Below are 144,179 nucleotides of genomic sequence, written 5' to 3'. Positions count from 1 at the left end.
TATTCAAATATTACTTTATAAAAATTAGTTTTAGTGTATTGTATGTTTAAAAGCCTGAAAAGAATCAATTATCCACAATACTTGGTAAAGAAAATTTTCAAACTTCTCATCAAATTGATAAACCTCTCTGAGGGTCGAGACAGGGAAAGGTAACAACTAGATTTTCAAGGCTGCCAATATGATTTTCCAAAGCACCAGAGCAGGTTGCCTCAGTACTCAACTGTTCAGTAACATAATTCTAAGAAGAAAGCTTTAATAATCATCCTTGAGACAATTAGATTGTCAGACAGTAGTTTTAGTTCGGCACAAAGAAGGCTAACATTTTCAATCACAACTTGACAGGTTTTGGTAAAATTCTTCAGCTGTACTTTCTAAACAGAGGGCATCCCTCTTTTGGATTAAAGACTGATTATTTTTGAAGTAATTTGACTAAATTTCTGTATAATATAGAGGCTCATCTCACTTTGGTGTAACAGTTGTAATTCATTCTAAATTAATTATATTAGTCAGATTATAACAATATTTAATTTTATCATTTGTTTAAGTGTTTGAATTAATGAATAGAGTAGATGCTGACTTTCATTTCTTGCAACACTCAGGACCTATGAGGCTGTCAGCCGATCAACACCTGACCATCTTTCTTGATCCCCATCCAATTTCCTAGGACCTTCCCCCCTGCAGAGTTGTGCTGGTTCAACTTAGTTGTCCTTCTAAAGCTGATTAAGAACACCAAAAAGCTCTGATTTAAAATATTTACATTTAAAACGTTCTGCATTAAGCTGAAGTTTCCCCAAGGCACTTTGGAACAGACTGAAGCTGAACCTAAGCTGCGGATGGACAAGACGTGCCAAACCCACCAGTGGCCGAAGGGAGTGTCCTAGCTGACCGTTTATGAGTCCTTTGGCATGGCAGCGAAATCACCGGGGACCAGCGTGGGTGGATGGGCTTGCCTTAGCCACCTGCCTTGGCGCGACTCACAGAGTTTCTTCCTCGCTGCTTCCGCTGGCCCATTTGCTGTGCAAAAGCCCAAGCTGCTCGTGCAGCAGCCCCTCCGCTGCTGCCGTTCGCAGGGGGATGTCCGGAGCAAAGCAAACGTGGTGAGGGTTTGCTTCCCACTGATCGGCTGGAAATCTCAGAGGCTTAGACCTGATTCGTGAGCAGCACAGTGGGCACGGGGAAGACATCTAGAGCATCACTGTTTCAGGTGTTGTTCCCCAGGGCAGTCCACCCGTAAACCGGAGGCTGAGGTGCCTTGTCCTGACTCTGCTGTGGGAGTGGTGACGGCTGGCAGAGAGGTGGCAAGAAATGGAGGATAAGAAACTCTCCCAGTGAATTGTGAGGTGAACATGTACCAAAGACCTCGATGAATCTTAACCTGAAGAAAGAGTCTGCAGGTGAGTCTGCAGGTAAGTCTGCAGCTGCTGGATTAAATGAGGAAGACCCTGTATGGGGGAGAACCCTTGCTGCAGACAGCGTGTCCCCTAAAGCGAATTGGTTTGGACAGCTTCCCATCGCTCGCTCAGGCAGAGCCGCGTGTGCGCACAAGCATGTGCGTGCTCGGTGGCCTCAGCTCCTACAGTGTGATGTAGTACAGGACTAGGCACAAAGAGCTAGATCCAACTAAGTTCAGGTAGCTGAAGCCAGGGTGTTGCGCGTTTCCTTGCATATAAGCCAAAGTTTAGGGGCTCGGTTACCTAGAGAGAGCACGGAAAAGGGTCGGTGACTCGGAACAGGACGCAAGCAGACTGCACGCTGAGTGAGGTGGTACCCAACATCAGTGTGCTGCGTCAGGCATCCCCGTAGGGAAGCACTGGATGCAGCTGCCTTTGCACATTCTTTCAAAAACATCACTGTTCTTGCTGCTTGTATCGAGACGTTGATGGAGGGTGTGCATCTCCTGTGTGTATAATTAATTAGCCGTTAAGGAAACTATGAAAAGACAGAAGTCGTCACACAGCCAAGGGCTTGCAAGCACAAAAGCAAGGCACTGTATTCTGCTTAAAGGAAAATTGCTCGGTATGTTGCATTGGCACTATTATGTCAAAAACTTGTAATTTGGGGCGTGAGTATACAAGTATTCATTTGATTTTGCATCTTTGCTGCTAATTTCTGGGATGAAGACTAGGGGAGTGCTTCTGGCCTGCTTCATGAATTCTGAATACCATCTGTTTTCCAAAATATCTAAACATGGACTGTTCATTAGATGCAGTAAAAAAGCATCAGTATTTTGCTGAAATTGTTGCATGCATTTCACTGAAGTGAGAAGCAGAGCACACTCCTATTCTTTGGTCCCCATAAGTCAGCTGCTTTGAGCAGCCAGGAGGGACTAGAAGTTTCCCAGAGGTTCCTTCCAGCCTTGACTGTGCAATGATTCTGTGACTTGGTGATTTTATGCATAAAACACTGGTTGAGAGAAATGCTGTTTTCCACCTACGTTTCATTTTAGCCTTAATCCGTTTGAATAACTGGATTTGCTTCTGAATTGACAGCAAAATGAAGATACTGACATAAAAAGAAACACGGACCAGGATAGTTTCACAGACTCTGAAAAGAGCGGAAATGAGAGAAATCACAGTTGCATTGCTTTCACCAAAAGGAGAAGTAAAAACCACAGGGGAAACCATCAAAACCGTGTCACATCTTCCTGTGTGTAACTGCTGGCTCGCTTATAGTGAGTAGCTGGCACAACATTTATTTCATCTGATTACCTGTTGGAACACAGCTGTCAAATACAAACATCCACAAACCACCTTTTGTTTATGGCGGACATGTCTTCTCTACCGTCCAAAGCCTAAATTCTACTGGTATGATTAAAAAAAAAAAAAAAAAGCTATGATCTTCTTCAGTTAAAGGAAGGTAAAAACAAAGATAAAGGAAGGGTAATTTAGAGCACTTTTGTATCACACCTGAGCTCAGCCATATGTCTTTGCTCTCTGGAGAATTTTACATCTCCCCCTAATGTTAAGTAATAGGAACGATGAATCATGTTTGGATCAAGTCTAATTTGTCAGAAGTGCAAGCCTGAAACTGAAATTTGTGTCATGGTATCTTCTGAGCTCCGTTTCAAAGATGAGTTTTCGGTTCCCTTATTACCCTTTGCCTGCTGCTCACAGAAGGATGACGGCCAAATTCATCAGTGATGCAGCGGCGCCCGCTGGGTCCGCTCGGCAGGGCCAGTGAGCCGCAGCGGTCCCTGGCCAGCAGCCACCCGCACCGGCCCCTCCGCTCGAACCAGCGGGACCTGCCCGGGCTGAGCCCCTCTTCGGGCACCACGCCATCCCCTCCCATGCCGGGTGCCCCCCTGCAGTGGGGAGACATGGGGGTCACTGCTAGGGGAGCTTTGCTCTTCCCCGGCTGCTCACACATCATCTCAGCACCTGCCCTGGGGTCTCTCGCAGTTTTCCTTTTTGCACACCCTTCATTTCAGCAGCCTCCCCACGCCATTTCTTCATTAGACGTAATTTGCCCAGGAAATGAACTGAAAGTCACGCTGTTCCTTTGTGCTTTTCCTGGCATGTGCTAGGCGGGGAGGAACGGCTTCAATTTTTTCATCTAAAAATGTGACCGAAGCGTTGTCCTGCAGCTGCGTGGTGGCACGTGCAGCGCCCACAGCCAGAGGAAAGCTCTCCGCTGTCTCGTTGGTCACCCGCAGATATTCGCTTGAGACCTGTAGATTTGTTGCCTCACCTGGTACTGACATCTTTAAGCTTCTGCAAGAGAAGTGAATCCCGATCTGGTCTACTTTCACCATGGGTCAAAAGGAGGAGTAGAATACGGATGGGCTTGAGCTAGGGGCACCCCACATACCATCTGCACCATCTCCACCCAGCACCGGTCAGGAACCAAAGACCTCGCTGGCTTCAGATAAGGACATATGAACAGGGAAGGTGGCTAGATCTGTGCACCTCTGGTCAGAATACGGTCTTCTGGAAAGGCGCCATCACCATCACAGGGGTGGTATGGATGAACAAGTGCTGCACTGAAGGATATATGCATCCAGGAGGAGGAACAGCTTAGATAGAAATCTGCCAGTCCTTTTAATGTGGCAACCATATAGCACTTCTTATCGACATGTCTCAAAGTGCTTCCCTGCCTTTGATTCCAGATCCTTGTCTGCTCTTTTTTTTCACACCTTGCTATCAACTCTCCAGTAAAGGATGATCTGCACTATGATGATTTCAAAACACAGACTATTTTTAAAGGTTCAGATTAGAGAGCCATAGAGCTCCTTCTAAGACATACAAGAGGATGAGGCTTGGCATTATTAAAATGAGCCTTTTATTAATGATTTTGGTTGAGCATTCTCAGTGTCCCTGGTCACTTTGCTTTGGGGTCTGTAATGTAACTGGGCCTGGGCAGGAGCCAAAGGGGAGCACCAAGGGTATCTCAGCCGGTTGCCTGCACCCCTTCCCCCTGCCTACGAAATAACGTCCACGCAGTATGTTGCTGCGGTGCCGGCCACCGCCTGGGAAGGGGACACGCTCTGGCTACCGAGCACGCCTGCGAGGGGCAAGGCAGGCAAAGAGGCACACAAACCTCTCCGGTGCCGATCCATGAAATGCATGAAGTTCTGGGTCACGTTTGAATGCGCTGTCCCCAGTGTCCCTCTCTCAAGCTGCTGCGCCGGGGTCCCTCTTTCCGCATGCTGACGAGCAGTGCTGAAGGCGGATGTGCCTGTCTCACGCTGTGCTCTGGCTGGACTCGTGTCAAGCATGGCAGGACACACTGAAGACTTCACTGCTCTCAGCAGGTGTAATGGGTGTCCACCAGCATGCTGCTGCCCACGGTCCAGCTGGTTGCCACCCGCTGAGGTTACACACGTGCACCATGGCCACGTAGAAGACTCTGTTCACACACATGCCAGCGCAAGGGTCACTACCCAACAGATCAGATGTCTGCTGCTTTGCAGTCTTCCCTACAAGAAACTACCACTGGGGCTCGTGTCCCACTGGTAGCTGCAGTGCAGATCTTCAGAGGGTTGCTGAAAGCTCTCCCAGTCCAAAGCACCGACACTGGCTTATTCCTTGTACTGTAGGAAAGCCTTTTCTCATGCTCATCTCCTTCATCTGGAGCACTGTGACTTGCACATCTCCTGAGCAGCCCCCAAGGAATGGCTCAGGACTGTGCATCACTCAGGTGTGGGCTCAGGTACTTATGGGCCCCGGGGCTGTGCTCAGTGCCAGCCCATCTGTTCCTCCTCCTGGGAGCTGCTGAGGGCAGGATGGGCAGGGGATGAGGAGGTCGTCCCCCCAGAACAGAGAACAGAGAGGGCAAAGACCGGTAGCCACGAGACTGGAGGTTGTGGCAGGTACAAGTTTCACCAAGACCACGGTGAAAAACAGGTTCATGATGTAGGAGAGCAGGGAGGCTACAGGAGGAAAAGGAAGACAGTGGCAGACGGAGAGATGGGGGTGCAGGGGGCAAAGGGGAGGCAAAAAGGACAGGAGAGGGAAAGAGAAAAGCTGATGAGAGGATAGCAATAAATAGTAGTGTAAAATAAGTAAATGTCAATTAATAGCAATCTGCTTAGGGTACTGGGCAAAGGATGATGAACTTGCAATCAATTAAAGGCAGCGAACAAGCTATGTGAGTCAGCAAGCCAGCACACAATCAATCAATAGCAACGGAGAGTTGGAAGATGGGGAATAATACTGATAGCAGACAGATAACACATGCGTTGCCTTCTTGGTGGGATGCTCCTAGAAGAACCATAGCCCTGCATGTGTCTGGAAGTCACGGATGCACAAGGAGAGGAAGCGTGCTGATGGAGTGCTTCTGCACATCAAAGAGGTGTAAAACCGGAATGGCTGTCGGGATCCTCATAGCGATTCTCTGTCAGATCTCAGAAGCGCTTTGAATTCGTGCCACGCCTTGAGGAGGAAGACAGAGAGCTGCCCATACAGTTTTCTCCCGCCGGAAGACATTGGCAGGTGAGAGGCTGGAGCGTTTTGTGGCAAAGGGGTAGCTCTTATAAATGGCTGGATTGGGGCTGGAATCGCTGTGACTCTCCTCCATGCCCCCCCGTACATCTGCAGGGAATTGCAACTACCTTTTTTAACCTTTTTTACTACTCTTACCCACAAAAAAAAGTTCAGATCTTCCATATAAAATCAACCAAATCAACCCAAGAAAGCACAGCCTAGATTTACCTCTAACTGCATTATCCCCCCACCTCTTCCCTAAAAGTGCTGGCATGCGTTCTCCAGGACTTTTTCTGAATTTGGATCTAGGAGTCCCTTGTAGCACACAGGGAGGACATAATTAGTCTGAGATGAAATATCTGCTGATCAAGATAAAATACAGATCATCATTAATACAAGAAAAATTACAAAATCGTCTCCAGAAAATTTTTTCAGTCACAAATTTTATCCAGGAGGCCTGACCTGAGTGCCTGATACACATCTTTGACATGAGTGATGACATCCTATCCCATTTTAGCTTTAATCTGTAACTCCACTGGATTCCTGCCATGCTCCCAGAAGCGTGCTAGGTGGCATATACGCGTCTGTGGCGCTACCTCCCAAAACGTGTCAAAAAGACACAGATTTTATAGAACGTGCCAATAGCAACCCTGCACCCTATGCCATCCTGTCCTCCTTCCCAGCCAGCGCTTTCATGCTTCGGGTTTGCCTCGGCCCAGAGGCAGGCACCTGAGCACAGCGCACCCCCCTCCTCCCACCCCTCTGTGCACCGAGCCTTGCCCCGTAACGAAGGGACGTTGGTCCCGCGTTACGGGGCAGACCTGGAAGATCCCAGCACGGGTACTGTTCAGCACCTAAAAGAATAACCATGGAAGTTGTGACGACAAGGCAGGAAATGCGGTCTCCACCTCTGGATGCTGAAAACCTGACCCTCGCAAGCACTGAACAGCACGGGAGAGCTACAGGGTGCTCTCTAGTCATTTGGATGTCACACCCTTTGCTAGTAATTAAAACCAAAAGGAGCAAATCCTTTTTTTCTGCTCCATGGAACTGATAACAAACATTTTTCAGGCTTTTAAGGAAAGCTGAAAAACTTAATTTCTCCTTGGATCCATAGGGTTTTTTCTGCTGTTGACTAGCCCTTTGAATGCGTGCCCAAGAAGCAAAGAAGTGGGGTTTTGTGTTCCCACTGTGGAGCTGTATGATGGCATATTGCTCATGAGTTCTGTCTAAGGCGCAGGGAAATACTTCCGTGTCAGTAAAGCAGACTGCCATCCTGGTTACAGCTGCTTGGTGGATGAGAGACCGCAGGAGGACAGAAGAAAAGGAGAAGGCTGTGACCCAGGAATTAGGGGCTCCTTTCCAGTGGCAAAGAGAGAAAACAGAAAGGGGCAGTCAGTGGCCCAGCAGGGTGAGTTGAAAGGCCAGAGCGTGGCCTGGAGGGGAAAATATGGCCCTGCAGAGAGTTGCCATTTTTTGGATTATATTCTCTTCCAGAGTCCCTCAGAACAGGGGGAGAAAGAAGAAAAAAGAAGTATTCTGTTTTCCCTATTAGAGCCTTGATACATCTCTGCAGACAGCATCGTCCTCCTTCTTGGCAGTCAGATCTTTTTTCTCTCCCAACAAAAGAGCCTCTGGAGAGCAACTAAGATGAACAACTTCACTAGAGCAGCTTAGGACAGCACGTGCCGCCCTCCACGGCCAGATTGAAATCTGAACTTCTGCCCCCTTCTATGCGCATGAGTTCATATTTTGGCAAGTCCGTAGAGTTTCTAAACAATTATATGTTTAGTTTACTGGTACAAAAGGGGGAGCCATTCCAGACAAGTAAATAAGATACAGAGATAAGTTTCTTGAGAAACTAAGGTCTCAATGAATACACAAATATACAAAGGATGTATAAATAAATGACATTTATAAATAGCATACTTAGTGCACCGTTATTCGTACTAGCTTTCTTCTCCAGTTAATGTTTAAAAGAAAGTCATTCCATAAGGATATTTTCCTTAAGTATATTCCATATTCGAGATGGCCAACACAATGGCCTTAAGTAGAACGCACAATAAAATGATGGCGCTTCGCTACAGTAAAAATAAACATTCTCGTATAATGTCTCTCATTTTAGTTTAATGCATTCAGATGAGTTATTAGTCTCATTCATGATAAACCAACAATTTGTCCTGGTTTCCTCTTACTAATAGTGGGGAGCAACCTCAGTCCTCAGTGTAGCCCTGCTTCTCTCACTGTCCTCAACACCAGAGCCCACGGTTACTTGCAGGGGAAAGCAGGAGAGGAGCAACCAAAAGAAGCTGCAGCCCCTCTGTGCTTTTCTGCCGCTCCATTAGGAAGCCCCGCTCAGAGACATTCCCGTTATGTTGTCCAGTTATCGAAATAGGATCTGGAAAAGAAACATCTGTGTATTATAGTGCCCTGTAGTCCTGCTGCGTAGGTCTCACAGGTCTATTTTACGTGCAGATGGTGCCGTACTCAGGGTCATTGTGCTCCTCTGCGGTGGGAGCCTCAGTTGTGCAGACAGTAACGCTGAGGCACGGAAAGCTTCACGGACCATTTCAAGGCAGGCTGTAACGCCCAAGGGATGAGACCAGCAGTGAGCACCTCTGAGAAGCCTAACACAGGTGACTTGCTCAAGGGCACACCAGAAATCAGTAGCAGAGATGATACTGAAAGTTAGAGGACCAAACTCACGTCCATCTTCTTAAACTTCTTAACTGGTCGTCTTCTGACAAATAATAGAACAATACCTCATCAACTGGAAGATGATGGCCAGGGATTTTCAGAGTACGCTATTCATTCCTACAATGTTTTGAGTTCCAGTCTGAGAGAGAAGGTCCAATTTTCAGAAACTTCTCACTTCCTGACAAACAGCCTCTTTAGATTCTGTTAAAGTGGATACTCCATATACAAGGCAGCCAAAATCACTAGCCAGTTTTGCAAATCTTTTTGCCTTGCAAGATTTCAGCTATCACTTGCCTTAAAAAAAAAAAAAAAAAGAAACAGCATTTCATTCATTTTAAGAAGCTTATGATGTCACGTGTGAAATGTCAACAGATAGAACTTAGACTAATCCCTAAAAGATGACCTACTTGAAGGTGTTTGACAGACCAGGCAGTCTCTCTATAGTGCGTCAATGAATGACATTTTTATGAAGCCATATCTTAAATGCATCAGATTTTGCGCTAACCAGCTGGTTTACTGTTGGATCAAACTTTGATTTCGTAGTCTAACATTTAAGACAGAGAGTGTTAAAGACACAACATATTCATTCTCCACAAACTGCCTACAGACCTGAAGCTTTCACGTTCCTCTCATTCATTTTTATCTGATCTGTTCTTTTTTATGACCATAGATATGAAGTTAGAATTTTTCTTATAATTGCTTTTCTTTCCACAGAGGTCTAACTCCCTGCCGATCAAGGGCTTGTCTTCCCTACAATCAAGGGAGCGTTAGCCACAGACTCTGGTGGGAGCAGAAGTAGAACCTTAACAGACACAGATCAAAATTACAATGCGACATATATCATCTGGATAATTTTAGGAAAAAGGAAAATTCCATCCAGTCTAGACCTTTCAAATAAACAGGGAGGGTTTTTTCTCCCAGCAGAGGTATTTTTCCACATGGCACCGAACTCAGGAGGTTGAAGATTACTTCAAGATAATAAAGACGTTGGCTGAGCAAAATTCACCCCTGCCCAGAAGGCCAGCCCGAGGTCTTAAATGATCTATAGGCTTCGTGCTGACCCGTGGCGCAGAAGCACTTTTCACCGTCCGTGCAAATGAAACAGGCGGGCTCGCCTGCGCCGCGGCTAGGAAAGGGCAGGGGCCAAGAGTGGTTGCACTGACAGGCCGTTTGTTTCACGCTTCTGCCTCCCTAATTTCCTTCTTTCATCAGCGCGTTTTGGCTGAAGGACAACGTTTCCCGGACGCGCCCGTAAGAAGCCTGCCGAACGAGAGGCATCGGGTCGGGAATGGTTGCAGAGAGCCCCTGGAGGTGCGGCGAGGGGGGCCCGAGCTCCGCGGGTGCAGCCTGCGCGCGGGAGGATGGGGTGTCCTGGAAATGAAGCATCACCGCATCACCCCGCGTTGCGGGGGCGGATAGGGATGAGCCCTCCTTAGCACGTGAAGGAGATTCGTATTTGGCCTCAGGTTATTGGGTCCGGAAACCTGTGCCGCCATGTGCCGCCCAGGGTGGAGAGACCTCGGAGGCTGCTTCTGGGACCTGACAGAGCCACTGGGGCTTTAGTTAAAATGGGAGAAGCTGGCGAAAAATATAGTGCTAAGGTAATGGGGCCAGCGCTGCAGAATTAGGAGCTTCCAAATGGCGAGATCATTTTGGCAGTGTTCATGCGACAATGCTATATGACTAGCATATTTTAAAGCATTTAAAAAAACTCTAAACAATCACAATAAAGAGGACCCAGTAAATGAAACATAATTAATAAGTGCAAAACAGCTACAATGACCGTGACTACTTAGGAGACCAACTTTGTATTCAGGGGCAGCTCCCGTACCTTAGTGAGAAGCCAAAGACGTACACAAACCTTGGAATGCAGAGTCAGATTTATGCAGGTTTAATTTCTTGCCTGTGTCTGTTGGCTTCAATCAAAACTGAAAAGCAAGCGAGAATGGATGTGATCTCTTCTTAAAATGCAGGAGTACAGAAAAAAGAGGCCTTCTAGAACGTTACTAGCTGTTCTCCACCTCCACAAAGGAAGAATGTTTTTTATTACACATCACTACTACATTTTTCAATAAAAGTAAAGCCTGGCACTTTTGTGAATGGTATGTATATTTTATTGATCTTATCCACCCACTGTGGATCTGCTAGAAATAACTCCTTTACCTAAAAGATTATTAAAAGAAGAAAAGAAAAATTGAAACACTGAATAAGCAATTGTCAGGAAAATTGGGACTTAGGTGTTTATCAGATTAAATTAAATTATACTGGGTCTTTACTATGGTATGCGGTTATCAAGGCGGTCTCACCTGCACCTGTCTGGATTTCACACTTTTTTCTACAGTCAGTGTGTTAATATTTTGCAGGCAGTTTGCTGCATACAGAGGAATAAAGCAAATGGGAGCCAGTGGGATAGCAAATTTTCTAAGCTTGTAATAGCAGAAAGCTCGACTAAGCTTGCAGTGAACACAAAGTCCAGATGAGAAAACAAAGCAGCCTATTTATTACAGGGCTACAGTTACCCAGGCTGCAGGATCAATTTTAGATGGGCTAGCTGGTTATTTTCCTTAGGTCTTCACGTAATCCTTGGTTTGGCTTTCTGCGGTATGAACTCTGACTGTTCGAACGAGCCAGGGAAAACCTGCTCACTGCCCGCGATGATCTGCGTCCCGGGAGAGCCTCACCCGGGGAACCCTCTTGCTACAGCAGGCAGGGTTGAGGGGAGGGCGTGCGGATTATTCTCCCCTCTTTTAAAATCGTGGTGCAATTTTTGGAGGGAGGAATCATCACGACCTTGCGTGAACTGGAATTTTACTGACACCTCACTTATTTTGGGAACGCCAGGGAAGCCTGGGCTGGCAATTTTGCTTGACTGCAGAATTGTGTTCACCGTTGAGTCTTCCTCAGAAGATATGCCTTTTGATTTGTTTTGTTTTGCCAATACCACTTTATGGCTAACAATTATGTAAAGATTTACTTGTGGGCGGTGAAATGCTATTTTTTAATCCTTTTTACTAACAAAAGTCTCTTATAATAGATGGGAAGCAAATATTCTTTTTAATTGCACTCTTTGATATAAACTCCTATGCTAGCTTGGCTTTGATATGTTTTATGTTTCCAGTTGTAAGAGCTAGGGTTTTACATACTCTCATATATACCGCCACGCTTATTACTTACCTTCATGGGTTTTGTAGACGCACATCATCTATATACGCACATAGTGCACATATACGTGCGTGTGTATATACACACATTTAAATGCACAGGACAGTGGCAGTGTTATCTGCTCTTCTTCAGAATATTTATTAACTTTGTAAGTTTTTAAATGAAGACAGAAAATACATGCTCTAAGAACGGATGTGAAATGACTGCAACTTAGGATTGTACCCAAGTTTGGGCTAGCCAGCTTAGGAAAAACCCATATTTTTTGGTGAAGAGACTGTTTTCCAAAGTCATTCCATGAGCTGGGAACTAGTTAAATGAAACCTTCCTCTCAGCTTTTCCAGTGTCCGAAACCTCGGTCAGGACAGAATGAAAACTGAAAGTCATTACTCTTTGGGGTGGAGCCAAGATGGGAAATGCTACTCGCAGCTCTACTTGCAGCAAACTGCATGAATTATGGCTGGGAGTGAGCCCCTGAGGACATTCTGCATTTTTGAGTTCTCTTAGCCCCTGTCCTCTCTGAACAGGCACAGCCTTTGCAGAACCAGAGGGCAGAACCACGCTGCAAAATTTGTCAGTGATGAAGTTTTGTAAGCAGACCAAAGGCTGCTAAAATATAACCTCTTTTTTGAATATATACATACACACACATAGATAATATAAATAATATTTTTATATATATAAATTTACTTCAAAAACAAGCTTTGCATGGAAACATGAAAGACATTCCAGGGGACATTATAGTGCAGTTGAGCTGGCCACCAAGCTGTCTTCTGAAATGAGTATTCCTCGGGTAGTTGTAGAAATCTTTTCTAAAAAAAAAATCCAGGGATTTTAGAATTAACTCTTGAACAGACGGATATGGAACAAAAAAGGAGGAAACAATTTGCAACAGAAAGTGACTATGACTTGATTCATTGACCTGCTTTGCTATTTGCTTCCAGCAGCTGCTTCTTTGCTTGCTGTAATATAAATGGCCTAAATGTTATAGAGTAGCAGGAGCTGCTCTGTAGTTAAAGTTAGTTTTTAGGCCAATTTTCTATCTTACAACTTCTCCAAAAATAAAATTGTTCCCAGTAAAAATCCCAGCTGGCACAACCCATCCCAGGGACTGATCTTCAAAGACACCAGGCAGCAATCCACCTATGTACGGCATTTTAAAGACAGGGAGTCAGTTTTGATATGTCCCTTTTCCAGGTTTTAAACCTTAATGTTCTTGGCATATTGTATCTTGCTCAATGTTTGATCTACAGGATGCCATTTTTTGTTGACTTGGCTGAGACATATCTTTTACACTTGTCAGAAAAAATGGAGATGATTACCAAGATCTTTCTAGCTTAAATATAGTAAAATAGGCAGGGCAAGATCTAAGTGCTGTTTAGAGCATTGATAGTGAAGCTAAAAGGTAGCTGGAGAAGAGCTACCTCGGAGAAAGCTCTGAGAAGTATATCTCTATCTCTCTATCTCTCTCTCTCTATCTATATCTCCAACAAAAGCCCATTTGAAGTATGTAGAATAAAACTGCCAACTCCCACCTCCCAAAATGGCAAATACCAGCCTTTTACCTCTCGATGCTCTGCTAATTTTTTTCAGATAGCCAATTAGACAGGCTGGTCTAGCTGGATGCTGGCAAGCTGTCCCTCTTCTCCCTTTCTTTCTGTTTTTTTATTTTTGAATTCTTTCTTACCTCCATCTTATTATCTTGAAAGTTGACTTGTTTTATCATTTCAATGTCCTCATTCCCTGAATGGAATAACCGCTTAGATTTCCGAATGCTTATTTTTCTGGAGGATGGTTTGGTTTTATTATTCAATACCAACTTGCCAAGTTTGCTTAGGTTGTTTTGGTTTTTTTGTGTTGTTGTTGTTGTTGTTGTTGTTGTTGTTTTTTAAGGGCATACTTCTAGTCCATCTGTTTAATTAAATACTGCAGAAGTTTCTGACACATTCATGCCAGGTGTGCCAGTTGATTTTCTGCTCCTAAAACCTTCTGCAGCTGGGAGGATGGCAGCCTTGCAGCAGCAGCCTGTCTCCATCTTCTGTGCAAGTGTGAAATGGAAGGGCAGTGATCGATGAAACGTTCATAGCAAAGTAAAGATAACCGAAAGTTTTGAGGGTAATCAAGCCAGCAAAGGATATCCAAAAAGGTGTGGGTGAATGTCAGTGCGAAAGGGTGATTTATTCTGGGCCGAGCTGGAAAACCCCACATGTTGCTGGCTAGCGCAAATGTTCTTGATTTCTGCCAGGCTCTGGGCTACATGCAAGGCTGGAGTACAAAGTGTCTCAATTGTTCCAGAGACAATAAACGAGACCCAGACTCCCTAGTAGGATAAAGGTAATGAAAAATGCCTCAAACTGAAATTAATTGGGCTTCCTTGCTTCAGGAAGAGAAGAGCAGCCACACTGGATCACATCAGGCGTTGCTGTAGCCCGATGCATTGCCTTGGACAGGAGTCAGTGGCAGGTGCCCAGGGAGAGTGGGGGAACAGGGTTTGCATACAGTGATATTTTCTTGGAATACTTCCCCAGCTTCCAGAGTTTCCTGACTCCAAGTTTCGTGAGAAAGAGGAGGTGCATTTGTATTTAATAGTACTCAGTGGAAAATCCATGGAAGAAAAATCACTTCTTAAGACCCCTTTCCCCCACTCAAGGCATGCTGTTACCCAAAGAGTTGGACGTGAGCTTTTGTTGCATACTTTTGTTCTCGTGGTGGCTGGAACATTTGCAGTTCTTGGCAAGGGCCATTTACTTATTGGTGGTTCAGCCTTCAATAATCAGCACAATGGTGAAACTATACTGCGGCAGCTCAGGGACAAACTTGCAAATCCTACCAGCATCTCCCTTCCTTGTCCATTTTCTTCCTTTTTATGAGGTGGGAAGAATGATGTGAAGCCTTCTTCTGACATTTAAATACATGATCTGATGAGTTATTTCTGAAAAACACCCAAAATAAAAAGGATTGTGAGACGGCACTTGGTTCTTCCTACTAGTCAGCTGTAGCAACTCCTAGCCTTTTCTAAGTTTCCACACTAATATTAAATCCCCTACTCTTAGCATTTAGATTAATTATCTGTTTCATCGTTAACATTTATATTACCACATTTTGCTTATGTTTTGGACTTTCAGGGGAGCGGCGTGTCTGATCTCTCCGTATAAAACAAGGTCCTTACATGCAAAGGGTCCAAATCTGTTACTTTGGATTGCCTCTGAGCCATGGTTCCATGAGTCTAGAAATGAAATTCTGGGCACCTGGCACTGTGTCAAAAACATGACAGACACAGGACATTAATCCGTTTATCAATCTAAAGAGACTCTATTGATTTAGATGTGCTAATGTTTGATAACATTTTCCCAGCAGATCTGCAAGGCTTATTGTCTATAGGCCTTTGGCTGGACCTCCTATGGTCTTTGCTTGCCACCTACATACCCGGGGCATGGTCTCTGACTATTGCTGCACTGCTCTGTAAGCAGGTTTGTACCCAGGGACTTTTTTTCCTATTTGCACCCTCATCAGGCATGAACTGTGCTCAGACTTCTCCTTGCCTGCTACCAATGTGCCTCAGTTTCCTGTCCTGTTAGTGCCTGGACTCACTCGTGCACAGCATTAGCTGTGTGGCTCCACTGCTTTGTCTACACCTGCAGAGGCAGAATCCACCTTCCACACATCCTAACTGGATCCTAACTGGACCCAAGTACATGTACAGGCACTTGGCTGTCACTGGAAACCTATGGAATAGTATAGTCTGTCGTACCACCCCACATGGTTATTTCAGCATCTTGTATAGGCCCTTTTGGATTCAGTCGCTCAGGTGGGCGTACAAAAAGCCAACAACATTAATGTGTGCTATGAAGTGTTTTGCTCGTCTTGGGGCAGAGGAGTTGGACTGCATTCCAAGTTGGGACATAAGCACAGCCCTTGAATAGGACAATGATGCTTTGTGGGAGCAGCTCTTACCCCATTTGTTTGGAGGCAGTTATCTCTTCTGAAAAGGAAGGGGAGGCAAGAGCATGAAAGACCACCAGCAGTACACTCTCCATTTACCTCACTCCTCTCTTTAACAGGCGCACATTTGCTGGTTTTGCAAGCTTTGGCCAGGCAAGAGTTGTGGAAACTCAGATGTTGTGCAGCCTGCCAGGCCAGCAGAACAAACTAGCAATTGCCATCCATGGGAGTCCACAAGGTCCTGACACAGAATGGAGAAGGACAGAGAGAGACTCAAAGTGGGGGCATCTGCCTCTTCTCAAGGTTCATAACCCTGGGGCACACACCCATACCAGCAAGGCCTGCCACACTGTCCGTTTGTGCTCATCCCCTGCAGACAGCATGGGCAGAGACTCTTTTGGGTAGCATAAATCAGCTCCGAAGTTATCTTGCTGGATGTCCGGTTTCCACACCAAACCAGAGTGGTAGTGTGTGGTGGATAACTCTTTCCTTAATTCTTGGCTTGGCCCTATTAATCAACAGTCAAGGGATCTAGAAATTTAAGTTAAAACAACGGGATCTAAGTGAATCAGCTCTGCCAGGTGTAAGGATGCAACTAGGTGTGGATTAATCCTGCTCTTTCATGGGATTTGGAAATATCTTGCTGGCCGTATTGTTGAGCTTCCCCTGAACAGCTTTTGCAGGATCCCATTGGAAACACATGTGAGCTGGTCCCTTGGGGTGCCACAGCCAAACATCCTCTCAATGCAACTGGGACAACGTTCCTCAGTCATGCAAAGGCAACCAAAAAAAGAGGGAAAATGCAACACCAGGGCTGCTAGGTCACAATCGTGGTGCAAGCTGGCACAGACTCCCTAAAGTACACAGTTACTAACCTGACAGAAATGCAGCTGTAGGCTTGTTTCTGATCTGGATTAAACTTGTGCTGCCAGATGACCTGGTAGATACAGAGCTGGTATTAATGAACGTTGAATCACAGACTCAGTGAACAATACGTGGGTCAAACTCTGCCCTTCAAACCCATATATTACTGCTGCTGCTGAACATAGCCCCGTATCCTACTCAATGAACTGATGTGATGAGATAGAAAACATTTTTATTATTGATACTGTCTCAGGCAAGAAAAGGGATGCAGGCGAGGAATATAAGAACAGTTGGCGTGGCAACTGGAGCTATCATCAGTCTGGCTGATGTGCCTTGACGTTAAATGCCTTGGAGAATTCTCTCTGCCATTGAAAAGTGTGCTTTTCTGCATAAGTGATTAAAAGGGGGCAAGTTTCATGCATACGCCTTTAGAAATGTGTAAGGATATCTCAGCAGGTCCAGGCTGATCGCGGTAGCAGCAGAACCACTGCGTAGGTAGAACATGACCACTGCTTTCAGGGAGCAGCAGAGCTGGAGGAAAACATATTCTGCATTAGAAGGAGGTGGGCTGCTACCTAAACTAACAGGAAGAGGTAGGTAATGTTAGTTTAGTTTAACTTCTAACTTAGGCGACAGAACAAATAGTTCATGGCAGCTAAGTGTGAGGCAGGACATACTCTGGTCATCCAAACCAGTGAAAGGATGGGAAGAAATAGTGGAGAGCAAAGTGTCCCCTGCCACCTTCCAGCATTTCGTAAGACATGCACTCCTCTCTGCCGGATAATAAAAATCAGAGCTCACCTCCAAATTCAGAAAAACCTCTTCTCTTGCGAAGCCTTAGGAGTGACCCCATCATGTGCTTGTGCATACCTGCAAGTCAGCGTGTTGGCCTGCCAGCTTCTCTGCCTCTGGGGAAGCCATTGGCCTCACTGCCACCAAGACCATTGCTAAAGTAAAGAGCGTGGTTCTTCCCAAGCTCTCCCCTTGGTGCCGTGCGCGGCGTAAGTCGGTAACGCGAATGAAGGGATTCAAACAGCTCGCAGACTCTGCTCTCCCCTTTTGCAGCCCAGCAAGATTTCCCCGAGGGTAATGGGGTATTTGGCAAGTGGTGGCGTTCATATGTCAGCTTGTTTATCACAACATTTAAATTCAGCTGGTTCAGCGTGGCGCACGTGTTTGCTGTTAGGCTCAACGGGTACGAAATGCTCGGGATAACCGGTGTGCTGGGTGTTAGGACATGGGAAGCAACAAACTGGTCCAGACTCGGAGGGTGTTTAGGTGTGTATAGAGAGAAGCTGGGCAAACCAATAAAAATGAAAATTACTTGCAGGACTGAATTCAAAGCACTTTTTCTCTGTTAGTTAATTGTTTCACCAACTCACGGTGAAAAATGCATTAGGGTTCAAAAATACGTATTACCGTCAAAAAATAAAGAGTTAAAGCTCGTGCTGAAACAGAACACCATACTACTGCCATAGCCATACCCCCAGAGAGGATATAACGCAGATAGAATGGGTCTGGCTTAAACACAGCAAACCCCCCAGGTGGGACACATATTCCTTGTCTACACTAGCAACCTTGATACAGATGTCTTGGCAAGCCCTCCTGCTTCTTACAACTCTTCAGTATTTTTACAGATGAAAAAGAGGTTGCCAGCAGGGAATGTCGCAGCATGTAGAGAATTATAAGTGATAATAATCCAGCAGACCTATACTGAGATTAAAATGTCTCATGGAATCATTTTTGTCCTTGAAAGGGGAATGCTGGCTTTTTTGCAGTGTCTAACCTAGGGACGTGTAGCAAAAAAGCTGTCTTGCAAGTCCCAAAACGAAACGAACCATATCAGCCCTTAGCAAAGTGCCACAGGGCATCAGCTAACTGAGCTGCAGCAGTTTGCTCTGCAGACTTTCCACACTGCTGGCAAAACTCGAAGATGGACCAGGTCCCAGATGTTTCTGAAGGTTTTCCACAAGTCAAACTATGGCTTTCCAGTCTTTTGGCTAGCTATGCTATGAAGATGTTTTTGGCAGAGTGTATGGTCTAATCAAAGACGATGATCTCGGTGGCCTATGTATTTCATCTAAGCCCATAATAATCCCTTTGTCGCCTTGCCAGCAATTTGGGAGACAACAGATAGTGGCAGAGTACGCTGCCAAAACGCTCCCTTGTGCCCAGGTATTGCACCCGGGCGTGACCGTGGTGGCGACAGGGGTTCCACGCAGCAGGACGGCCTTTTCTGTGTGGTCTAACACGACCCCCACCCTGTTCGAGACCCGTCCGTGGCGCGCTGGCGGCCCGGCAGGGCCGCGGCCTCCTGATGGCCCGCTGCGAGTCCTGCCCTGGGTGCTGCACGGTGGCAGAGCCAGCGGAAACACGGAGCTGCTGGCCCGGAGCAGCTGGCCCCGGGCCAGGGCGAGCGGCCGGGAGATCCTGGTGCTGATCCCCTGGCTGCCGCTGACGGGACCTCCCTGCGTCTCCCTCCTGTCTCCTCTGAGGCAGGGTATGGTTTGACCTTCCAAAAGCCGCAGAAGTTGTGCTGGGGATTGCAGCTGAGAACTGGCTTTGACGTGGCGATCTCCAGCTCCTCTCACCCTCGGCGCCGCGGGGACGACGGCAGGGACGCACCGGAGCTGCAAGAGGCCGAGCGGACCCTCCGGAGCACGCAGCGTACCCCAGAGCTGCCCACCGACCTCGGCGGGGGGCATTTCGCCTGCCGCCCGAAGCGGCGCGCTGCGAGGGGGGACCTGCCGCTGCTTCCCCATGCCAGGAGGAGGCTGTGGAGCGTCGCAGCTCCCGGGTCGCTCGGGCCTGCTTTCAGTCAGGTGTTAGGCTTACGGTGAGTACAAGCAGCTGCAGATTGCTGCGCCGGGGTCATGCGTGTGCTTGGGTTTCTGGCTGAATGGGAGCCTTAATGCGTTATGGGGAAAACATTATGGAATTTGGCTTGAAAGCTTGGAAAAATCGTTACTGTATCTGACTAGGCTGAAAATACAAAGAAAGTGTTTACCCCTTGCCCTTTTTTTCAGGTGATTAACAGATCCTATTGCGTAATAACTTACACCTGGGCTATCAAATGTAACACTGGCCATTTTTCCTATTAATTAAACACTGTAACAGCAGATGGAGTTTAGAATAGATACGTTTATTAGATTTGGGACGAAAGAGTATTTTCAGCAGAAGTATCTAGTATACTGTTTTGGAGGTGGTGATGAACCAGCCCTTAATAGTCCTGTTATCTAACCTGCTCATCGCAGAACAATCCGGCAGCAATTATCTGGTATCTTATGGGAAGCCTACGAGCTGCCCAACTTGCCGAGCGAGTCTCTCGGCACCCAGATGGATGATGACAGGCTGAGAGTCACGAGGAGTGCTGGGACCTCGTCCCTCCTGTCCCGGCCAGGAGAGCAGCAGCCGCCCCGGAGGGCAGCCAGGACGGGCTCTCCTCCTGGGGGATCTTGCCCACGCTGATGAAAAGCCATTTATCTTTCAGAGGGCAGAGACAGACTAAAAAAAACCAGTCCCTCGCAGCCTCAAAAGTGAGCGTGGCCTTTTCTGAGCCTGTTCTCCTTTATCTTCTATATTAGCTTCTGCTCCGCAGTTCCAGTTTTATCCATTCCCCACATTTATCCTACATTTACCATTTTCTCACTATCTTCAAACCCGCCGGAGGCATTGTGGGGGGAACGAACAGCGGGGAGTTCACTCTGTCTGGCTGAGCCTCGTGCTCAGGCTGAGATGCCACAGGCATGAACAACCAGAAAAAAATCCTAAAATCTAGATAGCTGCTCAGCTGCAAGACATAACACTTCCATTTTCAAAAGGCAGGAGACACACCTAAAAGAGCGAATTTGGAAATAACAACAATAAAACAACTTGTGCCCTATACACCCTATGTGAAGGGCAAAGGCAGATTTAATGCTTAGGGAAAAAATGGTTCTGAAACCCAGCTGTTATTGTTGTTTTCTCAGAACAGAGTGAAGGAAATAACAGTGAAAGATCAACAAGGCCATGACAATTCTTAGGCTGCTCAAGGAGCTTGAGAATGGTGACACATTAAGACTTCAGACTAGCAGAAATCTTGATGTTAACCCTGCTGTTTGGACTCTCCCGTGTTCAGTGATGTTCAGATCCACATTCTTCAGTCAGCGATGCAAATAGCGGCTACTAGATCAAGGGATGGATGGCTCAGATTTTGAACACCGCTTCACTAGGGGGGACACTGGATCCCCTACAGTAAGAGTTTTTCATTCTCAAGTACCAGAATTTGGCATATCTTGCCCTTACAAACTTCATTTCTGTTGTAAATCTAATTGACAGCTTTAAATATTTAAAATGGCAACATGCACTTCCTCGTAAGCATCTTGGTTTTGCTCACCCATCACTCTCTGGTCGAAAATATGTCCTCCCCCTAAAAGCTGAGCATGGAAGTTTGCAGCCAGCAGGGCAGGTCTTCAGGGATGACTTTACAAGAACTTCATTCAGCTGCTTTCTGAGTTGCTAGAACAAAGGACCATGCAAAGCACATTTTGGGGGGGTTTCTTGTAAGGTTAGTTAGTGAGTTGTTGGATTTGGAAGCCCCACTTACGCCAATGATGCTCTGGGGCAAGATGTGTGCTGTGGTCCTGACGGAGCCTTAGGGGTTCAGCTGTGGCAAGGTGGTTACCAACCCAGCGCCTAATTTGGTCCAGTCATCCCTGAGCAGTAAGCACAATGCATCCCAAGATTTTGCTTGTGAATGCAGCAACTGTCCAAAGACTTTTGGGGGCAAAGCCTCCTTGAAAAGCACACTGGTGGTGTCAGAAACAGGCCTCCCTGGAAAGAAGAATGAGTTTGGATGACATTATTTTAAATCCTGGAGTTATGAGGGATTACCAAACAAGTTTCTCACTGATCTAATGAGACCCGTAACTAAATTCCTGTCTGGGTGGCTTTCTGCTGCCACACGCCGTTTGCAAATACACGATTACATGCCACTACCAAGGCTGTGCAAGCTGCACATCTCTGAAATTGCCAAAGAGCTCCATTAGCGAACCCCACCATAATACACTTAGCACTGGTTGGTTTGCTTGTGCCTTTTCTTTTCAACTAGAAGGGTGGAACAAATGAAGTAAGCATTCCGTCTACATTAGCAGTTGCCATCTCCAGTTTGCACACCTCGGGAAATAAGGGTGCCCGGCGGTAACTGGTAGCATGAGCTGCGGATTTGCCCGGGGTCCCCTGCGGTGCTCCTGCGCACGGCGTGGGCTGGGGGTCATGTGACCCCCTGCACTTGCCCCCAGTTGAACTGGGGCTGCATCGAACAGGGTGTGTAGCGTGTCAAGTCGTGCTTGTAAGTTAGTCTGGCTATTCACTAATGGCCCCTGTATCTGCAGGTAGGGAGTCCTGGATGGAAATGAGGGTACAAAATAAACATAGAGAGCCTGTGAGATATCTCAGACCTCTAGCACTTCTCCTGCACCAATGTGTAATATCTTTGTGGAGTCTGGGACAAACTGAGCCGGTAGCATACACTCCGTACAGCTCATTGCGGTGAATCAGGGGTGTCTGCAACAGGCGGGACTTGCTAAGGAAGCGGAGGTTGGTCGGGCAGCGTGGCCACAGAAGGTCTGCCTTGTGCATAGCTGGTGTAAGACTGTCTGTGTGTGTCATGTACGATGACTTTGGAGTCAGTGTGAAGCTGTCTGATGAGTGAAAATTTATTTGACATCTGGAAAATCTGGAAAAAGTCCAAATTCTTTTTTTTTTTTCCCCCCTCATTTGAACAAAATTTGTATGCTGAAAAGGAGGGCACGCTCACATAAACCCAGACTTATTGGGCCCTACGTTCGAAGTATTTAACTCTCCTGAAAGTGCTTGTATGGGGGGAGGGGGGAAGACATTTTAGCCCTCGACCCAGCCGCTCCCATGGAAAATGGAGAATTGTATTTGCTGCAGCTAGTAAAAAAAAATTGTGCGGGCTACAGGTGCTTCTCTCACACACCTGTGCTGCTCTCTTCAAATTAAGTTGCCGGTGATGGATGTGTCATTGTGTTTGCAGATGCGTTATCTGACGGGATCTTGGAAGCGTTTGCTCGGGAGCAAAAGGAGCAGCGCCCAGCCCACCCCCCCTTTGGCTGGCGTGGCTCCGCAGGGCGAACGGGAGGGGAACGGCACTCCAGACCTGTCTCGGCCCTGACAGTGATGGAGGTGGCTGCGTTACCTGCTTTGCATTCGGCGACCTTGCAGGGTTTGCAGGGCTGTGACGGTCCGGGCAGATGTAAAATCAGGTTTAAGAGACCTGTCAAGCGAGCAGGGTCGGTGTGGGAGCGGGGGGCAGGCAGCGCACAGGCAGCCCTGCCCAAGGCCCAGCTCCCAGATCCTGCTGCCGCCTTCCCGCACCCAGCCCACCCGCTCGCCCCGCTCCTCCTCCTCTTCCTTCTCTTCCTCCCCCCAGCCCGGCTGCTCCGTGCCCTCCGCTCCCACATTTCTCTTGGCAATTTCTCGCATGCAGGTCGGTGACTGCAGGCGGCCCGGGCGGGACTTCTTGGAGGGAGGAAGAGGAGTAGCCCAGGGCTACAGAAAAACAATCATCTGCTGTGTCTACAAAATTAATCTGTTGTGTCAAGGCCAAAATTAAAGTATGCCCCCGTTCTTCTCGCTGCTGTGTTTGTCGAACCAGGCTGCGCAATCACACGACACATGGAGTGGGTGCCTCCACCGCACCAGGTCCTACCTGTGGGGCCCCTTTCTGCTCCCTCCTTTTCCCTGTGAGATAGATCAGAATTGCTCTTAATTTACGAGCTGTGACTAGTCAGAAATCCCATCAATATACTTTTCAAGGACACAAATGTATAACAGGTTCTGGGCATGTCTGCAGAATCCAGTTGTTTTTAGTCGAGAAACCGTCATTTTCAATTGCTGCGCTCCCTCCAAATTAGATACTCGTTCTCATCTTATTATACTTTAGTCTACTCCTGGGTACTGATTTACAGCAGGGTAAAACCCACTCAGTGGAATATCCACTGTCACCGATGAATTCTGCATGATATACAAGTTTAAATGTTATTTAATTTTTTAATGATGTCCGTAAGTGTATATGAGTGTTCTCCAGGGAATATAAATTTCCATGCAGCAACACTGAGCAATAAGCTACTCAGAGACCTGATGTGCTAAAGAATTCAGATAGGTCAGATGATCAAATGTGACTGTTCCAGCTTTAACATTTATGGTTCCTGAAGAACAGAAACAAGCTTACCATGCCTGCAGAAAGAAGCCTTTCCTTATTTGATTTCGTACTACAAGCATCGCCTGGCAACTTGATCGTAGCCTTGCCTCTCATCTGAGTACATCCGTGCTGATCCTCCTTTTGCAAAAACATTATGCCTTTTACCTTGATATTGATCTGCTTGCCAAGGATTAGCATAAAATTATACAACCCTCTTAAATCTTTATCATATCTTCATTGCAAAACCCATATAAGCCCTTTTCTATTATGACAGAAGACTCTATATCGCATCCCTTAATCTGTCAGCCTTCTGTAGGAATGAAAGATGTAGGTATGATTGCAGAGTTTGACAGTCCTGTTCTAGGCCGGTCCAGCTGCCTGAAAAAGGAATCTAAAGCAGGGATATCTATGCATCCCACTCGCCTCAATTCCTTTTCCAGAGTTTTGTAATGCAAGATGACTGCACATGCCTTTTTAAACACCCAGTCCGCAAGTGTATCATTAAGTCTATCCTGTATCATTAAGTCTATTCTGTATCATCAAGAATATACTGATAAAAATCTCTTCTTAAGATTGATTTTACACCCTTTTACCTAATGTGTACTGTCAAAAGCAAATCTTCTACACAGGATGGAATTCATAATCTGTGATGATAATACTGGTACCAGATTAGCATAACCTAAAGATCAGTGAAACAACTTTCATGTGCTGCTGGAAGACTTTAGGTAGATAATGACACTAGAATCTCTTCCGTGGCACTCTGCCTCCTCTGCTAAGCCCAGTATTTGTCAAGGATGCCAGGAGAAGTGTTTCTTTTCCTTTTCACTGCTCTCTTCTGACCTGTCTTAGGCACCAGTACTATGTTGCTACAGCCAGCTGGATCAGAGTAAAACGTCAGACTATTCTAAATACAGTAAATGAAATGCATGTGCTGTTACAGTGACTGTAGCACAGGTTGCAGAATTCATTCCTTGCCTTGCCGTCACACACGGCCGGGGCTCTGCTGCTTCTGTTCCCTGCCGTCTCCCCCTCTTTTTCAGGTGTCTCTTTCAGTTTGCTCTATCCAACAGCTATTCCTCTGATCTGGAGAAGTCAGAGGCAGCGGGATGGGATGCTAATGGTATCATTTAACTCTCACAGCATAATAACTGTGTCCAGGATGGACTTCTGACGGGCCCCACTGCCCTCCTCCCAGCCTTGACTGGAAGATGACCATCTTGAAGTTTGCAAGTTTGGGACCTTATACCTGAAACTTTCCAAAGTGAAGGTGATGATTTAGTCATGCGAGTGTCTAGTGAAGTACAGACTGGGATGCTGGGCCCCATAGGCATACTGCAGTGCACGTACATCATAACACATGAAACCACTAATTTTTTTGGATGGACTTTGATGGGTTTTCTTCCAGTTGAGTGGAAACTGAGTCTTACAGAGCATATAATCTACTCAAGTTAATATCACATAAATAGTCATATCCCAGAGTGCATTATACAGATGGCATCACCTTCCTTTTCTTTAATCTGTGAACAGTTTTCTCTTGCTGTTCACCAGCATCTTTCCTTTTTTAGAGAAAAGAAATTAAAAACGAAGCTAAGAGTAGTTTTGTCTCCAGCATCTTACACCGTAGGACCACAAGCCAGGCACAGCTCAGTTGCAATCACCATTTTTTCTCTCCAGAACACCCTAAGAGTTTAGGACTGACATGCTGAGATGCCCCAGCGTCACAGTGATACTGGTGCTCATCCAATGACGCCTTTATGAGAGGTGAGAAAGCTGTTTGCAGCGCGAGAAACTCTGGATATAAATAGCAAAGTCCCCTGCACCCCTTGCTGCCAGCCAGTGGGTGATAATAATAACTGACACGTCAGCCTTGCTCTGGGTGGGTTCTGCAGAAGCTGGCAGAGAGGTGGATAAGAGATAACCCTCAGAAAGACCCAGCGAGCGATGGGGTGTGTGCAGGGAGCTGTGCGAGGAGGGAGGGGAAAGGCAAAGCCCAGGGAGAGGTCAACCATGCAGCAATCTTTCATTGAGACCAGGCCTTTTCAGGCATTGCCTTTACGTGTACCACATTTTTAGCAGAGAAACCTTTCCATGGAGAAATTCCTCCACAGACCTCGACCTCTTTTCCTGACTCAACGTTATACTAGCAGGCGGGCGTTTGGGGTTCCGAGTCCCACAGGGAAGGAGGTCTGTCCTTGCACTTGGCTCCAGGTACTTTTGTGCATGTGCTGTTACTGCTCTCCTCCACCTCCAGCCTCTCCCTCTGCCTCTGGAGCCTGTCCCCACCGGTCCGCGTCAGGCACTCCGGCTCTCCAGTGACTCCTCCCTCCCAATGAGTTTGTGGGGTGTACCTTGGATGGGGGCTCCTCTACCTCTACCTAGTCCCTTCAATGGACTAGAGTCTCCTGTTTAAGTGTTCCCATCTAAAACTTACAGAAGACTTTTGTGGAGGTCTCTGAATGCTCCGTTTTCGCTGATGCTTTTGCACTGGCCAGACCTAACAACTGTAGAAATATCGTTAAACAAAATGCCAGGACTGTGCAGCCGAAGCACTGTAGAGCTTCCCTTACACATCCTGTGACCCCTTTCGTGGTTCTCCCTGGCTCCTGTTTTAGAAAAAGGTCAGATTTAGTCAGTCGGGTTACTTGCCAAACCGTTTGTAGATCCTAAGCCAAAACCTGTGACACAAAGGGTACCAGTATGTGACAACGTGATACTCAAGCATTTGGTCAGTTCCTATTCCAACTCAAGCTATCCGGGGAATAATAAATGATACCAAATGTTGGCTTCCCAAAACATTTGGCTACTCTGTCCCTTTATTTCTGGATCTAATCAGTATTCCATACTAATACGTGTGCAGTCTTGCATTCATACATTTTTGTTGCGGAACCAAATCTCTTGCTGTGCATATCTGGAAGTCACTTTGCTCCTCGTCCCTCGGCAGGGACAGCGACAGCCGTGCCGGGGCTGACCGCAACACCCTGTCAGTGGGAGCTCTGGGCGCCGGGAAGGGGGGGAGCAAAGCGTCGTGCAGGCGTGAGAGCTGAATTTTGCCTCAGGGTAAAAAACTGGGGGAAAATAAAGGCGAAATCAGAACACAGGCTACATCAAAATGCGACTGGCACATCAGCTCGCGGTGACTGGGGGAAGGGATGGTGCTGCAGACTGCCGGGCAGCCGCTCAGCACTGCCAGCTTCACCTGCCTGCTCTCCAGCTTTGGATTTTTATTTTCTTTTGAAATCTCATCAGGGGTGAGACGCTAAAGCGCAGTGAAGAACCGGACTTCAAATTGCCAGCCCGTCTGGCTGTGATGATCTGAGGGCATGATGCTGCAGGTGCATCCCCATCTGGGTCCCCGCTGGCAAGCACCCCAGCTTGGCCACAGCCCGCCTTGCAGCCAGCCCTGGCAGAGAGGGGAAGGGGAACCCAGTCCTAAAAACCCCGCTCATTTGCTGCTTCACACTGAAATCCTGCAGGAAAAGGAAGGGGAGGGAAGATCGACGCATTCACTAAATCCCATTAGCATCGCTGCAATCCCGGTTGGGAAATACCTTGTGTGTTCTCCAAGATCCTTGGGCAAGGTGAGGGGTTTGTTTCCAAAGGGAAAGCTGGTGATTCAGCGCAGCTGAAGCCAGCCAGCATCCTTCCCAGTGATGCTGGGGGGAACAGCCTGAGCACATCCCCAGGGACTGAAAGGGATCCACCCTCTCCTGCGTTTCAGGAGTTGTGTCTGACTCAGAGACAAAGCAGAATAAACATGTGAACCTTTCTTAAAGCTGCCATTGTAGAAGCTTTCCAGTCAGTTAGGCGTGGATGGGCATTTACAGGTGTGTGAGATGATAGATACACATCCGTTACCCCACCGAGGTGAGCAGGCTGCTGCTGGGGCAGGGTGCAGGAGAGTCCTCGACGCAGCTGCAGGACTGGGGCCTTTGCACTTTAAATCAGTTTTTCACTGTCTTCCTCATGCCATTTTGTCAGCAGCCAGTAAGCTGCATCAAGAGAGGGCCCCAGGGCTGCGACTGGCACCGCTCCACTGCTCCAGAGCTCTTTCCCTCTCTGCAGGATTGGGATTGTCCTGGGGCTCGATCCTTTGCTCCTGGTGGGTCATGGTGCCAGCTCATCATGGCCAATGTGGTCTGGAGGGGTGGCAGGAGGGGCTTGGTGTGCCCACAGCTATTGGATGTGGTCCTGCCTCCCTGAGCCCGGGGAGATCCTGGGAAACCTTCTATCAGCATGCCAGGGTACCTGGCAGGCAGCAGCAGCAGGTACAGGCACATCAGCAGGGGCTCAGTCCAGAAAAAAATGACTAGAGCAGCTGAAAGGAGGATGGGGAAGGGTCTCCATCTGCTTTATTTAAGGTTGCATTTAGTTTCTTGGCAAGGAAACCCACAGAGAATACTTTTTGGAGCCCAGGCTACCCTAAAAGATTTGAAGCTGACATGGCTACCACTTCTTTCTGTCTTGAAACACAGGAGGGAGAAGGGGGGGTATCCGTGAGGCAGATCTAAGACCTGTGACTCACGCTTACCACCACCCCAGTAATGCATCTGATTTGGACAATGAAGTTAAACTTGGTTTTAACCTTCCCCATACTTCTTTGAAAGCAAAGCAAAGTCTATCCTGGCCAGGGGTACATAATCCCCGATCTTCCGGGATTAACATCAAGGGCCCATCGTGCAGCTTAATTTGTTATTGGTTGCAAGGTACATTTAGATCTCAGATTCGTTGTAATGGTGCAAAATCTATAATTAATAGTGAGTAATAGCTCCATAATCTGTGGCTTTCCCCTCCTACTTGATGTGTTCTCGTCCCAGTCACAGGCACAAAACCCCCCAAGTATTCCTTTATGTCATCTTAAACCATCACTCTAACACTTTATTTCTGTTCTTTTTTTTTCTCCAGCTTATAGCTACATGTTCAGACTACAAACACTATCAGGCAGAGACCTTATCCCCACTATATTTGAAAAATGTTTGCAACAGAATGAAAGTGTTGCTAAGAGAACGAACGCTGTAGTAATTAAGTATTCATCAAATTTTAGGACCTAACCCAGCGGTAAGAGTAGATGCATTAGCTGGTTCCCAGACACAAAGATAAGCACCAGTCTGCTGCAGCACACACCGTGCCCTGCTCGGAGATTAGAAGCAGAGAGAGTAACAGAGTCAAAGTGATTGCCAGAGACACACCATGGGGAGGACAAGTTGGGAAAGACCGGAGCAAATTCTGCTGCTTTGCGGGAGGAAACTGACCCACGGGTGAAACGCCCAGGGCTGTGCCCGAGGAGTTCACCTCTGGTGTTTTTTGATATTACCACTCCTGCCACCACAGTTATTATTATTTGATATTAGCGTCCATCCACTGCCGGCACGGTGCAGAGTAGCCCAATTCAGGCAGCAGATGGGTGTAAGGGTTCCTGCGGCGGCACCCCCCTTCACGCCTGCTGAGCTTTGCTGACGCCACTGCTCGAGCGCCGACAGCGCGCAGCAAAGGGCCCTGCACGCAGCCGTGGGCCGCGGTGTCTCAGACTCTTGCAGCTAGATCTTCCCGTGTGCGTCGCTCAGAAGCCGTGGATGCCCTTCTGGTCACGACATGTTTGCATCCGGCAGCATTTAAGGATGTAGTCCCACTAGTTGCAAGGTCTTTCCCTGGACGCTGCTGAATAACCTTTTCCAGCATCATGTGTAGTATTATCAAACTGTCACTTCTCAAAATGTTTCCCCTCCGAACCGACATGGAAGGAGCAAGATGCAGCAGCTGGAGGAAGAAGGGGCAAGGATTTTTTTTGTGGGCCAACAAGTGCCTCGGGAACTAGTCACAACACCCTTTCATCATTTTTGTTCAGCATTCAGCAAATGCAGAGCCATTTGTTGTCCATTGAATAGTCTGTAGAGCTCTGCTTTTGCTGAGTTGTATGTGGAACTGAGCCAAAAGGAGAAGAAATAATTAACAGTCTGCCCTGTCCATATGTTTAAAATACACTACAAAATGAAAACAGTCCTGTGGAGAGTTCTCTGTATTAAAGCTTTTCCATCATGTGGAGTTGGAATATTTCCTCTGTTCCTTAGGGAAGGACTTAGGACAATATTTGAGAAACCAGAGTTAATATTAATTTTAAGAATCTTTCTTTCCAATTCTTTCAATTCATTACTCATACGTTTTATGCCTGTATAAAAAAAAAGAATTAAGTTATAGTATGCACTGGAACTATTTCAGATATTCAGAATTCATATGAATACTAAGGAAGAACTGAAATTAGTTTAGACCCTGATAGTACAATCTGGAAAACAGAATGATTCCTCTTGAAAGCCAGATTTTTACTGAAACTTTATGGTCTAGACGTATTTATTTAAAATGGTTCTGACATCACCAGACCCAAACCCATTTAAAGCAACTTACTGGGTTTGAATTTCTTAGGAAAGAAATAACATACAAAAGCCTGTTAATAATAGGGGGTCCTTGTATGACGAGGGAGGAATGCGTGTCAATCCCTGTTGACGCGAAATGAAGCGTACCCACGTGAATGCTGCCCATTCCTGTTTAACTGACTAATTTCTGAAAATCTCCTCACGAATCATGCTAATAGTTCCTCTGCTGCTATCAGCGCCCATTGGCCTCATTATCAGACTCATTGCAATTCCCTTCTGGTGAATCACCAGTGCCAAGCAAACAAGCTCCCAGCAGAACCAGCCAGCAGAGGATACTGACCTCACTGAGTAGTCATGACTGACTATACATCCAGTTCCCCATGGCTGTCGCCAAAGGCGGTGACAATGGTCAAGCTGTGTCTTCTGTATTATCCTTAGGGGGCAATTACCCTTGGCCCGTCCTTTGTCCATCCGCCCTTTGCCAAAGCTTGGAAAATTTTCAGGTAATAAAACCAAGATTAATGAGGCCGTTTGGCTGGTTTTGTTTTCACAGGAAAGACTTACACAAAAAGCCAAACTCTCTTCTTGCTGCTGCTGTTGTCCCCGCCCCAGGTTTTTTCAGCACCCTGCGTCAAGAATCTATGAAAGTTAAATTGGCATAACCAGTCCAGTTTAAGACAGATCCCAAGGTCAGCCATCCAACTTGCAAGGCGTGTTATCTTGTTGGTAATCTCAGCAGAAAAGCCAAGTGCTGAACAACCTACAGGCCAGCCAGCAGCTCGACCCTTAGATATGGCCTCCTGGACTCGCTTGACCCTTAGCTATGGCCCTTTGGACTCTTGTTCAGGTCCGCTGGCAGAGCCAGGTGGAGATTTCACTGGCACAAGCCAGACTGCACCGGTAGATTTTAATCTCTCTAATCATTAATCCAGCACCTTGCAGTGCAAATACTCCAAGCAGACACATAGCCATCCGGGTTGGCTGGACAAGGATCAAATATTCCTTGTGGAATCCCAAACATCCTCTGGCACAGAGATGGCTGAACCGGCACATCGGCTGTCCTCAAAGGGAAGCCAACTATTAGCTCCTCAAACAGCTGGGGATGGTGGTTGTATAACATCAGCTACCTCTCCTCGTTCTCCATGTCTCAGGGGCCTGTTTTTTCCATGGTCCCTTGCCCCACAGCTATGGCTGGTAGGGCAGGTTTGCATGAGCCGTGTTTGTGGGGCACGTGTTCGCAGTTAGAGCACGGCTAGAGCTGCCTGTGGTGGCAGTGGGGCTGGGGGGATGGCAAAAGCTTCAGTCCTCTACTTTCTGGGAAAAAAATGCAAAGAAAGGGTCTCTAGAGCTAGGAGATGTATTTCACTGGGTAGGCAGCAGGGGTGTCAAAGCTTTCTCCTCTGAGTCTGTATTCCCATGAAGAAGTCATGGGAACCGATGCTCTTCTCCTGCCGTACTCTCCCAGCTCAGCCCGTGTGCCCTGGCTCACCGTTGCCGAGGCCTCTTCCCCAGCTCGAAATGCCAGAATATAGTGGCATCACACAGATTTCACCTTTCTTTTGTTTCCCCACTAACTGAAAGGTCAAAACAAATTGAATTAAAGAACTATGTGGGGAATTCAGTAATTAAAAACTCGTGAGCGGGTGTAAAAGATAATGGCAAAATAAATAGTTACCCAGCAACTTCATTACGCTAAGGTAGGAGCCATATATGCTGCATAATTCAACAGGAGCTTAGGGAGCTGAGACCACCGGGAAGCCATAAGTTGTAGTGTGAATCACAGGAGAGAACCTGCACTGCTGTCACGGCCCAGACTCAGGAGCCAGCGGGGAAGCTGAGCTCTGGGCACAGATGACGTCCTGACGTCCTCCTTTACGTTGCATGACGTGCATGCCCTTAGGAACCATCTACAACCTGCACATGCACAGCCTCCGTTTCCTGAGCTGGGCAGCTGAGGGGTGAGGGGCAAGTGAAGTCGTGGGGACGGGTGGGCTGGGAGTCTGTCCTGTTACAACCAGCCTGTACTCTAATAAGGCGACGAGCCCCGCTGCGAGGTGTTTGCCCTGGGAGTGAGGCTGCTAGGTAGTGTCAGCCAGGCTGAATGCCACTCTTCACAAAAAAAGGGGGAAGGGGGTGGTGGGGAAGTAATAAAATTCATTGTCAAATCAGTAATGTCATCTAAATCATTCTATCCTGATCTTTTCCAGAGGGAAAAAGCCGGCAGGCATCTCCTGAGGGTGGAGTAGGAATGTCCTGCAGAACAGGTTGCTCCCCTCCTCCTTCCCCATGCAGAACAGGATTGAATAGGGAAGAACAGTTTGGGGATCCTGAGTATTTTCCCAGCACCCCTACTGCTGTTGAGGGTGATATGCAACCATTCCTTCAAGTTTCATGCCACCAAAAAAAAAAGGGGCTGGATGGGAGTGACATAGGTCACAGCAAGGCAGAAGCAACTGTGCCAACAACAGCTCTTGGCTGACACAAAGACACAAAGCTGTCCTGCGAGGTGAGCATAGCTTGGTCAAGAAGAGTGAGTAGTCTACAAAGAGACATCAGGTAAGGTTTTATGGGTCTGGAAGTGTCTCACAGCCTAAACAACCAGCGCCTAGATTTTAAACCAAATGGCAAAGTAAGTGGGTAACTCTTCGCACCTTGCAGGTGGCTGTTGAGCGTTAGTCACAGCAAGATTTTCAGTGATGGCGAAATCGGCCTGAAGGTAAGCAAGGGAAAAATATACATGCAAGATATTTAAATAATGCCAACCTTGTTATTTAAATAAGGAAACACGCCTTTCTGAAGCAGCTGAAAGAACAGTTAAGTCTTAGCTAAACCGTGGGCCTCGAAGCTAGCAGAGATGCCTCCATTATGTCTTGAGGTACTTTCTTCAGGGAGAACCAGTTGTCAACAATTGTTCACAATCCAACTGACACAGGGGAAAAAGAAACCTTGGCTATTGATAAAATTCTTTTGTTTTTTTCTGCTAAACCAGTTTGATCCTGCTGGGGTCATCAGATTGAAACAGTTCTTTCCATTAAATAGTTAAATTTCTGTAGTCCTCAGATGCTGAATTTTCAACTGATCCTTCAGGGCATCCCGTCTGAAGGAGAAAGGGTAGAGGGATCCCTTGTCCAGCCTTTTTAAATTTTAATTTATTGCAGTCAGTACTGTCCTTCACCACTGCATAGCTAAGGGGAAGGGAAGAAGGCTGAGCCTCTAGCTGGGGGATTTCAGTAACCTTGGTGTCTGAACACAGCCAGCGCACAGCAAGAATCTACTTTGCCTGTTCTACACTTTTTCCCATAATACTAAATTAACTCATTTTCTTAAAACTGAAGTCTTCCTAATGCAAGGATCTTTTTCAGATACAAGCTCAACATTATGATACATACCACATCACATCTTACACTGCTGTGTTCATAAACATAAAACATAAGCTATCAAGAGCTGAATCTTTTCTGTGTGCTTAAACAGCTGTATTTCCTGAGCCCAAATAGTAGCTGTGTCATTAATAACTAGAGTGATACAGTCCTGCTATTTCCAAACCCACATCAGCTTAGATATGTCAGTAAGCTTTGGAATGAAATAACCTGGTTTCAATAACTACTTTTTGCAGTAAATCCATTTTAAATGGAGAGGAATACATCTTCAAGCAATACGAAGGGAAAAAAAATGATCACAAAACTAGTAGGAGAAAATTTATGTTTGTGACAGTAAACTCCACCCTCAGAATTGTACAATTCACCCTAGAACCTTCACATCAGTCTGTAGACTGACCCAACATGTGAAAACATGTATCTACAGGCCTCATTAAAGTTATTATCTTTTGGGTTGGAAAAGTCAGAAAAGTTACCATGCTGGTACGGTATTATTTCTCACCAGTCTGAACATCTTCTGACTTTACAGATCCAGGAGTTTTGATCACTAACAAGACTCTTATCTGAACCATTAAATCACAGCATGGTCCCCCAATTCAGCAAGACGCTTAAGCACCAAATCTGAGCTTTAATGCCAAATAAACAAGCGTATCATACTGTTATGCCATTTAGGCCGCTATACAAACTGAAATAAAATGCATCTAGCTTAATGTGTGCATTAAACATTCTGTGTAAGCACATGAAATTACAATCTTAGTGTTCTATAATGAAATCATAACCGCTGCCTGCAATAAGCTCAGCATAAATCTTCCTGCTTTCCCAATGAGGCAGTATCAGACTCCTCTGAAATCTGCTCCATAAAAGCAATAAGATCATTATATGGGAGAAAAAGTGAACAAGAAAGGTCAGTCAGGACTGAGACCTCAGCAGACAAACATTTTCATGCTCCTAGAAATCAGGTTTTTGTCCCTGTTCCCATCTCGGGATTCAGCCCCGTACCATCTCTTCCTTCCAGCATGCTTTTTTTAGGTGTTGACTGGAAGACCTTGCAATACTCAGCATCATTACAAATTATGACTTTATTCCCATCTATTGATATGTGTAGGTTTATGTCTTTTTGCTGACCTCTTGAAGTTGCGATCCAAGCCTTCAATTTCTCATGCACGAAAGCCAGAAAAGTCTAGATAGCATTCAGAATGCCAAAACTATCTGATATTGGCTTTCTTCATAAATCAAATGGTGCATTGTCAGCAGTGTTCACAAATGCTGGACACCAAGAAACCCACGGTGGGCTTGTACCAGTCCTTTTACAACACGTACTGAAATGTCTTGGTGACTTCTGTTTCTTGCAAAAAACACGAGAACTCTCTTTTCAGCTCACCACCAAGTCCATGGTTTTCATTAATGATTATTAAATCTAACTAACCAACCTTTCTGCCCATCCCCGCCATACGGGTCAGGCCCAGACGTGAGCATGGTGCTGGTGGCCTGCACTCGCCCTCTGGGCATTGCTGCCCCTTGGCAGAAGTCAGCACCGCTCTTGCAACAAGGTGCGTGCCGCCATAGCCATTCAGAGCAGGAGTACATCCTGGCTTAGGAGGGATGGGTGCTCAGGGTCTAGGCGGCAGCAGGCTGAGCCCTGTCTCTGCTGGTTCCCTCTGGAAAAGACCCTCAGGAGTGCCCAGCCCCGCATTGGCACCAGTGCCAGCCTTGGTGCCTCCCCAGAAGGTGTTGGGGAAGAGCCTCAGCCGGGACTAGACTCGAAGCTGTGCTTACCCGAGCATTTAGACATGCTCGGGGAAGCACGGGTAAGTGCTCTCAGTTCCCTTTGTCTTCCCCTTCAGCTTCATCGGCCTCCTTAGTTTAATGTGAAGGAGCTCAGAGGAGGGCGCTCGGTGTTTGCGAAGCCTGCGTGCACCTCGTCCTCGGTGGCCCTGAGCAAGCTTCTCCCTCAAGTCCTTCTTTCCCCACCTGCCGTGGTAGGCAGCTGAGCCCTCTCAGCCGGCAAGGCCTTCAAGCTACGTTCCCAGCTGGCCCCAGGGCGCAGACGGACGCCTGCTTGTGTCCATGGACTCTCGGTCCCTGAGGCCTCCTAGCGAGGCCGGCCAGGGAGCTGCCGAGCTTGTCCTGTCCCTGCTGGGCACGCAGCCTGTCCCGGGGATTAACCAGCCCTTCTGTTGCCTCGTTTATTGCTGGTTTAAAAACAAAGCCAGAGGAGCGGTGCGTTGGTTGGGAGGGGTGATATGCTAAGGAAGCATGCCTTAAGGAATAGGCCGTTATTGCTTTTGCATTAAGATGGAGAAGCTGAGGGGAGGAGGCGAGGAGGAAGGCTGGGAAAGCAGACCTAGAGCCATTTGAAGCGGGAAGACCGGATTTATTGTGCTAGGCACTGGTGGCAGGGATGCTGCTCTTTCATTTGCAGGCTCTGTGTTTGCCTGATTAGCAGATTCACATGGAACCACTTGGTAGGGAAGCTTGACACTGAGATAAAAGCAGCGAGAGTTGAAGTCACTGGCTGATTGCAGGAAAGCTTGGAGCCTTGTTATTTTAATTTTGTCTGGAGTTCAGCTTTTGGGCCCAAGCTCAGTGCTTTTGGAAAACCCATTCCTCATTCCGAGTCAGAAACATGCTACCCTTATGATAGTACAGAGCGTATTTGGAGCACATTATGCAGCCCACGGCTCCTCCTGCAATTGCTCAGGTTTTTGTAGTCCTGCATGCAATCCTTTTTTGTCTGTGGCATATCAACACTGCAATAGCCCTAGGAGAAAACCTTAAATTAAAAACAAAAACACAGAGATGGTTGCACAGAGATCCTTAACTATGTCTTTATGCCCATGGCTAGCTGAAGCAAGTGAAAGATGCTGTTGTATTTCTTAGTTGGATTCAGATAACACTATGCCAGAGTGTTAAAAATGGCTATGCCATTCAGTTAAAAAGAAGAAAAAAAGCAAGTTTGGTGCACTTGAAAACATTTGTCAGTTCAGGCAGAAAGTGGCCCAACTAATCTATTTGGAAAGAAAAGGAGAAAAACTGCACCATCATTTCAGCATTCAAATGTTCCCATTTTGTTTTAAAATGCACTGTAGCTAAGTTGAAATTTTGAACGCAGAGAGAGAAAAGCCTAAAAAAAAGAAATAAAATATCCTGGATTAGCATAATCATTTTACTCCATTTTTTCCTTTCATTCGCGGACCTGAGGCGGGGTGGGATTCAGCTACCCGGAGAACCAAAAGAAGACCACCGTTAGCTGTGACCTAAAGCTGCCGTGATCCAGCTGAAAGACATCCATGACTTGCTGTAGGCTTCAGGAGAGCCTGTTTTAGCTCTGGGACAGGCGCTGTGTGCGTTTCACTCCAGATCCTCAGTGATACCTGGGCAGCTGGGAGCTGTTGAAGCCCAGCTGAAGAGCTTTGGAGGGGCCGAGTGCTTGGGGAAAATGCCCCCAAGATCTGCTGCCGTCCTTGGCGGCCACAGGACACCCGATTCAGCAGCAGCTCAAGCTACTTCCCTCTCAGGCTGTGTTATCTTCAGCCTGGAGGCACTGGCTGCAGGGACCAAGTACAAACTGTCCCCTACAGGCATTCAGGACCCCCTCCCTCCCCTCCTTCTTCAAATCCAAAGTGTGTGCTCACGAGATGGGCCGTGCTCTTTTCATCTGCTGTGACCTGACAGGAGACTGAGGAGCTGCCTGCGTGGGATGCATGCCAAGAGCAGCAACAAGCTCTTTCCATCAATGCCGGGAAAGCACAGCCCTATTTCAGACCCTACTGGTTTATCTGTCCTAAATCTCGCTGACCCCACAACCAGAACGCACCATCTTATAAACAGCCCTCACCCTCACTACAACCCCGTTACGTGGGAGAGGAGCAGGGAGAGAGGAGCTGAATCCAGGCTGGAGAACGCAAGGTGGCTGGCTTTGCTGTGCTTAATGAGAGGGGTTCCAGCTTGCTTTTGCGAGAAAAGGAGGTGTCGTCGATGTCATGGCCTGCCCTTCCGTCTGTCCATCACCCCTCCCGCCCCCCAGCAGCACTGGAGGCTGCTGGATGATCTCAAACACCACTGAAGGCAGCAGTGGTCTCAAAGGTGTTCCTTGAAAGATTCGTCAGAATCAGCAGCTGGGTGCAGGCAGGACAACACCAGGCTTCATTAGCTCTGCTGCTCAGAGAGTGGCTTGTAGCAGGGTAAATATGTCTAATTCCTTGCTGCCTCTGCCCTAGAGATTGGCGTTTAGAAAAGGAAGGGGAGCTTGCAGATTCAGATGTGCAGTTAGGTCCCCTTAATTCTATTATCCCAAAATTTGAAACTAGGTAAGGACACAGTGCTTAAGGCACAGGAGCAACCAGACTTTAGCCTTGTGTACCTGAAAGCCAGAGAATGTGGTTATTTATTTCTTTACATGCATCACTGGAAAATTCAGCTTTTATTCTGAAAGAGAAGCAGGGAACTGCATCCCAGGAAGCCTTTAAGTGGCTCGCTGACACGTGAGATTAACATAACGAATTATGCACCGCAGTTAGAGGCACGGAGATTAATTGCTGAAGGCCAGATGGGAGCAGTGGGGGCAAATACAGCCCTTTGTGGAAGGAAGAGGGTGAAGGCTGAGCGTGCAAAGCTGCAGTGACCAGGGGAGCGTCAGCACGCCTGGGGATTTTGCCTTGGCAGGGCAGATGCAGGCGGAGAAGCCCCGGGGGAGACGTGCCCCGAGCTGAACCACTCACACCTTCCGCAGAGAGGCCGCACGTGCGCACCCCATCACCTCCTAAGGGATGAGGGGCCGTGTCCCCAGCTGTGTCCCCAGCTGCTGTGTCCCCAGCTGCTGGTACGCTGCTCCCCGAGGTGGTGCTGTGTGGCATTTCACCACCCCTCTCCTCGCACCCTTGCTCCTGGGGCTCGCCCGTATGGGGTCCGCGGAGCTGGGTGCCGTTTGCTGTGCTCAAGCCACTGCCTCTTGGCTGGCAGATTTGAAACATTTTTTTTTTTTTTTTAATTCTCTCCTTCTGCCATTCCAGGACCTGGCCTATGTCTTTCTGGATGTCATGGGGTTTTAAGCAAACTTTTAAGTGGCTTAGGAAGTTGCCACAAGAATAAAGCCATATTTCATATGGACAGAAGTTAAATGTAGATCATTAATGAAAGCTGGCTGGGACAACCAATGTAACTCACTGCATTTCATGTCACCATTTAAACGGGAATGCTCTTTTACAAGAAAAAGTCCCTCTATTTTAATACGGATCTAGAAACCGTTTCCTACCTATTTGTTGAATATGTCTAAAAAATCTGCTTTCAGGGATCCTGCCTGCCAAGTATCACTGTCTAGGGCAACATTTTGATTCTTACCTTTAAAACTGAATTGGCAAAATGACTGCCCATGGGGCTAATTTACAGGAATATGCTTCAGTATCACACAAAGAATTTAGAGATGTTTCCCATTGTAATTTCAGCACTGATGCGTTTCAGTTGATTTACCATCACAGAAAGCATCTGGGCCCTAGTCCAAGAAGTGCTGTATCATTTTTCTATTATAGTGATACCTTGCTGGTGGATTTAAAAAAAAAAAAAAAGCAATTAACACAAATACTATTCTTCAGTTTACTGGCATTTCAAGAAGGACACATTAAGGCACAGTGCTCTGGAGCACCGTAATGTTGGGCAGCGCTTCGTATAGATCCTGAGAGTGAATGGAGAAGGAACAGCTGACTCCTTCGTAGAAGCAGGAATTGCCAGTGCTATTGACATTTACACTACACCTAATCAAAGGCACTAATGGGTTTCAAGCCCTCCCAGCCATCCACTGAAATAACCGTGTTTCCCTTTCTCATACACATCCCGAGCTTCAGTTTCTCAGGTGGTGCCAAATAGGAGAATCTATATCCCAGCAAGGAACTTCTCTGTATTTCCAGCCTCATGTTTTGATGATAAATGTGTTTATCTATCTTTTTACCACGGAAAACCAGCATTCATTTGGCTGGGGAATAGGTACAGAGTTTGTCCTCCTTTAACAGGCAAACCTCCAAATCTCTAGTTCCACAGTGGATGCCGAGACTAGGAAGTGCCCACATTTAATGAAACAGAGATCTTTAATTCAAAACAAATATACTTTGTTGTAAGCTACACCACAGTTGCTAACCCACCAAGGCTGACTTTTTTTCTTCACTAAAGCACACAAATTTCTATAGAGGATTGAGGCTGCTTATACCATGTCTGCCTGCCTCAAAGTCACTAGCTATTACTAACTGGGAACGGTCTTCAGAGAGACTCGTGAGCAAGGCACAAGCTTTTACCCCTGGGTCCTTGATGTCTTAACAGTTGTGCCACAGACTGCAGACTAAACCCTCCAGGGTGACCCAGCAGGAACAACGCAGCCCAGGCTGCCTGACACTACATACAGCGGACTGCAAATACTCAGAGAGAAATGAAGAAGTCCATTTGGCTCTGTGGGCTGCACGTGCGGGTACCAAGCGCCATTGCTTTGAGCTCCACCGTTGTTACCTAGACATTGGCAGCCAAAGCCTGCCAAAAAGAAGTTGTCCATGCTGTAAATCCACATTTCTAGCATGGAGGTGGAATGTGTGAAGTAAGACTTGATACATGAAAGAGGCAAAACCCACTGAGAAAGATATCAAGAGCCCAAAAGACATCTAAGTCCTGGCCATGTGAATTGAATTCAATGGACTGAGCAGAAGTCACAGAAAAATCTGAACTACAACTGGTCAGGAATTTTCCAATCTCACTAATCAAAACTAAAAATGTTTTGTAGTAGTTGCTCAGTTTTGAGGAAGTTCTGTTGACAAAATGCTGCTCAGTTAGGTTTCCTGCTAGCCCATGGAGCAAGCTGATGGAGAACCATGCTTCCAGAGTACCTGGTTTCATGGCAACCCCACCACAGAAGTGTCTCACTCAGGAATTTCAGAGTGAGAATTTCACAGCTGCACTCTAGGGAGTCTGGAAACTTGCAGAGCCAGCTCAGGCCAGGGATTTCAGAATTTCAAGTTCACAGGCATGCAGGAACTGGGCACAAGTTGTTGTTCAGGTTGATTTTTTTAAGGGGAAAAAACCCCAAACAATTAACATGCAGAATTCAGCCAGGGAGATGCATTGCGTTTTGGAAAAACTTAAATTCCAGAACTTATTTTCTCTGGGAAATTCTGGAGTTTACTGCCCCAGTTCCAGATTTAACAATGTTGGAGTTGTCTGTGAATGGAATTTTGACAAGGTCTAATTTATCACCCTCCCTCTGAGAGGAGCCAAGTTCCCGAGACACAGCAGATAATATTATTGCAATTATCTGCGTGACCTTCTGCCACTGATATCTCATGTTGCTGTGTGGTGTGTGTGGGGAAGGCGAGTTGTTTTGCGGGTGAACTCTGATTTTCACCCTTCCTTCCTTTCCAACCTCCTCTATAATCTTAGCAAGATAAATTTCACAGAAATCCAAGCCCACACTTTTTGGAAACTTACTGAAGAGCACGTAAGGAATGTAAGCAGCTGGTAGGTCTATTACCTTTCATTTTGGTTTTAGCTGTTGAAGTTCTGCAGAGAAGACTGTCATGTTGCTTCCAATATACACCTCTGATTTCTAGTCTGTGCTTACGTGTATTCCCACAATCATCGGGGAAAGAAATGAATCTTACTGTATATATTAATATATGCCTTGCTTTTCTGTAACTAGTTCTTTATTGCTGTAAAGGAATTTATATGGAGGACATGTATTAGAATTTAAGTTGGGAAGGAAGAGACAGAAAGATAGTTAAATTTTTTTTTCTTTGCCAAATAATTTATATGCTCATTTTTACATAATACTATCATCTCTCAGAATGCATATCTGTCATTACCCAAGCCAAAACTAAAAATCACCTCACAACAAAATATCTTGTTATACTTTACAGCATAAAAAAGGCCTCAGAGACAAATAGACCAGGGAAACAAAACAGCCAAAGCCAATTTAAGCCAGATTAAAGCTGACCAAGCTTGCAGTTGAATGAGTTTTTGAGATGCGGTATTAGTGCTCATATGCAATTTACTTTTCAGAGACAGGATCCTGTAGGAGAACTGGCTAGCTATTCATTAGGCCACCAAGCATTCTTTAGCTGTATTTTAAAGTCTAAATTTAGGTGATGGGAGAGCTATTTCAGGCAATTCAGTTAAAGCTAGCACAGACATTAACTGATATGGGTAATTGTTTCTAGAAAAGCCATTGACATACTGCATACAGTTGAAATTCAGTCACAGCTGGAGCAGGGATTTGTTAAAGTTCTTTTTATTAAAAAAAAAAAAGAAAAGAAAACTATGCTCCCTGATTAGTTAAACATCAGCAGGTTTGGTACTTCTTATTGCCTTATATACTACAACTTTTGAGAAAGGGGCTACTTCTTGCTGCCTTTCACTCAAGAGAGCTGAAGAGCAAAGACGACAAAAGATGTGGTAGATGACAGACCGTGGGCTGCCACGGGGCCACCGATCCCCATTGCTCACGGGCCAGGTGAGAACCAGCTCTGGTATGCTGGGCGCAGTCAGGCGCTGAACCCCTGCAGGGGCTAGCACAAAAGCCTTGTCGCAAAGATCCGTGGCGCAAAACTCAAACTCCCAAACTTTACCTGAATGCCTTATGCTTTGGGTGGTGCAGGATGATGTCAAAAGCAAAGCTGGCTGCACAGGGCTGGCTGCCTGGCTGGTACCAGCAGAGGGGAGGATCGGGTGATGAAAGTTCCTCAGCGTGGCACTCTGGTCAACAGCGGAGTGCCGTGAAGAGCCTAGCAAATACTGATGCCCTAGGTAACCATGTATGTGCTGGTAATGGGATGACACTGTCCAGTTGGGCAAATGTATTTGGTGCAAAGCTGAGAGAGAGCATGAAGGATGCTCCTGATCTTTCCACCGATCAGGAAAATCAGTAAGGTTTGTTTAATAGGAGTCACCAAAATGAGATATCTCCAATGGGGCCATATTCAACAAGGATGCAAGAAGGCCAAAACAAAATTCAGCCACTGCAGAAGAGATTTGGGGCACTCACCTGAAATGTGGGAAAGCCAAGCTCCAGCCAGTGACTGAATCACATACAGAGATGATTTGTGCATGTGTCTTCTGCGGTCCCAGCCAATGCCCCAGCCAGCAGGCTCCTGCCTCGTTCCAGCAGGGGAAGATAGCTGGAGAGCTTTTCATTTCATCCCAGGCAGAAGCAGGGAACACTTCCAAACACTTGCTCTTTTGCCAGGAGAAGGACCATGTTTCTTGCCTAGCTTGCACGTGGCGTGCAAGGATGTTGGGCACAGCCCCTTGCTGGTGGTGAGTCCCACAGAGCGGCTCACCGCCCCTCTCTCAGCAGGTGGGAGAGCACGAGTGTCGCCCACGTGCTGAGGTGCCAGCAAGCAGGCACAGAAGCAGGACAGGAGTGAGGCAGAAACACCGTCATGCTGGAGAAATGCTCACCGACTGCTTCGTGCCTGGAAAGCGGCACCGAGTTCAGTAGTGAGTTGCTAGAAGGGAGGGAGAAAAAACTTCAGGCAGGAAAAGGTAGAGGAAGAGAGAAACATTTAGACCATTCCTGTTAACCATCGTAAGGGGAGCAAAATTTACAGGTCATGAAATTGAATCTAACCAAGTAGTTTCTCCTTCCCTGATGACTGTTTGCCACCTGCTTAAGCACCTACCTTTAAAGTACACGTATTTGTACAGGCTCTGTCCATAGTTTTATCAGGTAATCAAAGTCCTCTCCAGCAAAGGATAGCAAAACAATACCAGCAGACTTGGAAGCTGCAGAGCGCAAGAGGCCGTAAGCACAGCAGTGCAGCCTGCAAGCCACTCCGGCAGCGCGCGCTGCCGGCAAGGGGAGCTTGGTGCCTTCCTTTCGTGGGAGCATCGCTCACGCAGAGCGTGCAGTGAAATGGCACCTCAGGATGTTACCGTTGCCACCTCCACTACAGAAGGGTGACAGTGAACCTGTGAGTTTCCAGGCAGCCGGGAAATAGGTCCCCAAAGCCTGTGACAGGGCCAGGAATAGACCCGATTCTCGTCTTCCGTGCGCACAAACGTGATACAGCAGAAAGCCTGTGCTGTGGCTCCGCGCCAGAGGAATGAGGAAAGACGCATTCCCCGGCCCATACTCTCCTCTGTTTCCTTTCATTTTGCAAGTCAGGAACAAGGCATCGTTTGGCCCCGAGTGTGGACGGCGGGAGAAGAGCAATAATGACTTGACAAGAAATACTGGGCAAACCACTGAACAACTCCCATTGCCTCACACGCCTGCTGTACATGAAGACGAGTGGCTTTCGGTTAACTGTACATTTACTGAAACAGTCACAGGAGGCTGGTCTGACCTAAAAAAAAAAAAAAAAAAAAAAAGTCACAAACTTACATGGTGGCAGGACTTGAGTTAACTAGGACAAAAGTGCATGACCCTCCTATGTTAAATGGTAAGGGTGGAACAGGAAAGCTGATGCTCTGTCAGGAATAGCACAGATAAACATTTATTTCAAAATAAACAGGTAACTCTCTAGCCTCTGGAGCCAGTACATTGCTTCCCTTCCTGCCAAAGATGACGGAGTAAGGGATTATTCTTAGTCTTCTAACTGAGAGTAAAAATAATCACGACCTCTCTGCAAACCTTAAGGAAAAGTGTATCTTATGTTTTATTTAAACAGGTCTTTGCAAAATTAATCAAAACTATTCCAAGAATGCATCAGCAAATTACTCCACCAGCCTTAACACCAGGGAGGGGCGACACCTGTCATATCATCTGTGACCAATTCTCAAAATCAGGTAGGTGGTTCTGACCCTGCCTTGTGAGTCTTATCGCCATCAGTGGGAGTTTTGGCTGTAACCTACAGGACTACGCTGCAAGAGCTGTTTATTATTTGTATAGCAAAGGAATAATGCTCCCCTGGGAGACAGGTGGGACTGGGAGTCTGGTCTGACACAGGCTTTGGCCACATCTCCTGCAGGACACTGGGCAAGCCACAGAAACACTTCTTCGCTTTACTTGCTGCTCGAGGAGGAGCACTGCGACTGGCAGGGAAGGAAGGCTGTGGGCACAAGGACTAGCTCCTGACCTCGGCCACCCCATCACTTCCACCGAGTGCACTTTGTCCTTAGGCAGGAAGGTGTCTCTGGATCACTTTGGGGAACGAAGATCCATTAAAAGGTACCTCAGTGAGACGGAGCAAGGCACAGGCATAAATCCCCGCTCAGTTGCTGTCCAACCCAAGAGAAGCTGAAGTGCACAAGCAGGAGCACATTGACCAGGAGAAAGGAGGCACCTCGGCACCCCCATTTGCTGTGAGATGTGCTTGTGACTGGGCGCTTCCAGCTGCCCGACCCACAACACAGGGGACCGAGCAAGGAACTCCCCTAATAAAGAGACACTGTTTAGGTGCCTGCTTGCTCCTCTGCACATGCCCACACAAATTGCCCACAGGGAAACCTTCTCCTCCATAACCATCTTAGTTAGAGGATAGCTTACATTTTTGTTAGGCTGGCTCTACATGAGAAAAAGTCTCTTCTCCTGGAGATTGCTGGGTAGATTACTTGAGCAAGTAGGTTCAACTGAAGTTCAGATGAGCATCTAGACTAAATTAACAACCCTTTTTGGTTGGCCTGTTATTAATTCTTAAGTGTGGACACCACATGAATTTCTATACCTGTGACTGAATAAGTAATCTGTAAACATGCACATGCACAGGTTTGTCAGTAAGTCTGTCTTGGCCCTGATTTACTGGGAAAACCACTTATTTCTTGATTTTTAATTTTTCTTTTCAGGCCAGATTCTCTGTATGTCATTCCAGAGAATGTCATTTACAGACAGTTTTTATCATGTTTACTTTAATCCTAGAGATACTCCGTTAGAAAAAAGTACAAGGAATTTAGGGGGTGTGATTACTAGAATTCCTTATACCTGCCAATCTGGCTGCACTGTGAAAACCCCATTAAGCATATTGGAGAAAACCTCGGGAAAGGCACAAAGAATTCAAGCATTACCTACCTTAGTAATCTGTCTAAAAGCATTGCTCCAAAGAGGAGGTCAAGCATAATTTCAATTGTTTTATAGCCACTGCAGTTAAATACCTTCAATTAAATAAATCTCTATGACTACATAGCATCATAATAATACCTTATACCTCCAGGGCCTTCAGTCAAAAGACCTTAACATATTTATAAAGCTTCTTCCAAAGATTGAGAAGCTGGTCTTCAAGCAGCCCCATGAGGTGGGGCTAGACTTCAGAATACCTGGTCTGGAGAGCGCAAGCAAAGCATTCAACCCCTCTTCCTTACTTGGACAGTGATGTCCAAGTGAAAGCCCTGAAGGAACCTCACTGCAGGAGGTCTTCTCGCACGGCTCTGTTTTAGCAGACTCCACAGCCTGTTGCTTTACGTCCTGGCTCCACTACAGGCTGCAGAGAAATTAATCACTGAGAATTTTGATGTATGCAAAATAGGTTTAGGCACTAAGTGTCAGGAACAGTGCTATAGTGTAGAAGAAAAGCTATGCAAACAATATGTTCTCTTCTGATAAATGTATTACGGCTGTATGGCAGCAAACATGTCTTACAAAACACAGAATATGCCAACTGCTTTAATGAGATGCATTATTGTTAAAATTAGTCTTTAAATGCAGCATGAGATGTGCCCCATAGCTGATTACCACAAACCCCGGCGTGTTGTACAAGCCTTGTACAGATAATGCAACTACCAGATGAAGGAATAGCTTCTGAGATGACTCAGGCTCCAGCTGTGAGCTGCCATGACCTCCCCTCAAAGCTCCTGAGGACATGCCCCTACTCAGCTTGGGTACCTGGTCTTCTTTTGAGGCAGGGGACCAGGCTTCAGAGCTGGTTTTGATCTTTGCTCTTCTCATCATATAACCCTCTTTCCTCCATCTCCTCACTTCACCTGAGGATGTATAAGGATGACTTATTCGGGCCCCAGAAACAGCCTGAAGGAGCACTGAAGAGCCTGTGGTCTGAGAAACCACAAAATAATTCTGCTGTAACAGCTGATGCTGCAGCTCCCACACCTTTACGGTGGTAATACGGCACGTCAGCCTGTTGCTTTTGTGCAAGCAGCGATGGGATTATCTAGAGATTACAAACACGGTACAAATAAAGCAACTTCTTGCTCTGTGCCTTCATTCTAAATTCTTCCTTCAGTTTCCAGTTTCCCTACCCACCCTTCAAAGGCAGCAGAGCCGCACAACAGATGGGGAGGAATGTATCAGCCTAACACTATATGCCCAGCCTAACAGTGGTCCTCAGTTCATAAAACTGGGTATCTTCAGGTGTGGCTCCACTCTGAAATTAGCAGATTACAACTTTGAAAAAAATGGTGTGGTTACGTTTCTAAAAATACTTTTCTGGATTTGGCCCTTCCTCTCATGTCGCAAACTTCCATGAAACTAAGGCCAATTTGAAGCTGAGTATATACTATAGCTTACTATATAGCATAGACCATGCATGTCGCAATCTCTCTACGTACGCTGCTTTGGTATTTATGAGAAGAGGGTCCAAGAATGCTTCAGCCATATGATGGTGGCTTTCCCGGGGCCCTGGTTGTGAGCCTGGCAGCCCTGCCACATGCTTGTCAGGGTCACAGAGGTCCAACCAACACAGGCTGCCAGACATTGGCCTGGTGCATCTGGGCTGGACCATGGCTTGCCCCTCACCTGGATCCTTGGGGAAAGGGGAGTGGCTGCAGCATCAGCCCCCTGTGAATGGCATTATTTCACCCCAGCGACTTCAGTATCTACCACTCCCTATCTCCAACACCCTCTGACCAAGCAAGATGGCACGTTGTGAGCAGACCTGTTTGTTAAGCACACAGGAATCTCCAGGATTTGCTCTGAGACAGGCCAGGAGGCTTCCTCCAGAAGAACCAGAGACGTGCTGTTCTGGTGAAGTTGTGTGGAGTTTTCAGCATTTCATGGTTCACTGTAAGTGGCACTTAAGGTTGCTAATCCTTTTAAACGCCTGCACTGGTTCTTTTCATTATGTTACTATACCCAGCAATTACATATGCAGGGCAATGGAAAGCTCAGCTTTCCTCCCTCCTCTGGCTCAGATTCTCAATACCTTGGGAAAACAGAAACAATCCACTGTATTTAGGCTGCCACCTTCTTTTTGTGGATTTCGCCATTCAAAGGCAGCTGTATTTACATAAAAACGTAAGAACAGACAAATGTCCCTCCAGCCAGTATCTTACACAGCACTTGCAGATACCTAGACAGGGACAAGACAAGCAGAGATACTTTCTGTGCATATTCTCTCAAACTCAGTTTGGTGCACTGGGATTTCCAGAACCCAAAGTAATTTCTTTGTATTGGAGTTCCTCCCCGTCATCCTTTCCCCCTATGTTTTTCCAGTTGTTTTTTGGACTCATGTACTAGATACTAAAGGTTTACAACATGCGGCAGCATTACACACTTTACAAGGGCACCACATGAAGTAGATCCTCCTCCTGCTGCTTCCTGAGCCTCCTGAAACATCTTGTTGGTGGAAACTACCTAGAAACTTTTTCTGCCAGCCATGTTTCCACCCCTCTCCAAACAGCACTATATCGTGGGCTACCGCAGGCTTTCAGTGGTTAACAAGTTGCCAGGGAGTCGTTGTCACAGGGTATTCACCAGAAGAATCTCAGACATGGGCATAGCTAAAACCTAGAGGGGAGTGAAAGAGAGAAAGGACGGATTTAGCCAGCAGCCTGGAGCTTCATGCATATTTTGAAAGAGCTGTTATCACTGGAGATAAGAGGATGAACAGGTGAACACTCTACCGTCTTTTGTTTTCATTGTGATGAGTTGAGGCTTCTGAGGACACCAGAGCTGACTGAGCCTTCCTGATCTTACCTTTTCCAGAGAGTGCCTGCAGTGTGAGCTGGATGCAGACAGCAGCCTGGGTGCTGGGAGCAATGTAGCCACATACAGGCTTCTTGCTCCACAGACCTCAGCAGCATAGATGAAGCATCACCATGGATGGGTCTGCTCCCTGGAGCTCTGCAGCAGCAGCGCATGGCGCAGACATAGCTTCCCTGCTCTGCCCAGCCTGCCATACCCTCCTCCCTCCACCAGAGAGGGGTTTTCCATTCCAGTGCATTCCCAGGGGCTGCAGCAACACCACTGCCCTCTATTTCCTATGGGGTTTCCTCAAAATGTCTTCCAACTTTCTTAGTCCTGTCACCCTTGCAATCACGCATCCTACATGTACTTCAGTGCAAGGTGCCTATCAAACACCAAGAGACTAACACGCAGAGACTTTATTCTCCCACGGCTGCAGTGAAGACGACTGTACAACATGTAGAGACAGGCTTTCTGCGTACGAGTTGCAAGAGCAAGCGTGGTTATCAGAGCTGCCAGCTCTTCCATGAGCTGGACTCTGCTTAAGGCCTATTTACTTAGCATTTTTCCCAAACTGGTAGTGAAGAAAACACTCCAAAAGAAATACTGCTGTGACAGGCAGGAATCTTGCACACTGTATCATATGTGCTGGGCCCAGCTGGGCTTTCTGGTCCAGTATCTTGGGGCTGAGTCACCCCATCAGCCATTTGGTACCCCCGGCTGCCTGAGGCCAGGAATGTGTTCCCTGCCTGAAAGCACAATATACATCCATGTATGTCTGTGGGAGTTAAGGCCAGAGCTCTGCCTGCATGAGGAAGGCGCATGCCCTTCCAGCAGTGCAGCCCTAAGGCATGATGTCTACAGAAGGCAGAGGCAAGCATAATGCTTTTATAGAGTCAAGTGCTTTATATGAGAGCCACCAGCGGAGCATACAGGCACCTTGAATGCACTTTCAGCTCCTCCTGAATTGCTAGACAAAAATCACTTGTTCAGATCCAGTTTCTTCAACTGCAGGCGAGAAAAGACTCCAGTAAAGACCCCGTTACTTCCTATTTTTCTTTTCCTGTGTGAAAATCCCCCTCCCCAAGTTTGGAAGAGGCAGTCTGTGCCTCACCAATGCCTGTGTTACAGTTTTTGAAGGATTTCCTGGCAGGCAGCAAAGGGCACCCAAGCCCAGAAGTGACTGACAGCAAAGGAGATGAACAAAACCCACTCAAGGTGGTGGAACAGGGAAACATCTAATTGCAGGGAAAGCATCTTCCATTTGACATTGATAGTCACCTGTGAGGGAAGCTAAAAAAACCCAACCCAAACCCAGTATTGCATAAGGTAACTCTTCTGTAAAGTACGGTACCCCTCTCATGGGTGGCCACTTGAACATCTTTCCTTCGTCTTAGCAGGGTTTGAATATGGTTTTAAAATTATGTAGATGGGGTAGAGAGAACAAAGAATGGAGAGAAGGTGGTGCAGGAGGAATTAATATTGGGTTGGAAGAGCCAGTTTGCTGAGAGAAGCAGCCAAGAATAATTCTACAGTTCTTGTGTCCCATTTATACACGTACTAATAAGAAAGGCACATTCAGGTGTGAAGCTGCTACTATGACTTTAACTCCTCCAGTCTGAGTCAACACCAAACCCCAATAAAGCAAGCATACTAGTGACTTGTTCCAGCTGCCTGGGGTCACCAGGGGACTACCCAGATGAAAAGGCACCCAACTGCAGCATGGTGTTGCTGTGTTGCCTGCCACATACTGCTAACGCTTCTCTCAGATGAGTCAATGAACACTGAGTGCCTGTTGAGTTGACAAACAGGCAAAGCCACATAAGCCCTGCTAGATGAGCTGCCCTAAGACGTCATGCACATCTTCCCCCTGCCCTGCCACCTCCCAACCTTTCTGCAGCTGCAGGGGGCCTGAGCAGTGGAGACTAACCACCACATTTGAAAGTTACCTACTTACTTTAATATATTGTCTTTAACTGTTAGGAAGCTTCAGAACAGGAGCCAGCCCAATCACTCCCTTTCTTAACTTCATTGCAAGCCTGTTGGATTGGACAACAGAGCAGAGCTACCATTTACTTGCCCTATTTGAGATCATCACCTCCACCCTTCCCACCACCCACACAAACACTTTTCCTCAGGAAGCAATTACATTGCCATTCACTTTAACAAAAGTTATTCATCTTCTGAATTGGCCTTCAACAAGGCCAGCATCAGACAGGCACATTCATTACAGGCTCACCCATGAATACCAACCCCTCCCTCTTACAGAGGGCTTAACCCACATTAAAGCACAGTCTTTTAGAAGTTGTTTGCAGCATTCCCTCCACAAGAGTTCCCCAAACAATGTGCTCATAGTACAACTCACATTGATCAAACAGGTTAGCCATTAAGCAACCTCTTCACCCTCCTAGCCTCACACACAAAGTCTCTCCCTCTCTTAAGATGTAAAAGATCCTCCTTAAGGTATGAAGACTAAATAAACTCAGCTGCACGCTATTAGCCACATGGTGGGAACTGCTGCCTGAGTGAAGGCTGTGCTGGGCCAAGGAATGAAGCAATCAAAAAGCTGGCATGGCTCAGGGCATGGCCAAGATGTCTCAAGTCCTGTGTCCCAACAGGGAAACCAAAGACCTTGGTTGCTTCATGACTTAGAATTTTCATTTTCACATCCTGAAGTTTTTTTAACCTCATTTTCTTTGGAAACAAGGCTTAGGCTGTGCCTTGTTTTGTGTGTCCCTACAGACTTTTGAACTGACTGGCCAGTTTCAACCACATTTAACAGATTAAAATATTAAGTTTTCGGAGGTTTTATGGACACTGACTTCTGAGAAAAAGACAAGAGTCCATGAGTCCAAAGCTGCAGCGTGAGCTCACTCCCCATTAGCTATCAGTGACTACACTTTAAAAAGGGCCCTTATAAGTGCTGAAAAATTTCTTTCAGATGTTATGGAAACGCAGCTATTCAGGCTTGTGTGTTAGCTACCCAAGGGTATTGCCAGCCTTGAGCTGCTCATCTGTAAGAGATCAGTCCTTCCTCATTCCGGCGCTCAAAAGTGTACATCTTTACACTTCCGTGAGCAGCAGAAGCAGTCAATCTCTCTTCTCTTTCTGCACAAAGCTGGTAAGCAGAGGAATGGTCATTTAATTTTGTCCTGATTTTCAAGCAAAAGAGTGTGGATGGATTAGTCCAAAAAAGAGGAATATGTTTTGCACATCAGCAGAATGAATGAAAGTGCCTCAGGCACCTTATCAGTGAAATGGGAAGGCAAACTCTGCTGTGAAGGATCCAGACTCTGAAGACTTTTGTAAGTCCTTAGCTCCTGCAGAGATGCAGTTCCTAGTCAGGTTACTGGGAACGTCTACCTGAACACAGGTTGAATGAAATGAATAAGTTCCAGATCCAGCCCCAGGAGGTTCAAAGCCTTATTTCAGAATTTGACTTGTTCTAATACATGCAACGAAAGTTGCAAGTGGCTCTTTTGGCCACTTTTTCCTATATTTTTCCTTTTCTATAAATATGGAGCCTGTGGAATGAGATGAAAAGTGACCTCCTCTTAACCCAGGGACAGGGATAGTCCAAAAGGTTGCCATACAAGTTTTTCCAATCTCCACCCTGCCAGGATAATGCACTGCCCACCTTGGAGCCACCTCCAGGCTAAAAGAGCTGTGCAGCCCCCATGCTGATTTGGGAGTTTGGCCTTTCTGCTGTGGCTGCCAAAAGTGACATGAGTTAGTGCTAGATTTGCTTTCTATTAACAGCTGTGCTGAGATCATGGGGTTTCTTAAGCTCTCAGTGTCCGACCGAAAACTTTCAGTCAGCAGTGCTGTTTTCTGATGGAATCACACTGGTGACCTGGAGGTGAAAGATGATTTCATCTGTGTTTCCACTAAAACAGCTTCAGAGTTCATTCTGTCCATAAGTACTGTGAGAGCAGCCCTAGAAATGAGTCTGAATGTGTGTGGTTGCACCTATACGCAGCAGTATGCCTTTGAGTATCTGCACTTGAATGCAAAGATCTGAACTACCCAGAGTGAATGATTTAGACATTTGTAATTATGGCACAGCCTGGGTTTATTAAGGCTGCTGAAGCTCATAATGAACTTTGAAGTATACTTAAAATGTATAGGAGTAGGTTTAAGATGAGGCAGATTCAATTTCAAATTAATAGCTGGAATCCATTAAAAAGGGCAATAACAGAAATACTGGGGATCCATAAAATCTGTCAAGTTACCCCATGTTCTGATGGAGAGCAAAGAAACTGTAAGAGTGCACATGACAGTCGTACAAGGAGCTCTGACTGAACCTCTCTGCCCACTAAGCCCAGGTCTGGGCTAGCTCCATGAAGTGGTTGAACTGAACTCAGAGCCCAGCTATTCCTACTGAAGGGAACAGGTAGCAAGTCTATCTAGTAAGTCCACAAATAAGAATATAGAGAAATAAGAAATGGAGCCGGTATTTTTTGTTAAAATTATTGAAAAGGACCTAACAATCATTTTTCAATACATTTCAGTAAATTTCATGAGTACTCTAAAAACACTAGTCAGACAGTTTCTAATGCCTCCTTCTTGCTCCAGGCCTCTCAACACTAAAATTGGAGATGGGCCCAAGTCCAGGTTTCGATCCAGATCTGTTTTCCAGGTTAGCTTTAGCTAACCATCTACAGATGCATCTTCCTAAATATTTTAATCCGGGTCAGGCATGGTCTTTTGAAGCCAATCTCCTCATCATGGCCACTGCCTGCTCTTTGGTTTACATTGCAGAGAGGTCTGAGGGCACGAGACCTCTTTCAGGTGAAACTAAGCAGTAGGGCGCACTCCCACTGCCAGCGTCTACAGGCCCCTGCCTAACCTAACGTAAAGGCATTAGGATGTCTAAGGTGATCACTGGATCCCCAGCATCAGTGGCTCAGGCCGGCAGATCCACTCGCTGCCCTGCACTACTCCCTAACAGAGGCACGGCGTAGATGCCCGAGCGTAGGAATATCTGAAAAGACACCAAGTACAAAGCATGTAGTATGGGGTTCACCTTCTTTCTTAAAATGTGCATGTTCGTATTCAAAGAGAAGGAAACAAGCATCGCTGTCATGGCCAGAGACCCCAGCCATTGCTCAGCGTAATCGTGGTTCAGGCTATAAGGACGAATCTCAGAAATGCCGTTTTCATGCATTGGTAAAACAGAGCGCAGGATGTCAGCACAAATGCTTCCTGCTACTTTTCCTGGGCTTGATTATTACTGTCTGTTTGTGTGAAAAATGCACATTCAGAGGTAGGTTTGGAAAGAGCAAAGAACTGGACGCGGTAGCAGACCTCAAAACTGCCCGTACGGTGGTAAAAATGTTGGTTTGGGCATTGCAGGAGACCCTTGGGAGTCACGGACATGGATGCCTGCCTACCAGAGCAAGGCACCTTCAGGCACGTCCCCCAGGCGATCCGCCAGCTGCCTGCAAGGCCTCCTGCTGTTTAAGAGGCAGGTGGGAGTAGGGCCCGATGGCTTGAGAATGCATTCTGGAAGCACAGCACACAGGTGGTACCTCTGAGTTAGTCTACAAAATGGCGCTGCTGCCAGGAGTCCAGCTCCAGCTTCTCTCCTCCCAGCGGTTTTGATTCTAGCAAGGAAGTGCTTTCCGTTGCTGTGAACAGACGTGGTTTAATCTTAACTGTTGCAGCAATACAAAATGAAAAATACACAAAATAAATACACAAGACAGATTAAGCCCGTTAAGACACGTGTTTACTAAAGATAATTAAAGATAGCTTTAGAAGTTGTATGTAAACTGTGGTTTAGCAAAACTGGAATAAATACATTGACAATATTTTTCCACCTTAGCTTTAGTGATGATATAGGAAATAAGGTGATCAAAAAAACAATACTGGAGGTGAGAAGATTAAGAACTAAGCCCTGGGTCTTCTGTGGGCAGTGTTTGCAAGATTGCCCTATCACGAGTGCCCAGTAGATTAATTTGTCGCCTCATACAGGATAATATAACTTCGTATAGTTCAAAGTTATTTAATACAAACAGTAATACTGATTACCTTTATATTTGAAATTAAAAGCAGCAGAACTTCCCAGATAGTTTAAAATAATTCTGTATTAGTGATGAGGTAGGAAGAAAGAAGATTATAGGGAGGGCTCTGGCTCACACCGGAGTTGTAGGAATGAGTGTCCATCCATGCTGAAACTTCTACCTGCAGATGCCCTGAGACCTCCCCTGAAACATAGTCTCTGAGTTTTGTCAGGTAGGATTTCTTTCCTAATAGCCTTCCCACCTATGCACATCCCTTATCATAAATCTTCAGTTTTGAAAATGAATCTTTTGTCTCTCTTGCTTGTTATCCACATAATCACACAATTAACGACTCCTGTGTCACCGATGCCCATGATTTCTGCATGCCATTAGCTCTGCTTCATTGCTCTGTGCTGATTGCGTTACATGTTTACCCGCACGAGTAAAATTCTTCTCTGCCACTGCAACTTCCCAGTTTCTTTGCAGCAGGTTTCTCCAAGTGTCACGGTGGCCAGCCCATGGCCAGGGGTCAAGAGGCATCGGAGCTTAACTTTCACCATACGGCGATAAACGTGCCGCCTTCAGTTGAGTGCCTGCCTGCGGCAGCTGGGCCTTTGCCGACGTGGATGCGGTACATTCCTGATCCAAATAAAGCCCCGGGCACTTCTGCAGTGCGCAGCGGTGAGGTTCTGCTTGTGCCCAGGAAGGCAAGGCAGCCCTGCCATCTCCCGGGAGCCCCTTACAGCCTAGCGACCAGTGTAATGAGCACGTTGACTCTCTTCACTCGCTGCGTGCTACGGAGCAGGTGACAAGGTGGGCTCAGTTAGTTCCTTCGTATTACAAGTACCGACAAATATTTGACATGAACTTTCCTTTCTTATAATGCATATGAAGTTACAGGAAAAACAAACCAAAACCAACACAGGATCTTTCTCTCTCCAGAGGGTACAAATTAGGCCTGTCTATCTTGCTTAGCCATCCTAACACACACCTGGCTCCGCTCCAGTGTGGATGCACTGTATGCCAAGCAAAGGATTTTTCTTGGGAAAAGTTATGGTACCTCCCCGGGCAGTGGAAATGAGGACAGCAACAAACGCTTTTCCAACTGAGAGGTGAAAGACAAGAGACACAAAAATGACAGCCGTGACAGTCCTTTGTCACAAGGGCCTGAAAATTGCTGCGAACAAGTGTGCAACAGGAAAAAAGAAAGGCCGATGGGATGGTTTGCCGTTTAACATGGGGGACTTAATCCTGCAGGAGAGGCACCTTCAGTGTTATACCAGGAACAGAGCCGGGGGGCTCAGCTTGCAGTATGCTGCCTTATTTCATAGGTGGCCAGCAGCACCGCTGTACACGGCGGGTGGGACACTCTCCTCCTGTGTGCCAGGACACGAGGGCTTTCAGTGACAAGGCATTTACTCACCAAGAACATTAAGAGGGAAGGAAATTTCTGGAGAACTTGCCTGCTTGCTGCGTGCACTGTGGTTTTCATTAGCTTCATAAATAACAGCTGAAATACTAGATGAAGGCCAGAACAGAGAGCCTTGTCACTTAAAATGTCGTTCATGGTCATGAGACACGCACTGTTCTCTTCTGGGCTTCTCTCTCCCCTCCAGCATCCCAAACTGCTCGAAAAATAAGCCTTGAGAGCAAGAGCAGGACTTTCTCCAAGGACCGCTAGCAGCATCTGTGGGAGTCGGTGGATTAGGAGCATTTTTTCCCTCATCCGTGGGCAGGAATGCAGCTCAGAGCAGCATGCCCAAGGCACCTCTTGAATAGTTGGGGGTGGAGCTGAGAAGAGCCATGTCCGTACTTCTCCATGCCTTCACCCTGGCGCGCTTTTAGGTTACGGTTACAAAAGCAAAACGAAGTGAAGCTGAGTACTGGAGTCTTGTCCCGCACCACGGGAGAGGGCACTGCCTCTGCCCCCACCTCCTTTGCACACCCATCCCTGAGGAAGCATCACCACAGCTGTGCAAGTGCCGAGGCTGGTGAAGAACCCGGACACATCTGGCACCTCTGGCTGCATCTGCACCAGGAAACAAAGCAGGGTCAGGGCATGAGCACTGGCTCTGGCCTCTGACTGTCCATACCATCGCATTCTGAGCATGCTGACTGGCATGATTTTGGCCCATGACAGCTAGTCCCCTGCCAGTCAACAGCTGGGGAGAACATAAGCCAGAGATAATCCACCCTGTTTTGGGGACTGAGAAAATTTGGCAGTGCGAGCAACAAACTGTGACACCTCACTTGTCTTAAGAGTCCAAAAATGGTCTCGGGGGAGTGTTATTTATTTGTATAGAGAGACGCAGAGACTGTGGCCAGAGCAAGCCTAGAGCAGAGACTGGTCCCTTATCTATGCAAAATGACCTGCTAGAGCTGGCAAGAGGGTTTACCTCATTTTGCTTTCGCTTCTGTGGATAGAGCCAAAATACGATGCTCGAGGGCTGTCACTGCAGCAACTAGCGTCAAGCGTGCATCGTCCCCGTGGCACTGCTCCTGTCAGGTCTGCATGCAACGCAGGGCTGCTGCAGGTGACTGACCCCCCTTCCTTCACAATAACTGTAACGGTGGGGAAACAGGGGCACGGCTGAGAGGGCAGAAGCCATGGGGCAGGCATCGTGGCCGGCTCAGCCCATCCTGTCCCAGTGCCCAGCCGGGTGGCTCCGCTTTCCCGGGGTACGGCTTTTCTGCCGAGACAAGCTGAAGGGTTAATCTGGCAGGTAGACCCAGCCCGAGTTGCATGATACCGCTGAGTTCAGATTGAGTAAGTGTAATTAGATGATGAGAACCTCATGGCAGGGCGTGCCCTAGTTTCAGTCAAAGGTGGAACATTATTAAATACCATTTACATCCAGAGAAACACCCACTTTTGAAATCGCTGATGCCAGTAACACATGCTTTGTATTTAACTCGCTCGGTGAAATGGGAAGTCAGCGGCAGAACACAGAGTTTCTAATTTGCTTGCTGCCAGCACGGTGATTAATGGAGTTTCAAAACACCCCATCAGCCAATTATGATGGATACTAACCCTTTAATAGGAATCTCTGGCTGGATCCTCGTTACTCGGATTTAGTGCTCAGACCAGTTAGACCATAAATTATTTTCTCTCTGGGAGAAAGAGCAAACTTCTCTGAGAAATAATAAGCAACTCGAGCTTTTTGTTTCGTAGAGCCCAGCTGCAGGAGCAGGAACGCGGTACATTTTGTGCTCCTTGCCTATCCACGTGCAATTAGGAATGATCACTCTGCACCACAGGCCACCCTTTTTCGGGAGTGCGTGCCCTTTGGGTGGGTGGAGGAAAGGCTGCAGGCAAAAACCTAAACCTTAATTTAAGAAGCACTCTACAGCAGCGAACCCAAACTCTGCGCCTTCACAAAATGGATACGTTGTAGTATATTATTAATGAACTAAAAAAAAAAAATCAGATCCATCTGCAATTTTACAAGTGTTTCTGGTGATTTTAAGCAAGACAGTTTTGTCTTACCCCCCATGAAACCATTGGGGAAGAGTATGGTGAGGTAGCTGCACCTCACTTGTTAGTTTGCTTGGGTTTAATTTATCCCAGAGTTTAAATATAAAATGAGCAGAGGGAATTCTGTACCCCAGAGTGAACAAGAACAGGTGGAAGAACCATTTCCAGATTTCTTCTATTTGCATACGCTCTAAGTTTTGGACATAAATTAACCCATGTGAACCTTGAAAAAGACGAGTACGTTCCACTCCTCTATTACCTGTGGCATAAACACAGCAGCTGCCGGTGCAGGAACCTCTCCAGTCTCCAGAAGAAGGCTGTGAGAAGCCCGTCCCAGCTGATGCAGAGAAAGAGGTGCAAGGACTCCTGTGGCTGGCACACACCGAATAATTATACTCACGGATGAATAATGTGTGAAAATATTTGACCAAGTTACTTTTTATTACAGCGAAGCGGAGCACTGTGGCTGGGGCACAGTGAGATGTCCGCACAAGATCAGATCGTCCGTCCACCGATCCCAGATGCCCACCTCTGGCCCTAACGGGGATAGCTTTAAGCCAAGCGTGCTGCTGCTCACTTAGGGCCCTGTATCGAGTTATACCCATTTACAGCTCCCCAGAGGAGCTTGCTGTCTGCCTTTGGCAAGGAGAGAGGAAGGGAAGAATTGAACCGCTGCCGAGTTTCCACCCCTGGGCAGGAGCAAACCCACCTCCCGCAGCAAAGCCCCATTCCCTGTCCCTCCATCCAGGTCTTGCTGTCCGACCCCACAGCTTTTCGGCAGCGCCGCCGCAGAAACAAGAGGACCATCCCTGAAATGTTTGAATCAAGTGCTCCTGCCCCAGTTTGAGATGACCCTTTGTGTCAGGGGCTGTCTTCATTCCAGTTCCATACTGCAAATAGCACAATGTAAGGCCAGGCCATGATCAGGGCTCCTGATCCCCACAGTAATAAAAAGAACATCCACAACCACAATAATCCGCGTTGTGAGGAGAGCATGTGAGCGTGGAGCACTTCCAGCACCCGCCACGGCACATCTCATTTATTTATCGTAAAATCGCTAGCTGCAGCACCGTCCTGCGTGATTGCCTGCTTTCCTATCAGCCCAGAGCACCCGGAAGACACGTTCTCCTCCCCTGGACAGGGAGTACGGAGGCCGTGGGGATCCCCGCTGGATGTGGCTGGGGAAACCGCTCGCCCCAGGCAGCAATACTGCTATGTCTCCTCCACACCTCGCCTGTACCGAGGGGAGAAGCACAATAAATGGGGTTCTTCTCTGTTTGTCACAATTTCCTATTCTGCGAGCCTGGGCTCAGAGTGCTGCTTCTCATTAAAGAAGCGCTGAGAGACACAGACAACGCTGTGGGACGTGGGGAAAGGAGTAAGGGAGCTTAAAAGGTGCAGTGCCACCACGTAAGTGATGCCCCATCTCCTCCCTCCACCTCGCCCCGATGCAGGGCTTTGGGGGCTGCCGGCTGCTGCCAGGAGGGGAGGCAGGGGAGGAGAGGAGGTGACAGCGCAGTCACTGAGGCCTGCCTAAAGCACGGGCTGGGAACATTCTGTGTCAGGGAACCACTTCGGTCTCTTTTCTAGAGCTTCTAATAAATGCCACCCGTCTCCACATCTGTTTGTGGAGCACGTCAGTAATTCATACTGACTCCACCCGCCACGGAGCTGCCCCACAAACCTGCGCTTTCTTACGCTGGCTGGCACCTGGGACTGCTGCTGGACGTGGGCTGGCAGCAGCAAACGCCTGCGGAGGAGCAGTTAATCTGCAGGCTCTTTGGCAGAGTTTCTTCAGAGCCATTGCAACGTGACGTGTCGTTGCAGCAGCAAACACAGACCCGTCCCTGGCCTGCGCTAGGCCCACCTGCAAGTGCAGAAGATGGAGCCTTTCCCTTCTCGGCCCCTCAGTTAAACTGTGCTGCACGGACCAACAGCGACAACACGCCATCACGCTCCGATAGGTGTTTTGTCTCTGGCACAAAATGGATATGTTTGTGGTGGAAGAGCGTGTGTGCAGGTCTTACTGCTGCAGCTAGGTCCTGCTGCAGAGGCAGCTGGAGCCAGGGACAATGACTGGCTCAGCCAACGCCTCCCATCTCGGGCACGGGTCCTTCTGGCCATCTGTACCATTCGTCCCGAGAGTCTCCTTGCAAGTATGGGTGGGACTTCATGAAAATTAAAAGGTGGGAACTTTCCAAACGGGAGGACAAACTGCTGCTTATGGACAAAGTATAAGTAAGGACCAAAACAGACTCTCCCTCATGAATGATGTTGTCCAAGCCAATGTACTTCTCTAAAGCATACATGCCGATGGGAAATGTAATGTGCTCTCCCCAGGAGTTGTTCAGCTTTGCTCAGCCCTGTCCCAGCATGGGTGTCATCCTCAAGTGGGTATTGCAGATTGCTGAGGAAGGAGGACAGCAGCTTCAATTCCCTTGTTCCCTGCAGCCGTGAGGATCCAGGCACAAGAGTCACCTGGAGATGTTTGGCACGATGCCGACTTGCCAGCTCCAGTTCAGCAGCTCTGGTGTCCTGGGCTGCCCGTGTAAATGGCACCCTTCAGAGACAAGCGCTGTCTGCGGGCATCTCTCCGTAACGCAGCAACCGGTCTCCCTCTTTCCAAACTCTGCCCCAGCCCATCACAGTCCCAGCACTGGCTCTTGGAAATTTTCTTTCTGCAAGGGGAAGACACTCCTAATGGCACCTCAATGCTCTCCTTAACAGGGCAGCCGGCGCATACTCCTTTTTTTCTCGTGCCTCGTCACAGGACTTCTGCTGTCTCCCAGCTGAAGATGGATGTCAGAGCCACACAGGTTTGGGCTTGTGCAATGAATTTGTGTCATACCATACGAGAACAGGCCTTGTTGTTCCTGGCCTCACCCTGCAGCTTTCCTCTGGTGCTCTGGTGAGCTGAGTGGCTGGGGCAGCTCACCCAAATCCCAGCACCTGCAGAGCCTTCAAACATACGCTGTTGTATGTGTGGAAAAAGCAACCTGCGTACTCCAAGCTCAGAATCAACATAGCTGTCACAAAATGCAGGCAAAACCCAGGACATTTCTTTCCTGTAAGGGTCTTCTGCCCGTCACCCATTCACAACTAGGCTGCTCTTTGCTCCTCTCTTCCTTTCAAGCCTGTAGCACTGTGGCATGATTAAACTATGAATGGGCTGCATGCAAGGGATGTTAAAAGAAATGGAAATGAGATATGGAACTGATTTTTCCTGGCAGTATTCAATTGTCAGCTCTGGCAGAGAGCAAGGACCAGTAATCATTTCAGCAATTGAAATTCAAGCAGGCAGTACAGAGCCTCGTGAGAATAAATGATACAGCAGGAATCCAGCAGCATCTATTGTAAGAGGTAAACAGGAGGAGGATGCATTGGGCGCAACCTGCATAAAAATCTATCAAGTAAAGATGACAAATATCACCTCTTCTCATGATCTGCTGGAAACGATGTCAGCGTTGATGTAATCACTGGGCTACCTTTTAGTCTCTTTTTCATGTAATCAACGCTTTTCCCTGAGTCGAGAGTTCTGAGTTACTAATGGATCAATCAGTTCAGCTTGGTCATATGCCATGTTAGCTTTGTTTAGGACCATTGTCAGAAGTCATAAATCACAGCCCAAATTTAGTTAACAGCATTTTTCTGTCCTCCAATGGATAGAGTAACAGCTGAGCCACCTGCACAATGGGTCAAAATGCTTTTTCTCCTCTTTACAAAAAGATCACTGTTCTCTTTTTAGCAAGGGCCTGCAAAGATTAAATACTCAAATAATTTGCTAGTCAAAGTGAACTTCAAGAATGTCTCTGTATGTAGCTCCAAACCAATTACAGGTACTGCTCTTCGCAGTATACCCCTTACAGCCAGAAACCTCATGTAAAAAAAATTTCTTGATTCTTATCCAAGAGCAATAAGGCACGTTTCCTTTCCAACATGGATAACCTTCTTTTTTGTTCAGTGATTCTATCTGAACTGGCATTTTACAGTTCTGCATATCAGTCTATATAGGTTTCTCCATTTGTTACCTTTGTACAGTAATTATATTCAGTAGGTAATCACCACAATGGACTCAAAAATTTGCTGTTTCTGACTACATCAATCAGTCTCTCGGTGGCTACTTGCACACACCTTTAAAGCCTAGCTTGGCTACGCACGTTCAGCTGAAAACTGTACTCTCCCTCTCGCTCCCATTTGTTCTGTTTGTCCTGCTAGGGATATATGCCCCCCGATCTAGTTACATCTAACCCCTTGATAAAGACAAAACCGCTGCAGGATACTTTGAAAGTACTGAGGCTGTCAACCAGAGTCTGGATGTTCCTGATACATGGAAACCTAATAGGGAAGGATGTGTTTCAACAAAAATAGTAACTTTAGCAAGACAGTATTTTTGCCCAAGTTTCACCTTCTGTGTCAGGGAGCTGAAACATCCAGCCCTCTGTAGACTGTAGGCACCATCTGGTTTTGCACTGCTTTTTTGCATAGTCCTCAAAGTCTTGGCCCACAATTGTGATATCGAAAAATGAAATAATAAGCCTAGGTTTAAATAACAGATGTGTTTTGTGCAGGGACGTGAACACACGTTAATAGATCTAGTCTGGAAGAAGTGAGTATATGGTGCCGTGGTGCCTGGTGGGGCGGTGGGTACGGCTGGGCTGGGGGTGGGCTACAGTTGCTTGGTGACATACTGCAAAGGGACAGGCTGCACTAAGAGGTGAAATCCCTCACCATCAGAAAGTAGACTGAAAGAGAAACCTTAACCTAATTATTTCCTCACAGACTATTCTTTAAGAATCATTCTCAATATGATTTTGCCTTAGAGCTTCTCCCACATGTGTTACAACTCAGGTTTATCTTGAATATTGCAACAGTAAAACACTTTGCTAGAGCTTTTCTGTCCCTTAGCCAGATAACTCCAGGTAATTTTTTCTTGTCAAAAGACCTGTGAAAATCTGGCTGTAAGTTAGATTTGAGTATAACTGCTGTCCCCCAAGTACTACTTTTAAGCTTGAGGTAATAAGTAACACGTCACCAATGGGCAAAAATATCTTCCTTATAAAAGTATAATCCATCTTTAGTATGTCCACTAAAATGCAATAAAGAGACTTTTCCTTAGACACAAAAGAGTGGTAGCTCAATGCTGCTGCTGTGTTCAGGGTGCAATAACCCCAAGATAGGTGTATTCCTAAACATGGTGCTTGCCATTCACCTTAAACCCCATTGATTGTTGCTTTCAGTCATACTGTTGTTTTTTATCTGGCATACATCAATGCAAGTGACACCACATGAACTCAAAAAGCCATTAAAATCCCACATAGTTTCCCTTCAAAGAGCATTTATGGAAATAGCAAGCTCTATAAACCATTAGAGAAAGATAAGAATAGATTCTGGTAGAATTGGTTTTCAGATCTTGCTCTTGTCAACCCCAGAGACTTCCAGGATGCTTAAAAAGCTACAGAAACTGTGCTTAACGAATCATTTGGAAAAAAGGTAGAAATGTTGTTTACTATGAACCTTTGAGAGAGTTTTATCTGATTCTTCTGAGCATCAGTATTATTTTTATATGTAAATACATTTGTTAAGGTGCAGGTCGGGAAAATGAGAAAATAAAGCCGAACACGTGTTGCTTTGCACCAGCTGCCTAGCTTAGCTCATCTAAATGCAATGGGCTGAAACTGAAGATCCTCAGTGATATGTCTGAGAGTGGGGACATTTCTACATTGTGTGGCTTTGGTGGGAACTTGCTCACCAGCCATGAGCTCACTCCTGGTCAGCTGCCTCCAGCCGTCCTGCCTGAAGGAGAAGTGTGGTGCGCGACACCCTGTCCTCATTGCAGACCAAGTGCAGCTGCTTGAGCTAAATTTGTTTCAAAAACCACTTCAACTTGAAAAGAGGGCAGATTTGTATTTTTTTCTGCAGTTCTGCCACGTGGGAGGTGCCTTGCTGAATTAACCTGCTAGCAAGGTGGCTTGCTGTTTAAATAACATCCAAGAAATGCCACTGATACTTTATAAGCTTGACAGAGAAATCTCATGTGGTTGTTTACTTCTGACCTTGACACAGTGAGCTCCTCATCGCCAGATATTTAGCCTGAAATAAGGCCTAGTCCATTGTAAGCAAAACAAAAATAGCAAAGCCTGAAGTCGTCCTTCATTCCTTAGATACTCATTCTCCTATCACCTTCTGTAGGAATGAGTCCATGAGCTGGGTATGAGGAAGCCCTAAGAGAACTTGCTCTTCTTTCCTAACACCACAAGCCTTTCAGACCCACTCATTCATTTCAACCCAAACCTCAGGAAAACAACTTTAGTCAAGCAATTAGCAGTCCTCCGCACTCTGCCACACACACATCATCCATAGCCCAGGTTAACCCCACAGGGCCACCAGTCACGGGGCTTCATTGCAATTGGCGGATTGATGAATGCTTAAATCTCGCATGACTCCAAATAGCGCTGACTGAAACAGTTTGGTAGAAATGTTTGTTCACCTTGAAAATAAACAGTTTCAGATGAAAGGAAACTATTTACAAATGAAGTAAAATTTGTTGATGTTTCACACACGTCTCCCACCTTCCCCTCCCATTATAAGGTTTGGGAAAGTAAGGGAAGTTATTCTGTCATCTTTTGAAACAAGATTTGCTAAACAGGACTGACCCACATTCATTTTGCAAGAATAAAAACTCCCCCGCACGAAACAAAACATTTTGTTTTGGACTGAACAAAGTGTTTCATTGAGTCTCAAACATATTTTACACAAGGCTCCTTTCTGCGAGAAATCCAAAAGCATTTTCATGCTGACTTGACACAAAATTACTAATTTTTTGCACTGTTCCAAGGGTCTGGGTTCTATCTAGCAACGAGGAAACATTGAAATAATTACTGTTATTGAGATGGCTTGGAGCTACTTCTCATACTTTAAGAAATCCCCTTGTAATAAAACCTGCTGCCAGGCAATATTCATCAGGCAGCATTAGGAGAACTTGAGATGAATTTTTAGTATGCTTGGGTCAGATTTCAAGTTCAATCTGACAAGCCTGTGGCTGTAAACTAGCAGGAACTGTCAGCTTTGAATATATTTCCATTTGGGTCGTGCAGTGTGTTGGGGCCTGTTATTCAGGCATAGATCTGCAGAGCTGAAGTCACAGGGGCTGAAACTTGATTTAGAAACCAAAGTTGGTTGGCACGTTTCCCCAAACTGAGCTGCCTATCATAAGGTCTTAACGAAGTAAATATCTTAAATGTTTCTCCCCAAAGAGAGAAAACTCCATTCGAACAAGACCTCTCAGCATGCCACTTCTATCATTTAGTTCCTCTTTTATATGTAGGTCATATTAAAATACACGTCTACGTCATTTTAAAAACATCTCAACTTCTCCCTGGGTAGCGTCGCTGATTCGAGTGGCACCTCTAGGTATAAAACACAAAAACCTCTTTGTGAGATGATGGCTCCACAGACACATTGTGAAAAAAGGTCCTGAAAGAGGTCCAGAACACTGTCAACATTTTCAGTTTCAAAAGCTTGCTTCAACCATTGGTCTTGCTGTGCAGACTCCCACTTTTCTGATCCAGACTAATATCCTAAAGAAACAACAGAGATTGTGCATGAGTGAGGATTATGTAAAATTAGAGAAAGGGACCCTTGTTTAATCCGTGCCTTTCTGCTAGGTGCATCTGTGAAAAAAAAAAGCAACGTATGCATTGCCCTGTTCAACACAGCTCAGAAAATAGCTGATTTTTCATTGAAAAAACAGAAAGGAAGAGGGGCAAATTAATTCTCTTGATAGCATATGGAAAATGTTCAGGGATTTTTGTCACGTAAAATCTTAGATATTACTTTATTTATACTGGAAATGTGTTGTTTATTTTTGTTATGGGGCAAAAGCTTCATCTTGGCCTACTTAATCCTTGTTTGACTTAATCCTTTAAAAATGGGATCAGTTTTTATATTAAAACTGAACTAAACTAAAACATCAGCATCTTTAATTTAAAAGCACCGGAAGGAAATGCATCAATTTTTTTTTCTAATTCTCTATTTAAAAAGAAACTGATTTTTTTCCCCAAATTCACAATACTTTAAAAATGGTTTTGGTGAATACATGTTTAAAAAAAAAATTCCATAGCCTAAATTTTCTTTTGTTGTTTAAATGCATTTCTTCAGATCATTGTGGTTAATTTTAAGTGTCCTCACTGGGCAGTCTGGTATGTTTGATTTATTTTCTTTACCATAGAGATTTTAGGCACCCTAAGGGCCCAGATGAACTGTGGTCTATCATAAATTATGGGCCAGATGGAAAACGGCAAGATAACAAACACCTTTTATCTCACCAAGAAGAGAAATACAGAAGATATCCTATCCGGGGGCAAAGCTCAGGTCCTAGCCAAGGAGTCTTGCTGCTGAGCAGGACCTCAGTACATGAGATGACAGCAGATTGAACCTGAGGGATCTAGGGTAGCAGAAGCTAGCAAGGCCACCCAAAGGTGCTCGAAGGAGAAGTGTAACACCTGCATCTGCACAGTGTTTTCTCTACCTTTGCCAGCCCTCCTGCAAGGAGCAGGGCAGGCAGACAGGGTGGTGGTGGGGATGGCAGAGGAGCTTGGCACCACCTGGTGCTGCACCTGTGGTAGGACAGATGCCATCTCAAGAGCTCAAGCTCTCTTGTCACAGCCTGGCAAGGCGGCCCTCTCACCTTGCCAAGGCTTCCTGGGTGCAGGAGTTTCCCGGGACAACACAAGGTCTGTCCTGGAGAGCTACCCTTGTGTTTAGCCATGCGACAGCATGAGGTGACGGGAAGCATTATCCTCCGGGCTGGAGGAAGTGGTTAGTTCCCATGGCTGGATGCTGTGACTGCTGCCAGAGGTGGGGCTCCACTGAGTGGATGGGCAAAATCCACTCAGATGACACTTTCTTGCAAAACAAGATGCGATGTCTCAGATGAAATAAAGCTAACTACATGCTACAGCAACTGATGTGACATCACGTATGGGATTTTGAAAATTCAGCTCATAGTCTAAAGCCATGCAAGAAACATCAAAAAGGACCCTGGGGTGAAAAAAAGGGCTTTCCAAGTTTGTTGGAACCATTAGCACAATGCAATAATTCATGTGCAGTTAAGATGTGCAGTGCACAGGTCTAATTCACTTAGATGTCAGTCAAGAATAATTGCTGCAGTCAACAAAGCTATGCCAGTGTAATGGATACAGACTAGCACTCCAAGTCTCTCAGTTTACCCTAGCTGGAGAAAGCAGGTTTGTATTACTGGCAGTATTGCAGATCCTATGCATTTTCAGAAACACAGGTTTTGTGGCATAACTGCAATAGTTGGAATAATTTTGCATTTTTCAATTCCTTTTTATGAAACAAAATCTTGCATTCTAGACCCGAAACTTCCCTTGACTTCTTTCCACCAATGGTGGTTCCGCTCCAGAGAAAGCAGCTGTCTGAATGTATTAGCAATGTTGTCTAGCCTGACTTCAAATTTACTAATTTAATTTGGAAGGGGCTGGAAGAAAAATCTTCTCACTCTTGGATGTGATCATTGGTCCTCAGGGAAAAGTCCCCTCCTGCCAGAGCAAACATGTCTGTTTCCATGCAGTTCATGGCCTCTGTGATCTCTGGTTCCGTATGGGCTTAACATGATGAAGAATATGCAGCTACACACTCTTTTTAGGGGTCTGGTGTGACTTGTTTAAACATGAACCATTATTAATGTGTGTCAGGATGCACACGTAGTAGTCACAGTGACAAAACAGAGGGAGGTTACTGCAGGCATTACAGCCCTGCGCAAGAAAATTATTCATTAGCAGACCGTGATGAGCCCTTTTTAAAGGGGGTCAGCGTGATAAGGTGGGTGTTGCATTGACCTGAGATGACAGATTCACTGTTGAGAAGGAACAGCTGAGTCTGAGGAAAACTATGGACGCAGCACAGACTACTCTCAGTCTAGGAAACAATATTTGGCGAAAACCATTTTTTCCTCCAACACTCGTAAAAGGTTCCTAGTCTTTAAATTTCTTCTTTCCTCCTGGAGGCCAGTATGGATTAGCATTCCTTGCACAGGCTTTGGTTATTTTATAGAGCAGATCTACCAGCACTTGAAAAACATTTACATTAAGTGCTGGACAGTAGCCCGTTCTCAAAGAACATATTTCATTTGGCCACACCACAGTTATATATTGTCAAGAGCCCTATTATCAGCAATAACTGCACCTCATTTGACTTCCTCGCTGTATCTTATCACTAGCCAAGTGCTGACATCCTTGCATGGTCATAGTTCCTACTGCAATGACTGATGAGAGTAACTGCCGAAGCTCTGCAGATGAAGGTATCCACGGGCTCAAATTCAGGCTGGGCTCAGGGTGACTTCAGATGATGTGAATTAAATCCAGTGACACCCCTGAAAGAAATCTCGTCAGAGAAGGTGTGGCTATTTTCCAGGATATTGCACATCTTCCTAATTATGGGACCATTGATTGTATCAAGCCACTGTACTGCGCCCATTGGTAGGAACCACGATCCAACAATCAGAACAAAGGACTGCAAGTCACCATCAAATTATTAGTTTCTGTACGTGTGGTCTTCCTTTTCCTAGGAGTCAGTAATCCATCTGTAAAGCAGGGGCTTTAATAATTTGCTAATAATAATGGGGCTGTATAGGTTTGCAAAGCAGTCTTCAGCTGAAGTTAATATAGGAAAATATTATGAACTACGTTGACATTTTGCATTTCAAAGCTATGCGGTGTTCTGGTCCACTGCTGTGCTGTAACCTGTGCAACACTTTCAATATCAGGTCATTAAACTTTTTCTGCTTTAGGAATCAGAGGTAGAGGCTGTAGCAAATAATATCTTGAGTAGAAGCCTGTCTTTGTAAGTATGCAAAACTGATGACAGGTTTTCATCTTCCTTCCCTAAGCATTGCAGAGAGTAGGACAGGAAAGGTTATAATTCCATTCTGCACATTTTCTAATGGCATGCTTTCACACTTCTGTGTCCAAGGCCCCCAGTCAGACTGGATCCACTCTAAACACTGGCAGTTGTCTGGGTCATTTGTGGGATAGCCTTGCTAGGCTGGGTTCCCATTGTAGAAGTGGCAGGCACTTTATTTTTTATATATTTGTACACTGCTATATAATGCTCCTTTCCTGTGAAAATACACTTTAATATAAAATGACAAAATACCATTACAAAACAAAAAATTCTCATGCTCCCATTGGATAACTAGCAACCTATTTTTTTCACACTGCAGAGTACTTAATATGCTTCACCCTCTGCCTTTCCTTATCAGGTTTCCCTTTTCATTCAGCTGAAGACTTCTTATTTTGCATTTTCTGTTTGTTCTTATCCTCTTCCAACTTAATTGTCTAGAAAAGCTCCCAGGAACATCAATGACATTTAGATAAGACTCTTTCTCCTCTTCTTCCCCTAAAAAGCAAATAGATGGTGTGTTTGCTTCCTAATTTTGATGTGACTGTTGTAAGATCATGGGCTATGGATTGTACAGGTGGAGCAGGTTGCTGATGGTACTGCCCAGCGCGAAGCTGCTGCTGTCCCCACCCAACTCATGAGCAGGCCTATGATCCACAGTCATAACTTGCTCATATTCCTGGGGTATAAAAAAGCACATTTCATAATGGACCATGGTAAGCATATAATGCACCTGTTCAATACATATGTTCGTTGCAGATGGCAGGAAATATTTAAAGACTGGAGTTCATTTGTGCCCTGTTTCCTCATCAAGAATAAGGAAATGTTTTTAATGCCTAGTTGGTTTAGCAGTGGGAGTTGGCATGCTTTTTGTACTGAAGCAGTCCGGGTATCAGCCCAAATCTTTAAGACCTGGCTACAACCAGCTAGGAACACCCAGGAAGGTATTGGTATCACCAAGCCTTTGTCGGGGAAGGCTCTGAGGTTTTAGAGCGTGCGAGGCGAACTCCGTCACGGACCTGTCACCAGCCAGCTCCCCGCTGCGTTTTACAATTATCTAAATCACAGCCAGGACTTCTATTTTTCCCCTTAAGTCAATATTTCCTTTCTCAGTGTCTAGTACACTAGGTGCTAGTGAAAGGAACATGCACTTTTTAAAGCAAGTATTCATGTCCTTCCCATTTACCTCCAGCTTTGAGCTCCTGTGTTTCTCAGGGAAAGACGTTTTTTCTCTTTGCTCTCACAGATCTTGAGTTTTGGGAGCTTTGCTCTGGGCACAGGGAGACCCTTAGGTCGCCCCACACACCCGAGCACCATGACCTGCCCTGCCTCTGCTGCTGGAGAAAGCTATTTCCTCCATGATACTTTGCTGGAACCTGGCAGGCCCCCTTTGCCCACCAGCCCCAAAACAACCTTTATTTGGATTTAAACACAAGTAACTATCACCCAGGCACTGAATTAGCAAACATGGCTGTGGCCAAAACTTGCCTTCCAGGGGGGCACTGATTTTCTTTACTTCTCTCAATGGTTAATTACCCTCGCTGTTAAAAAAAAATGCACTTTGGATTCAGCTTCCAGCCATTGGTTCATTTTTCACTGTTCTCTGCCAGAATAAATATCATTTTAATGCCTGCTAAAGGAGAAAATATTTTGTAATCAAATAGCCCTGGTAGCTAAGCCTTCAAATAGATTCTGTGGCTCCTTTTTTCACACTCTCCAAAGTTTTAATACTATACCTGCCAAAAAATGTTGACACAACACCTGACATCTCTGTTATATGACTCAGCTTCATGTAATATGTATCCATTCTCTGCTTTTTTGCCTGCAGACTCTTTATTGCCCTTTTTGTCTTTTCCACATTACGACTAACAATTTTACTATCCCTATCTAGCAAGTGGCCTAAATCTAGTCTACGCTTGTGTTTGTATCTAATATCTTTCTAGTTCTTCCCATTGTCCCTTGCCTTGTGCTTTAAATAGCTACTTGTTTGTGTCCCTTGCTCTCTGTTTTCCATGTGTGATATGTTGCGTTGTTATTTCTAATTGCATTCTCTCTGCAGATGAGCCAAGAAGGTCTGTTAGCCAGAGCACTCCTAACTCGGGAGTGTGAAACTGTGGCTTTCTGGCCAGCTAATTAGTTCTCTTAAAGGACTCATATTTCTCTCTTTACACCTTTCCTCCCAATTAATTTCACTGGTGATTTTTTTTTTAACTTTGGGAAATTAGCCCTTTTGAAGAGCCAAACTGTGACCATCTTTTGTCTGCCCACACTGCATGCAGTCAGGTCATGATCGCTGATCACTAGGCAACCAGTGCTTCCAAACAAGCCATTAATTCATCTTCACCCATCCTAATGAGATCCAGACGAGGGTTACCTCATGGCAATACCTTTTCTGAGTGCTGTGGAAATTATCGCCTGTAACTTTGAGAAACCCTAATAATGTCTCATTCCTGGCTGCGCGGAGGGTGTCAGCGGCCGTGTCACGCCGGAGCGCGTGCCCTTCTTTAATTAACACCTCCCTGCCAGAGCACATGGGAAAATCCCGCAGGAGAGGTTGTTTTTCATTACAAACGTGATACACCACATCTTCAGGGGAAAGCAGCACCCGGCCTGCCGGCTGGTGACCAACGTTGTGTTCGCAGCTGTTGAGATGCTCAGCAGATAAACCAGCTCCTCCTGCCCGGCACGGCGTCCGCGACGGGCGGGTAGGCGTGGGCAGCAGTCATGAGCTGGGGCAGGGCATGGTTCACTGGCTGCCTCAGTCACTTTGAAGCTCGGGCACTTCTCCAGATGTCACACACTTCACTTCCAGTAATTAGATCGCTGTGACAGTTCAGTACAAGAGGTTGAGCCTGTGCGGTCTGCCTCTGCTCCGGGAATTCAGCTTCCCAAGTCCCCCGTGACACCCTTCCCGCTGTGCAGCGCAGCCACTGATGCCCTCAGCTTGTCCCCAAGAGGTCTTGGTGCAAGCAGGACTCCGTTATACACTGGGAAAATCAGTTTTCCTAGAAGAATGGAGCCCTTGGAAGGTTTTTTGCCCTCCATCGGGACAAGGCGATGCATTTTCATCCAGCTACTGATGAAATAATTACTGTGTGTGAAGCTGTGAGGATTCCTATCCACACTTTTTTTCCCCTCGGCATCATCATCATCATCTGGTTGCTATTTTTCTTTAAGACAGACATGCACTGCTAACAGCGAAGTTTTCTCCCCCACCTTTTACCACTACCCTTTTAATGCACGTCCCCAGTGTTGAATTACTTGTGCTCAGCAGAAAGGTGGCTCAGTCCCTCTGAAAAACAGCGTTCTTTTCAACCCGTTCAGCAGGAAGCCTACCTCCACTCCTTAGCCCGTTCCAGAGCGGAGAGGGCTAGTGAATAATTCATTAAAACATGCCTTTTCTTTCCACCAACACAGTGATTCACAAGAGAGAAAAATCTCCTTCTACCTGAACTGTGAGATTTTTTCTTCGTCTCGGAAAGTCAGGTTAGCACTGGCCACCAAAAGGCTCGTGCCTCCTCCCGCTGCAGAGGTGTTTTGGGTGTCCTGCTGAGAGCAGGGAGGTGAGGCTGCAACGCCTGCAGCTGCTAGTGCTCAGGTATGAGCTTTCTGCCCCGTGCTGGGAAGGGTGGCCCGGGCACGCTGACAGCAGCGAGTGCCCCTTGCACTGGGGCACAGCTGCAGGCCCACCGACGCAGGGAGGGAGCCACCATAGGCGCGTGTCACCGGTGCCGCAGCGAGGACCTGTCAGAGGCGCCGATAGTCTTAACACGTGCCGACGTGTGCTTGCATTTAGCAGTAAAACAAACGGCTGCCTATCCTGAAGAGAGGGGCGGCAGATAAGTGGATTGCACGAGGTGGTTGGGAATTCAGCGCAGAGCCCGGGCTGTTAGGATTTCTGGAGGTCCCCGTCCTGCTAGTTCTTGGTGCTCTCTGTCGCACTGCTTATCTCCCTCTCCCCAAACCCTGCCTCTCAGGGCATGGCGGGGGAGTCTGGTTTTCGTAAGCTTGTGTGGGATCCTTTGCAAGATGCACATAAATATTTCACTGTTGCAACGAATACAAGATGGGAAGAAAGAAAATAATGTGAAATGCTTGTATGTAGAAGCGTTTTACAAAGTATCCGCCTTAGAAAACAATGCACAAGGCCAGCACATTTGAGCCAAGGTGAACATGTCTGAAGAATAATCTCTTCCATTATGCAGGAAGAGATGCAAGCAGCTGTCTGGGCTGATCTTCTTTTTCCCCCTTTGAAGCCTTTTCAGGAAAGGCAAAAGAGAATTGGAGACTTGTTATAAATTAGGCTCAGCTCTGTGTCCATTGCTGCTAGTGTCACAACTCCTAGCAAGGAATACTAAGAGAAAGAATGCAGAACAGGACAGATGTGCGGAGCTAGAGCCTCGATTTGTCATCCTCGTCCCCAGTGACCTGCACCTTAAAGACTTCGGGAGTGACAAGTGGTATCCTTGTGTTTGGCAGCCCACAATAGACTCACCTTCCATGAGTTCATCTAATTTTTTCTTTGACCTGATGTGAAAGTTTTGTCATCAAGGATGTCATGAATTGAAGAGTTCCACAGATGACCAGTTTGACCACTGATGATTTTACAGACTTCTGTAACGTTCCCCTTGCAGCCACTCCTTTTCTGGGCTAGGATTTCTCTTGTATTTAACATCTCTTCAGATGTCCCTTCCATACACTGGATCATCTCAGCTTGCCTTCCTGCAATCTTCCTGTTCTGCCATGGCTGATAGGGCTATCAGATGTGCACAGTTTTAAAAAAGCAAGTGCATGCCAGGTTTATTCAGAAGAATAATAATGGATTATGATTTCTTCTCTTTCCTTTCCTTCTACTTCCTTATGCTCTATTTGCTTCCTTGACCTCTCCAAATATTGAGCTGCCATTTCAGGAGCACTGTCTCTTCTGTCCTGGAGATCTCACTCCTGAAGGGTAAAAATAGTCTGGAGTCAGTTGTAAGGCACACAGAATTAAGTTTGTATGCTCTTCCTTATGCACTAATTTACATTTATCAGCACCGAGTGTGGTGTCCGTATATATTTCAGCACAGCAAAGGAAGAAGGAAAAGAAAGCACCAGCGAAGTGCCTGTGTGCAGAAGCACAGCTGGATGACAGCATTATCAGCCAAACCAAGCCGAACTCAGGTGAGGGTCCCTGAACATCCAGCTTGTCCTAAACATCATAGCGACGAGTCTGGGCATACCCCTGTGCATGGTGACAGATTTTGTAACCCCACAGAGGTAGCCTGGGGTTGCCGAGCTCAGGCTCCTACCCTGCATGGAGTCCTTAGCTCTCCGGAATTAGGTCTCCACGCAGAGCCAGTAGGGACAGAACCATTCCCCAGCAGCCTGCACAGCGACCAGGAGGCATCCGGGCTAGCCAATGGGACATGCTGAGGAAAAGGTTGCTTCTTAAATCATACCCCTCTTAGGAGCTCAGTCATCTATTTCCAGACTGCAGGGAAGTCAATCTGTCAGACCAGGATTCACAGCCTGTAATTCTCGTTGGCGTTAGATAGTTAAGCATCCCTTCCAACAGGACAGCTGGGGGAGGGAGGAGGAGTGCCAGTCTTTTCTGCGAAAATATGGCTGGGGCAGAGCGCCCACACCTCACTTCTCGCCAGGAAAGAACAATACGCCACCCCTGCCGTCAGCAGGAGCCGTGGGCTCGATCCTTCTCCTCCCCATGACCACCAAGCTCAGGGGCAGTCCAAGGAAGGATCATCCCTTCCTCTTCCAGGTGGGGACTGAAATTGCCATATGTCTTTCACATTGACTGTCATCTTCTCCTCCTCAGGCTTCTTCTTCAGAAGGGGTTTTTTGAGTCTAATTTCTCTTGCCTTATAATGAGTCTGCACATTTTCAGGTCGGAAACTTTCTCTCATGCATAATGCTCAGCACAAATGACGAGCAGTCTGTTCGTAGTTACTGTTCAAATTATATCATCAGAACTCCTATTATATCTTGGCAAAGTCTCTTCCCCCTCTTCATGTACAAAAGAGATGTGATTAACTGCTGCATTTCCACACTTGGATTGAAAGGCTTTGTGGTCTTTGTCAGCAGTTAACATAACTCACGGAAAACCAGAATACAACCTTGAGGCTAAATGTGGCCCATTGAATTCCACAATGGGGCAATGGCTTGATCAGGGTACAGCAAAGCATGCCAGAAGCAAAACCCTTTGTGGGCCATAGCTCCATAGGAAAGATTAAATCAGCCATGATCTGCTCCATTTTATGTAAAATAGGTGCATCCTTAAAGCTCCTGGCAAGTCGCCATCGAAGCCTTTGGCTGGACAAAGTTTGGGCATCTTTGTGTAAGTGTTAATTGCCAGCTGTTGGTGACTGGAAGGTTGCCAGGGAGAGGGTGACTGTGGCAGTGTTTCTGGCTGAAATATGGCTTTTATTAAAAAAAAAAAATCTCAGATCTATTTAGTGCCTCACAACAGACACATCTGTACTATCGGTTCTTCTGTCTAGAGCATCTGCACAGGGAGATGACCTTAAAAGAGCATTATATATACAGTGTATGTGACATTCAGGCTGCCTATTCCAACCTCACAGTAGGAGGCAATGATAAATAGCAGCTATCTCCACAGCAGCGCTACATGACGGCTTAACCCGCTCACGTTCATAGACCTTCACATTTAATTTACAGCAAGTCTGGGATATAGAGCATTGAGGCTTCTGAATCAGGCTGTAGGAGCCCATGTAGCCCTATACGCATCAGCATTTTAAGTAACAGTATAACCATCTCAGCTCTTCAATATCTAGGATATTTTCAATATTGCAAACTGCAGATGTTCAAATATTGAGGATGTTTGTAGATATTTGGCTCCACAATTGTATGACAGATTAAATAGTATTTTAATCTCAGAGAGACCATGAGGCCCAAAGGTGAACCTTTTCAAACGTTCTACAGACCAGTACGAAGTTGGTGATCAAGTTTTTAAGATTAGTTATGTATATGAAAAAATGCTGCCTTCAGAAACACTCGGTGGAAAGTCAAGCAGGCACTGCCAGACTGCAGGAAGGGGACCTGGATGCCTGGGGAGCAGCACTCCTTCCATAAACAAGGGTAGCCTGAGAAGGATGATCCTGATGGTTGGAGCACAAGACTGAGTGAAGGCCACTGACTCTCTCATATTGAGAAATGACCATTTGGCTTTGCAGCTGATGGTTTATTTGTGGAACTTCCTCACCACCATTGCAAGCGAATGAAAACTTAATTCACAGAAATCGTCATGCCCCTAAGCTGCTGTTCCTTCTGATGTATCCTCTCTCACCATACGTCTTCATAACTCTCATCTTGCACTTCTGTGTCATTTGGTACCTGAGTGACCTTATAATCTCTAGCTCTCACCCCCAAAGAGCGTGCCACCAGGAGTGGTCCTGCCTGATCCGGATTCCAGGAGGTCCACACCAATTTCACTGCTACAACAGAGATGAGCTCAGCCCTGTCAAGTGCCCTTCTCTAAGTCCAAGTCTGCAAGCTTGATGCCTCCAGTTTCTCTGCTGCCATGTGTCTGGGTCTGCTCTTATCAAATACAGTTCCACAAGACGAGGTCCAAAGGGAGCCGCAGCACCCAGGAGGACTCCTAGGCTAAGCTTTTGCTCTCTGAAAGACACCTTTCTCTTTAATTTGAATTTAGTTTTTGATCTCAGGCCACTGCTTGTCAGTGCAGGATGAGGGACTTCCTTCTGTCTAGACCTCTCGTAAAGCCACCGAGGCGCACCGTTTCACGTTCCCACAAACGACAGACGCCTTCCAGACCACGTAATACTCAGACCATGTCATGGAGCGGCAGGTGTGTGCTTCCAGTTGCTTCAAACTGCCTTGGCTAGAGCTATGGCGGTGGTAAACATTGCCGCTGTCACATGGTGCAAAACCCACAAAGAAACAGGAAAAAGTTCTGTTCTGCTCAATCGGATTTTCTCTTTGTATCCTGAGAGGGTGCTTTTTCCAGGAAACTCCGGCAGTCTGGTAACGATCTGTCTTGCCCACTGCCACCGTGCCGCGCAGCTCCCGGCTCTGCCTGGGGAGGTGAGCCAAACAGGGCGCTTCCCCCTGCTGTGACGAGGCATCTCCCCTCCTCTTGCCTGTTTGGTTCAACGGGCATCACGGCAGAGTTTCTCTCCAGTTGTGTCTGTGTGCACATAGCATGCAGGCCGGTTGCAGCTGGGGTTTCTGTGTGGAGCTCCAACACGAAAAGAGAATAAAAATAAAATGCTAGTGGAGTATAGCTGTGCAGGCACACACTTCTGACACACTTACAAGTGTCTGAGCTGTCATTAGAGCTACATGTCAGGCTGCACAGGTTTTCCATTACAATCTGCCCTTTTGCCACTGCCTCTCAGCTTGTGAAAGTTCCAGTTCCGTTGCATGTCTTAGCGTGAATATTATTTTTGAAAAGCTAAGTAAAAATTCTTCACCTATATAAAAACAACAGGAGGGCTTTTTTTCCCAGCAATATCTCTATATCGCTGATTCTTACTACTCGTCACAGAGCTGAAACCCTTTATGGCTCACAGGTCTAGTTTAACAAATGTGTGATGGGTATTAAGCAACAAAATAGCCCTTCTCAGTTGGAGTAGTTGTTCGTTAAATCCATTATCCATAGCTCCTTTTAACCAGGCACATTTCTATGAGTAGTGTGAGAATTTTGATGCTAGTGATTTAAACAGAGAGGAGCAAACTGCTACTGCAGTGAAGATTTTTAGCAACTCCCTTAGCACCTTCATTGGCTCTGCTAAGCAGCTAAGTACAATTTAATCCAAATGGCCTAGCAATTCAGATATGAACCTTCCGTAAGCAAAGACTGTTCTGTGACTTATGCTGCTCCTAATGGGAACATATGCTGCAATATTTCGGAATGATTCAGAAACCACTTAAAAGACAGAGTTCTATTTTCTTGCCTTCTATGAGTTTAACACCTTTAGTATCTGAGAGTGACAGTGGTGCTACATGCTATATTAGTCTTAACTTCACTTTTCGTTTTGAGCCGGTGCAAGCTTTAAGCACAGCAAAGATTTAAGCAAAGATTTTCAGACAGATTTCCTTTGGAGAAAAGATGAATATTAAATACTTGCCACCGTTGTACTGTGTGCAGGTGCAGAACATACAATACAGGTGAATGAAGGTTCAGTGGCAGACCAATGACATAGTTTTCAGCAAAAAGGACCATTTCAGAAAAATCCCTTTGGAAAAAGAAATTTTATTCTTGCTTCATCTTTTTTATTTGCTACTGGAATTTCCTTTCAAAAAACTAAACTGTCAATCAAAATCAGTGGAGGTTTCTTGATCCAAATTGGAATGATCTGAACTTCAGAGCAAAGCTGACCCGTGAGTTCATTAGAATGAGATACATATACCATTTCCCCATGACCGAGCATGTACCTGCCAGATTTCTAGCCAAATAAATTTCACCATTTCTGCAGATTGGTCCCTTCAGAAAGAGGGCACCAATGACAAGAAGGCAGCGATTTTAAGGGGTATTAACCACTGCCCTTGCCTAGAAGGAATGCAAAAAAGCGTTCAATAGATGTATCTGCTCTGTATTTGGGAAAAAAGACAGACACCACATCGATTTTCTGAGCTGCGTAGAATACCTTCTATTCCAAATGTAACGAAGGATAATGCTAAACAGGCTTCTAAAAATCCGGAAAACTTGTAATCAACGGCTTCAGAAGAGCTGATGAATGGCTCTCTGCATCAGTAATATTAATTTTCGATGCATCTTGAAACACTGGGGAAGTTCCGGGGCACTGGCAGGAAGCCAAAGATGGCAATATTAAAGAAAGTAAAAGAGATGATCCCATGGTACCAGCCCCGTGAAACTGAACTGATCCTTTGCAGAATAATGAAATAGGGGATAGAGCGCTTCATTTCCTAAAGAAAGGAAGAAGAAAGATACAATTAGTAGAAACTCACACAGGCTTTGACAAAATGAAATTATATTAAAAGAATGTGATTGTATTCTTTAAAAATCAGTTAAATTCCAAGCTTGGCTGACACAGAACAGGGTTGAAATAAGAGTCTTCTGAAAGACGTTTGGGTTGATAGCTCTTGATATTTTGAATAGGAAACTAGGAAGATGCTAAATCCTCATAGTAGGTGAGAGAGATGAGAAACTAATTAACTTGGAGATCTGAAAATATAATTGTAAATGGGGAATAATTTACAAAGAGGCCTGGTTTTTCAGGTGTTGCATGAAGCTTAGTTTTTGTACTACTGCTATTCCAAACAATTGCCACTGATCTGGAAGGGCATGTAGAATAATCCCTCATGAAGTTTATGAGACAATAAAAACACTGGAAACGTGATAACTGATTTAAATCACTTGTAAGCTGGATGCAAGGGAAAAATGCATGCCGAAATATTACCAGCTGTAAAGTCCTACACCTAGGAGAAAAGAGCACATGTTGTATTTACAGAATAATAGTTTATTTAAAAATTAGTTAGGAATGGTGATGTATTGAATGATCGTAGAAAATAGAATTGAAAACCTTTTCCTCTGTAGTGTAGCTAATAGTGTGGGAACAAGAATGGAAGCAGGATACATCACTGATATGTATCTCAAGTCGGCAAAGTGATTTACATCTTCCAAGGGCAAAGATAAAAAGTTTTCTTTCTCTGTGGTTGCTGGATCACTCTTAAATATTGTAGCATATATTCCCGGAGGAGGGGGAACATCTTTCCCAAGCCTTTACTACAGCACAGAAGAGTAAACATTGTCTTTCAATATACAGAATATCAATTAGGACTAGACAGCTATATTACTGTACCCTTCTGTGGTGCCCTCAGTGCAAGAATAATAATCTGAATAAGTTAAAGGTACTTCAGAGCAAGCCAGAGACTGGAAAACACAGCAGAAAAACAGGAGCTCAGATGGCTAATTTTAATAAAGTGAAGTTTAAGAGATGAATTAATCAAAACATCTATTTGAGGAACAGAAATGGGGAAGAGGACTCTTCAGATAAAAGATGTAACTGGATCTAACAGCTGGAAGTTGAAGCTGGCAAATTCAGTCTAGAAATAAAGCATGTATTTTTAATAGTAAGCAGCAAACACAGCAACAAACAGCTAACACTTGTGGTGGCTGCGCCATCATCAGAAAGAACGAGCTAAGAGTTGGCATTTTTGAATGTCTATTTATAGAAAAGACAGCAGAAAATAATTCAGAAAAGACCTGTGGCTTAAATTATACTGGAGACCAGACCAGATGGTCACAGCAATCACATCCAACTACATAATCTATGAGCAATCAAGAAACTTAGCTGCCGTGGTCAAAGGCTAGCGGCACGGTCGTGGAGAAATGGATTACCCAAGAGGCCCACGTTGACGTGTCCCCTTTAGCAGAAGACAGATACGAGGAGGAGGCAGATGGGCGGTTTTGGTGGAGATCGGAAGTTTAGGAAAGCGGGGACTGATCGCCTAGGTGAATAGTTGGGTTAGTCATCTGTGCGGGCCAGGATGCACTGAGGTGGGGGAAACCCAGGGCTGCTCTGCGGGGCGTGGGAGCACCACGGGCAGAGTGAGAAGCATGGACGGCGGGGAAGATGGAGGCATGCAGAGGAGCTCCAAGTGGCAACCCGAAAGGGCATCCACTGTCCACGGGGCAGAGACCGGCTGTGCTGGGGCAGTTGCCTGCTGCCTGCTTGAGGAGGGGCAAGCCTGCCAGAAAAGGTGAAGACTGGGAATTGGGGATGCCAATGGGAGGGTTCAAGCAGGCAGAGGGTGAAGGCCAAGCAAGAGGCCTGGGAGAAAGGCAGGGGCATGCATGGAGGGTTGGACCTAATACCCCAGGACAGCACAGGAACAAGGCAAAAGACCCAAATCTTTGCAGTCAGCTGCCTGTGAAACAGCCTTAATGAGCTGAAACGCAACATACGAGTAGTCAAATTTGAAAGGATGACAGTGTAAGATTGCTTGGGCTCTAAGCATTTTCAAGGGCTTTTATTTATTCAAAATTACCATGACATCACCCCCTCCCTCAGAGAGAGCTCATATGTAATTGCTGTTTACTGATTCAAGGCCTTTTGGAGTAATTTCTGAGGCCATCTACTTCTGGGATGAAAGGTAATTACCGGTCCTGTTGTCTTATAATGCAATCACAATAAAATCTAGAGAAAAGCCCTGTGTGAGCGTGCATGGTGGCCTCTTTCCTTCTCTGAGGCAGCAGTGCGTGGGGCAAGGCTGGATCCTCGTATGGAAGCTGTCCAGCTGCAAAGCCTCTCCCTCTGGAGCAGAGAGGGCAGCCAGTGTTTAGGGCTGGGAAGGGGATGGGAACAGGGTACCAGAGACACAGTGTGAGAAGAGGAGGGGTAAGGAACAGAGGTAAAATAATGGAAAATCTCATTTTAAACTCATTAAACTAGAACGAGTTTAAATTGGCCCCGAAGCAGAAAGGAATATAAATATGTGGACTGTATAGCCTACTCTTCCCAATATAGACAAAAGCTTTAACACTGAAAGGCCGGTCATTAAAATATCTCTCACTTGAGTGTGAGGTTCAGCTTTTTACCTATTCTGTGGTTTGACATGGTGCTGCATCTTAACATGTCTAGTTTTTCTGAAGCCCAGTTAAGAGCATGTGTAATGTCTCAAAGGACCGACACATCATGACTTACAAGGCAAGTGCCTCGCTGTAATTAGTTTTTATTAGGAACGTAAAATATATATTCTGACTAAATATTAAGCTAATGATATTAAAATCCTAACTGCTCCAAAAGGGAAACATAGCAGGCTAGTATGAATCCACATATTGTAAAAAATGACTGCTAGGTAAATCATGGTCTTAGAAGTTAACCCTTTTACTCTAAGCTGGTTGTAACTCCAGTGTTCTAAAAATTATTGTTGAAAAAAACCCAACCCCAAAACTTCAGAATTACCAAACTGAAAAGAAAAAAAGTTTTAATGTGCTGTTATCTCATCCTGTTGATGTAAACTGCCTGTGGCTTATGTGTGAGACCCAGCCCACCTTGAGTATTCCATCAAATCACACAAGCGAATAAAAATAACAGATATTTAAACAACTTTGTACAACAGACTAATTCCTGTTCCTTCTGCAGCAGATGCCACTGAAGATGGTGCTTTGGTGAAGGACGTCTCCCAGCTCCGGGCAGCTCTGCTGGGGTCATGCAGGTACCAGCAGGTTTCTCTCCTCTCCCTCCCCCAGTAAAACACGGTGGAAGGTCCCGCTGGCGGAGCCTCGGCGCTGCCGCAGGCGCCCTGAGCATCCTATTCAGCACCCAGCAGCCGCAGCTAAGGGCGCTTCTCTGGACGCGTGTCCTGCCGGGTGGCATCGAGCCTGTACAGCTAACAGGGCCACAGCGGTGTCTCTAACTGGGAGGCATCCCAAAAGAGAGGAGATGGCAGGGTGTCGCAGGGGCCCGGGAATGAGGTGGTGTCTCCGTTCCGTTTCGCCTGTGCGGTGTTTCGTTGAAGGCCTGGATGCGTTCCCCAACTTTCTGTATTTCTCAGAGATATTTTAGGGAGGTCAGGTAGGGACAGATAGCACACAGCAGCCGTTTGACTTTTGTAATGTCACTGCTTATTTTGCTCACAGCTTGGGCAATCATTTGTAACACACTCACAGGGAAACTCTAGCTGATGTAGAAATTTCCCCCTAAATTTAGAAGCAGGATTTCACAACTCCTTTCTTACAGCGAGGAAGGAATTTGCCCCGATGGCTGCAATTGCCATTATTATGCATCATTCAAAATACTGCCTGTCTCGGGCTCCGCACGGAGAAAACCTCCCCCAAAATAAACCAGCGCTGTCAACTGCAGCTTCCCCTTTCCCCAAGGGCTTTGGCTTCGGATGCTGGCTGCGCGCAGCCCCAGGCTGCCGGCGCTGCCTCCTGGCTCCACGGGGTGGGAATTGCCCCGGTCTCTGCCAGCCCTGCTGATCTGCCAAAAGGATAAAGTGAGGGAAAGGCTGAGTTGGGTGGCTGCTTTGCTATAAGAGGAGCTGCAGAGCCAGCTGGGGTGGTGAGAGTGCCCTGTCCTCTCCTGAGCGAGCCTGCTGGCTTAAGGGTGTCTTCTGAAAGACTTTTTTTAATTTAAAAAACTCACTTTTCAAGCCAATCCTCACTGTAGACCTGCTCAGATAAAGGAAAGATTGACTCGCCGCACGGTCGCAGACCCAGGTCCCAGCCCTGCGCCAAGCGGGTGAGGAGCCTGGAGCTGCGACTGTCCCACCCCGGCTGAGCACCCTCATTGCGGGCGAATGCCCGGGCCAGACGGGTTTCACGGGGTGCAAGCAGGGCCCTTCAAACACCACAGCTGGCTGCCTGTGGGGGTACCTGCCCCATGCAAGGAGGCCTGGGCTGGCCCCCTCCCGGCCCTGGGACCCTGCTTCTCCGCTGCCAGGCTGAGCGCAGAGCAGCCCCCGCCTCTGCGCCTACAAGTCTCTCCGCGAAAACCTGTATTACCTGCCAACCCAAGGCACGCTGATTCACAGTGAAGAGCCCTGAGTCTTTCCCTCAGACCAAAGCCTTGAGCTAAAAAACCTGTGCTCTCCTCAAACGTTTCAAATAGCTATAAATCCACTCGGATTTGCATCTGAACAAGGTTGCCCGGGCCCATCTTTAGTCATCCCCCCCGCAGTATGGCTCAGAGTGAAGCAAGGCAGAGTACTGATGCAGACATATTCATCCACACAATCATTCATAAAAGAAGAGTTCACATCTTGTCCCCTAGGCAGTAAGCCTTAGAGCAAAAATAAACACGTTTCTCAGCCTCTCGTTCCACGTCAGCTCTTCCCTGTGCAGAGCAGCCGGGTATGAGCACCCGTGGCTGGCAGAGGTGCTGCCAGTTCCCCTTCCTCTGAGCTGGGATGCCGCTGGGATATGAGCTTTCACCATGTGGGCGATCTCCTTCATGTGCCTCCAAGCCCAATCCTCCCAGACAGGCGGTGCCTCGGCACACACGCCCGTTCCTTTGCAGAGCGGAGGTGTCAACAATTCCAGCGACGCTACGGGGCCGTTGCTTCCATCCCTGCAGGACTCCGAGATCATGGCAAGTTGCTTCATTTCCCCAAGCTGACGGCATTTCCAAAATGTCATAGGCATTTTTGACTCGATGCACAACACTGAATCAACTGAAGACCTTTTCTTCCCCACTCCTAAACAATTTGGGGGGGTGGGGGCATGGCTTTTCAGATGAATCCATTATCTCTTGCCAGTATTTTTCCACTGTCTTCCTTCGTTACCTTACAGGTGGTGTGTTTTGAAACTGCACAGGCATTACCATCTTGAGGGGAGCCAAATCCTTTTGAAGGTTCATCAGAGGGAGGTTGTTGCAAGGTGCACCGACAGCATCTTCACTGAAGCCTCTGCTCCCCGTGCACAGGGCCCAGAGTGTGGCTCAGCCCTTCATTTCTGCTCCTGCTGCGCACTTAAATATTGCAGAGTCCCTCTGGTTGCCAAAGGGGATGAAAAACCTTTGCTAGCTCCTTTGAGACTTGATGTGCTTGATGCTGCACCTGCCCAGGAGCTCACATCCCATGGCCACCACCACCACCAGCTCTGCCTCTCCTCCAGACACTTTTAAGATATGGCCTTTTTCTACACCAGCAAACCCCTAGCCTAGAACACCTTTTTCTCCACCATATGAAATGTGCTGGAAAAGACAACTTTCTCCATGCTCAGACTACTTCTCAGAAGTAAATTACCAGTAGAGGTGATGCTGCAAGGTGCCCTTTGGAGGGGCTGAACCCCTGGCCCAGGTAGGGGAGAGCCAGTGACTTCCCACATTCCCACTCCCTTGAAGCACAGGCATAGGTCCTCACCACTCCACCAGCCCCTGGCTCTGCTTTTCCCGAGTTATACGACAGTAGAAAAACAGTATTACAAGCTGCCTCAGCAGAAGCAGGTTTATTTGCCGAAGGGGCATGCCAGGCAACTATGGTTTCTTGCCGGCCTCACTCTGACACTGTTTCCCACGGCATTGCTTTGGGCTGCTGTTAGAGGCAGGGTAAGCAGGAAAACTTTTGATCTAACCCAAATAGCCTTTCTTACCTTCCAATGATAATGAGGTATATTTCCACAAACTGGGACAGCCAAAACCAGCAGGCATTGCCACCCTCCAGGCAGCATCACTTTAAAACACATCCATGTTTTAAATCCCTCCATTGTACCATCCTTTACCAGGTAAAAGATAATTCATTGTAACTCTGTTTTTGTTGTAATCGGTGGTTGCCTTTAAAACTCTGTATGAACTGTGTTTAAAAAACAACACAGAAAATACTGAATTTTTAAAGTAATGCTGCCATTTAAGGTAACAAAAAAAACTTGGCTTAGAAAACAATGTCATTTCTGCATCCTCGCCATGTAGCTCTATCCTTTGCTCAGATACACCTTGCATCAGGGAGTGAGAGCTTTGTCCCTGGCACCAGCAAGCCCACCTGAGAAATGGTGCTATACGTGACCAGAATGTTTTTCTCTCTTTGGAAGAGCCTATCTTTTAATCTTCCGTTTCCTTTAGGAATTCTCTTTGATTCCCTTTATCTTTCTTCTCTTGCCCTTTGCTGCAGGTCACTTCCAATCAGTTTATACTCCAACTCTTTTTCTGCTGCTTAGTCTTCTGCATACTCTTCACTCCCCTCTGCTTTCTGCTCCTCTGCCTCTGACTGCTGGCCACCCACTTCTGCCCAAAAGCGTGGGCACAAGGGCCAGCCCCCACGTCTCCCTTGGGAAGGGGACCTTGACAGGCAGCATACCCATGATTGCAGCGGAGAAGCCAGTCACGGGCACCTGCTCTATGGCCGAAGCATGGAGAACTGCACATCATGGTGTAGGGAGTCCAGGTGTGGTGTAGGGGTCGGTCCCACATGGCCTGTCTGGAGACACCTCACCAAATCTGCTGGAGGTTTTGACCAGTTCTGCTGGCACCGCTGTTTTTTTTCCTTTGCTCACTTCTTCCTAGGCTCTTCAGCTGGCGGAATTTCACAGCAAGTGGGACAACAAGGGAAATTTTGTGGAGAGATTTGGTGTGACATCTTACCCCAGAGTCACCAGTAGACTCACATGGGAAAGAGACATTAAGAGCACTTGAACCCCAGGGAAAGCATCATGTGGAATTTGTGCCTTCTTACATATTAGTTAATCCAGCCATAAGACTGAAAAGTGTAGGGAAACAGGCTTTGCTTTTGGAACAACCCGCTGAACCTTTCTAAACAAGAGATGTGCTGAAAGCAGCTGGAGAAAGGGCAGGAAGGTTTGACATCCCCATCCTATTGCTGGGGGACAGTCAGTGCAGCTGAGGCATGCTCATCCAACACAAGTCAGACGGGGAACAATCCACCCTGATTCCATGGAAACTTCTCTTGCCCTATAAACAAAATTAATTTCAGTGGCCTATATTTAAACCCTTTCTCAGACCACGTACATGCTAGCTCGCGACAACACAAGTGTCTGAAAGGCAGTGCATTACTGAGCTACTTGAGTGAACAGCCAAAACATGTCTAACTAAACCCCCAGGCTCTCTCCCTGTGAGAGGAACGGCTCCCTGTGAGAGGAGCAGCTCTCTGAGGACACCACGGCCCCATACAGCAGGGCACTCCTCTGCTTCCATCAGTAGCTGGGGCTGCTGCCCGAGAAGGTGTCAGCAGGGCTCCGGTGGGGCAGCAGGGTGAGGGGTTGGGACATTTCTGCTGAGAGTTTCACTCTGCCTCTTGGGCCTTCCTGTGACGGCTTGTTCTGCGTCACAGAATCATTACGGTTGGAAATGACCTTTAAGATCATCAAGTCCAACCATTAACCCAACACCACCATGCCCACTAAACCATGTCCTGAAATGCCACGTCCACATGTTTTCTGAACACTTCCAGTGATGGTGACTCCACCACCTCCCTGGGCAGCCTGTTCCAATGCTTGACCACTCTCTCCATAAAGAAATTTTTCCTAATATCCAATATAAACCTCCCCTGGCACAACTTGAGGCCATTTCCTCTCGTCCTCTGTGGGAAAGAGCTGTGTCACGGTGGAGTGCGGGCCGGGCGAGCACGTTGCGACAACTTAAGTTGTCACAGCGAGACCAGGCCTGAGTGCTCCGGACGCTGTCAGCTGTCACCCAGGAGGGTTGGACACTTCCATCAGCTGGAGCCAGCAGACCCAGCCGGAGGGACGAGAGCATGCTGCCTAGGCTGCTGGCGCATATGGCTCCCTGGTCTCTGCAGCCCACAAAAGCAGCTGGCTGGGGCCATCTGCACCCCGCCACTCTCATTTTGGGGCAGAGACCCCAAAGCGGGCAGTGCTGAGAGCCCTGGTGTGGCTGGAAGCCGTGCCTGCTGCCAGGCTGCCCCGGCGGGCAGCCCCTGCCCCGTGCCGGCCCCGGCCCCGGCCAGCCCGGGCGAGCAGCAGCGGCAGCGTCTGGGTTATTTTAAGCAGGTTATGTCAGCCCTGCCCTCCCCGCCTCTCCCCCTCTCCCCCAAGCACTGCTCACTCTGGCAGGATGGATTTGCCGGACTAAAAGGGCCAGTGGTTTAATTGATATGATATGGCAGCTCATATGTAATCTCATTATTCTGTCTAGCAGGACACATTATTCTCTGTTTATCACACTTCTGTCATCACAGGTCTGTTGTTCCGCGCTTGGAGGACAACAGAGCGTGCCTTTCCGCCGGGCAGCCCTCGGGGGGGCAGGAGCGGCGACGGGGGCTTCGGCGGCAGCAGGCACAGCCCCTGGATGCCGGTTGTAGGCGCACCCGCCTCCGGTCTTCGGGCACCAGGGCTGGGGAATGCAAAAAGGCTGGCAAAGGAGGAGCTGGGGTGTTTTCAGTGGGCAGTAAATTTGCTGGAAAATGAAGCCTTCCCAAGTGTCTATGTAAGGGGCGGGGGGGTGTCTGTTGCTAAGTGGGATATGCAGTTTGCATCTGACAAACACAGATTTGCCCCCACACCTCCGGCAAGGAGGGCAGCCTCCACCAGCTGAACAAATCTGTTCTGGTGTTCTCTGCGCTGAACTGTCTGGCTTCTGAGGTTTTCGTTTTTGTTTTGGTTTTTTTTTTTTTCCTTTAAATCAAGCCGCAGTTGAAGGGAGAAAGCAAGGAGGTAGATAATCTGAACACACAAAACCCCCATAGTTTCACGTCAAAAAATACTTGGCTGATGGAAATGTTCTGACACAAAATGATTCCCTGTCCTACCCCATCCTCTTCCCTGTAATTTTCCCATTAGCCCTTAAAACAAAAATAAAATTATAGGGCCAGTTCTAGGTATATTTGTGCTCACACTGTTTTCATAACAACCTACAGTCCTGCCGGTGCTGCTGGCTGCTACTCTGCGCTCTGACAGCTTAGCACGGCAAGCAAAAACATGGCTCGTTAGAGGGATGCGCCTACAAGGGCTTCACAGAGGAGCGCAGCGCGTGGACGTGTGCGTGTGGGTCGGGGGGCTAGGGGCTATGGGAGGGGAGAGCCAGGCAGCTGAGCAAGGGTCACAGGCATAGCAGCCACTCGTACCGCACTCCCCCTCCTCGGATCTGAAAACGCCTTGCAGAGGATGGGAAGCATAATTAGCAGAGTATGCCGTAGGATAGATGTTAAAGCAATCTGTCTAGCAGACAGATACTACAGTACTGAATAATATAGACGTTAAACCAATGACCCAGAATCTAGCCAGCTAAAATCTTAATCCCCTTTAAATAGGTTCGCAGACATCCTTTCATCGCGCGCATTTGATGCGAGCAGACACTGTATGCAGTTGTGTTGTATTTATAGAGCACCATGACAAAAGTTTGAGATGTTTGTGTTTAAATAATGCTATTTGCCCCTGTTAATTTGTCAGCACAGTGCTGTCTTTGCACAACACGCTTTTGAGATGGAAAGAAAAAGAACATCAGTTCCAGATCCACAGGCAGATAACAAACAAAAGGCTCTGTGCAAGCAAAGGCAGCCCACATAAGACAGAGCAGCGGAGCGGAGCAGGGGGGATCCGAGCTGGGAACAAGGGCAAAGCCTGGCCGGGAAGGGACTTTTCATCCAAATAACCCTGAGGAGCTTGGCAAACGTTCATGGTAACTGAGTTGTTTGACCAAAACAAAATCCCTCAAACCAGCAAATGGAACGGCTGAAAATATCTGTGAATTCAGTTTGCGTTCCATAGTTTGGATCAAAGTAAGGAAGAGGCTGAGATGCAAAGTGGCTTGCTTTGGCACTTTTGGAAGGAGCTGCTTTGACTTTGAAGCTAGGTTCAAGGGTGGATCTGCAAAAGTGACAAGGCAAGGGTGGCTTTCCTCTGGCTGCTTGGGGGTCAGCAAGAGGAGATCATGGTTCAAACCCGTTTCCTGCCAGGAGGTAGACAGAAGCTGAACTTGGGCTTCCCAAGCCCCACCTTTCAGGAAAGCACCCTAGCAGCTGAGCCATACAGGGGTCTAACAAAAAGGCCTTTTCAGCATCTCCTGGTAAAAATACTTTATTTGTGTATGTGGGTAAATACTAATCGGAGCAAAGACTAGTGTCCAGCTGTTCCCACTGCTTGAGTCATCATGCTACCAAATCACTCAAGCTTTTCTTTTTTCTGATTTGTAGTTAACAGTTTTGCAGAGTATAATTATTTATAAATAAGGAACACACTCCTGTGCCTGTGCCCAGAGCTCAGAGAGCTTGGATGGGGTAGCGGAGATTCACGTCCAAGACTACAGGCTGGGAATTCGGTTCAAATACTCTTTCTGCCTAATTCTACCTTACTGCTCCACTCACTCACTCATGAGTGATATCCCCTGGAAAGGCAGTGCTTTATTTTCCAGTTTCTTTCATTGTAGAATATACCCAAGGGTTTCCTAAATGAAGCCTATAATTTTGAATCAAACTGTTTTTTTCTCTTCAATTCAGTGACTATTCAAAAGCAAATAACTTGGTCTTGTTTCACTAAAAGAGAAAAAAAGAAAAGATTTGCTGGTGAAGAAAAAAAGTATCAGTCATCCACACATTTCTACCTGGGAGAAATGTTCATTTCTTAAGCAAGGCACTCTTCCCCCGCAGAGACGTAATTCCCCCTCTCTCCTGGGAGACTCCTCTGTCTTTCTCCTTGCTCAGTCTGGCTTCTTCATGGAGGTGCCCAGACTGTCAGGGGTACCCAGCACCCGCAACCCCGAGGGAGAGCCAAGCTCCTGGAAAGTCTGCAGTAAGGACCAGGGTAAAAATGCCTGGTGGGGTGAAAATGCCCGGTGGGTGCCCAGGCACAAGCGGCTGGGCAGCAACGCAGAAAAACTCGCGCTCCTGCAGGCAACTCCAACGTCTGGCGGTAAGAAACATGAAACGACTTACCTTAAGGGGCCCTGTCGGTGTGAGATCTGAAACCATGAGAGCTCTTTTCATGGTCTGCGATTGCAGAGCAAGAGACCTGGCTCTCATACTGCCTGTCTGGTACTGAAATGCTGTTGCGACGGAGCACAGCTGTCTGCCCACCATCGTCTTGCATCCGTGGCAAAGCTTGCTCACAGCCAACAAAATGGAATAAGAAATAAACGCATCCAAGTGAATCAGTAATTTTCTCTGCAGGGGAGTAATACCCAACACAGGTAAACAGGCTTGAGTTTAGTTTTCACCTTAGCACTCCTTCATATTTGGTTCCTTATCTATAACAATATTTTTAAAATATCCCAAGAGCACCTCTGCTCTCTGCTATGTGAGCAGAAGTCAGAACATCAAACTAGAGAGGGGCTTTTTGGCTACCAAGTTTATTCTGCTGATAGGATGACCAGCACTATATTCCCATTCAACAGTGTTTGAAAGCTGCTGAGATTCTTTGTCCTAATTATTCCTACCAGAAGACAGATGCAGAACCTCACTCTTCTGATGAATAGAAATCTTCTGATTTTTCTCCTCAATGTATTCATGGATAATTTATAAACATTTGTTCTTGTGCCAGTATTGTTCAGCTCCCAGCTTTTTTCCCTTCTGTTTACTTGCTTATGGAAAGCATTCATATCACTCTCAGGCTTAATTTAGCAAAGCAAACAAGCAAAGTTCTTCTAGTTATCTTTCTGTAAGATGGGACTTTCATTTCCCTGCTCATCCTAGTAACCCTTTTCTGCACATGCTTCTGCCTAAACCTGCGGCCCCTCAACCCTGGATTCCACAGTACCACAGATATCCCAGATAAGGCACTATCAGCATCTTACAGTCTGGCATTTATATTTTCCTAACTCTAATGGAAATATCTTACTTGGAGACAAATAAGTTTAAATTTAACTTTTTTACCTCTTCATCATGCAGGCTTCTCCTGTTATCATTCCCAAGTGATGAGCCTCTGTGTCAGGATAAAAATTCTTGATCTTAATCTCCAGTACTCTGTACAAGTGAATTTCATCCCCTTTTGTTATTATTATTCTGAAAGGCATCTACATCTCTCCATGTGGTATCTGGATCCTCTATTACACTTGCAGTGCCCTTAGTTGTGCACACTTCATCAGTACCTGCTCTGTTTTGCACCAATTAATTTTGAACCAATACCATCCATGAAAATATTAAGTCAGAGCAGTCCACTTCCACAGAAGAACTGTAAAGTGGGAAAGGAACTGCTTACATCTGTTTTTCTACTCTTTGCACAATCATGTTGAATTTGTAACACTCTCTTTTAAGAGAGAGTCATTAGTCCAGTTAAGTTCAGACCTCCTTCCAAGTGTTTGCTTTCCCTTTGCTGAGGCTGCAAATTATTAAAAGTTTTGAAGTCCTGGTTTAAGGAAACAACAAACTTTTACATTTAAGTCCCTGAGCTGTCCAGGCCACTTGGCTTTGCTAACTCATTCCCACACATTTCTCAGAGTTTGCACTGGAAAAAAAAACCTCAACATATATTCATTTCTCTCCCATTTAATGAGTACATCGTGACTAGTTGCTCCACAGTTAATTTCTAAGAGAATTTTTTCTGTAATATCTTCACCAGTTATCAAAACAACATATAAAATGTCATAATTTTCTCCTGATTACATTTTTGGTGATGAAAGTTTTTGGCTGTCGTTCTAGGAATAACCGGACTTCAGATGATTAGCTCTGCAGTCTGTAGCTGGAAAGATAACATTTCTTTCATGATGCTGTGCATGGTTTATAGTTCTCACTTCAACAGTGCAGAGATTTCTATTTATATTCCAACCCTGAGCTTGGAGATCTGATGTGGATGTGCCAGACTAACCCACAAAGCCTCTTCTGCTGTTCTTTCTCCAAATGACTTTACCAAACCAAGTTCATTTAAACCCATGCCTTTATTTCTCATGTTTTTCCAGTTTATGATACCATGGACACCCATTACTTGCTAGCTTACCATACACATTTTTCCTTCTATCTTTTCTGGACAATGCACTCTTGCATTCAAGTCACAATTGCTGTTTTATCGTATTCAGTTATCTGGGGAAAAATTGAGGACTCTCAGTGCTTGGGAGAAATATGAGCAGCAATAATGCTCAAGTAACATATAGGAAATCCCAAATTATCATAGAATCATTGAATAGGTTGGATCGAAAGGGACCTTTAAAGGTCATCTGGTCCAACCCCCCTGCAGTGAGCAGGGTCAGCTTCACCTAGGGCAGGTTGCTCAGAGTCCCGTCCAACCTGACCTGGAATGTTCCCAGGGATGGGGCATCTACCACCTCTGTGGGCAACCTGGGCCAGGGTTTCACCACCCTCATGGCGAAACATTTCTTCCTTATAATTACTGGCTGTTATTTACAAGTTTGCAACAGAAATATCTGCAGAGAATGTCATTATGATTTCAGCCGTGTTAGCGAAAGCCTGAGGTCCCTAGAAAGGGAGGCTGCCTGTGCTGTGGGACTGTCCCTGGCATTCCCTGCACTGGGCTCCTGGAGAAAAGCAAAGCACAATACTGAGTGGAAAAATTTCTGGCAAAACTGGCATAGGAAGATTTAGGACTGGGAGTGGCTATTGATGCATTGATTAGCAGAGTGCTTAAGCTCATGAGTCCAACGGGTTTTGAATAAAATACAGGCCTGCCTAATGTTAGGCAGGTGTTCTGTTATCTTTCTAAACCAGCGCCCCTGTCAGAATAAAATAATAAGAATAAATAAATATAGCTCGGCTATGTGTTTCTTAAATGAAGTATAAACAGAAGAATAATAAGAAAAACTACTTTTAGCTTGGCTACATGTTCTCTAAATGAAGCATGTAAGAGTCTACAAATCTTTTACAGGCAATGAATCCTGATTTAGAAGTGTTTATTGTGATGCTTGAGGCCTCAATTAGGAGTACAGGAGGAAAAGGAAAAAGGGAAAATATAGGCTGAGGATCAAGAATTTGTTGACTTTTGATTTTTGTAAGCCAAGAGCAAGCAGAGGCTTTGGACTCACTGTGTGTGTGACCCAGGCAGAGTACTTTTAGGAGGTCTAATCTTTCAAAGGGCAGTTTAAGGGGATATTCTGTAGGTTGGGCTTTCTTTGAAGTACTTCCAGTTAGCACCCTGGGCAGCTTAGCCATTTCGCAAAAGCCACATTGTAGCCCCATGGGGTCTTCTGCAAAGAAGACATGCTTCTGCATTTCAATTCCAGGGTTTTGAAAAGATTGGGGAGGGGGGAATAAAAAGAAAATCCCATGAGAAGAAGATTCTCTTACTTTTCTGAATGATGTTTTTTGCTCAGGCGAAGGTAAGGTGAAGGTCAAATGGCATCTGTCTTTGTCATAAGTTACTGGGCACTCAGAAGCTTGCCTGTAAATAATGGGTTGAACCCCGTGTTTCCCACGCAGGCTGAGTACTGAGTGAAAGCTGTGAACGTGTTGCTGTGTGATTTGACCAGCAAGAAATAGCTGCAATCATGAAGAGAGAGTTTGTTAAATATTTAACCAAACTAACCAACCGCGCAGGATGGTGCTTTCCAGCCCCATTAGAGTTGCTCTGGGGGAAAGCAGGGATCCAGGAGCTGCGGATGCGTGTCTGTGCGGCCGAGCTCCCCGTGCAACATCTGGAAGAGAGAAAGCAGGCTGACCTGGGCGCCCGACGGTGTCGGGGGTTGTCGCTAGTCACAGGGATGTGCTTCTCGTTTTTTAAACACCACAGCAAAACAGCTCACTCTTCAAAGAGCAGAGAGCACGCTGATGTTGGGTTGCAAATCCCCTGCCACCCCTGCTCTAGCATGTGTTATCTCACGGGGATTACTGAGAAACGTGAAAGATGTGCTTCTGTCACCCTAAAAGTGACAAGTGGGCCGAAGGAAAACATTTGCTCGGAGTGTGGGCTTAATGAGGTCTGATGTTATCTTTGAGACCAAATGCCCGAGCGCTTTTAAACCAGCACGTGGGCTGCTTTAGTGCCTGCCGCCTTTCCCTGACAGGGAGCAGGTCGAGGCAAACCAGGGAGGGCACGGGGAGCAGGGCGGTGGGGCTCTGCGAGGCAAACCTCGGGAGGGTTGATGAGCAGAGTCTATAGGACAAAAGCAGTTTTGGGGACTGCTTCTGGTTCGGGTGGCACCAGAGCAGTGCCCATGCCCTACGCCTTTACAAAACTGCCCCTCTCCAGCTGATCATGGGCTGAGATGCTTTTTTTCTCACCGAAATCGTAGCCCTTACAATCCCACAGGAGTGAGCTTTTCATCATCTCTCTGTTTCTGCTCAACGCCTTCCACTATAATATCACCTTTCCGTGGCCGGCCACCCCTGGCATTAGTTGGTGGATGTGGTGATGTCCCCCCCAGAGCAGCTGAGCTGACAGGGGAAGGCGTCTTGCTCCAAGCCCTGAGGGTCTCCTTCTGGGAGTGGGGTAAGAAGTGAGAGAAACATGTCACTGTCAATTAGCTAATGTTTGTACAAGGGATGGTTGAGCCCCATGGAGTTTTGTTAACCTTGTGGCCTCTTTCTAAAACCTGCCTGAGTTCATGAACCTATTCCCATCTTGTAATTTAAACCCACACATTCTCCTTTGGGGTGGGGTTAATCAAAATACGCTTTGAGTTAGGGAGGGCACGGTGCTATGCATCAGGGTAGAGCATTATCTCCCAATTTAGGAAGGCAGATGCTCTTGGCGGTACAGGGGCTGTACGCACACTTCCATTTGTTTTTCCCTCCCTTCGTTGCTTCACTTTCACAGCTACTTGGAAATTATTTTTCTGCTAGCTGCATTTTCTCACTGGATTCCTTTGCAGGAGTTTGCCTTTCTGCAGTCTCCTCAAGGTAACAAGGCTCTCACGACTTACCAAGTCTAACTGTGGCACCACATTCAAGCAGGTTTTGAAAACAGGCCAAATGAATTCCCTGCTCTTTTCAAAACAGCTTCCTATATGCACAAGCTATGAAATGCCACCAGTACCTCCTGCCTCTAGCAGAAGAGAGGGATGTAGGGATTCTCTTCGGCCAGACAGCGAGACCACAGGCCACTGTCTCCCCACCGCTGCTGCTGGTGCCCAGCGCCTGCGTCCTGCGGGTGCTGCTCTGGACCACAGCCCCCTTATCTACTCAAGGCTTCATTTCTCATTTGTGCTGGATTGTGAGAAGTACCCAAAGACTGGCCTGAACTACGTACGTTCAAAGACAAGACTGAGTTTGGTCCAAATCCAACTCATTCCCCTCACATTAATAACGTCAAGACAGTATTTCAGTACGTATCAGTTAAAACAATGTCATCATCTAAACACATAATTGCAAAATCGGCGCTCACAGGCAGGCTGATGGCACTGGGATTGGCATCTATCCAGAATTAAAATTTGGTTTCCAAAATACAGTACATTTTTTAAACACGTTTGGGGGATTTTTTTTTGCACTGGTATTTATGATGCCTAGTATTATAGCTTCAGAAATTCAACTTATGTAACACATTCATGTTTCATCGGAAAGCATTCTGAAGTTTTTAATATGATTATAGGTATAATTTGAAATGGTACTATTTCAATTTTGTATTATAAATATATCAACTTGGGTCCAGGCTGCAAGTCATGCTAGCTAATGCCGATGAAATGAACAGAGCAGTTCAGACTTGGTCCCTCACATTTTCTAATACAAGAGGAGTATAGGAGGAGTAATTTTTGAAATCAGGGTACAAAAGGAGTCATTCTAAAAATAATCTATTTCAGCACTTTGTTTTTTAGAAGATTTACTCCTCACTCATCTAATCCTATCAGACAAGGTGAATTTATATATACAGACACAATCTGGTAAGCTTTTTCGATTTATTAATGTGCTAGCTGGTTTATATGCCAATGCTGATTTGCCATGAAAAGAGTTTGGAGAAAATGCATTCAATTACATGAAGAGATGCTTTCAGAAAACACTCAGTTTTTACTGGCTTGCTTTGCTGGATTTGGAAGCCTGGTGACATTTTATTTAGTCCCCAGGTCACAGAGCGTTTCTCTGACATCACCAGCCTGCAAAAAGAGATGTGCTTTACAGTTTCCAATGTCTAGAGCAGAGTTCCTTCCCCTTTTTCACTCAGATTTCCCATTACATTCATATGACTTGATTTTTTTTTTTTTTTTTTACATGAAGGCTGCTTTCGGTTGCAAAATAATGGCACATATCAGTGTCCAGACTAGTTTCTTCCAGCTCTGTCCACAGTGGTTGTATCATCAACTTCACTGTGAGCAGGACTGGCCTGGGGTTGTCAGCCTCTTTGAACAGGGTCAGTGTTGGCTGTTTTTGGTTACCCATTGCAGGAGACAGGAATGTGAACAAAACTAAGACAGCGGCCACGCTTCTCCTGAACGGAGTCTGGCACGCAAATCTTGCCACCACCGTTTGGCATTATTTTTGACAGGGAGCAGGTATGAAGTGCTTGAAACAGGTCTCTCTGGGCAACTTAGCCCTGCAGAAGAAAACGCTGCTTTGGAAGGTTTGAAGAGCGTTGGGCGAAGGTTGCCTTTTGCTGCTAAACTCCAGCAGGCTTTTCATGGAGCTGCTGAGTGAGCGAGGTGGAGCCAGATGGGCGCTCTCATGCCTTCAGGTGGCTGAGTCACAAAGCCACCGGAGTCGTGCACCGCTGCTGCCCCTATTGTGCTCCTTTGGGGGATAAAAGAAACGCCACTCTCTCATCTTCTTTCCCAAGGATTTCCTATAGATACCCCCACCGAATGTAAAGTGCTTGCCCAGCAGGGACTATCACCAGGAGTAAAACCCAAGAGCCCTGTTTCTGGCCCCTGCTCCAAAGAGAGTCGCAGTCGTTGTGCAGGAGCTTATCCAGGAGCACCAGGTCCTCCTGAGGGGCAAGTGGGGTAGACAAAAGCGTGGCCTCCGTGGGCTGTGAATCCAGGGGCACCGGGAGCGTACGTGGTATGTTTGCTTACGGGGCGGCCACTTTCTCTCCTCCTCCCTCCGGTTTTCGTTCACAAATGGCAGCACAGGCATTACGCTTGCTCAAACCCCTGTGCGCGCCGCCGGCTGGAGCTCCGCTCACAAGGGGCCGTTGTTGGGTGCATGCAGGCTTCGTGCTTGGAAATATGGTACACGGGCGTTGAGGGAATTACCCTGCTGGTGTCAGCAAGCCGCAAGGTCCGACTACGGGTGCTTTTACCATCGTGCCACCGGCACTGCCCGTAAAGTTATTACTAGCTACCGCAGGCTGAAGCCCTTTAGTGCTTCAGTTTGCAATTCTATTTGGCTAATGGTTTTCATGTGTAACGGAAGGAAAGATAATTTCAGGAAGTGTAACACAACTAACGATAATAGGTAATAAAACCGCATGCTGTCCTGGTTCCTATAATTCCTCAGCTGTTTGTTTTCTATGCAGAGGGAGAGAAACGAAAGGTAATTAACAAAGTATAGTGTGGAGTGGTCTAATCAGTAAGTTGGACGTCTCAGCATAAGCTAAGTGCTAAATAGCGTCAAGGCTTGTGATCTCATTGGTTGCATTACCAACTTCTAGAGGCAAGAGCAGCAACTGGATCGTAACAGGATATAATACTTTACAGATGCACTTTGCTGAGAGTGAAAAAGCGTTGTTTTACCTATCGTGCTCAAGTCATTCCTTGTGGCAACAGACCAATAACAATTGAGTTTTTGATCTTCTCCTATAATTCATTGGATTTAAAATAAATACAGGTGTCCTGATTACCTGGGACACACAAAAATCCAGCTCCATCCTGTATAGAGCCTACTTATCCCTGAATGCATATTCTTGGCTTCTGCCACTGTTAATGATACATCAAAGGGATATTTTTCCCTGATGCCTCACCCATCTCTTTGCATAAAACTCTACCTGGAAGGCCCCCATAATACCTAGGTATTTTTCCTAAGCAAAATATAATAAAGACATAAACTCCTTAAAGGGGGTCATATAAGTGTTAGATGCAGTTTTGCCACTCTTGAAGGCTGAGATGTAATGACAAAGTGCAGCAACTTATCAAGTTGCAGCATCAGCTGAGCCATAGTTATTGCAGAGAGACATTCAAGTTAGATTGCTTTTACTTGCATTTGGAGCAGGCAAAGAGCATACAAACAGGCCAATGTATAGAAATTTCTGGAACTGCCACTACTCCATCATGAGCCTGAGCACTCAGTGGAAATCCTTTTATGTACCCATCCTGGGAGGCACACACATTGCTTATGCAGTGTAAGGTATGATTTTCTCTTTTTGTAGCTGGGATAGGACTAGAAAGACCTCCATAGTCCTTGACAAAACCCCAAAGCTTCTGGATTTTTTCTTACACCTGCCAATGCCTATTAAATCTTAATTAAAAAGTCAATTGAAAAGGAAGCATGAACGGGTCAATCTAATGGCTGTGTCTGTGCAGTGGGCGGGAGGCCGTCCTTCTTTGTGTTCCAGTTCATTCCTTCTTGACTGGTGTCTTTGTGGAGGGCCTTTCCCCATACAGGGAGAGATCTGCAGGTCTGACCATAAAACCCCTTTCCTTGCATTTTGGTCCTTGATGGAGAAAGGCTAAAGGAAAACTGTGCCTTCAGCTCCGTACTGCACACATTAAATATCTCAGTGAAATAACTGACATGAATTCAAGCGTCATGAGTGATGAATTTGGCGGTCCTCCATTTGCTGAGGATACAGCTCCCATCAAAAGTGCGTGAGAAGGACCCAGGCACAGTACCAGCATCCATCCACCGTAATCCACTGGAATTGCTTTGGCCTCCCCATCCATTCAGCGTTGGCCTTTCTACTGAATTTATCAAGAAATGGTGAAAATTACAGCAGCAGTTTTAAAAACAAAGATATCTATCTATTGGCAGCAGGGCAAGATCCTACAACCTCACAGGCCACTGAGAAGCCCTCAAATAGTGGTGATTTTTACTCATGCTCTCTATGGATGGAATTGAATCCAGTTGTCTAAAAGAAAAATAATAAAACAGTGTCCAGACTCTCTCTGACAGACCCAGTTTGACTGAAAACCATAATGGGCTGCTCTTGCAGTGGAAGTGTCCCTGGAGCCCCTCTCACCAGACTGCTGAGTTTCCTTGGTGTTGGGCAATGAGTCTAACTCGGAAGCTGCTGGGTCAACATTAACCGTAAATTACATAGCAACAAAGACAATTGCCAAGGACTCCAAAACAATTAAGCAGAGTCAGGCAGAAGGATTTAAAGTTTTTTTTATAAAGCAAACAGTCAAGCGCTTGGCTGCCTTACCTCCTGCTGAGAAAGTTCTCTGACAGCTTGAGTGAAGGGCCATTTACAGCATTTCAATCAGACTGAAAAACAACTGTACCTGCTAAAAAAATAAGAAAAAAACAACAATGTATTGCAGGATGGACTTCCTCCCTGTTGGGAGCTAATTATGCCTTCAAAGGAGGAAAGGCTTAGCTCAAGGTTTTTGTAAAGAGCTGGAAATGCAGACATGTGGGATGAGATCAGGACTGAACTGGCAGCGTGCAGAGGGCAGACTGGGTTAGAAGAGAGCATGGGCCCACCTTTTGCATGGAAAACATTTGCCACATGTAGAATGGGTATTATTTCAGCCCATCTGGCCCAGATCTGACGAAGAAAATGGGTCCTTCTAACTCCAGTGGCTGCTGGTACAATAGGACATTTTACTTGAATTACATCACTGTAAGAGCAGAGCCAAGCTCATCTGCTCAAACGGAGCTTTTTGAGGGAAAATAGTACCTACAATGTCAGCATTGAGAATCTTCCAATATGTAACTACTTTAAAGAATGTGGTGCTTTTTATATTCAGGAAATTTTTTGATTAAACCTTTTTTTTTTATACTTGGCTGTTTCACTGAGCCCAGTGCTCATTGCTGCAGAAATTCACACTATTTCTGACATGTTCATCATTAAAGTAAGTCAGGGCATTCTCAGCCAGGATAGTCAGTAGCATAGCACCTGGTTTAGGATAGGCTCAAAAGCAAGTTTTAGTTGTATTCAGCGCAACCTGTATGGAAACACACAAGGGGTATGAACCTGGAGTCCCACCATCCCAGATGAATGCCTTAGACTGAGGGATGTCAAGGAAGGAGGCTTTCTCTAATCAGAAATTATAATTTTTGGTCTGACACACAGCAGGAGAAAAATGGAGATTTTTAAGATTTGTTATGGGAGAGGCAAACCATTTCTCACCCAGGTGCACTGAGAGCATGGTATGACCCACTCTCCTGTTGAAAGGCAGAGCTGATGCCAGCTGGAGCCCAAACAACATGGGATCACCATCACGTTTTCAAAATCCCAGTGTTGTAAATGCAATCCTGGGGTCACACGCCTGCACAGGCCCTGAATGAAGAGCTGATCCACATGGCAAACAGACAGGCAGAATCATGTATTGCATCTAAATGTTGTTTCAGCAACAGGATCAAGAAAAGGAATGGAAAGACCATCAGTAGGAGACAGGACAGAGAGAAGAGGAAAGACTGTAGATGAAAAGAAGTGGGGTTATCTGCCTTGCACTGTCAGATCAAGCTTTAGCACACCCTTCTCCTCCTGTTCCTCCTCCCAGCCATGTTGTTGGACCTCCTTCTCCATGATTTTGACCCTTATGTAGGATGAGTGGGAAATATGAGCCTGCTGCTTTGGTAGCTCTGGTAGCTCTGCACACAGAGACCACAACTTCCATCCCCTCTTGACGCTTTACTCTGTCAGACCTATTCCAGGTCACTCAAAAATACACTTCAGTCACAACAGAATATGCCCAATGTATCAAGGGAAGGCACAAAAGCTAGAAAATTACATTTAAACTAAGTACAACTGCTGATCTTTCAAGTTTTTTCAGCTTGTTTGTTCTATGCCTGTCGTTAACATTTAAACTCTGAAAACCAGCTGTCCTTTGCCATATCTTACAGAGCACTACATGGTGTTGATGGCTAATATGGAAATTAAACACCTAAGGGGCAATATATTATATCATTACATTAAAAAGCAGCATGAGAGATCTGACATGCTGTTTTTTTCCCAGAGCAGGTAAGGCAAACGAACAGACAGTGAGATGGTACGGATATTTGAGAATGCACTGTTCCTCGTAGGCTGTACAATTATTGTAATTCAGACTCCTTATTTCCATTCAAGGACTGCGAGTCAATCAGACGGGGAGGTTTTCTGACCACGGCATGGGGGGTTTCATGCTCAATGTATGTCAGTTGCTGGTCTGGAACATAACATGTGCTCATCCCCACAGAGTCCTTGTGTTGATACCAAATTTTCAGATTCCATAAGGGAAGCTCAGAGGAATCCAATGTACACACCTGCTTAAGGTGGCAGGGTGACGAGAGGGGAAGCATTGCTTTTAAAGCATCCTCACTTCCCTTTGCTCACCCTATAGAAATTTCATTGACATTTAATCCATATGTGGACCCAGGAAATGTCAGGTTGGTGATGGCTGCTCACCATACGTGTCCTTTGCACCTTCAAATTCATGGACCGTTTATAACCATTTTACATGTATCTGGATGAGATTAACATTATCAGCATTTCTGCTAGAGAAAACGCTGTGATCAGCAAAGATGGGCAGCAGACAGATGGGAGCAGGGGTTGTGGAAATCTTAATGCACGTTGCCACATATCTTCACATTTATTAGAAGCATCAGGCACTTAAAGCCTGAAATATAATGCCTGACACCAGCTCCATTTGAAGCGGTGTGAGCCTAAACTCTACCTATTTGTCATCCAGATATATTCCAAGGAAGCACTGAACCCAGATTTTTCTTCCTGCTCCACACTGGGAGAAACAGAACATGAAAGTCAAACTCCATCTTCTGCTTAAGACCATTGTAAGCAATACTGCCGATTCCAGGCGCAACATCATCGCTGCTAACAGCACGGTCCACTCAGCTCAAATGCATTTCAGCTCAGCGCCCATGCTGCCTTCTCAACTGAGAAAATGATGCCATTAGTGTCAGCAGTGCTGCTTTTTCATACCAGTTGTGTGTGGCACCTACAGTGATTGTTTGGGGCTTTTTCATCCCAATTTCCAAGACACAGGGAATGACAACAACAAAACTCTGACAGTTTCTATTGCAAGGAGAGCTGTTTCGCTGTGATACAGAACGCTACCAGCGAGCTACGGAATAGACCTTGGAAGGTTCAGCTTACAAAGCATTTTAAGCCAATTTTTGCAAGCGCAGTTACATAAACCACTGAGCAGGGATTTGGACTGGTAATGCTGAGAGTTGTTTAACTTCAGCAATGCTGGCAGGGAGGTGATGTGGCTGGGCAGAGGCAGGGGGAAAAGGATGAATAGGATGTTCCTCAGCAATGCTGGCCAAGCGGGCGCGTGACTGCAGCCGCTAATGTTCATACCCAAGCAGGATCATTTCCATATTTGTAAGATGGAGCCAGAAACTGCATAGTTTATTACCCATGAATCTTTCAAGCAAGACATTAAACACTCTGCTTTTGTTTGGATTGTATGGACAGTCATCCTCCCTTAGCGCTCGGCCTAAGTAAAACATTTACTCATCTGTCTTGAGCTAAAATCTCTTCACTGTTGTACTGCATGGTAAATATTTAGCACTTGCACTCTTCTACCCTGCACTGCGACTACACTGTGCAATGAGAAGTGCTCACAGAGTCTTTGAGATGAAAAGTAATACATCAATACACTGTCATGAAATAGAAATTGAAAATACAGTATCATTTCAGATATAAAGATTCCGAGAGCAAGGACGGTCATTTACTACACGTTTCCCTATTGCCTAAGACAGTGGGACCCTGACCCAGCCTGAGGCTCTCTAGGAGCATCAGAACGCAAACAGTAATCACAAATCTAATAATAGAAAATTTTTTGTGTTACCAGCTTTGGTCCAAGAGATACAGTATGACATTACGTTCCTGCATAAACACATGGAGCCCTAGACAGTTAGGCTAACCTCCAAAATCAGGGCACTGCTTTACGGGGAACTAAAATCCACTTTCAACTCTCTATAAAGTTTCCCCTAAGCCCTGTCGTGAAGCCTCCTATATGCCAGCTGAGGTTTCAGTGGGATGCAAAAATTTGTGTTCTGCTACCAAAATGGCTTTTGTACATTTTGCCACTGGTATTTTCATGTCTGTTGTACATCACCACATCCATTGCAGTTTAGCAATTAGATTTCTGTAGTCAGCCTTGCTCCTGAATCAATTTCCAGGACGATGTGAACATCAGCGTTGAGCCACTTTAGCCCGTTTCCCTATATCCAAAGAGCTCAGTTACCTTCTGTGGAGTAATTTTGGATTTACACCACCTGGGCGCGAGAGAAAAAGCACTAGTCCTGCTCTTTTGAGTAAAGTGGTGAGGAGGGCAATTCTTTTCAGCCCAGTGAACACACTGACCTCATGAAAGCGATTTCTGCACAACCATACAATTCCCTGGAAAGAGAAAGCACAAAGGAGCGTGTGGGTGGATTGCTGGAGCTGCCTCTCTTCTCCTGATAAAACATTGTCCCCATGTAACTCATTAAACCTTTAAATCTGCTCTTAATTTTTTTTTTTTCATTTTTTTATGGATCATTAATTGTAGCTCTGCTGCCAGGATCAGACACCTGTATGCGCCCCCAAGGAGGGTCTTGCCGTAGGGTGAGGGGCAGAAAGTTTTGGCATGGCTTGGCTAAGCCTTGCTCTGCCCTTCCTGCTTCAGTATTGCTTTAGAGGCGTGAAACAGAGCGGAGACAAAATTAAACTTTGTTGTGGCAAAGGATTATGTATAGCTTTTACTATGCCCTGAAATGGGGAGACAAAAGAGAAGATAATGGGGGGAAGGCTGATATTAAAGCCAACTACCAACTTAAAGCAAGCCTCAAAAAACCAAGGTGACGGCTCAAGACAGAGAACCCACCACAAAAAAGCCAGCCGAGGCTAAGCTGTCGGGTTTTCTGCACGTGCAGGATGCACTGGCAGCCTCTGTGTGGCTTGGGCAGGATGACAGAATGAATTCAAACAGGAGAACATCAGCAACAGCTGTTCTGGCCGCCGCTTCCATGTTGCCTGGCTGCCGCCAGTTTGCCATCGACTCCCTTCGGATGCAGCGGGTTTGCCTGGCTGCTTTGCGAAGGCAGGCCCCTGGCTGCATGCTGCACGGCGCTGGGCTGTCGCTCGTCCCGTCAGAGGTTTGATGACTGCGCTGAGCTAGAGACTGGCAGTGAGAGACACTAATGGGGGCATTGCCGGCTTCATTAATGTACGTTCGCTTTTCTGCTTCCCCTGCCCGCTTGGCTTGCAGACCTGTTCAGTTGCTTGCAGTGACATGACCAGACGCAAAATCATACGGGATAAGGGAAAACATAGGAAAGCATCGCCTGAGTGTAAATCATCTTGCATAATACCATGCTGTATTGCCACGCGTTCTATCCTCTATATATACGTCAAGGAAAGGCAGCGTTCAGTTCCTCGCGTATGGAAACACATGCACCTTATGTTGCTGCTTCTCCTCTTCAAGGCGCGGCGCTTGGACGGAACACGGTATCCCGTTGCGCGACGGTGGTTTCCAGGCCGGAAATGCACTACCCTGACGCACGGTCAGGAGCCTGTGTGCACTCACTGGGGCAGGTTCCTCCCAGGGGCGTTGCCAATCAGACAGCAAAGTGACTCCGGGGGTGGACGTGCCGTGTTTTCCTCGCGGCTACGCTGTGACGCAGCTCAGTGAGCGGCTGGAGCTCATCGCGCCCTCGTGCCGCTGCAGAGCTTCCCGACTTGGAAAACTCCTCTCTGTACAGCGGTAAAACATGTAACGTCTTTCAAGTAAAAGGATGATGTTTTGATTTGATTTGGTTTGCTTATTACCCGTGGAGCATGACGTTCATGTAACGAACCAGAGCTCACCCTGAAAAAGACTAAACTGCATTTTAGGAATAGCCTGGGCAGGCAGCGTCGCTAATGCTGCCGCAGTGAGGACATGTTGGGCTTCAGCACGAGTCTTCCAGCACCAGCTCCTGCCTGTGGCGGACGAGCAGCTTTTACATTCTCATAGTAACAACAGCCACCAGGAACGGGGTTTGTTTTGCAGCTGCCTTGAATGAGCACGCCTGTTGCCAACAGCCCTGCTTCCTGGGAACAAAGCCTGCCTGGTTTTGTTTTCAAATATTAACCTCCTGCAGCAAGTGCCAACATACTTCACCTGTTTTAACAGAGATGGGGCCTCTGCAGAGGGACTGTTCTGGGAGAGAGGAGGGTTTGCCAAAAGAAGAGTAACCGTCCTTCTCCTGGAATTTTTCTTGTCTGAAGAAATAGGCTCTGGAACATATAAACCCAGCCTTCGACTTGTCAAGGAAATGCCTCGCCTTGGCAACTCTCCTCTTCTCTCCCGTATTCATTTCCTAGTCCCATCGTTCGCTGTGTGAAATGCCGGTACTGAGACAGAGCCGTGCAAACAAACATGCCCTCTGCTGTAGAGACTAACAAAGCTCTGCCCAACTCTCCTGAACTGACTTTCAAAGTTTAAAAGCCCAGTTTCGTGCAAGCAGAATATCTGCTTAGGCAAATGCCATAATCAGCATATTGGCAGAAGAGTGGGGAACAGACACCCCCCTCCTCATCTCTGCGCTGAACTCACCCGATTTATGGGCTGGAGGATCAGGTAATTTACCCCTTTTTATATTAGGGGCAGCAGGTGCTCCTCTGCATGAGGGGATCTGCCTGTGTTTTTTGGAGATGCCTCAGCCATGGCCCAGTGCAGGATCCTGGCGAGATGCTGCTCCGCACCTGCCCGTGCTCCTCATCGGCTTTGGTTTTCAGGGGACCAAAACCTAGGGTGAGGGCCAGCAGGAGACCACAGTGAGTTTCAGGGGGATTCAAACACTCTGGTCCAGGTGCGCGGGACCCTGGGTGAGCCAGCAGCATGCTCGCTGCCCTGGCTGAATCTCCTCATCGGCTGAGAGAGCTGGAAAAGCTGGTCCCAGTGAGGCAGGGGACTGGGAGGACGAGAAGCTGAAGGCAGCTGAGGGCTCCTGTGGAGAAGTTCCAGCCCCCGCCAAGTCTGGGACCTCGGTGCGATGCTAAGCTAGTCCCTTCAACCGGACTTCTCACACATGGTTGTCAACAGGGATAGTACTAATGAACCTTTTTTCATTTAAGTTTAACATTTACTTAATGTTTTTCAATAAATTTAAAGCAAGATTTCAAGTTGAAATAAAAAATACCCTTTTAAGAGAATAAAAACAGCAACAAAGTGATTTTCACATTAAAAACCAACAGGACAGCAAAGACTATGCAAAAAATGTTGCTGCTTCAAATCTGCACTTTTCACAGAGAAAAATGGAGTAGACACCCTCCCTCGAGCCCCAAAACCCCTACTCTGTCAGGGTTAGGGATTGTTTACCCTCTATTTTCTGATTTCTGCCTAAAACTCCTCCAGTCTGACTTGCAGAAGTGCTGAACACTTCAAGCTGCAATTTTAGTCCATGGGAAACGTGCTTTCACCTCCATCTCTTTTTGCCTCATATTTCTCATGTGTCGAAAGGGGCCAAATAGCTTTTCATTTTTAAGAGTTATCGTGAGAGGGTATTTCTAAAGGCCTGTGAAGCAACTCTCTGCCGATTCGCAAGTCCGCAGGAAGGTTGGTGACGAATTGAGTGATTCTTCCCACACCCGTGGGTGGTAAATAAGCCGTGGGTCCCCACACCGAGCACCACCGAGGCAGCGATGCGTTGCACAGCTGCTCCCTAAGTGAGCATCACCCACCTCGTCCAGGGGCTGAGGCAGGGAGAGCGCAACACGGGCTGCGCGGCGCTGGACCACCTGAATGGGATGAACTGAAGCCGTGTAGATGATTTTAATCAGGGCATTTCCTAATACAAGTATGTGACTTCGCAGCCTTGAAAATGTATGTTAATAGAAGGGGTTTGTGTGCACTAAACATGGTGCAGAATAAATGAAAGTCCCTGGTTTAACCAGCTCTGTTAGAGCACATTGTCTCTTCTAAAGACATTATTTTCACAAAATAAATGGATGTAGGGCAAATTTGAGGTGATTGTACAAATTTTTACCCCATCTCCTCATTGGGCCTTTTCCCGGTATGGAAGCATTTCCCATTTTTCCCTTTTTGACCAAATAAACCAAAAAGCTAGGGAAGTCACCTTACAAAGCCCATTCTGACAAGGTTTTTAGGCTACAGTCATTTGGATACATTTCAGATAAGCAGAAAACCTTGTGCATGCTTATCCAAACCAAACCTCTTATGATGTTCGCTCCCTACTATTAATCTTGTATCCTATTAATAGGATTTCTGGTGACTTTTCGGGATGCGGTGCTGTATTTTGGTTGGGTGTGGGTGACCTGCTCTGGATGACCTAGGGGTTAAAAGGTTAATTGAGGATTCCAAACATGTAATTCATCTCAACCTTTATCTCCCCTAACTTGCCAGGGCTTAATTACACTGTTGATAGTAGATCCTGGTTTGTATAAAATTACTTACAGAATAAGAAAGCCCCTCACAAGGCCTGGAGGACAGTTCCTCCTCTGGAGCCAAGAAGCTGTTTGGTGGAAAAAAGCATTTTTATAGAGCCTATTTGAATTTGAGGGGTACCAAATATTGCATCTGTTATTTAAAGTGGTATGATACACAGATAACATAAATCAGGGTATTTCCATTGACTCCAGCTGTAGGAAAAAGAAAAGAAAGAAACTATGAGTCGCTCTGCCCGGGTGCAGATTAATGTATATACATACGGTACCCAGAGCACGAGACAGGGCTGAAATGCATACATCCTTACCCCACAGCTGGGTGACAGCGCGATACTATTCCCCCACTTGTCCGATGAGGAGCTGAGATGCAGCGTACGCCCAGGCAGGGCAGGGGACAGAGGCCCCAGACGGTCTATGTTTATCTGTGATATATTTCCCACCCTTTCTTGTTGCACTACATTGCCAAGGCCAACGACTGGCTCCATGGGATGGGCAGATCCTCTCCGGACTAGTTTTGCCTGGTCTCCAAGTTCCTGAAACCTTGAGGAGGGCAAAGCAGTTGGATGTCCAACGGGAAATCATGCCACATGCCTGTGTGAGAGAACAGCCTGCAACTCAGGCACTCCAGGAGCAGTCTCTGTTTAGAAGCACACTTGGCATGAGATGGTCAGAGCCAGCTTCCTGCACTCTAAAAAGAATCCCCCCAAAAATACACAGGGTGGGCTGCTTTCTGCTTAGTGCAGTGGCACAACCATTGCTACTCTGTGGATGCAACGGAGCACTGATTTCTTCAGGTGCCTGTGGAGAGAAGGAACCTCTCTACCTTCCCCACGCTCCTGTCTTCTGTCACTCTTGCTTTAGAGTGTGCAGCAGTGAGGGACTGGTGGTAACATATCCTAGTTTGATACATTCATCTCCTCTCCTCCTCCCACCTCTTATTCCCTTGGGCGAGTTGCTTGAATCTAAACTCTTGCACACTGAGATTTGTCTAGCACCCAAATGAAGTCAGGTCAGCCTGCCACAGCAGAACAGCTGATGCTGAAGAAAGGAGAGTGGGTGGTTAGGAACTATGTGTGATCAGCCCTGTATAAAAGGCATTTCCTTCTTTTACTCTTCAAAACACTGGTGGGGAAAGAAAGTGGGCCACATTAAAGTGGTGTTTCCAAGAAGTTTATTCTGTAATGCTCCGCGGTGAATGACCATAGTGCAACACCCAGGTCTGGATGCTGAGTGTGGTCGGAAAAGGGCTGTGAGGATTGGGAGCCACCCCTTGCCCCTGTTGTCGCAGCCACCAGGTGCAGTTCTGCTTAACACTTGAAGGGCAGGAGCTGGGGAAAGTCACAACGAGCCTAATTCATATTGCTATCTTCCTCAAGGTGGAGGGTTATTTTGTTTTGTTTAATCAACTGTGAGACATTGAAAAAATTAACATTTCAAAAGTGTTGGCATCCTCAGTTATGTCGATAATTCATGGGGGCTTCTAAGGCATTCAAGAGGATCCAACAGTGCTAAAGTCATGAGACAAATCCCTAATCATTCTGACTTTATCCTCTTACGCTTGGACCCAATCTGCTCAGTGTTAAAGCACCCAAGACGTGGTAACAGATGAGAGAGCCCAAGGTCACTCTGCCATGCAGTCTGGTCTTTATCATTCTCCGATTGACTTTTGAGAAGATGAAACCTCCGCGGGCAATACAAGTCACGCCAGCTTCTAGAATTTTGTTAAAATCTCACTAAGTTGGCTGCCCCCATGAACAAAATTTTGCCCAGGTACCTCTGTGAGAGGAGCCCAGTGGATCGACCCCAGGTGCACCATTTGGGCCCTAGGTGTGCTGAAATGTACTGGTTTAGCAGTGCTGAGGGACTCTAATCTCCATCATATGGCACAAACCTAATGCATCAGTTCCTCTGAGTTATTTTTGGAAGGGAAATGCCCACATAAAAAAAACTGTACTAGATGAAAGCTAATTTAATCAAGTGCATTTATATAATTACTTTCATATGAACAACAATTGCTAAGATGATTTATAGAGACGGGAAGAAAATGAATACTGTAAGACGACGTAACACCAGTGCTCCGAAATTTGCAGTCAAGGGGCAAATATGCCAGATGTTCTGTAGTACTTAAAGCTAATGGGATGCCACTTTAATCACTCTTTAAGGTATCCTTCAATGCTTACGTACTGGAAATTGTTATCTTGCTTTTAAATCACACGTTCTTGATTTCATCACGTTGGGTCTTGACTCAAGGTCATCGCATTGCCGTCGTACCTTTGAGCATGTCAATAGTCCATGACCAGACTGAGATTTTTATGAACTATTTGTCCAGGGGCGTTCCTTGGAGATTTATTGCTAACTCCTGCCAGAGTTACAGCACATATCGTGCCTCTTGGCACAGTCCAAAGATCCGCCAGGTATAGAAATTAGCTGCTAAGAGTAGTGTGTTTAATTACACCCATTACACACTCAAATTACCTGAAATTACCTGGTCCTAAGGAAACACTGAAGTGGTCCAACCAGGAGCTCAATAATTGCTCTGTGTACCAAATAAATAGATGAATTTGCCATACTGACCTGGAAAAGAGAAAAAAACTGGGAATGACAACAGTAATCTAAGTACTACCTACTCTGTAGTTTGCCTAATAATATATTGCAAATCCCACCAAAACAAGGAACAGAGACTGAACCAGAGTCAGTAGGCAAAGTGTTTGGATCACCAGTTTGGAGACACCGAAGAATCAAGCAGGTTCAGTAACAACCAGTCCTGTTAGCCCTTATCTTTTGAGAAACAGCACTTGTACAAGGTGTTAATCAGGAGTTGTCAGTCCTCAAAAAACCACTCCCATTAGTGGGCCTGAATTAACCATCAGGTTAAGTCGTCTGAAAGTCCACCAACAGATTTTTAGGACAATTCCCTGAAAATTGTTTTTTTTCCCCTCTGTCTTCCAAGCAGTGGATAAGCCAAAACTTTCAGGGAAAATTAAAAGAAGGGCTAAGATCCAAACGCCAGAGGAGACAGCTAGAGGATGGGACCATATGTGGGAGGCTATTAGGATTGGAAAGGGAGGCAGATGAGATCTATCCAGCTAAGAATAATCCAGGAAAGTCCTGAGAACTGCTGAAGAATTTAGCTTTGCAGACCAAGCTGGCAAAAACATGGCTTTAAATTTAATGCTTGCTAAGTCGTATCTATTGAAGTGATGCCATGGTGTGCACAGTGATTGAATTTTAGCACATTAGTATCACAGTCTAAGTTCTCTCCCACATTGACTGATTATTTTTACAAGTTTTAGAAACTTAGTGAATTTTCTGGAAGGGGAAGAAGCTGTCCTAAGAAGATTTTAAAGCTCAAAAGCATTTCCTAGGTCTTCCCATTACAACTTGAAGTGCCAGCTATGCATCCTGACAGCACTTAGATCAGACCCAGCAGAAAAAGCAACTGAAGAACTAAATTGAAATCTTCACATAGCTGTATCCAGTGCACAGAGTGCATGAGGCAGAGTAGCCTGTACCAGCTAACACAGTCAAAAAAGAGAGATAACAGGATGCTCTTGCCAGCTATTTTATGTGAGGGGTTTTGAGAGCCTGATTGTTGTCATGAATGAGGGCACAGTATCCCCCAGAACATTTGCGCTAGTCACGACACTGACCCACTTGTATGGAAACATCATCTGGCAAGGGTATTAGCGAGCATCCTCTGGCACTTCCGCTGCTTGCCAGAAATAGTTGTTTGTCAATCGAGGAGAAAAAAAAAGAATGAAGTGTGTGATGGGGAGTGGAACAAAGTAGTACTAGGAGCCCAGGAGTGCAGGAAGATGTTAAAGCAAAGGAGGAACATCTGGGCAGAGATCTGGCCCCTACCGAGGTTGGTGGCAAAGTGCTTACTTAGCTCTTACAGGACTAGAATTTCAGCCCTGATGAAGGAGGGTTTTCAGGAGTGGGATGAAAAGCACATCTGTGTGGAAGAAGTGGCTGGACCATCTGAAGCTCTCAGTTTTAGCCAAGGATCTTTTATCCTGCATATGTTTGTAGAAATAGACTGAACATGACCACAGACTTTGGCATTGTGTGAAGTGCTCTGCCTGGGTGTGGAGGTCTATAGAAAGAATAGCTACAGCCATTAAAACTCGACAGGATGGACATGTCTCTTAATGGCACATAAATGTAAACTGTGGGTAGCTCCTGCAAGGGGTCTCCTTCTTCTTTCCCTAGACTCTGCTACCTGGGGAGATCCAAGAGCAGCAATTAATGAAGGGCAAACCTCCTCACAAAGGGTGGTGACACAGGCATGAGGATGCCTCAGAAGGCTCTTAACACTTGCCTGCACTAAATACTGATAAAATAGCAAGAGGCAGATGAAAGGCGGGCTTTTTAAGCTGCTGTAGGAGCAACAGTAATATCAGAGGAGCAGAAGAGGAGATGCGTAAACGAGAGCAGATTTTGGGCAAAACCCTGAAAACACCGCAGCCAGATAGCAGGTTATAAGAGGTTATAAGACATGTTGTACTTGAAGCGTGCATTAGCTCCAGTCTTCTGGCAAAACATTAGTAGAAGAACTGGCACTGTCAGTCCATCACACACGCTGGAGGCAGGAAAGTCCCATGGGTGTGCACCCGACAGTTGTATTTCTTTCCCAAAGTAAAGTGGGGTGTAGAAAGCAAGTGGGAGATGCTGCCTCTCAGAAAGACAAGGAGCCCCCGGTCAGAGCACGGGTGATACCTCCTGTCTGTACAGAGCAGTTCACGACGTCTGCCCCACCCCAGGCAAAAACCTGCCACGTGCGTTCCTCGTCCACGGCCAGCCCGTCTCCCACCGTTTGCCTTCTAGAACTTTAGCGGTGGGTTCTTTCTCTTCCTGACTTTCAAGGGGTCTGACCTGTCTTTCCAAGCCACTCCTGCTGTTCTGATTAGGGCTTCCCAAATCCGGTTTCCCCTCCGAAGCCACCCAAGGGCAGCGGGAGAGCCCTCTGTGTGGTGGGGTGCACTGCTGCAGCCAGACAGCCTCGGGGTGTACGGCCCAGGACAGCCCGCACCCCCCACGTCCCGCCGCAGAGCTGTGGGCGACAGCTGGGGAATCACCCCTTTTCCACAGTGCCTCCAAACGTGATGAGATTGGGAAAAGGAACATTTTAAAAGCAGCAGCCGGGGTATCTTGCAGACAATGCCGCCTTCACCGCAGCGGTTCCCTGTGGAAACAGGCAAAGGCCCTCTGTTTGAGACCCTTCAAATAAGATATTGGAGGAAGTCCTAGGAAACATGGTGTGGGGAATATTTTTGTTTTGAAGTTGTGGGTTAATTAATTGCTTAGAGAATTTTGAAAACCTCACTCGTTATTTGTCATAACAAACTTCCCTTCTGTGTTGGAAATACTCTTCTCTGGGTGAGGAACTGGCTGGATGGCCAAGACCAGAGAGTTGTGGTGAATGGCGTTAAATCCGGCTGGCGGCCGGACACAAACGGTGTTCCCCAGGGCTTGGTTCTGGGGCCGGTCTTGCTCAATGTCTTTATCAATTCTGGATGAGGGAATCAAGTGTGCCCTCACTAAGTTTGCAGATGACACCAAGCTGGACTGGAGTGCTGATCTGCTGGAAGGCAGAAGGGCTCTGCAGAGGGATCTGGACAGGCTGGATCAATGGGCAGAGGCCAACTGTATGAGGTTTAATAAGGCCAAGTGCCGGGTCCTGCACTTTGGCCACAACAACCCCGTGCAATGCTACAGGCTTGGGGAGGAGTGGCTGGAGAGCTGCCCAGCAGGAAAGGACCTGGGTGTGCTGGCTGACAGCCGGCTGAACATGAGCTGGCAGTGTGCCCAGGTGGCCAAGGAGGCCAACAGCGTCCTGGTCTGTATCAGCAATAGTGTGGCCAGCAGGAGTAGGGAAGTGATTGTGCCCCTGTACTTGGCACTGGTGAGGCCGCACCTCGAATCCTGTGTTCAGTTTTGGGCCCCTCACCACAAGAAGGATGCTGAGGTGCTGGATCGTGTCCAGAGAAGGGCAACAAAGCTGGTGAGGGGCCTGGAGCACAAGTCTTATGAGGAGTGGCTGACGGAACTGGGGTTGTTCTGTCTGGAGAAGCGGAGGCTGAGGGGAGACCTTATTGCGCTCTACAACTACCTGAAAGGGGGTTGTGGTGAGGTGGGTGTTGGTCTCTTCTCCCAAGTAACTAGTGATAGGACGAGAGGAAATGGCCTCAAGTTGCGCCAGGGGAGGTTTAGATTGGATATTAGGAAAAATTTCTTTACTGAAAGAGTGGTCAAACATTGGAACAGGCTGCCCAGGGAGGTGGTGGAGTCACTGTTTCTGGAAGTGTTCAAAAAAACGTGTGGATGTGGCGCTTCAGGACATGGTTTAGGGAACATGGTGGCGCTGGATTAATGGTTGGAATTGATGATTTTGAAGGTCCTTTCCAACCTAGTGATTCTGTGATTCTGTGATTCTGTGAAATAGACTTTTCTTTTGGTGACAGCAGTATAAATCAGAAATGAATCCATTAAAGGCAATACATTATACCAGTACAAAAGGTAAATCAGACCTTCAACCATCAATAGCCTGCTATGCTTCTCCTGGATTTGTCAATGATTACTCAGGTCTTTGACTAAATTTTGTTATCGGTTTCAGAAATTTACCTCCCATGTACTTCAGCTCCCATGTACATGAAAAGCAGAGCAAAAATTGGCTGATTTAATTCTAGGACAGCTAACTTTTCATTGCCCTGACAGTACAAAGCTGGTCATTAATTATGCTTCCATGTAATTTAGGTGGCCATGGCTTAAGTGGTAATCCATCTCAGAATCTGTACTTTCTGGTTGGCAAATAAGTCAGGCTCAAGAAAGTTTTGTTATTTAGAGACTAAAAATGAACACATTTGAGAAAGCTAGGAATAGCTGCAAAAGATGAAATTACATTAGTGATTTAAATTAATTAGTCAACCATCTGACTACCTGTGATCACTAAAAAAATAACAGCACATAATACAATGGATATGAAATGGATTAAAACTACGACCTACAAGCTTTGACTATATTTATCGAAAGTGATATATGAAAAATATATCTACCCTCTTCTGAAAGAAGAGCTGAATTAAGTTTATAGGAATGAGCAACCAACTATAAAATACCTAAATTTTTCCATTTTAAATTCTTATCATGTTCTGTATTTTACTTCTGCACTCTTCAGGACGTAACTTATATTTCTGCAGCTAAAAGGGCAAAATCCTCTAAAGAGGTTATTTTGAACTCTGCTGACCACTGATTGCACACCATATTTGTAAAACGAGAGGGTTTTTAAATCTACCTTTCAGTACCCGAGTCTTTTCAGATGCTGTAAAAATCTTACTGCATCTATAAAATTTATCCCAGAGGAAGCAGTGCAAAGCCACCACTAATAATAAAATGCATCTATCTCAATACGTGCCTTCAGCAGTCTGTGCGGAAACACCCCTCATCAGCCCTTAGCAAGGACATGTTTACCGGCTGTCTTAAGCATCAGCTTGGACTGGTTAGCAATTTTTACAAGCAAGAGCCCTGCATATAAGAGCATGAAGTCAAACTAATGGTGGGTAGCTCCGCTGCACCTCTAATTGACTGATCAACACAGACGAATGGAGAGCTGAGAAGAAACGGCGAGAGAGTGAGTCCAGGAAGAAAACAATTATGGGATGATTTAGACTGGGTTGATTATGTACAAGAGCTCTGCTCCTAGAGAAAAAGGGCTGGAATAGGGAGGTGCACGGCCAGGTTGTTACTTTGCCGTAGGCTGCTGGACTGCTTATTAGAGGTTTGACGTCTTTTCCAGCTTTACTCTTTTTTCAGCTTTAGAGGTTCGAATGTATTTCAAAATAAGCTTGGGAAAATAAGAGCAGGCAAGGAAAGGCTCACACCCTGCACAGTAGCACACCTTTTCATGCTGGTAACAGGTCCACAGAAAAAGGTGGCAACCTTGGAAAGGCACTCTTGGAAAGGCACCCTTGGAGAAAGCACTCGTATGACATGGCTTGGGAGGAAAGATGGTCGTTGCTATTTCATTCTGCGAGTAATTCTCTCCTAGGTGGTGTGGTACATGTATGAATGGGCAATGGGAATGTATTTTTTATACAGCTTTTTCTATTTCCAGTTGGATAGCAAGGTGGCTGGAAAAATTCTACCTTAAGAAAACAGGGGGATATGAGCCTGGGACTAAGATAACTTTATGTATTTTCGTCTGAGAATATGTGAATTTTTTGCTGAGCTGAAACAGGGACCACACACAGAATTTTCTGAGGAATGGCAATCCTTTAAAGTACTGGCTGTGCTAGTCTAATTTGATGAGAGACAAGAGAAATCAGGTATTTCTTATCCTGAACACAGACTGGGGTGTGCTTAGGGCCTAAGGGATCAGCAATAAAAACCTTTGGAAAGGAGATGAATTATACATTCTGTGGGTTAATATCTGCTCCATTGCATCACAGTCTCTTCCAATTAAAATTTCAGGGAAATTGGCCCCTTTTAAATAAAAATTAGGATTCCATGACATTTGAGCCATAAGCAAGGTCACAGTAATAGTTACTCCTTTTTCAGCTTCTCTTCATCTACAGAGAAATGTCGAGGCAGCAGAAATCCCCTGCAGCTGCTCGTGGCCATTGTTCCAAGGCTTTTTGGCACTGCCCTGGCTGCAGCATTGGCCCTTGGAGGCCCTTTGGGATAGTTTTCATGCTGTGCTCTGCTAGCTGATTGCCGTCTTGAGCCAACTCTCTGAACCTTATTCTAAAATAAAATAGGAATACGCAACACTTGAGAGACGGAAAGCAAAGGGGCTAGAGTGAGAAATCTCTCGTACCCTTCTTGTGGTCTGTGATTTTCATCTGCTCCTTGGTAAGTCTCAAAATAAAACAAAATATATGGCGGTGGAGAAGGATAATCTAGCTAGTTTACCTGGTAAAAAACGTGTGGAGGAGAGTCCTGCCCCTGACCCTGTGGAGGAGGATTACCCAAGATGTCCCCTCTCAGCTTTCCTCTAAGCGAGGGAAGAGAGACACAGTTTGTCCTCCGTCCTTTCTGCTCCTCCCCATTCCATGTCCCCCACCACCACCTGTGGGGAGATCACTCAGCAGGACATTGCACAAAATAGAACTTCCCAAACATGATCTCTTTTCAGGAAATTATCTGCAGGCAGGGCGTATCTTCATGAAACCTCATATTCACACATGAAACCTCATAGTGGCTCTCTTGGTCCTGGCAACCCCATTTCCCCCTAGTGCAGCTCCAAAAAGCTGCTCTGGCAGGGAATAGTGATCAGGCTCTTGCCCCAGGCATGGGTATCGGGCTAGCACAACTTCCCAGGTGCCTTTCCACTACTTCTAAGGTCCTAACTCCATGGGAGACAGCAAAGACAACTTGCCAATGGAAACAGCTGGTCCTAAACCCCATTCCCCCATTTCCCTCGCAAGTGCCTGCAGTGCAGTGCCTGCATCTCTTGTTTCTAGCAGCTTAGTTCTTCCTATGCTAAGGTAACTTTTTCTTTTGCGGTTACCCTCAATGCGTTTGTCAAGGACACATTTGTTGTGAAACTTTAAAAGGTAAGTGGCTCTTTGCTTCAGTGGTTTTTTTTTGTGTGTTGTTTTTTTCTTTTAATGTAGTAATCTCCACAAGAGGCATATTTTTAAATTCTCTCTATGTCCCAGCGTCATTGCAAATGATTGCTTTTTAGGCTGCAGTTGCTTTCCAAATTGGTGATGCCAGAGCAAGACTCTGACAGAACAAAAAAAGTAGCATCTGCAAATAACTTTTCTACAGCAGCTGTTATTAAGAAGAAAAAAAAAGGAAAAAGAAACCAACAGTTGTGAAATAGAGCAAGTAGTATCTAATGCACTTTGCCTGTGAAATAGGAAATGACCAGTATTTTAGAAGGTCTTTTCAACTAACCTACATAGCAATCTATTAGGTGAGCAGTGCAGTATACTGGTAAACGCTGTCTTCACTTTTAGAGCTACCTGGAAGATTTCATTCTGACAAAAGGTTCCAGAGGAAAAAATACGTTTTCAGAAAATGCACTTCGGAAGCTTTGCAGGTCGAAGTAAAGGGAAGCAAAGGAAATGGAAGAAGTTTTGAGGTTCTCACTTTAGCTACAAGAGATCTGGCAGGTGAAACTTTGCTGTTTCTGACTGCAGTTGGTGCAAACCAGATGCAAGATGCATTTGAAATGTCACATACCAGGCTTCAGAAATGTGAGACAAATCTTTTTTCTTCTGTAAAGTGAAGCTTGTGAAGTCTCTGTTTTCCCCTATCAGCCATACATACCCAAATACCCTTGCCTATTGAAATAATTGCCTGGAGGATACAACAACCCCAGTGCAGAAAAAACACGCATATCTCTCATTCTCTCCCTCTCTTTTCTTGTCTAACATAATCTCTTTTCTTATTTCCCAATGAAAGCAATAGAAAGTTTTTTCTTGTGTATTTCCCCTGTAGTTGCTTGTGGGTGGCCATAAATTAAGTGATTATTGCTGCTATACTACTCTCTTGAGGGAGGGATTAAGCCAGATTTGAAACCCAGGCAAGGTCGGGAAAAGGGAAATGTAGCACCTGTACATTAACTGAAAGTGCACGCTGACCTTCCAGATGACATGTCGAACACCAGCTGCACTGGACAGAACCAAACTCTTGTTTGTTCATTCAGCAAAGGCTCAGGGTGGGATTTTTTATTCCAGTTACTTTTCACTTTATTGTGCAATGCAGTATTTACTCTTGTAGCCTCACAGTCAGCTGCTTTCCAATTCTGTAATTCAAGGTAACTCAATAAATGGTTGTTGGAGAGGAAAACCATCACAATCAAATAAGTGCTCTGCTTCAACATGTATACACAGGCAATGGTTTTCAAGAGGAAGGGTGTGAACAATAAAACCAGATTAAACCTACATATTAATCAAAACTTGGGCAGTAGGATTCAGCTTTCTGAGTTGAAGTGCTGCTTTACACAGGGTCTAAGCAAGAGCCCTGTATCTGAACCATCTCAAATTCCTACAGAGACCATCTGAAGATTTGAGTCTGTCATGACCTTTCTGGCCCCTGCCAAATTAATATACCCAGTTTTATTGCCTCTGCGTCTCAGTGTAGCTGGAAAGCCGGATCCCCTGCAGCCTACCAGAGTCCAGGCAGCCACACAACGCAGCCCCCTGCGCCGGAAACCAGCCCTCTCCCTCTCTTCTCTCCCCACCTTCCTCAACATGGGAAAATGTTAAAGAAACACTTTTAGTAGCTAAAACATGGTGTTTCATCATTGCAAATTCTGTTCTCAGTGTATTAGTGACTGCTGTGTGACAAGCTACTTAATATCCCCAGGACTTATTCTGCAGTGCTTGCCATCTTCTTCAGAGACTCCTTTTGAGGCTGGTGAGAAATACCCACATCACTACCTCAGTACTGCTTTATACTCATTTTGTACTGTTAAAAATGGCATTTCAAGGTGATGAATAAAGGATATTCTGGACCTACTATACGGACACAATGATGTTGTGATCTCATTCAGGTTCAATTGCTCACGTGCAAGATGTCAAAGTATCTACAGTTCTTCCATGACTCAATTTCCTCACGTGTTCAAATTAAAAAAAAAAAAAAAGAAATGTTATTCAATGCCTGGTGCTACATTTCATCAGGACATTATCCAGGGTGGATCTCACTCCTTTTCTAGACTTTCTCTTCTCCTTCCAAAACCATAAGCCTGTTGTACTCTACCAAATTAGTACACAATTAGCTGGATAAATAGCACCAGCCTTCTTAATTTCTACCTTTCAAAGAGTTACTTTCAGATAGAAGAGAACATGGGAATTTGCTTTAAACACAACCTATGATTTAAAACTGGAAAAGAATGCAAAAGGATCACCTTGTCATCTGACAGCTCAAATTGATTCTTTTCTTGCTCACAAAGGACACACTCTGTCTGTGTGTGTATTTTTTGTGTGCGTTTTAAAGCAGGTAGTTAATTCTGCTTTTTAAGGAGAGAGGGAGGATATTCTATTTTCACTCTTGGGGCTATCACCTGCCACTTTATATCTGGTCTCGGGTGATCTCTGTAAGACCCTTGTGCCAAAACACTTTACTCTTCTGATTGTAAACAGGTTTCATGTCTGTGTTCAGCAGAGCTGGAGACAGATCTAATACTTGACATCATTAAAATGCCTGTAGAACAAAACTTTAATACCCTATCGGGCATTTCCATATGTATATTTTATAACATGGTTTCCATATACATCAGCCAATAAAACTGACTCCATAAAAACATACTTTGAAGGAGAGCTGTATTCTTAGACACTAAATCAGGTGAACACGACTTTACATGGCACGCAAAATAGACGTCTTTGTCAGAAAAGGGCTTGAGCTGCTTAGCTTAGATCCAGGTTGGAATCCGAACAGTCCAAAGTCCAAAGTTCAAGGCAGCTTGGCACTTGGTTTTTGTCCAAGCCCAAATCCCTCCAAATTTCCCAGGAGCCCAAGTCACTCGCTTCCCCCTTTGCCTTGGTGTGGGTTGTTCAGATTCCCCTGGACTGACCCTTCTTCAGAGCATGTAGCTCTGCCTTGTGCTTCGTGTGTGTGGTCACAAACACAGCTGAGTGGTACTTCTTGCTCCATCCGAAATCTGCAAGCAATGTGTGCCTTTTTCACCACAGTCTTCACACACACTCTTCAGCCCTGGCAGATGGATTGCCCACAATAATTTTTCCCATCATAACTTGTTGCAGTGAAGTCTCATTACCATCTGCAAGCTGGCTGCAGAGGGGGTCTGGGTCGGGCTACTATTGCAAACAGGGGGATTTCTTCTTTGGTCCAACACATGGAGACCAATGGGTCTTGGGAACTAAAGGGTTCAAATCCCAGCTTCTATAACTGCGTAATTTAACTGATCATCACACTTTCCACTATAGGAACTTCCGTTATTCTCTCCACTGCCCAGAGGAATTCATATTTCAGTTACTAGGCATGGCAACAAAATCAGGCAGTTAGCTGAAATAAAATGATGCCAATACGGCTAAGCAGCCGGGAAAGAAAAGCTGCCTTCTGATTCTCTGAGTAATTGACAAGATGGCGCAAAAAACTCTCTTTAGCTCATATGTTGCTCTGTAGAGGCTTGACTACCCTGCAAATACCTGACGGCTGATTTTCAGAGAGCAGACCGAGTTGTCTTGATGAAGTAATAAGGTACCACATTCTCATTAGCAGCCTTAGAAATGCCTACCTAATACACCTCCCTTAGCGTACTCCCTGAGCATGCACCTCCCTTAGCTTACGCTTGGCAGCCACTGCAGGTAGCCATCCCACGCTACATGCAAGGGGAAACCCGGCAAAATAGGAATCGCTGTAATCCTAGTGCAATGTGGTGAAGGTGGTGTTACAGCCGAGCCCCTCAGTAGTGCATGTGCATCTGAAGGACTCTTCCCTTCGTAGCAATGATTTCCTTCCTCCCCTTTCACCCACGCTCTCAAATATCGTGCTTAACTCCCGGCACTATCTGTACCATTCATTTGATGAAGAATCTCCCCCCATATGCACTTAGAAGTCTCTCCTGCATACTTTCCCCATCGTTTGCTAGTCATTTCCTTAACTCAGCACGGCTTTTAAAGAGGTGGGAACCAGACTTTCCCCTCTGGCATCAACAAGGGCAGAGTCCAGCAAGAAGCCACTCCTGCTCTGTCAGCAGTTTGCAGAGTATCAGCAATGCAATTAACCTAATGCTAGAAATGATAATGTGCCCAGCCCTTTGCCTGTTCCACCCATATTTTGCTCCCAACGAGGTGCCATAGCATTCATTGCTAAGTAGTTCAGTGAACCTTCATTTAATCCTTATCCCTAGCGGAGGCTTCACCATATGCAGTTTTCTTTCCATCATCTTGTTGGATCTGCAGAAGTTAATTATATGAAAAAGTACCAGTGACTGGGATAAGTGGCATAATACAGCTGACATGTAGGTCTTCCTGAGATGGACTCTTCATTGCCGTCTCATGTCATGATTAGGGCTTCCTTTTTAGTGGTCCATCAGCCAGCTCTCCAGCACGGGTTCATGAAAGGCAGGTCCTGCTTGACCAACCTGATGTCCTTCTATGACCAGGTGACATGCCTAGTGGTTGAGGGAAAGTCTGTGGATGTTGTCTACCTGGACTCCAGTAAGGCCTTTGACACTGTTGCCCACAGCATTCTCCTGGAGAAACTGGCGGCTCATGGCTTAGACAGGTTTACTCTTCACTGGGTAAAGAACTGGCTGGATGGCCGAGCCCAGAGAGTTGTGGTGAATGGCGTTAAATCCGGCTGGCGGCCGGACACAAACGGTGTTCCCCAGGGCTTGGTTCTGGGGCCGGTCTTGCTCAATGTCTTTATCGATGATCTGGATGAGGGGATCGAGTGCTCCCTCAGTAAGTTTGCAGATGACACAAAGTTGGGTGGGAGTGTTGATCTGCTGGAGGGCAGGAAGGCTCTGCAGAGGGATCTGGACAGGCTGGATTGATGGGCCGAGGTCAATTGTATGAGGTTCAGTAAGACCAAGTGCCGGGTCCTGCACTTCGGCCACAACAACCCCATGCAACGCTACAGGCTTGGGGAGGAGTGGCTGGAGAGCTGCCCAGCAGGAAAGGACCTGGGTGTGCTGGCTGACAGCCGGCTGAACATGAGCTGGCAGTGTGCTCAGGTGGCCAAGAAGGCCAACAGCGTCCTGGCCTGTATCAGCAATAGTGTGGCCAGCAGGAGTAGGGAAGTGATTGTGCCCCTGTACTGGGCAGTGGTGAGGCCGCACCTTGAATCCTGTGTTCAGTTTTGGGCCCCTCACTACAAGAAGGATGTTGAGGTGCTGGAGCGTGTCCAGAGAAGGGCAATGAAGCTGATGAGGTGTTTAGAGCATGAGTCTTATGAGGAGTGGCTGAGGGACCTGGGGTTGTTCAGTCTGGAGAAGAGGAGGCTGAGGGGAGACCTTATCACTCTCTACAACAACCTGAAAGGGGACTGTGGTGAGGTGGGTGTCAGTCTCTTCTCCCAAGTAACTAGTGATAGGACGAGAGGAAATGGCCTCAAGTTGTGCCAGGGGAGGTCTAGATTGGATATTAGGAAAAATTTCTTTACTGAAAGAGTGGTCAAACATTGAAACAGGCTGCCCAGGGAGGTGGTGGAGTCACTGTTTCTGGAAGTGTTCAAAAAAACGTGTGGATGTGGCGCTTCAGGACATGGTTTAGGGAATATGGTGGCGCTGGATTAATGGTTGGATTTGATGATCTTAAAGGTCTTTTCCGACCTTAATGATTCTGTGATTCTGTGTGATTGTCCTTTCCCAGTGCCCCTCAGACAGCTTTTCTTAAGGGGCTCTTTCTTCTGATGGAAACAAAGAGGGAAACCAAGAAGAGCCACAATCAAGGTGTTAGTGTTGCACCCTGAGAGAAAGATAGTCCATGGCAGCAGTATGGACTGTTCAGCAGCAGAGTGTTTTTGATCCTGTCCAAGGAGCCCAATCTTCCTCCTGCTCACTCTTTCCCTCCTTCCCTCCCTCCTTCACTCCCTCCCTCCTGTCCCCTTTCCCTGAGGAGCATTTCCAAGTGTTCTTAGTGTTTTGCAGGATTCGCTAGCTGGGGGAATGCAAAGTGCTGTGCACACACTAAATGACTGCATCTTCTTCCTCAGTCCCAAATGCTATAAAGAAGGCATGGCATCAGCACCTTTCCTGGAGAAAAAGAAGAATATTCTGGATTGCTGTAACCTCTGAAAAACCCAAAATGACCTACGACATTCATTGGAGTCCATCCAAATGCGCAGGGGTACTTCAACTTCAGGTGCCTCACAAAAGCCTGAGCCTAGCTAAAAGTAATATGTGGAGACACCATTTAAAAGAAAAGTGAAGTATACCCAACAAGAACATTTAGTAAGTGCTCCGCAAATTTCCTTTTCAGCAATAACTACGAGATTCTGAAGTGACAGTTCAGGAGGCAATGAGCATCTACAGAGCCTAGATGGAAAACTCATCATCCCTGCTTTTTACAAGCAAAAGTTCAGATGCTTTTTGGTTTTTATTTGGCAGCAATGAGGAGATGAGGTCACTGAGTAGACAAAAATAATTATCAAGCCACTAGAGAAGTTGCAAGTTAGACTGTGAATAAATGTATCCATGACACTGCTATGAGAAATCCATACTTAATTTCTGTAGACAGTGCCCTTGTGTCGAACATAACCAGCAAGTTCCAGTATTCCCCCAGCGCTCATAATGTTAATTCTCACCACTGGAAGGGTTTTCCCTGTGCCTAAACAGGCCATTTTTCTGCTGATGTAAGAAGCGCTCTGCAGAATGGTGGAAGGATCCTGAGCACACAGTCCCTACAGGGAAGGATACGTTTGCATTTCATAATTTCACAGAGCTGTGAATATAACTGTTTTGTCAGATGACTGGCTAAACAAAAAAAATTAAGACATTCATTTTACCTCTTAGAAAATTAAGATTAGGTAAACTTCAGAACAAATGATCATTTCAAAATGGAAAGTAGAAACATTTTGAGAACAGGGAAAAATATTATTTAGACTTCATTCTAAAAGTCCCTCTTTTCACCCGCTCCGCCTAAAATGACCGTCATCATTTAACATGTTTTAATACCTAGTTTCAGTCACACTGAACCTGGCCACTTTTCTGTCCAAGAGTTTAAATATCTTTTTCTGGTTCTTGGTATGCATTTGTAGGTTTCTTTGCCTAGACTCATTTTGAATAAGCTTTAGAAAATATTGGATGACTCCAATCCCTTCTGAGAATACAGATATTTTTATCCTTGGTTTCAGAGTGAGAAAGAAAAGGAGACCACAAAGCCAGGGTTTAAAGCCAGCACCCCCTTCCTTTGTTCATTCCTCAGTATTTTCCTATATCTAGCATGTGGCTCTCCCCTCTAACAATGTATTATTCTTAGCATATTCATCAGGAAGAAAAGGGACTTTTCTGCCGTACATCTGGAGCCTGAAAATGACCAGAGCAGCTGCCTGAACCCTCTACACCATGAAACTCCCTAACGGTTCAGGCTCGCTGCAGACTGGACAGAGCGAGCCATCCTTACAAACAGACATACTTTCCAGCTGCATCTGTTTGCCTAGAAGAAAAAAACCTATGAATTATTCTGTGTAATCATACTCCTGTATTACGGCTCCTGTCAGCTTATATTATATGTGAATAACAAACCAATCCCAGTCCCACAAATTTTAGAGGAGAACAAACCCCCATGAACCGTATATAACATTAGGTGAATGGAACCAAAATAACAATCCACCTAGCAAGGAGAAAACCACACTTGTTCTAGGGAAAAGGACAGTATTCTGCTTGAACTGGAGAGTTAAAATATATCATTTATAACACCAAATAAAAGCAACACTATCCTCAGCACGGAGAGGAAAAACACAGCTTTTAGAGTAAATTTCGAAGGATAAAGAAGTCACTGAAACTATCATGTAGATATGAGTCCCTGCTTACATTTTTCCACTTGTCACTCTTCTATTTTTCACATTTTCTTGATGTTTCTGTGGTTGCATCTTACACTGTACACTATATATCGTGGCTCCTCAAAACATCCTTAAAACATGTGGTAAACCTTGGCACAAAAATTTGAGACAATGCCACCTCCAGCTGTCTGTCCACCACTTCTGCTGCATGTACCACCCCAGCAGCAGACACATCCTCACCATCAGGTTTGCCTGCCTTGCCGGGTCTGTGGTGTATAATCGTGGTGTATAATCATGATATTATGTGCGCAATAATGAGTGCTCTCATGGGGATGAGCAGCCGAGCTCCATGAAACAGGGAAACCTGTTTCATGGAGGGAAAAACCTCCTAAAAAGGGAAACCATTTTTAATTACCTCTTCAAAGCCCACGTATTAAGTGGAAATACAAACCACACAGCCTTTGCAAAGTTTTGCTCTAACACAAATTCACTGAACTGTAGGTGATACTGTAGTAAACAAGGCTCAGACCAGAACAATAATGCACCCTCATGTTGTCTCCTGCTCTAGTCTCCTCATCACTCTGAGCTATTCTTTAAGCATAGGCCAGATCTTTTTGAAAGTCCATTCTGTTCCCTTCCCTGCTGTGTTTTCTCCTCTTCTTCTGCCCTCTTTTATATTTACCATTAGTCTTCTGTCCTTTTCCTTTTCTCTATCAAAAGTGGCTAGAGAAAAGCACTTTCTATTATTGTCTCCCTTTACCTTTGTTGACTCCACAAGCCTCACCAGCTAATAGTATCTCTGGTGATCCTGATGTGAATTTAGAAATAAAAATACTGTGAAGTACGCTGTGAAAGTATACCAAAATATCTCCAAAATTACGAACAACATTTTATGCCAGTAAAAATTATTTACCCTTCTATTTTTCTGTATGACTTTTCTATTAGCTTGAAATATGAACGAAATATGAATATCTAGAAATATGACTATTTCTTTAGCTTTGACCATTCCCTCCCACCTATGGCTCACCCTGACTGGTGGTATCACACTTGGTCTTCTTTCTACAGCTTTATAACTCTTCTTAGGTACAAGGACATATTCAGCATCACCAAAGACAAGAGCCTTCCAGTTAGCTACAGTGTTAAACAGACATACCTTGCCTTGATCAATAATGCTCTGTTGTGTAAGTATAGTGTATGCACAGCTTCACTCAGCAAGGTGGAGTAGGACATAGGCAGGAATTTGTGATTTTGTCCCCATTGGTGGCTGCTCAAGAAAGGAAAGGTCAGCCCCACTAATAGACGTTCTCTTCCTTAGCCTAAAGTGCAGGCAGGACAGACATCCTCTTGCAGGTCTTTCAGAGGCACACATTTTAACTTGTGATTCCCACATCTGTACTTGCAGTGTCTAAACCAACCGGTGTTACTGTTACCTACACAAGGACCCACTCGCAAAGCTCATCTCCAACTCAATCTAGAGAGGTGAAAGTGTCAACATCTAAGTGAAAGTTGCCAGAAGTTGCTGGATGCCTACCTCTATTGAAAAAAGGAAGAAAAATTCTTTTGAAAATTTTATCCAGAAGGATTTTCTAAGCTTCTCTTATGGGCAGTTTTACACACAGACACACTCTCATACAGAATTTTTTCTTCCCTCACATATTTCCTCCTTACTGGAGTAAATACAGGTTTTATGTATGGATGGAGAAATATAGGCTTGTAAGCTTTTCAAGATAGCAGCATTGTCTTGATATTAGACCATATTTCCTTGCTTCCTGTCACTGCCATTTTAAGAGTTTGTTATTAAAATAAAGCTCCTAAAAAGCATCTGAGAGGATGCTCTTTTCCCCATAACCACTACTGTTTTCGAAGGAAGGGAAAAGCTGAAGGTTTAATACCTTAAATACAACTCCCTAATAAGATTCAAGTACAATAAAAATAAATGTCTTAAAAAACAGACCACCATAATTTCTAGACTCTTTTACCTGAAAGAAAGCATCTAGTTTTATAAGTAGACAAACAGTGTTGAGCATGACTTGAAGGTCCAAGAGAGGTCAGAAGAGGTCATTCTTCAGTGAAGCTTAGGATCTTGCAGCATTACATCTTCAGTTAGTATAAAAAGGAGAAGTGATCCAAACCCATGACCATCCTTGGCAATCAACAGCCTATGAAAGTGTTGAGAACGTGAAACCCAACATCTCATTGAAAGAACTTTTGTTTTCTCCCCTGTTTTGCCATTTTTCCACCCACCAGGCTTTCGTCCCTTCAGCTTGAAGGCACTACATGTGTCAGTGGTATTTTCAATGGCTATGTAGAGCAGTGTTCTATACAGAAGGAAGAGGTATCAGCAAGTTAGGAGAAACCTAGCAGGAGCACATGCAAGACTTTGTACTGTAATTCAGCCAGAGTTTGCCAGAACAACCTTCTAATCAGCCCTGAGCAAGATGCATTGATGTCATCTGACAAGGACATGGTCTTTTGTTTCCTGGAAAAGGAAAAAAAACCACAGTCAGGTCTAAGCTCTAACTGGAATTTCTCACTTTCCTGGTTCCTTGCCAGGCTTGCTTTTGCTATCAAACAATCAAGCCTCAGTGGACAACAGAAAGGTTTTTATTTTTCCGCTTAATTTAAGTCTTCTGTGAACTCCAAATAGCTCAGCAAAATCAAGGTTCTACAGGATTTTCAAAATCTAGTGGAGGTTTTCTTTCAAGCTTCAGTGCTACCATTGCAGTAACTAAGCTGACTGAAGCCGTGCATATGCTGTGCTATAAAGGGAGGGCTGGCACCCGCACTCCGTTTATGTTCAATTGTTGTTTGATTTACTATTAAAAGTCCTTTGAAAAGAAATGACAAATCCCATATATTGGTCTCGGAGTTGCACATTTCTCATACAACGTGCTACAATATTTGTACAGCATACAGAAAAGACAGACGGAAGTCTAAATCTATATCCCCTCCTCACCTGCTCCAGCCAGCGCAGTAAGAGAGTTCATTAACTTGATCGAAAGCAGAAGTGTCTTTTCTCCCCAACCCATCAGAGAGATCCAGATTCGAACTTGCAGAGAACCTACTCTGTACCTGCTCATACAGCCCTCCAAATCACACGCTCATCGGTGGCTCTGAGCCGTGGAGTTCAACTCTGGCTTCTATAAAACCAGAAGTTGCTAAACTCAATCAGTCCCTTAGAAAATCCCTGAGCTGTTCCTTAGACCTTACTGGGCGCTTTCTATAAACCATGAAGAAAGTAACTGGAATGGAGGCAGTGGTCAGGTTAGATAAACACAGCCAGAAAAGGCGGAGAGGCTGCTGCTTTTTGGCTTTCCACCCGCCGCTTCACATTGCAGGGCACTCCGCGAGCAGATGCGAGCCAGGCTAAAACGCTGACTGGCTAAAACGCACCTCGCGAGCCGCCGGCAGTTCTCTGGCACACCGGGTGTCCGTTTCTCTGCCTGCCCGTCCAGCCCACCCGTCCGTGCTGGGATCAGCCGGCGGGGTGACTGTGCAGGGCCGGGCCGGGCCGGGCAGGCAGCGCCCGCCGCACGGCAGCCGGGGCGCCGCGCAGGGGAGAAGGGGCGGCGGGAGCGCCAGGGAGCTGCCGTGCCTCTCCACAGGCGCAGGCGGGCTCTGTGAGGGGGAGGCGGGGGAGCAGGGACTGACAGGGACGCTGCCGTGCCGGCTCCGGCCAGGCAGCCGAGGGACGGTGCCCGGCCCTCTGCGGGGACCGGGCTCCACTTGGCAAGCGCGGGCGAGGCCGCAGCTCTGTTTTCCCCCGGTCAGCCAAGGGAGCGCAGCTCCCCTGCGCGCGCTCTTCTTTACCGCGGGCCCGCCGCACAAAGGCGCCGCGTGTCGCGGATCCTGCTCTGCGCGCGGCAGGACGCAAGCCGCCTCTCTGGAAAATGACGTTACGCGGGGCGTAAACAGCGCTGTACGTCACGGCAGCCACCTGAAACGGCCCGGGCACGGATCCAACCCCTGGCACCTGAGCGTCCGCGCTCTTTGACTGTTGGGGTGCTTATTGGCACGGTTTTGGCCTGTGCCAACTGTCCCAGGCAGTGCCGGGGCACGTTTTGGGGCTGGGCATTTTTCGCAGTAGGCAGTATTGGTGAGTATTTACTTCATTTGGGGAGGAAGACAGCTTACCTATATGATTGCAAGCTGTGGCTGGAGAAGGAGACTTGGTCTGGTTTATTTGCTGGTAGAGATACGGTCATCAAGGCCAGAACTGGCCTGCTTCTCTGCAAAATTTCCTCGTTATTGTTATAACTTTTTAATAAAAAGCCACAGCTATGCTACCAAGAAAAACAAGCACAATGTACTAAAATGCATGTTTGGAAATTTATGAAATTGTTGAAGGAATTAGTCGGATGCATTTGATGCTGCACAGTATATCTAGATGAGTTTTTATGCTACAAGTAACTGCCAAAGGCTAAATCAAGTAGTTTATAAAACACATGATTCTCTGACTTTACACATTTTATTTTCTTGTCTGTCAGGCTCTGGAAGGTTGGCTGCTCCTGATCTAGGGCAAGCAAAATTTAACATTGTAGAAATCCTCAGTGACAAAAGCTACTTCAGCTGAAGGTTCATTTTGTGCCTGTGTTATCGAGTATTATTTTCTGTGGTGCACACCAGCTGTGTATGATCTGTTCCTCCAAAGAAATAAGTCCTCAGTCATACACACAGCCGCGAACAAGCTAACCGTGTTTGTTGTTTACAATACCTGCTCTGAGAAATGGCTCTGCTGTCAGCAGAAATGCTGCCAGGGGCGAGAAAAGTTCCTTAAAATGTCAAAGTTATCATTACTCTCACTTCATCAAAGATCTCATTGAGACAAATCACAGTGAAGTTCACCCCTTCCTGAGGATCCTGCCTGTCAGGAGGCTCAATTCCTCCATCTCCCAAACCGCAGACGCCTTTCCCATGGCAAGGCACAAGGCTGCCTTGGCTTCACATGGCACATGTGTCATGTGTCTCTGTTCTACAAGCCACAGGGATGCAACAGGAGGAAGCAGATATCCTGAGATAGCATTTCTCTTTGCTCTTCAGGTTGTTGCCTATGAAGAGCTCTCTACAAGCACCTACGGTGTTTTAATCCCTCTTTAAAGCCCCCTTTTGCTGTCATGCTTGCAAAAACCAACCCACGACACAGTCAGTGTGAAGGTTCAGTGGGTTGAAACAAGTGCTCGTCAAGTTGCTGTGACTCCACCAGGCACGCTGTCCTTCCAACAGCCTCCCTCAGGGCACCCACCTGAGGGCCTGAAGTCAGGTTTTGACAGGAGTAGTCAGAAAAAAGAGACCCTTCTCTCCATCAGTGGATGGGTTAGGGTGACTCTTCGGGAGCTCTTCCCTTCTTTCCCCTCCCTCCACCCCATTTCCACAGTGCAGGCTTGCCTTCCTCAGCAGGCTATAAATAGAAATCAACAGGAAGGGTAGGCAAGGTTGATCAGCTTTGCACACAGCAGGAGGTGCTACTGCAGTCATCCAGAATTAGCACACGGTTTCAACCCCAGGACAGAAAGACAGCGAAGATGTTACACCACACACGCAAGTACACAAAGGAAGTTTCAACTCAGCATCACTGAAAAGACTCCAAGAAGCAAGGCTCAGTTACAGGTAGCACAATGCCATCATCCACTCCAGATTTACACCTGTGCAATCACACACCTTTGCATCCCTTCTTCCAAAGGAAGCATTGAAGCACTGGATTAACAGTTCCCATTAAGAAAAAAAGAGAGCGATACTAACAGAACACAATCACCCACCAATCATTTGGAAAAGAAGAGCTCCTTATTAGGTTATGTAAAATCATGGAAAAAATTCAATGATGTTACTTATTCTCTACAATGATAAGCAACTCGTGTATTGGATTGGGATATTCTGTGATAACGGAAGATAATTTTCTCATTTTTCCCGACAACATTAAAACCTGGGGAGCCTTTCCATTGACTAGTTTATTTTCATTTATCCCAAATAGCCAAATGACAACTGAAAACAATGCAGCACAACAGTGACACGGCGGAGTAATTCCAAAGGCAGATTTTACAGATGCAAACGCCAATAAAGACTGTTGGTATTTTTTTCTTCCAAGCAGTGTAGAAACTTGCCTCCATCAACTGTTTCCAAAGGCAAGCTCTTGGGGTTTGTGATGGATGTCATAACTGTAAGTTTAGCAAACGTGTGTGTGGAAATCTGATGGGTTATTTATAAAGGTCTCCGATGTAAATATTGATGAGCCAACTGTTCGGCTAAGTTACTCAGCATACATATACTGTATGTGTGAACCAGAAACCTAAAAAGCTTAGCCAACAATGAAACTCTGGTTATGGAAAGACACCCTCTGAGGCCTGCAGCTGTAGTTCCCCAATAGGAGTGGTATCAAAATGTAAAGACAGCTAATCTCAATGCTCAATTCTTTGTTTCCTACAAGTATATTTCAGACCTTCATCTTTACAAAGAACATTTGTATTTGCAAAATATAAAATATGAACATATTTGAGTGTTCAAATTGGTTACTTCCCCCTAGAAATCTTGATTGCCACCTGCTGTCATCCAAGTCTGAAAGCCATCAGTCCTTAGGTTCTTCTCCTAGGTCCAACTGCAAGAGTGTCCACAGGCCACGTGTTTGTACCTTTGTATCCCACCCGTAGAAATCATATAGAAGCAGGTCAGAGCCAGGTAGTGTGTGTGTTGCAAAGTTGTCTTATTTTAGTCCTAGATCTTGTATCACTGACAAATGAAGGAATAGAGAAAGAAAAAAAAAGGGAGTTTGTGGCCCAAGGAAGAAGCGGAAGAGCTAAAACTTTCTTCCCATAATGCACAACTGCAACAGGACCTTAAGGAAACTAATTCAAAACCTGCAAGTCTTATATCTTCTCTAAACGCATCTGAGAGACCATTATGATTTGCATTTATATCTCGGAGACAGAGAAGCTCGAAAGTGGTAAAAAGTTGAAACTCTGCATCAGCTCACTGGGGATTTGCTTCATCCATATACATGGACAGTCCAAAAGGACTGGAAAGTATTTAACTTAAAGGCAGACTGGATCTGGAACTCCACGTTCACGCTCACTAAAAAGGGAAGCTCTTCTGGCTGTGCTTCACCATGGCTGGTGGCGTGATACTATTTGCAATTCTATCCACTTAGAGTGAAGATGATGGAGTTGTATTAGCAGACCCAATAGGGGAAGAGTTGAGATGTAGCATCAAATGATTTAGGGAGAGATTTTTGTTTAAAACCTAACTACAACCAGGGGTGTGGGAGACAGGGAAAATGCAGCTGTTAAAGTTTGCTGATTCTCCAAAACCAGTATGTTCTGCAGAGACAGCTGAATTTTGATGAAGTTTTAGCAAAATCCAACTATGGGTTCAATGGAAATGTGCTTTTTGTTCAAGTTGTCTTACCTGGCTCCTAGCCAGCCCACCTCTTCTACTGTCTTGAAGTCAGAGAGCCCAGCATCTGATGTAACCTCCAACCCACACTTCTTTCCTTTCTGAAGCAGAATTCTTTTCTTCTCCTTCCTTTGTCTCTCGTAGAAATAGTACTCTAAGACTTATGCTAGGTAAGCTTCTAATGATATGTCTCCTGCCTTCTTTTTTATGAAAATGCAAAAGCAAGCCAATTGCTCATCTCCTTGACAGTGCCACTAACTTTACACTGTTTTCTCACCTGTGCATTGCAGCAAGGGGAAGTGCTTTGGTGAAGAAATGGGCATCTTGCCCTAGTTTCATAATGGCTTGATGTTAGGACCTAACAAGAACTACTTGAATGCCTCAAACACTCTTCCTTTCTCTTTCCTCTCTTCCTTCCCTCACCAGCTAGCCTACGCCTTGTGAATCACAGTAATAATGTTGTTGCACATCTCTTACACTCCTCCTGCTACCCTGTTCCTTCCACCCAGGAGGGCTTTCCTGCAAGTTGCGATGTTTTATGGTTGTTATCTCATTTCATAAACTGTATACCAAAGCTAATATTAACTGTATATACACCTTACTGTACTTGTGCCTGGTGCGTCACTGTTCGCTGTTCAGTGACCCTCTGCGTAGCACCATATGTGGCAGAGCTGGCATTTACCTTGTGTTTGTTCTAAACTGTCTTTGTCCTCCCTCTATGCTGGTCTGGGGGATTCAGCTGTCACACACCAGCTTGTTCTTTCTTCCCTTCATACGCACATAAGAGGACATTTTATTCCTTCCCTATAGCCCTATATGCTCAGACCGTGGGTCTCCCTTTACACCTGCTGTGCTACTGCATTCTCCCTGTGAGGGAGCTGCTTCCTATTAGCTTCACCTGGGATATTGAAGACCCACTCCACAGACTGGCTGTTTAGTAGCATGCAGAGGACTTTTACCCTCTAGCTGTGCAGCCGTACACTGGACAATTCTCCATTGCAATATTTCAATAAGCCTCTTTTAACAAAACTGCACTAAAGCTGTTGTGGTAACTTTTGTCCAGAGATTCAGGGAATGCATTTCATTTCCTTCAGTGGAGACTTTGGCTTATCACAACGAAGTCAAATCCTTCAAGTTTTCATTGCATTAGTCCCGCTAGTGAGAGCTGAGCATTAAAACCCCAAACAAATAACAGTTTAATACATTACACAACAGGCAAGCAGGCGTTGCCAAGATCTAAAAGGCAGAACATTTGCAACTTCATTATTGAGCAAGACTTTCTTTCTCTTCTTTGCAACTGAATTCTGAAGATTGATCCATAAAAAGAAGAGAGCCAGCCAGACCAAAGGGTACCTTTACTCTGAAATAGACGATGAAATGTAAATGCTGAATGGCATTTCCTTAAAACCTGGAGATGAGATTGTGAAAAGAATTAATAGCTGTTGCATTCGTATTTGTTGTAGGCTTAAGAGGAAGAAAGTGACTTATCAGGTAATTTAATACAAAAATCTCCTACTCACCATATGTTTAAAATCATCTTGGTCTCACTAATTTTAATGGTTCAACTCCCTTCTTCTGATTGAAAATTAACGTCCCTGCTTATTCTCATTTGCCAGCATTTGCTGCTGAGAAATGTAATATACCTTGGTATATTATGGCAAAGGAAGGGGAACATGTATCCAAATGAACAGAGATTTTATGGGCTCAGAAAATTGAGACGTAAGGCGCAGCTCAAATTCACTACACCACAGCCAACAGAATAAACAACATTGGCTGTCAGTAATTAGTATATTCATAGTATATTCTTGCATGGTTGAGGCAGTAAAAAAACTAAGATTGTGTCTTCACTAGAAAAAACAGTAGCGTTAACAGGAAATAATTAATAATCCACATCTACGTCACTTAAAATCCCTGTAGGGCCTAGGTATCTGTAGATTTTTTTTCTTAGGGAGGTAAATAAAGTAAGCATAGTGTCCCAAATAGTGAGACACACCTGACACCTACCTGACCTTGGGAAGCTAAAGTGAGCTAATCTACACTAAAATTAACGCCTTCCTGGCAATGAAAACAGGATCTGTTTTCAGATCTGAGTAGGATACAACAGAAGCAGGATAACAAGTTCTCAGCTTTGCCTGGGGAGCCCCTCTGAATTCACCTTGCTAGGCACAAGCTGATTTTGCATAGATGGCAAAGAAAGATTTTTTTCCATTCTCCCTTGCGCTGCTCTGGAGCCAGACTCCCTGCTTGACGTGGTCCTTTGCAAGGGTCCTGCTCTTGGATGGTTCCCTGCACCTCAGAGGAGGTGCGTTCCCACCTTCCTCCTCGTGGGCAGAGGGCTGTGTTAGAGGAACGGCTTCCTCATAGCAGCACACAAAGGTCAAACCAAACCCAACGTTTTGATTTTCTAAAAAATGGTCGATAATGTCTCAATAAAGGTATTAAATGGTATAGATTTCATTCCTATCATGGCAAACGGTTTTCAATTTAGATACATAAATATCTGTCTTTGATCTGGAGAAATTAAGCATGGGTGCTAGTTTGGTAGATGGGATGACGTCATGCTTCAGATTATGCTCTCATTTCCCCTTGGTGCTTTCCCACACTGGGCGCACACAGCCTGTCTATTGTTAACCTACGTGTGGCACGCTGGCGAGCAAGCCAGCCAGAGCCCAGGAGAAACTACTATTTTTGATTTGTCTTCTTAAATCGCGGCTGCCGCGCTGACATAAATAAGCACAAATATTTCCAGAAGGCTGCATCTTCAGGGGGTTTTCCGCTAATACAAAGAGCAGCAAGCCGTCAACGAGCAAACAAGAACGCCCACCATCATTTGGTCAAAGAGGCTTCCTGCCCCTACCAGGCAGCACGTGCTCAAAACGGCGGCCGAGCCTCGGGACGCACGCCCAGGTTCTAAAGCATCGGCTCGTGCTTCCAGGCGGCTCCAGCAGCCGAGTTGCTGCCCCAGCGGGACAGCACAGCCGCGTCCCCCAGATGCCCCCTCTCCTCATCCCCTCCTTATTCCTCCTCCTCCTCCTCCTCCCCACGTGCGCAGGCACGCGGGCACACAGCCCGTCCAGAACCCCCGGCGTCAGGAAACGCTTCGTTTGTCTCGAGCCACAGACCCAGGCTAATCCGCAGCACGCTCGCGCTCGAAACAGCCAGGGAGCACGAAGCAGAGCCGCGCGGGTCGCAGCAGGAAGAACCCAGACCCGGAGATGAAAATTATTTTGTCTTTAAACCCACATCAGAGAGATAAGGTAAAAAAAAAAAAAAAAAAAAAAATCAGAAAAAAGACGGGTCAGCCTGCAACCTCCCCTCCTAATGATAAGTCAGAAGGACAGCGTGTATCTCCCTCCTGAAGCTTTGTTAATTTAAGCGGTTTTGCTAGCTGGAAGATTTACAGGGAGGGAGGGTTACCAAATTCTTCTGCATTTCCAGTGTGCCAGAAATTTCCCTAGGAGCAGAAGACTTCGTATCACATGCTCAGCTTCAGAGCAGATTTAAAAAAAATGCTACATGACAAGCACAATCAAATCCATGCACAATGAAAGTAGACATAGAGAAACTATTTTATAGATGCAAACTAACATGTGTTCGTCAGGGTGCTGCAGTGCCAAAAAGCTTAAAGTGGTGTGAGAAAGGAGGAAAATCAACTCCAGAAAAGCAAAATAATTATAGATTATGATCAACCAGTGCCAGCGCAGTCTGTCCTGATGCAACTTTCCTCCTTTGCAAGAGGACAGGGTAACGGAAAAGTCGTATCTGGAAAATAAAGAGTAGGGAGAGCAACTGGCTTGCGCCTGACAGGAATTTCTCCAGCAGCATGGAGAGACTCATTAGAATTTTTCCCATGACACACCACAAAAGATGGCTGGAGAAAACAAAGTGAGATGCTGGAGCTCAGTATGTTTCTTTGTCCTTGAGAAGCCTGGCCTTGCTGAATCTCACGGGCTAATGCATGCATAATTTGGGGCAGCTGATTAAGTTTATTGTGTTCCTGACTAAATCGAGAGGAGTGAGGGAGGCAGGGGGAAAAGAAACAAAGTTGGCTTTAATTAAAGCTCTGCAATTGTCTTTAATATTTACATAATGCGCTATCATAATTGCCCCTGATTGGAGACTTGAGATGCGTGGAAGAAAATGACACGCTGGACGTCCCCAGCTGAGGAAACAAAAAGCAGGACAGGCCCTTCCCCTTCCCCCCCATCACTCCAAGCCAAATCGAAAGCTGCTGAAGAGAAATCGTGCCGGGGCACGTTATAAAGCCGAGCGCTCTGCCGTGGGCTCAGACCAGCACACCTCCTTCCCCGCGCCGGTAGGCTGCGAGCGGAGGGCTGTGCTGGCAGGGAAAGTAGCGTCTACCAGCTTCTCAGATGTTGCTGTTCCTCTGGCGAGGGGCTGGATGCTTGGCGGAGGCTGGGGAGAGCTGCTAAACCTGCTGAGGGTGTCTGATGCTAATTCCTAGATTTATCAGAGAAGTTCCCAGTGGGGAGGACACCACGAGCTCCACAGAAGGAAGCAATGCCACCTCAGAGGAGGGTAATCCTTCCTTAAGCTCCATTCCACCAATGTCAGTCATAACACATTTTTTAGCTATGAGGTGGACATGGAATTCTATTGGAAATTAATAGAACTGTCAGCATTTCATAAATTTCAAAAGAGGGAGAAGTCTAGATCTGAATCAAAGACAGGGACTTCCTGCAGGCTGGGGCTGACCTCCGGTCTGGGTACGAGTGCCGTGGGTCAGAGCCACCTCTGTAGTGGTCTGCGCTGCAGCCACAGATCTGATGTTTGAACGCAGATGCTCGTAACCACTTGCACATGCAGCACAGGTAGCTCCCAAAGAGATGTCTTAAGCATCTGTGTGAGGTCCCTTTTGATTTGAGATTACATACATTTTGTTTGTAATTACATGCAAAGGCAAGCACAATTCTGCTCTCAGTGTTGCTGCAACCGCTTGGGAGGAAAAATATGCATTGCAGTCTCCCCCGTGGAAAATTCTCTTCTGTTTTCTCATTGACTTTCCTCATAGAAAACAATAAATAAATGCAGTTTATGTTCTTTTTGTGAAAAGAAGTATATCAAGGTTGTGGGTGATAAAGAGGATTTCATCAACTGGGAGCCATAATAAAATTTCCATGACATCGACGTCCCTCCACTTTATAACAGACCACAGTGTTGACCAAAAATAAGGTTTTGTCTCTGCATGTTTTTCACACACACTTAAGATCTGTCTCTAAAAGAGAGTCACAACTGGATCAATGTGTCCTCTGTAGATTGTGCAGGTCCAAGCTGTATCCACAAGAGCTTCCACAGTTCCACCTAATGAGAAAAATGCTGTTATGTTTTCATTAATTAGTCTTTAAAATGTCATCATTGAACATTTTGCTACTGATTTTTTCCTAACAGCCATAGAAAACCACCATTTCATAGGTATACAAAGTGCCACAATCCATGTTTAATGGTTTAAGGGTGGAAATTACTATTTGCAAAGAGGCATGAGTGAGCAAAGCTCATAAATACTCCTGCCCAGTGGCTGGACGAAGGAGAAGCAGCATACAATATAGTGGCCCATGTATTTCCTGCTTGTACACTGCCTTCATTACAAGCAGCTGCTCTCCATTCCTCCTGCAGCAAGAGACTGAGGGAGAGCTGAAAATTTTCAGTGTAGTCCTCAGGGCAGAGTGCCAGTTACAGCATCCTACATCAAACTGCACCTTTTGGACTAGTGATCCTGCTGAGAAATGTTTGCTGTATTGCAGAGTTTCTGTGCAATGCCTTTTGGCTGGGTTGCTCTTTATAGTGATTTTTCTACAAATGGTATGATCTCACCAAGTGATAGCAATGAAGCAGCTGGGACATGGGAAATACACCTGCTGTCACCAGCCAGTCTTGGAGTAGCAGCTCTCTTGGAGCACATGGACTAAACTACAGTAATTCAATTTACTTTTCATCACTAGGTTACTTTTTCATGTGGGCATCAGGATATTGATTTACCAGACTTGGACTTTATATTTTTGATCGTTTTGATTTAACTTTCCAGGCACTGCAGTACAGATAAACCAAAAATGAGCTTCTGTCCCTCCCTTCAGAGTATAGCTATGACTCATGAAGTTTGTGCATTCACTTGGAAATATGGCGCTGCATCATTCTTGCTATATAACAGCAATAACGTACAGAAACTGCACTGATGCTTCGGGCATCAAATAACCTATTTACTGGCAGGGAGGGCCTATATGTGCACTGCTGTTTTCACTGGCTCCTGACTCGGAATACAGCAGGGACCGCTAGCAGACTTGGGAATTACTTACAGGTTTAGTACCCTGGTCCGATCCATTATTTATATTCTTTTCTCTTCAGTGTAAAAATGACAATGATAGAAGTGCATTACCATCATTAGATGTGCAAGACACTACAAAATGCCTGGGAAATCACTTACAACATCTCTCCAGATCCTATAGTCATGCTACAGCCATCATGACTATCCAAAGTAGTGCAGTTGCTGGTAACAGCAAGAACTTTCTGCCGGTAATCATAGACCTTGTAGAAATGGATGCTGGTAGAAAAAGAGAAGTTTTCCTAGAGGCTGATAGTGCTGAAATTCAAGAACCAAATATTGATTTTCTCCTTCAGATTATTCCACTTCAAACAGTCAGGCTGAGCCTTCTCTGCATGAGGCCACCTTTTGCTTATGATAAGATCTGAGCATAAAGCTAACTAGCCAGGAACATGAGAAAGTTTTCAAGCAAAATGCCAAGTGGGACAGTGTGGAAAGAGTGTTTCTACCCTAACTTACACTACTGATTCTGGAAAAGAAAGCTGTAAAAGTTTGAGGTTCAGCCTGGGCTGGTGCTTTATTCTGGGCCTAGGCATCCACTCAATTCTGCAAAGAAAAAGAGCATAAGATAGGCTAGAAATTGTGTTGTTGGTAGGTGCCAAATTGTCAGTGGAAGGGGATTTTTCCTCCTCGTTTTGGTCACAAGCGGTCTGTTTTATCCTAGCAGTTTGCATTTGGACTACATTTCCAGACACATAAAAGTTATGTGGGAATAAGGTAGCTGAACAGGTGGCTCTTTTTAAAACTCTTTTCTATTTAGATGGTATTTCAAAGTGGAGATGAACATGGAGCACTGATTGAGGTCGGAACTCTTCCTGTAACTCGCCATCTGCCATTGCGCAGTGCATTACAACATTTATTGGCTTTACTTAACTGTTAATGAAAAACTACCGTCAACAGCTGCCATCACTCCCACTACAGATTGTAATAAATAATAGCCTGTTTGGCTCATGGCCCTCATTCTCCTGCTCTAGAGAAATAAGAGCTAGGGACTCCACAAAGAGTCAGTAAAATTGGGGTCAAAAAAAATGGCTAGAAGTCTGTGATCAGCTTGGCTTTTATTGCAACTGTATTTTGCCCAGCCTTGACAACCATTTAAAAAAAAAATTATAAATGTGCAATTAAAGCGATTCCAATCCTGCTCTTCCCTGGAGTCTTTTGCATTGAGTACAGCAGGAGCAGGGATGGTCCACTGGCCTATTATGAAAAATACACTGGCCTGTTATAAAGGTAAACATCTATAATTGGGTATGCACTCAATTTCAGACTCTATAATTTTGCCTTGTTCTGATGCTTTTTCATAAATCAGCTTTGTTTTACCCCACTTTTAATTAAGTTATGAAATCCTCTGCTTCATTTGCTGTGTGGTTTCTTGGCTAGATATTCAGAAGAGCTCTACTTCTCTTCAGTCAGCTCAATGAAATTGCCAGGGTCTTAAAGGTTTTCCAAATTTTCTACTGGAAATTTGGTTGATCAGTATCAGTTTGACCAGTCTCTTTTTCAGACTGAAGAAATCCAACTTTTTGAAAATATGTCTTCAAACATCTGCTTGTAATTATTGTTTCTAATCCTAAACTGGAGTCCTTTGTTATTCAGACTTGGAAAAGTAATATAGGTGGATCACTGTCAGTGTGATGAATTAATAGTGTTTAGTTTTATGTGAAGCCGTTGTAAAATTAGCAATACAGACACATTCATGGCGCAACATCTTCTCCAAGTGAGAAGGAAAATGCCACCCATGATCTTCACAGATCGGTGAGAAGATGAAAGATTGGATACCTGGAACAACCAGCATCTGTGCAGTGACAGGCACGTGAGTACAAATCCCAACAGAGATGCAGACACAGAAAGCACAGAGCTGCAACAGGGGCAGATTGAGTTTTATCCAAACTTCAATTAGACCTCCTTAACTGAGACATTGTGGAGAAAGGTACACTAAGGGTTCATCCAGTAAGCAACTAGCCTAAGAATAGGTTTAGAGATAGAGGAAATGAGCTATTCTCAGAGCTATTCTAGAACAGTTGGCTATTTTCAGGCTCTTGTCTTGTTTCCTTTACCTATTTACTATATTTTCATTTTCTACTTTGAGAAATCCACACCACATAATTCCAAACAATTAGCTATATTTGGAACTCAAAAAAAGGAATTTTCACTTTCATTACCATAGTTCTTGTCCCCATACGAGAAGAGAGGAGTATCTGAACAGAGGAGGAGTGACGAGATGAAGTATTTTATTAGAGTATGTGAGACTGGCAAGATCAATGCTGGAATACCACAGACAAATCTGTTATCTAAGTTTTTAAAAGATATTTGAAAATTGAAAGAGAGGGAGAGTGAAGTCAGAAAAGTTTTCCACCAGGCAGAAAAAGTGTGTTGTAGTGGGAGAATGAAGAATCTCAGCTTGCTTAGAACAAGGAAGTCAAGATAAAGGACAAACATCAAGAAGTCACTTGACAAAGTGTATAGAAATTATTTCCCTGGGATAAACAAGCAGCTCTCACACCTCTAGACTGAATGGCCAAACATAAAGCTATGCTGTTTCAAAGGTATAAATAAACCTTCTTTTCAGTTCTTCCTCTTATCAGTTTCATCCCTAGCTCCTCCAGTAAGAGACAAAAACTCATGGAATAAACTGTCAGAGGAAATGGTGACTCCTGCATCTTTGACATCCTCAAATTGGGATCAAGCTTGCACTAGCCAAGCAGAAGTTACTGAGATTAGTACGCAAGTAACTGGATGAAGCTTAACTGCCTCTAACAGGGAGGAAGTTAAACCCAGGATATTTCATGGTCCTTTTTGGTTTAACACCTATAGTTCTCCACAGTCAGCATATTTGTGTATACTTAAGTGCTTTATAACCTGAAATGCTAAGAAGTAAAAATCCAATGTAGTGAGCAATAAACCCTCTGATAATTCAGGTGGCTCTAAGCAAGAACTACGTCTTGCACTACAGAGATATTTATGATCACTTATCCTCATAATGTAATGTGCTTTGGTGCCCTTTCCAAAGTTCCCTCCTTTGGCACAGAATGGGACTCTGACACTTAGCAGGGGAGCAAGCCCACGATTCCAGTGCTGTCTCCAGCTCATTTATCAGCCCTCACCTGCTCTTCTGAGCTTGGGACACCCCTGGAAATGGAGAATATGGGGACCCTATTCCTACCTCTTCTATCACTCTCTTCACCTGCAGCACCTTGTCCTGCTTTATACCCCTTACATTTGTGAGAACAGGGGAAAGGAGCATTTTCTCACCTTTGCAATATACTTTGAGAAATTTAAATGAAGGGTGATATCTGGTTGCCACATACCTCTATTTTTTTTCAGTGTCTGTCCGTACTACAAGAGAAGAAATCTGAGTGCTAAATATCTGAAATACACTAGGCAGGAACAGATTTAATGGGAAAATTATTTCTGTCTTCTCCCAGACCAGAGCAGTTGTTTGAATACATGAACTACTTCGTCTAACACAGTCCCAACTCCACAGCTGGGTCACGCCTGCCCACAGCACTAAGGAAACTTCTTATTTTGTGAAGTTGCTCTGAGTGAAAGCAGATGCACATTTACTTTCACGACACCAGGGCTGAGGCTCTCTGTAACACTCTAGAAACGCAGCCGCTGCCAGACCCACAGCTGTTCCCCAGGGTGCAGGTGGACTCAGAGTTTGGGTTAGTAAATGTTTGGGCCCCAAGCTATCTACCACAAAACAGGCTTTTTCAAAGAATATGTCTGGGGTGTCACTCATTGCTAGAAAGACTATTGACACCTGGCTTTCCTCGGTATTTCAGTCAGATTTGGCATCAGAATTCTCATAACACGTTGCAATCACTCAGGTGACTAATACATTGAGGTATTTTTGTGGCAGAGGACTGGAATACTTCCCACATTTCCCCTTTTGTTTTTTTAATAGAGACGGATTATCCCTTTCTTTCTCGTTCCTTGTTAAGTGCCTAAAATGTATACTTCATCGAGAGTCAATCTCCAAGGACATTAAGAGCTATATAGCGTATACAGTCCTCCCTAAACTGGACACTCTGCATAATCTGCTTTTCTGGGAGTTCATCGTCTGAGGATGAAGCAGGAATCGGCTTACAGGGTGTATGTTTGTTGTCCCAAGAGAAGCACTGCTTGAGCTCCTGAGCTGCAAAATGGGAAGTTGAGAGCTCTCAAAACTCAGAGGCTGGTGTCATCTGGGATCCTGATGGTCTCCCAGGGGCCCTTCAGGCCTGCCATGCCCAGAACAGGAGGCTTCTGAGATAGTCCCACGCCAAGACAAATGCCCATTTCATCTCAGGAGAGATCACGTACAGCTCTATGAAAATAAATCAGTTCCTAGAATACATTAAAAACGTTTATTTTTTTACCCACGTGGGAGCCAGGTTTCATAGATATACCTATGAAACCGAACTTCAAAGGCCAGCTTAAGACCTTACATTTCCGAAGAGTCAAAATCATCTCTTATCTCTTCTCCCCCAATGCAGCATTGATCTCTGAAGACAAGGCATGCATAAGTTGCCCTGGAACAGGAAAGCCATATTTATTTAAAAGATTGCACAGCCCTTCATTTGGTTTTAGCTGTACATGAAGCACAGAAACCAATGGACATTTCAATTGCCTGAGGACTTGTCCCCCTCTGTAAGCTGAGTCAGCTCCTATACCTCCACCCAAGGCTGACACTTTCACTGGCCTACTGGCAAGTATCTTCCCTGCCAAGGGATCATCTGCCTTCTTTATTATGGGGGGGGCACCCAGGCCTTGCAGGCTGCAGAACAAGGACTGTGGTTTATGGGGTTTACAAGAATGCAACTGAACCAACTCACATGAATTTTCACTTGGTCTTGGGCTTGTTTTGGGGATCCAAACGTTTTTGGATTTTGAATCAAGATGTAGAATATTTTGGATTTTTGGGTTTTGGATGTGTCTTGATGAAAAGAATACACATTCTGTTCTCGCCTGGTCTTCTGTGGTTTTGTTCTGCTACTTCTCAAACAGCTTCCTCTGAAATACCTCACAAGAGTCATTGCCTCCTCCCCTCAGCTTTTGACTGGGCATGTGTGCTGGTTTTGGCTGGGATAGAGTTAATTTTCTTCATAGTAGCTAGTATGTGTTTTGGATTACTGCTGGAAACAATGTTGATAATACAGGGATGTTTTAGTTGCTGCTGAGCAGTGCTTACACAGAGTCACGGGCTTTTCTGCTTCTCACCCCACCCCACCAGCAAACAGGCTGGGGTGCACAAGACATTGGGAGGGGACACGGCTCGGACAGCTGACCCCAACTGACCAAAGGGATATTCCATATCGTATGACATCATGCTCAGCTTCTAAATCTGGGAGGAAGAAGAAAAAGGAAGGGGGAGACATTGGGAGTGATGGTGTTTGTCTTCCCAAATAGCTGTTACATGTGATGGAGCCCTGCTTCCCTGGAGGTGGCTGAACACCTGCCTGCCGATGGGAAGTGGTGAATGGATTCCTTGTTTTGCTTTGCTTGCGTGCACGGCTTTTGCTTTACCTGTTAAACTGTCTTTGGCTCAACCCACGACTTTTCTCACTTTTACTCTTCCGATTCTCTCCCCCATCCCACCGAGGGGGAGTGAGCG

Source organism: Phaethon aethereus, assembly GCF_964289735.1.
Source record: "Phaethon aethereus genome assembly, chromosome: 3".
NCBI classification, from domain to species: Eukaryota; Metazoa; Chordata; class Aves; order Phaethontiformes; family Phaethontidae; genus Phaethon; species Phaethon aethereus.
The sequence above is the reverse complement of the archived record's forward strand: the minus strand, read 5'-3'. Positions refer to the sequence as shown.